The sequence below is a fragment of the Taudactylus pleione genome, unplaced genomic scaffold (genome assembly GCF_031769625.1).
Source record: "Taudactylus pleione unplaced genomic scaffold, aTauple2 ptg000114l, whole genome shotgun sequence".
NCBI lineage: Eukaryota > Metazoa > Chordata > Amphibia > Anura > Myobatrachidae > Taudactylus > Taudactylus pleione.
Window position 1 is genome coordinate 15,121,849 of NW_028284516.1, and position 137,694 is coordinate 15,259,542.

A 137,694-nucleotide genomic window follows, 5' to 3' on the forward strand; every position below is an offset into this window, starting at 1 on the left:
AAACCTTTAATTGGATGGGGCTATAGGCATCATTATAATATAAAAGCTTTATTCAGTGACTGGTCATTTCACAATCAATGAAAGTTGTGGAGTCCCAAAAGTGCTCCCCGATTATTTGTCCACGCATACTGCAGACCGGAGTGGATTACAAATATACATAGAAGATTTTACGAATTGTGGTGCCTAAAAAATCCCCAGCTAAAACCATATAAAGAAACCAGCAACCTTGTTTCTAATTTGTTCTAATTTGTTGCTTGTGCTATCTATTCGCAACGCTCTGTGAATAATAAGCATTTGAAGGTAAAAAGTTGCTACCAAGTCACGCCACGGCATGGCGAGACTAGAAGAGCTGTTTAGTGCGCAAGGATATTGCGAAATTAGGCGATACAGATTTGCCATTTTGTTGAACAGTCTGCTTATTAGCTGTGGTATTTCATTGCAGATACCATACATTTTGTTGTGATCCCACACTAGTGTATTGTTATATGCATCAATTTTTGGTGTTTTTTATACATAAGATATTGATTGATTCAGGGTATTTATTAATAAATTGAAACAACCTTTTTATGGCATAACTTACTATTTTTGCACAACATTTGTTAGTTATTTGTTTTGTATTATGGTCCACAGCGCTGTTATTTCTTTCTTTATTTGCTATTCCTTTTATGTCTACATCCCACACAAATTCACGACCATTGGAGAAAAACAGAGCAGGAGAAAAAGAAGGGAAGATCCCAAGGAGGAATACCTCGCTCACAGGGATGTATCATTTATTTTATATAAAATAAGATAAATCTTCTAAATTTGTCCAATTGTAGAATTATATTTTAGGAATCTGCCAGTATTCACCAGGGACCCCCGCAAAGAGGCTTGGACTTAGCTGCGTCCGACACGAAGGTCGCGGCCCTCAAACTTGGTTCCCTAGTACAGGTGCTGTTGTACTCTGGATACAGTGGTGTAAGATGGAGGAGTACAGACGTAGTCGCCAAGCCGAGTCAACAAATAGACAAGATGGTGCCAGGGATCAGACAATGGCCCCGATTCAGAGCCGCTCGCTGGGATTGTGGGCGTTTTTTTGGGGGGTCTGTTCCCCGGCCACTCGCAAACCTGTGGGAGACCACCCACAGCTTGTGCGAGCGGCCAGGAGACCATCGCGATAATCGCGACCATCAGCCTTGCAACGAGACTCTATGGTAGGTTCTAGGCTGCCGCAAGGCCAAGTGGACTTCCAGGTCTAATAGAGCAGGAAGTCCACTACTGACATCAGCAGTGATGTCAGTAAGACCTCCCTACAAACGCCAGGTGTTCCTAAGGGAACACCTGCATTTGTCCAGCCACCCCCCCTACCTGCCCACAAAACAGGGCGAGCTGTCAATCACCATCGACAGCCGCCCCATCTTGTTGCGAGCCCCGTAGCGACTGAACTTCAGTCGCTCAGCGGGGCTCGTGCACGCCGGATGCGGCGCATGCGCAGTGCATAAACATTGGCCCGCTTGCGAGCGGCTCTGAATCAGGGCCAATATCAGGGTCGGGAACAAGGCTAAGGTCAGGACCGGAATACCAAGTGCAGTACCAGTGAGTACACCCTAGAGGGAGCCGCGGCCACCTGCACTTACAACTGCATCAGGACGGTGTGGATAAGCTAGTAGCAGGCCGACCAATAACCCAGAGCTGCCGGACCTGGTAAGTAACACCTGGTGTCCAGTACACTGTGACAGCTCTGACAGAAAGGTCACTGTAACAGTAGAGCTAGTATAAATAAGCACCTAAGATGACACAGTCACATCTAATGGATGGAGAACTTCCTAAAGAAGCTATGACAAGATGTGCAAAACTGCTAACATCTCCACCAATGCTGCCCCTCACTCCCTTGACTTCTGCCTTACTTACGTTTTCTCAGTGCTTTTTGTGTATGATAAAAAGATGTCAGTACCCACCAAAAGTTCCGAGTTGGTAAAAGATTTATAGTGGCTTGCTCTCTATCACCGTGCAACCAGGCGACTCTCCATCATCAGGCTCATTACTAAAGGGAATTCAAGTGCAGTGTGATCTTTGTGCATACATGCCTGTCATTTCAGTGGCTGCTCTGTGACTCTTCAGGCATCGACACACACAGAGCTTAACAATCCTCTCACCTCTCCGTCAACACACTTTGAAGTACACTTCGGGTACTGACCACTCTTTTGTCTTCAGCAGGGAAGGGGGGCTGTCAAGGCATACCAAAAGTGTTTTTTAGGAAGAAATTTTATATGTCAGACTGTAGTGCCCCCCCGGTCACATCATGCCACATTTTAGTGCCGAACACAGAAAAAAGAAAATTGCCCTCCAGCACAATGCAGATAAAATAATTATTGCTACATAATAGTAGCACCCACTCTGGGTCATATAATAACAATTTTGCTTGCAGTTTGGAGGCATGAAAGGAGTCAGCATTAGGAGGAGGTGCTGATCCTTATAGTGCCATGTGGAGGTTTTTTGGGGTACCACCAAGGTGTTAGCTCTCAGCTCATACATGTACTGTTATCATGCAGTACGTTAATTTGTTATTATATGACCCAGAGTGGGTGCTACTATTATGTAGCAATAATTATTTTGGGGTGAGCGTTTGGGAGTGGGGCCCCCGGGATTGTTCTGGCTGGACCTTGCTCATGGCATCACCACTTAATTCACATAGAATATTTTTTCACTTTTCTATGCGTTTGTGTTTTATTTATGTCATTTTAATTCTTTTACATCTCATTAACACTTATTGATTTATCTTTACGCACCTATCCTTTAACACTTCACTATCACCTTTTTTCCCCTTTTCGTGTGATGCCCTGGGGGTGGTCCTTGGCTGGAATTTTTTGGGGTGCCTTGCTTCTCGGACGTGAACCCCTTAATTTTAGGGACGCTGGTATAGAGGAGCCTTGACGACGGCCCAGCGCTTATTCATATATTTGCAAATGTATGTAAACCAATACCTCTGAATTTCTATTATCATGTAGGATTCAAGTATTTTTGATTTATCTGCAGTGTGCTGGAGGGCAATTTTCTTTTTTCTGTGTTCAGTGTAAACCTCGCCCTTTACAAGCACCTGTAGTATATTAAGCTGATTGAGCAACTACCATATTTTTTGCTCACATTTTAGTGCCACCCGGTCTTATCATGCCACACTATAATGCCTCCAGTCACATCATGCTCCACTATGGTGTCCCCTGGTCATATCATGCCACACTGTGGTGTCTATTGGTCACATCATGCCACACTTTAGTGCCCCTTGTCACATCAAGCAACACTGTAGTGCACCCAGGGCCAGCAACAGAAATCTTGCGGCCCAGTACACTCTGATTTTTGAGGCCCCAATCCCAATAGGTACAGTACATAGTTGAAACAAGCATGTCACGCACCGGGGATGTAGTTGAAATACCGACAACTGGGATGCCGTCTGTCTAAATCCCGGCATCTAAATCCTGACTCGGGACTAAAGACAGGTGTCAAAATTCTGACAACCACGGTCTAGATCCCGATGCCGGAATCTTGACAGACGGCTTCCCGAATGAAGGTAAGCTGGCCCATCCTAGCTGTTAGCCAAGGGGGGGGGAGTGTTAGGGTTAGGCACCCCCCTGGGAAAGGTGTTATGGTTAGGCTGCAGGAGGGGGATGTTAGGGTTAGGCACGCCTCGGGGAGGATTAGGTTTAGGGTGCAGAGAGGGGGGTTAGGTACCACCAGGGGGAGGGTTAAGGTTAGGCACCCCCAAGGGGGGTTAGGGTTAGGGGGGGAGAAGGGTAGGGTTAGTTTACTTACCTGCCCCTGTGGGATCATCATCGGGATTCTGGCATTGGTATTTCACCCGGCAGCTACTCAGCCGTCGGGATATCATACCCAGCCCCACGCATCGGGCTCTCAGGCTCTGTTACCTCCCTCTCTGTTGTATCTCCCAGCTCTCTATGAGGTCCGCATGCTCTGCTGGCTTTAGGTGACCCTGCAGTGCTCTGTCCACTCTGTCTCCACGCCAGAGTTCTCGCCAGTTCTGGCGCATGGGTGCTGTCATGATGGACTTGCTACCTCTAAGCTGGTCAGAGTGCCGATCCTGCTCAACTGGCTGCAGAATACAACCAGGACTCAGCAACCCCAATAAAGAGATTTCCTGGAGCACTAGCCAGTTGCCAGTACAACGTTGATTATTCAGACACCAACCTGGTTCATAGCAGTCTGCAGCCTACTTATTTGTTCCTGTTCAGTCAGCGCAGCCAGCATTACAGTCCCAGTCTGGTTCAGTATTCCGGTACCTGTCTAGTTCAGCAATCTGGTCTCAGTCCGGTCCAGTATTTCGGTTCCAGCCTGGTTCAGCACTCCAGTTCCAGTCTGGTCTAGCAACTTGGTTCCAGTCCGATCCAGTACTCTGGTTCCAGCCTAGTTCAGTAACCCAGTTTCAGTCCAGTCTAGTATCCTGGTTCCAGCATTCCGGTTCTACCCAGTCATCTCCACAAACCTATTACGCTATCCTTATGTTCAAGGTAGCTTCCAGTGACACTTGGATCTAGTAGATCTCCTGTGCTCTAAGTCACCACAATCCTGTATTAGTTCCTTCTTATCTCATGCGAAGGAACCTAATAAAGCTGCCAAGCTACCTTTTAGATGCTTTTTTAGACTCATCACCAGTTGACACTGAAATGGTAGGCCTCTGAAAATGTTTACATTGTATGCCACACAGTGCCCCCAATTCCCATTATATGCTGCATAAAGCTTTCAATTCACATTATATGCTGTAGTGCCAATTCACATTATATGCCACACTGTCTCAATTCACATTATATGTCTCATTAAATGCCACACTGTGCACTCTAATCACATCATACACCCGGTGTGCCTCCAAATCACATCATATGCCCTAGTGTGCCCCCAAATCACATCATATGCCACACTGTGTCCTAACATTATATGCCACAATGTGCCCCCTTATCTCATTGTATGCCACACTGTGCTCCCAAATCCCATCATATGCCCTAGTGTGCCCCCAAATCACACCATACGCCCCAGGGTTCCCACAAGTCACATAATATGCCCCAGTGTGCCCCCCCAATAAAATAATATGCCCCACTGTGCCATCAAATCCCATAATATGCTCCAGTGTGCTCCCAAATTACATAATATGCCTCACTGTGTCCCAAAATCACATAATATGCCCCAGTATGCTCCCACATCACATATGTCCCAGTGTGCCCCCAAAACACATAATATGCCCCAGTGTGCCCACTAATTAAATCATATGACCCAGTGTGCCCCCAGTTCTATTATACTAATAGTACTACCCCACAATATGAAAATAATATTTGCATAACTTACCTGTGCTGGCTCATTCATCCATGGAGTCTGCATAACTTACCTGTGCTGGCTCATTCATCCATGGAAATAGGTGAAACTAAGGGGTGGTCTGGGGGTGCACTGGACCACCCATAAGCCTCCGCCGCCCATTCGCCTGCTCCATGGCCATTCTGTGCTGCTGTAACCCCATGGCTGCAAGCCAGGAGAGATCATTCTGAGTAGCAGGGGCTAACGGAAAATGGCTGCCCCCATAGAAGGCTACTGACAGATGGCCACCGTTGACCAATGGGGAGCCAGGGTTTCTTTTCCCTGGAATCCAAGGAGCTGGAGAAAGAAAAAAAGGGAGATGGGGGGGGGCTTATCAAAGGAAAGAAGATGAATAGGTGAGTAAGGGGCTGTACTATGACTGGCATAATGTGAATAAGGGGCATTACTGTGTCATAATGTGGATGAGGCACTACTGAGTGACAAAATTAATAAAAAAACTAATGTGTGGCATAAAGTGAATAAGGGGTACTAATGTGTAACATAATGTGATTAAAGCATACAACTATGTGGCATAATGTGCAATAAGGGTACTACTGTGTGGCATAATGTGCAATAAGGGTATTGCTGTGTGGCATAATGTTAATAAGGGGAACTAATGCGTGGCATAATGTGAATAAAGGGTACTATGTGGCATAATGTGCAATAAGGGTACTACTGTGTGGCATAATGTGCAATAAGGGTATAACTGTGTGGCAAAATATGAATAAGGGGAACTAATGTGTGGCATAACGTGAATAAAGGGTACTGCTGTGTGGCATAATGTGCAATAAGGGTACTGCTGTGTGGCATAATGTGAATAGGGGAACTAATGTGTGGCATAATGTGAATAAAGGGTACTACTGTGTGGCATAATGAGCAATAAGGGTACTACTGTGTGGCATAATGTGCAATAAGGGTACTGTGTGGCATAATGTGCAATTAGGGTACTGCTGTGTGGCATAATGTGAATAAGGGGAACTAATGCATGGCATAATGTGCAATAAGGGTACTACTGTGTGGCATAATGTGAATAAAGGGTACTACTATGTAGCGTAATGTGAATAAGGGGCATTACTGTGTGGCATAATGCACAATAAGGGTACTACTGTGTGGCATAATGTTCAATAAGTACTGCTGTGTGGCATAATGTGAATAAGGGGCATTACTGTGTGGCATAATGTGTACAAGGGGCCCAACTGTGTGGCATAATGTGAATATGGGGCATTGTGGGCACAACTGTGTGGAGTTATGTGCCATAATGTGAATAAGGGGTACTACTGTGTGGCTTAATGTGAGTTGGGGGCACTATTGTGGAGTGTCATGATGACATGCCCCCCTTTCAAGTGACTACATCCTTTGTGGCCATGCCTATTTTTGGGGCGCATGCTATACACTGCCTCTGAAAAAAAAATTGATTTGAAACACTGAAGGTTACAGAAGTTCTGTTGAAGAGTTTGAACTAGGACCACCCATTACCAAATGTGTAGCTTTGCCTATGTCCATGGCGTCTGCATTACTTACCTGTGCTGGCTCATTCATCTGAATGAAGGTTTCAAGTGGTGCAAAGGTCTATGGGAGGAGCTGCTGCATATGCTCAGCTCAATTTCGACTGTTTCAGCTGTTGCTGTGTCACCACTGGAATAAAACACACTAAATTGTTCTCCACAGGAATAAAACACACTAAATTGTTCTCCACAGGAATAAAACACGCTACATTGGTCTCCACAGGAATAAAACACACTACATTGGCCTCCACAGGAATAAAACACACTACATTGGCCTCCACAGGAATAAAATACACTACATTGGCGCCTCCACAGGGATAAAAGACACCACATTGAGCTCCACAGGAATAAAATACACTACATTGACCTCCACAGGAATAAAACGCACATCCATTGGCCCCAGTGAAGTAAAACACACATACATTGGCCCCAAGGGTGTATCTAGGGGTCCGAGCGTCCCTGGCAAAGAGACTGGCGCCCCAAACCCCCCAAAGTTTAATAATAATTACACTCTGAATGGGGTCAGTGGGTGTAGCCGTACAGTCCCTCCTCTGGTTGACTTCCCTGTCTGTGTATTCTGCTCCCCCCTCCTCCCCATCTGTGTTATTGTCCCCCCCTTCTCCCCATCTATGTAATTCTACTTCCCCTTCCCCATCTGTGTTATTGTGTCCCCTCTTCTTTCCATCTGTATTATTGTGCTACCCCCCTTCCTCATCTTTGTTGTTGTGTCCCCCCCTCCTCCCCATCTGTGTTGTTGTGTCCCCCCCCTCCTCCCCATCTGTGTTGTTGTGTCCCCCCCTCCTCCCCATCTGTGTTGTTGTGTCCCCCCCTCCTCCCCATCTGTGTTGTTGTGTCCCCCCTTCTCCCCATCTGTGTTGTTGTGTCCCCCCTCCTCCCCATCTATGTTATTGTGCGCACACCCCTCCTACCCATCTGTGTTATTGTGCTCCCCCCCTCCTCCTCCTCTACGTTATTTTGCACCCTAACCTTTTCCCATCTGTGTTATTGTGCTCCCCCGCTCCTCCTCCTCATCTGTGTCAGTTCTGCTCTCTCCCCCCCTCCTCCCCATCGTTGTCTGTTATTCTGCATTCTTCCCCCCTCCTCCCCATCGGGCTCGCCACCCCCCGCCCCCGATACCCATCAGTGTTCGTTATTGTGTGTAACGGTCCCCCACCCCCTTCACTTACCTCTTCTCTCTTCTCTCCGCGGGTCTACGAAGGGCAGGGAGACTGGCGGGGTAGCAGGGTGGACAGGCAACGTGGTGCGCGTGATATGGGCGCGTCTGGGCCTCCCAGAGGAGCTCAGTGGCAGTGCTGCCTGGTCCGTTCTGTGACCGGCGGCTCTCGCCTCTCGCGCCGCGACACACTCAACTGCCCGCGGCACACATTGTTTGAATATTGCGTCATCATAGCCCCGCTTCCTGCTTTTATAATGCCGGTAATATCGACATTATAAAGTGGGGGCGGGGCCACGATGACACGATTGCGCTGCGACCCTCCCTGCTGCACCGACCTGGCAGCCCTCTCCCTATGGTGAAACCTCCTTCATTAGGCTGTTAGTACATAGCGGGAATACATAGCGGGAATACATAGCGGGAATACATAGCGGGAATACATAGCGCGAATACATAGCGCGAATACATAGCGCGAATACATAGCGTAAATACATAGAATTATGCAGAAACTGCTGTGCCTGCATAATTTTATGAAAATTAGTCTTGACATATAGGCCCCGACCTAGATCTTCGCTATGAGGCAGATATGGAATAAAAGGTACTTCCTTTACAATTTAAAGGAACTTATGTGAAGTTGCTACATCAACTTGGTGCTTTCATCCTCACATGAAATCTAAATCTATTTACGATGCTGGGCGTGCACAAATACTGTCTCCATAAGTAACAATATTTAAAGTGAAAAAATTTCTGTTCACTGCAAATCATACTTGCTAACTCTTCCTCATTGGGGGGTATTCAATTACAGGCGAAAAGTTAGAGGTCCGACTTTTCACCATCATCGCTGCTTTTTTCTGTGATAAAGTATCGGGCGCATGCCCGCTTTATCCCAGTATTCAATTAGGATCCGGCGAAAATGGGACCCTGGCGGAAAGGTAAGTATCGAAAAGTCCATAAAATTTTCAGGAAATGTTCCTATCACCCCCTAAAGATGTCCTGACATGGGGGATCACAATGGGTACCCCCGATTTGGGCTGCTGAAGGTAGTCGGGGTTTTAATAGCCGCGGCAGGTGCATAAATGCGGCTGTAGAAGAAGGGATGAAGAATAGCACTTAGGTTTTATTTTGGGGAAAAATAACTTGTCCCATCAAATTTGGGGTACATGAAAATGGGTGCAAGCATTTTTTAAGTCCCTAAAGTCATTTTTGTAAATTCTTCAAAAATGCACCTGCCGCTACTACCAGCATTCTAGAAAACACCTGCCGCATACTTGGGACCCCCCCCCCCCCGTGAATCAATTTCGCTAGTTTAAAACTTTGGCCCTCATTCAGAGCCGGACGCTCTGAGCAGAGCGTTCGCTCTGAATGAGGGCCGTCCTCCATAAAAATGGAGCGTCCTCCTGGACGCTCGTATAGCTGTGGGTCACCACCCACAGCACATACGAGCGTGCAGGATGATGGTCGCGATGATCTTGACCATCGCGACCATCGCCAGTGCGACCAGAAGCCTGTGGTCGGGGTTTTCGACCACAAGCCCTGGAGTGATGTCCACAAGCCCCGGCCCCACTAGTGATGTCAGTGGGGCCGGTTTCTTACGGTAGGCGTTCCCTTGGGAACGCCTCCGTCTGGCAGGCACGCCCACCAAAGGGGGCGTGCTGTCAATCAACATCGACAGCACGCCCCCTTTGATCAGACACAACGAGCGAAGGAAAGTCCTTCGCTCGTCGCGTCTGGCGCATGCGCAAGACGGAGCTCCCTCTGTCGTGCGTATGCGCAGTGCACACCATCGACCCACTTGCGAGCGGACAGCCGCTTGCGAGTGGGTCTGAATGAGGCCCTTTGTTCCCAAATATATATTATTTCGCCCCAAAATTAAAGTACATTTTTTGGGGTGTCCTGAGGATTTTTTTAAATTTATTTTTACACAGATTTACTTTTAGGGGACCCTCCCAGGGCTGCAGGCTATTTTTTTTAAGCCTGCACACCTAAACCCCAATTCTGCACTTTTTTTCGCGATGTATTACATGGAGAAAAGTTATCTCCGTTTTTTAACAAAGACTTTTCGCACCGGTGAAAAGTCTTTGATATGAATATGGGGATAATTGAAATAGGCAAAAATTATATCATCAGCGATAAATTATCGCCGATAACGGACTTTTTACCTCTAATTCAGTGATTCCCAACCTCGGTCCTCAAGGCACACTAACAGTCCTGGTTTTAGTGATATCCATGCTTAAGCACAGATGGTTAAATAAAAAAAACTGAGGTACTAATTAAGTCACCTGTGCTCAACTATGGCTAACCTTAAAACCTGGACTGTTAGTGTGCCTTGAGGACCGTGGTTGGGAACCCCTGCTCTAACTGAATATGGCCCATTGTCAAGGAGGCTCCTTGAAATTGTAGCAATCTTCCTCACTCCCTGAAAAGTCCAGCAATCTCCCTGATTGCACCTTACCTCCATTATGAAGCTATTATTTATAAAAAACAGAGATATATACATTCAAATGGGATCATTAGTATAATTTCCCAGCATTGGTTATAAGGCACAATGGGGTTGATGTATGATAGCGGCACTTAACGTGCCGCTATACCGCTTCCTGCTTCACCTCTTTACCGAGGCGAAGCAGGAAGCACATCCGATGAGATGTAAGAACATCTCATCAGCCGGAGAAGGGGAGCGTTAACTCCCCCCTCCGGCGCTACCCGCTAGAGACAGCAGCGCATCAGCCTAGTGCTGATGCGCTGTGTGTCTGTCCTGGCCGGCTCCACTGAGTATGCGCGGAATCTCGCAAGTATCGCGAGATCCCGCATGCAACCCTGGAGCCGGCAGCAGCCCCAGCAGGGACAGCACTGTCCCTGCTGTGGGGATAGGCTAGCGCCAGGCTGTAGCTGTCGGTAACGACAGCTACAGCCGGCCGAAGTCATGCGGTATGACCGTTCGTACATGGCCCTGCCATCTTGTAGATAGCAGCGTCGATAATGACAGGGGCGCATAGCGCCCCTGTCATTTACCGCCCAGATACCCGATCATACATCGGGTAGAAGCGGTATCAGAGCACATAACGTGCGCTGATACCGCTTCTAGGCTTCGCACATCTACCCCAATGATCCCTATGGCTACATGTATTTTCTGAAAAGTATTAGTGTGATTTCATCAATAAGTAGATCTTACTAACTGCTTTTGGGCTCATTTACATTTGGCTATAAGTCACTCTTATGACACGCCTCTCAGATGTAGCACTGCACATGCCCAGTTGCCCACTTTAATGCGCTCTTATAGTTGTTGCTTCCACAATCTCCTTGAAATGCTTTTTCAAAGTAGGCAAGTATGCTGCAAATATACAAACTTTATGGTGTTTCTGCAGACAAGAAGGGCACAATTCTCCTTCACCATTTAGTATCAATATAGGTGAGATTGGGTGCCAGACAGGTCTGATTAATTAGCATACGGAATGCCTGCAGTTTTTGCACGCTGCATATCTGTATAATAAAATAACTAACTGCACAGAAGCCCCTTACATAACCTGTATCTCCTATGTGTCCTGATTTATATATTCTGGAAATCATAGTTACACTGTGGAAGCCAGCCTCTATCACATGCGAGCCTTTTCCTTCTCAATGTTTTTTTTATGTGATATGCAAATACTGAAGAATGGCTGTCAAAATGACAGTGATATGAAAAACAGAGTGGGCTTGACATTACGGTTTATACAAGAGATACTGATGAAGCATTCGTCACAATACTACACATATGTCTGACCCGCAGGACATGTGTGCATGTAGCTGTTGTAGTAAAGTTGTTAACAAAAAAAAATACAAAAAAAAAGGAAGGTAGGGAGCTAGTCATGCTCGCGCTACCCGGGACAGAGGGGCGGGGTGCGGCAGGGGAGGGAGAGCAGTGTAGCAGCAGCACTGAGGGAGGGCTGTGTGCAGTGTGCGCTACTGCCCGGGACATTAGCCGAGACCATGGATAGTTCTGAGCAAGGTGAGTGCTCCCAGCCTAGTGCCTGCCCACTACCAGTAAATTATTTGCAGCCTGCTTTACTGTAACTTCCTTCCATTGGATACATTGTATCACTCTGCTGTGTAATACGCAGCACACTCTATAATGTAATACTGTACTTTTCATGTTGGTTTGTTTTGCTTTGTATACACTGTAGTGTATTATATACCCTGGAGTGTTTGTCTATGCAGTTAATTACAACATGACTGAGCTGAGGTCTTCCCTTTTTATCTCTGGTGTAATCAGCCAAAGTTAGTTTATCTACAAGAAAACATGTTGATTTAGCGCAGTGACATTGTTCTCTCCCTGTTGGTGTGCCTGTCTGTTCTCCCCCAGATTATTTTATGTTTCTCTTAACCCCTCCTGTGTTGTCTGCCTCCCTCATCCATTCCCTCCAGCAGCAGTGTGTGCCTGTACTGACAGCTGGGACGGGGCTGGCTCTGTGGCATATATATATATATATATATATATATATATATATATATATATATATACTGTACAATGTGTGTGGAGCTGGATGGCTGTATTTATGTCCAGGATTTTCACTGGATTTAAGGTTCATACACACGTAAAGATTTTCTGTCCAACCATCCAACTAGTTGATTGGTTGGAATGAAAACCTGGTAAGGGATGAAAGTAAATGACAATCAGCAATTTGCTCCCAAACGCCGGAAAATGGGCAAAAACTGTTGTTTGAACAAATTGTTTAGATCAAACATTTAACAAACTTGTCTGACCGACCATTTTCATCTGTTTTCTGGCATTTAGGAGCAAATTGCTGATCATCATTTACTCCCATACATTACCAGATTTTCATTCCAATCAATCACCTAGTTGGATAGAAAATCTTTACGTGTGTACCCAGCCTTAAGGTGCCCACACACTAGGCGTTCAGGTCACGATCCGATATCGTGTCTGATTTCTCCCTCTGCAGTCGTGGGCACGATTTGGTGTTAAAAACAATCCAAATTGGCCCACGATCTATCGTACATTCTATACTATTCCAGTGCATCGTGATAAGATTTTCAGATCTTGCCTGCAGCAGGCAAGATCTGAAGATGCGATGTACGACCAGCGGGTACGTGCATTGTAATCGTGAGTAGATACTCACGATTATGACATATTTTACACGATCTGTCGTCCCGATGCGTTGGAATCGGGCTGATCGTGTAAAATATTGCCTAGTGTGTGGGCACCTTAAGAAACAAACTCTTAAGCATTTGCTGTTGAAATTGAGTCAAGATAGACCAATAGCTGGGGGTATAACATCTTGAAAGGGACTTACAAGAGGCCGATTCGCATTGCTTAACATATGTGACTGTAAAAAATAACCTGTCTAATAAAAGACTTTCAGCAAATCTTTCATATTTTGCATTACAATATCCAGAATTCTTATTGAGTAATCTGATATTTATTGTATGCCAGCAGCAGAAAAGTCTCCATATTCATGTCTTGATTTGGTTACTTCTGCTGCTTACAATGCTAGCATCCAAAATGACGGAACTCTATGACTAATTCACCTGGAATTTCAAAATGGGTCTTGGGCTATTTCCAATCTATTCGCAACACAATCTCCCACTGTCATTGTCTTTTACAATGTTGTTTGTTATTATTTAATCACAACGTGAATTTTTCCGGATAGATGTAATTTTCGTGGTGCGCGTGGCATTTGTATGTCCAAACAAAATGTGCTGTATAGGGGTGTGTGACATATGTTAGGGCACGGGCTCAGAAAAAAAATAGTTGGGTACAATATATGGAATTTAGTGTTTTCTTTTTTTTCTAAATTCCTTTTTGAGCAGCAAGAGCCATTATAATAAAGGAGATAATGTATGTTGGAAGCATGGTAAACATCAGTCCTGTCATTTTGAAGATAATTTATTCAATTATATGACTTACTATGAAGATGGGGACTACTCTAAATTAAATATTTGTAAGTTGTGTGTATGAATATATATATATATATATATATATATATATTGTGTCTCAGTTTTCAAACGTGTGCTTATGTATATTGGCTACACAACAGCTGGTTGTTGATCACTGTCACTAAAAGGATTATCTGGGATTACCTGGAACCTTTCCCTGCTTCTGCTCTGAAAATGGCTATCATTTACATAAGGTGCACTCGTCAACGCACAGTGGGCAAAGCAGCCATTTTGTGGGCCTATTCTCATTCATGGTAATATAGTATCCCTCTTAAGATCACACCCATATATAACAACACCGTTGTAACAACCAGGTATTATCTACACATAGGGCCTGATTCAGAGCCGCTCGTAAGCGGCCGCTCGTTCGCTCCGAGCGATGTTCGCATATCCGCGTATGGGTTTTAGTACGCATGCGCGAACCAGTCAGTGCGGCCGAAAATCGTGTGCTCGCAAAATAGCGAATGCCTGCTAATTTGAGTGACAGGATGAGGCGTTTGTGGGTGGTAACAGGGGAAGGTGCTTGAAAACGGGGAGTGGAGATCCGAACGCAGGCGTGCCAAACGGTCAAAACGGGCGTTTTAAGGGTGTGCATAATTAACAAAGCAGCGTCATCGACCACGTCAGTTGGTTGTTTCTTAGCCTGAACTGTTCGCATGATTGCGGTAGGAAAATCCAACCACAAGCACTGCAAGCAGTTCATACGCCTTTCGGTGTACTCGATTAATCTAATAAATAGCGGAGATGACGTATGATGCGAGCGGCCAGGGGGCGTTTTTTACAAAAAAAACGTCCGCATGTTTTGTTCGCTCGGTCAGACATAGAGGCGTCAACAGACCGCAAAGAGCGAACGGTCAATTTAAATAGCCAGCCCCTTTTTCTGGACGAGCGAGCGCAAACAGCGTGCGGCTCTGAATCAGGGCCATAGTGTGTTACAATGTGGTAATACCTCAATGTTGTTCTTTACAATGCTGCCCCAGATACAGTATTACACTAGTTTTGGCCTGTCTTTGAATATATATATAATTATAAATTACAGCGAGGACCTACTGGTTCTGTGCTACTGTAACATGGATGGGTTACCCAGACGGGGTTACCTCGCTTGTTTTTGCTCTCAGCCCATGTAGGTACAAGCAAAGTCAAACAAGATTTCTATACCAAAATGGCTGGAAATCTGTGCATCTGTAGATCGCTAATTGGATCTGCCCCATACAAATTTCCTACAATTTGATAGCTTTGAAAGCAAAAATGTGTGCTATTAAAAAGGTAGTTATTTATCTTTCCCAGATAAGTACATTTCTATTTGCTCTCACTCTGGCTATTAACGCTGAAGGTTTTACTCTTTCCGGGCTAATTAGCATACACTTTACAAATAGCAGTGTGGAGCTTAAAATCAGCTGACCCTAATGCTTGAGTGTTTTTCCCTTTGTAGCTGGGAACGTTTGGGATGTTACTGAAGTGGATGCATGCTGAACATTTTTGGACAGACACTAAGTGACCACAGAGCATTCATGCCTCTCTTTATTATCATCTTATATTTAGAGGAGGCCACAGGGGGACCGCAGCACCAAAGTGCATAAACAGATAGTTAGGGTGGCCACATTTGTTCTGTAAAATAGGATGGTTGGGGAGAAGAGGGGTTAGGACTAGGGGTGTGACCAAAACCGTACTTTATATACCAGATCCCCCCTCATGCCCCTTTATATTCCTCAGAGCCCAAAATGCCCTTATATGCCAGCCCAGAGCCCATGCATAGCCATTTATGCCAGCCCAGAAACCCCTTCTGCTCATTTATATACCATTACTGAGTCCCTCATGCCCCATTATATTTAGAGCCCCCTTAGTCATGCCCTTTTATCTGCCAGCCTCAGAACCCCCTTAGTTATGCGCCTTATGTCAGCCCGAGAGCCGCCTTAGTCATGTCCCTTTATTTGCCTGCCTGTCAGATCCCACTGTCATGCCCTTTCATATGCCAGCCTCTGAGCCCCTCGATAAGCGAGCCTACCCCTCAGGCCTGACGCACATTTCATTTCAATGCCCAGACTGGTATAAATAGGGTTTCGGGTACATATACACATTGGGTCAACAACAGCAGACATTGGGGGAGGGCAGTTGGCCTTGGGAGCTTACACTTCAGCTCTGGTAGCACGCACAGGGTAACATATGGGCATAGTCACTGGTAAGGAGGTAACATATGGGCATAGTCACTGGTAAGATGTAGTCAGATGGCGATCCTCCCTCTGGGTCCACCTCTGAGGCTTTGGCAGATACTCTTATCTCCTCCGCACACTATGCGCTCGCAAACGGGTCGATGGTGGCCCAGTGTGCATGCGCGAGACCCGGATAGCGACGGGCAAACCGTCACTCCGGGTCTCGTACCAAAGGGGGCTGTCAATGTTGGGTGACAGCACGCCCCCTTTGGTGGGTGGGCCGGGGGAGTGGCTGCCCAAACGGAGGCGTTCCCATGTGAACACCTCCGTTAGGGGGCGGCCCCACTGACATCACGAGTGATGTCAGTGGGAGAGATTTCGGCTCTGGGAGAGCCGAAATCCCTCTGGGGCTTGCGGCAACGAGACCCTACCACAAGGGTCTCATCGCAAGCCCGATGGTAGCGATGGTCTTGACCATCGCGACCATCTTCCTGGCCGCTCGCTATAGCTGTGGGTGGTCACCCACAGCTATGCGAGCGGCCAGGAGGCCGCTCTAAAAAACAAGAAGGCCGGCCCTGATTCAGAGTGAGCTCTGAATCGGGGCCTCTGTATGTACAGGGAATAGCCCAGTCTCAGTGTTATGTCTCCAGATGGCAAGAAATACTCTCTTAGACTTTCAAAGCCAGAGGTGAGTCTTACTGTGTTTGAGCAGTCCCAGTGTGTTGTCAAAACTGGTGACTGTGTGAGACGGAGCTCCTCCGCTCTGACTCCAGACATTCACTCTTAGGGCTATATCACCGGGGAAAAACTGGCTTTTTTTGCCATGTAGTATTTTTAATAATGCATGAAAACTGATGGTCCTTTCAGATGGCACGGACATGGCACGTTTGCCGTGTTACGGCCGGGAATACCCACTGACAAAGTTGGCTGCCGTGTACATGGCGTCACTGCAAGTCAGTGAGGCAAAAATTCCAATCTTTCCTTTTACATACACACTTTTTATTTTTACCTTTAACCCCCCATAACTCCATCTGCTGCTGCTGCGCATGCCTGCTACTTTAAAAAAAAACAAAACGACAGGATTAAAAACGGCTTAAATCCGCTGCGTGTTAAAAGTACTGATTGCCGGAAAAAAATCATCCGGCTTTGGACGTTTTTTTGATTGCCGGTCAAAACCAGGCGTGTGTGAAATAGCCCTTACACTGCACACACAGGCTGAGCCTCTGTCTGGACTCAAAGCTCCACCTCACACAGTCACTGGCGGCACTTCACCAGTAAAATACAAGTAAAATGATACTTCTCAAATCCGCAGACCTAATATTGGACAATCTGTCTCCCGTATTGAATCAACACTTAGGGGTATATTTACTAAAGTGCAAGTTTTTAGAAGTGGAGATGTTGCCCATAGCAACCAATCAGATTCTAGCTATTATCTTCTAGAAGGTGCTAGATAAATGTTAAGTAGAATCTGGTTGCTATGGGCAACATCTCCACTTCTAAAAAAACGCACTTCAGTAAATATACCCCTTAGGGCGGGATGTACTAACATTGCACGGTACATCCCGCCATGCATCACATCCCTACTGATTGAATTTGCACTAACATATGCGATCAGTACCGCAATGGACAGTTCTTCTGATGAGAGCTATCTTTTGCGATCAGCTCTGCGCCTTGGACTTCCGGGTTTATGACCCGGGAGTCCATCTGCACATGCGCTGAGTGACGCGGCGGCCGTGGGGCATGCTGGGAGGGATCCGATCGGATTCATCATAACTGAGCGATGCGGTAGAAGCCCTTAGGTTTCTATAGGAGCCCCGGCGGCTAGCCAATAGTACATATTGTAAATGCGGTAAAACACCGAAAACTGGGTTTTTATCGCATTTTCCATTTAGTACATGCCGGCCTCAATGTTCACTCTAGGTGCAGGATGCTGATCAGTGAGGATGGCTTATTTAAATTTTGAAGGGCAAAATTTTATACGTGATGTATCGCTACTGTAGCTATAGCGATACATCACGTCTAAAATTTTATCTGATCAGTAGAGTGAACCCTAAACACCGGACCTAGAATGTTTCTTTAAAATCCGGGACGATCCTGTGTTATACAGGATGAGTAACAACCCTAGAAACACGCCATATATAGTGTTCACTTTTTTTGGGTAGGGTTAATATTTGGGATGCGACAAATTGCGTCGCTAAAGATGAAATACAGTTGTGGTACTATATGTAATCTTTTAACTTTTCTATTCAACTTTTTCTTTAATTCATAAGTATGTAATGTATATTTGTGTTTTTCCCATAAGATGATATGAGAAGTCAATTAAGCAATTTTTTTTTTTATTAATGTAAGCAGTTTTCATTAGTGTTCCTGCTAGGTTGTTTTAGTGGGGTGCCGCGTCCTGCCTGATTTTAAAGGGGCAAAATGTGCCCTGCCCTTTTAGTGGCGCCCCGCAAAAACTGCCTGCTCTGTGCCTTCCCCACCTACGGGCCACAGTGTGTCGCGGGTGGTAAAAGATGCGGTGACTGGTCTCCGTCGGGTGACTAGATACCGTGCAAATGCGCATAGCATCTTTACACCGTGAGGGGAGAGGTGGGGGAAGCCACCCCACAGCCTTTGCTACTGGCTAGCAGGGTGCCTATAACAGTACCTGCCTCAGGACGCCCATTCAGCGATGCACTTACCAGTACCGCCAACCCCACCGTTTTGGACAACGTCATGTGCGTGACATCATGACGTTGCACGTTCAGGGGGTGGGGACTGCATTTGTTCCCTGTTTCGGCCCTGCCACCAACAAATGTGATGCCACACACTACTGACCACAATTTATAATATTATTATTATTATTATTATTATTATTATTATTATTATTATCCTTTATTTATATGGCGCCACAAGTGTTCCGCAGCGCTTTACATAGTACATAGAACTAATAAGTGAACAAGAAACAAGTAACTTACAGTACATTACAGTGCAGGACAAGGACACAACTTATATACATTGCTGAAATAGTGATTAAAGCACTCACAATAAGCTGCCGGGAGTTGGCAGTCACGTGTTAGGTGCCCTAATGGGGAGTAGAAGAAAATGTAAAGAGAAGCACATGAGGGAAGAGGTCCCTGCTCATGAGAGCTTATATGCCAGCAAACATAATAATAAGCCTACAATAAAGGCTAAGCATCTGTCACAAGGTGCTGAACAAAAAAAGTACAACAAAGTTATATATCACATGCTGTCCCCGGGTGGTCGGTGCCCATTCTCACACTGGCACCACACAGTGTATTTAGTGTCATGGTCCATAATGGTGTAGGCAATTTCTTATGTGTCATGGAATCATTGTGCTGTATACATTAGGTGCACAATATCAGAAGCACGCACAAAAAAGTGTATTGAAAATGTATTGGGTGTTCCAGGACGGTGATAGGGAGATGGCTTAGTGGACTTGGGGACTGATTCAGAGCCTGGGGCTAATGTGATCGCAGCTGCAATTTCGTACGCAATGCAGCAGTGAAAATATGCTAATGTTTGCAAAGATCACCCGAGCATAAAGACGCACACACCTACCTGCATAAATATCAGTAACATCGGCGGCCATCTTACCCTGCCGCAGCCTTGGGAGCTTTCCTGACACACAGAGCTGTCTGTGCACTTGCACTGGCTAATTTATGCACGCCGATGTAACGGCATTTATATGGACAGACATGCCTGCGTTTTTCAGACCATCGCTCGTTACCACCCCAAAAAGCTGACAACCTGCCGCTCACTCCGCAATGGATTCCTATGTGTGTCCGATCGATGTGCACGCGCTGTGCAGGTTAAATGCATGAGCGATGGCAAACAATCGCTTGATCGTTTGCGTAATCACCTTTGCGTCCATCTCTGAATCAGGCCCTTGGTCCGTCTTGTGGGTGTGTTATAGGAGTGTTTTGGGTATGTGGCTAAACTGGTAGCCTACACAGGTGCTTAACTGCTCACATAGGAGGCCATATTCAGGTGTATTGGCCATAGTAGGGATGGCCATCGAACACCGATGGTGGAGAATCGATGGCACAGAGCCACGCCATCTTTTTTTTTTTCTTCCCTGATGCCAAGGCATGGAGCCTAGCTCTGTCCCCCAATATGACCAGTGAAGTCCTGCCCCAACCTCTGATTGGCCCGGTGAGTAATAGAACAGGGATGGCCATCGTTGGAGAGAAACCATCAATAGTTTTATACCACCAAGATTAATCACCAATGGTAACATCAATGGTTAACCCACAATGGCCATCCCTAGGCCATAGGCTGGTGTACGTTTTGATGGTGCGACCAATAGTGCATCTAAATAAGCACCAGATAGTAATTCCATGTCTGTAGAGGCTGACAGTGGGTGTCTCAGTCCCTGCACGTTTGGACGCATATATGTATATAGTGTTCACTCTAGCTCCGGCGGCAGGCAGGGCGCGCGCACCCGAAAAGGGGAAGTGGCTATTGAAAAGGGGGTGTGTCTATAAGACACATCACCTTTTTGTCACTCTTGGAGGTGTGCCTGGCACTTATGGACATGCTGGGCAGCCCCCAAGCGCTGCTGACAGGGAGCATAAATGCCGGGCGCGTGCTCCCAGTGTCTATTCACCGGCGGTGACCGGGTCACCACACATTTCCCCACCCGCGGCACACTGCGACCCACGGGTGAAGACGGCACCCACAGGCTGTGAGGGCAGGGCGCAGCGTCCCGCTAAAACAGCCTAGCGGGAACGCTATGTACCAGGGAAGGGCTTTGTAGCGCCATTTGCATAAAGCCATAGATGTGCCACTAGCAAAAAAACGCTGTGTCTGACTAAGAATCGGCCCCTGTAAGTGCGTGTTCTAGATATATTTCTTAGGGGTCTGTAACCTGATTTGGATTCAGATTGAATGTGGGGAGCAAAGGGCAACTCTGAATGACACCTAGGCAGGGAGTTTCTGCGGATGGGTTTGTTCTCAGCAGAAATAGAGATGTCAGGTCAGTAATTACTATAGGACAGTGAGTATTATAGGATGGAAAGATAACAGTAGAGAGAGGGAGAGATTACAGATTTTAGCTAAGGTTGGGATGAGCACAGGAGAAGGGGATAGACTGATTTGCGAGGGTTTAAGGTGAAGATTAGAGGTAGTAGAGTAGTTTCCTTCAGATCTGCTCTAAAATTAAAGATTCAGGTGACCCTTCCTATTCGCCAGGCCTACATCTTGCCCCCTTGCTAGCACGCCAGTGCAAACGCACATTCCCTTACCTGTAGCGTCATTTTATTTTTACTCTTTGTCACATCCGTGTGTTAGATATCAGGGCATAATAACCAATAATTGAATAGATAATTTAGGTAATAATTGTAATCTCAAACCATAACAGATTTTACTTTGTAATTATGGAGCTGATGGATGCGTCTTTATTGGCACATTACGGTAGGCTGATTTTGCCGCTTGGTAAAAGACTTTGTTAATGCTAGTCTATTGTTTTGTTTCTCTAGATATTTACTGGGCAGCATTGACAGATGCATTTGCCCCCCGATGGGTTAACTGCATTGATTTTAAAAAAGGCTTATTAGAAAGTAATGTCCACCTTGTTAATATAAATCATGCTACCTGGGGAAGAATAATAGCCTCTATCACATGATTACTTTATGGTCACCGACCCCTGGCAGATCACAGTGCTTTTCTGCCATTCCAGCGTCATTGTTTTGCTGATAATATTCCCCTTGTATATAATATATTTTGCTGATTTGCTTAGTTCCTTTCTGGGCTTATTGTGGAATTTTATGCTCTAGTATTTTGTATCCTGTGGATTCCCCTTAACAGTGACAATGATCTGCTGTTATGCATTTTGAAAGTAACTGCGCCTTAGTCATCGCCTCTTCCTATCACAGGGCTTTCATTGCAAACTATGCATTTTGAGTAATATGTAGACCTCAAACTGAAAGTCATCTGCTTGTAGTAGTTTCCACCAAGATGACCCACCCCCCCTATATAGTCACCCTGAGCTGCTGGGGGCAAACCTGAACTAGCTTTGCCGTTTACGGGACCACTGACACTGTTCTGGTTTTATTCCATTGGACGGATAACACTTCTGGACAACATTTTTGCTATATGTTATAGTTTTTACGTTCTTATCAATTTAAGCTACTCTGGTAAAATAGAAGTGTATTTGACTGATGTATAGATCTGTGCAAGGGAAATATGGCCTTGGTCATCACGGAGTGACTTAGAGTTAAAGATTTGGGGCGGGAGAAGGGGACGGACGGGCTGTGTGAGAGCCTTTCCATTGGTGCTACCACAATTAGTTGTACACTTGAGACCAGTCCCCTGACCGATGACAACATGGAGAGACTGGTGCAGTGGCCGAAAGTTTGCCTAGGTATTCCACTTTCTAGGAAGGACATAGAGGATCTGCTGCTACTGAATTTAATTCCTTAAACTGGGTACACACTGGAGCGACCTCTAATCGTTCTGACTATTTCCCTTGAGCGGGGATTGAGCGTACACACTAGAAGGACAGAGTGATATATCGTTCCGTTCTTCATTAACATACATTAGGTCGCATGCGATGTCATCTGGTTTGATGTGCCTGACGACATCGCTAGCAACTGCGGCCACGCGCATATTGAGTGTACACACTGAGCGTTGTAGGCGGTTTGTTATTACGAATTGGCAAATCGGTCCAACATTGTTGCAGTGTGTACCCAGCTTAAATCCTGCAAGTTGGAATTCTCTTGAATAGATTTTGAAAGTAAAAAAAAAAATAACATCAAGTGATCATGGGACATATTCAATTAGCTGCAAGTTTTTGTTGCAAAACATAACGCGACTATCATGCCCGATTTCTGGTCACCTCTGCTATGCCTGCTCCCTATTTTTGCGCTATCCAATTGAAAAAAATGTGCGCAATAATTTTCAGTTCAAAAACCTGTGGGAAAAGTTCAAAAAAAAAATAAAAAATGTGGAAATCTGCCTGCACACTATAAAAAAACTTCAAACAAATATTGGATAACAGTATATGGGCGGAATTCAATTCAACGCGAATTGAATAGCGCCAGGAGGGAGCTCCCGGAGCTATGCAATTCAGCACGCTGTTATGTTGGAGAATGATGGTTCTCGCAACTTAAACCTGGGTGTTTAGGTGCGAGAACTGGCATTCTCTGACTAAAGTGATGGGCGCCCAGCTGTCAGCGCCGTGCTAAGCAGTAAAACAGCCGCGCGGCCGGCACTTTTGTCGGATTTCTCCTTGCATCCCCAGGGTGGTGCGAGAAGAAATCCTTTACCCTGACCAAACATCGCGTTGAATTGGAGCTCCCTCCTGCGGCTATTCAACATCGCTTTTAATTGAATTCCCCCCCCCATTATGTATATTACTGTCCAAAAGATATTAAATGATTTTTGCAAAATGCTGTAGTTAATTTTGGGTTGCATAAAAATGGCAAGAAGTTGATTTTTAGTCATTTGAAGCAACTTTAACCTATAACTCCCAACTGCAATGCTAAAAAGCACTCCCATATAGTTGTCCCACATCTTTTACCCCATTATTTTACATTTTGCAGAATAGCCTAACACCCCAATAATGACATGTAATTATTGGCCTAATTTCGCTAAATGGAAATGTCTAATTGACTAATTTATCATTGGGGGGGCTAACAATTGTTTTACTGGGGGGGGTTAGATGTCGGGTGCAGGTATGGAGTTTACCTCATTTTACGCTCTCCTGCCTGGACGTACACTAATAATTAATCATCCAGCGCATGCATTCCTTAGGCGGCATGACTGACTGTACTACACTAATTAATCCACAACATCAGAATATGGTGGAATGCAGATGTGTCCTCATGCACCTAGCCTAAATATGCCGTAGGTAGCGAGGGTGCCGCCAGGTGTCCTGTGCAGAACGACTTTTTTCACCTGAAAATGCGTCTTTGTTACAATTGGTTGCACAAACTGTTTCATGAGACTGCACTGATTAGTTTGCAACACTTCTATAAATCTGTGCGACTGAGTCTGAATCTGTATATAATGCGCAAAAGAACTTGGCATTGCATCATAGTACCTCGTATAGAGATTCAGACTTTAGTCGTGCACAGATATACAAGTGCTGCGTATCAAATGAATCAGTGCAGTCTTGTCAAACGGTTTGCCACATCAGGTTGCGAATAAAATGCATTTTCGGGCGCAAAGACCCTTGGGGAAAGCAAAGTCGCATGGGACCTGGCACGCCGAGAAGGGCACAACTGCAGCAATAGTGTATGAAGACACATCTGTAGATATGATTAGACTTTTGCTTTCTGTCATGTTGGTTACATGACAGATTTGCTTTTATTTTGCACATGCAGACTTTTTTTTTTTAATGACTGTTTACTATCTCCCAGGGGCTGTATTTACTTCTTGTTGTGCTCTAGACAGGAAGTCTGGCAGCAACAAGATATTCAACTCTTGAAAACGGTTCTTTAATATGCATTACTGACATGTCAAGTTGTTTTCTGCTTGTGTCCACTTTAAAATTGTCCAACCTGTTAATCAAGTTTGGGGAACCTCTCTATTCAAACAAAACTGAGCAGTTTCCCGCATGAGCCAACATACAGTTATATATTTTGTGTAGAAGCAAGAGAGATGCATACTTATAGGGGTTGTACACTTTTGGACATACCCTACGATTTAGGGATATCTTCCATTTACCATTTCAGTAGGTATACAGAATTACAGCTGAAAGAGGAGATAAGTATAGCTGTCTGCTGGTAGTATTGGCTATGGCTGATACTCACTCCGGAGCCATGATTACTATGATCCCAACTTTGTTGAGGCACTGTTTGTAACATATTCTCCATACACACCAGCAGTGCTTAAAGTGGTCCTAAAGATGTGGTGGAGCTTACCCCCCCCGCCCCCCAACAACCAAACCCTCCTCCCCATGTCCTCTGAGCCTCCCTGCAGACAATAAATATATAAATTTGTGCCCTCCCTCCCTTTTTTCAATAAAGGGACAGTGTCTCAAAAGAAAGGGGCGTGGTCACTCAATAGTATCCCCATTTCAAATAACACCACAGTAGCACAATCTTATTCACATTACATAGTGCCCCTGATTTACATCACACCAGATAGTGTCCCTTATTCATGTTATTACACACAGTAGTGCCCCTTTTATGCAATGCCCACATTAGTGCCCTTCAGTGGGGTAACTGTAAATGTTGCTCCCCCCTGCCAAAAAAGTTACTGGCGAACCCCCCCCCCCCCCCAAAAAAAAGACTTTTTTCTGCGTGCGCCTCCGGCATGCACGCACCCGAGAACGGTGTGTGGTTTCGTGATCCAGTAATATCCTCTACACATTATGCCACACAGTAATGCCCCTTACACATTATGCCACACAGTAATACCCCTTTTACATATTATGCCACACAGTAATGCCCCTTACACATTATTCCACACAGTAATGCCCCTTACACATTATGCCACACAGTAATACCCCTTTTACACATTATGCCACACAGTAATGCCCCTTACACATTATTCCACACAGTAATGCCCCTTTTACACATTATATCCCACCCCCTCCAGCAACCTATTATCCTCCCTCTCTCCCCCTCCAGCAGCCTCTTACTCTTCCTCCCATGAGGATTGGAACGCTGAGGGTGTTAATTTGGAGTCGCACTGGCAGCAGCCCTTAAGACTAGGGACACAGCGCCGCCGTCATTCTGGCACCAGTCACAAGCCAATTGGCGCTTGCAGACCGATAGCCAATCAGCAGCAGATTGGCTGCCGATCCGCAAGCTCTGATAGGCTCACGACCGGCGCCACATTAGAAGGCGGCGCTGTGTCTATAGTCTCAACGGTTGCTGCATGCGGCTGTCTGCCATTGTGACTCCAAATCAACATCCTGCCCCTGCGCCCCTTCCTTAATCCGTCCCTCAAGCCACCACGGTGTCTGAGGGGGCCATTATTACGCCACTGGTGTCCTTTATACACAATGCCCACAGTAGTAGTGACCCTAATACACATAATGCCCACAGTAGTAGTGCCCCTTACACATAATGCCCACTGTAGTGGTGCCCGTTATGCAGTGCCCCAGTGGTATTGCCCCTTATGCAGAGCACACAATAGTGGTGCCCCCCATTAGTAGTACCCCTTACACAAAAACAAACACACAATGCTTACCTTAAGCCTCCTGCATCCGCTGCTGTCCGACTGCTCCAGTGCTCCTCGATTTTATGGGAAAAGACGTTTCTCCCTTCAACCACTGCGGGAGCCGGAAAGCGGAGCTCAGGAGTGAGCTCCGGCTGCCGCTGTAGGGAAGGAGCCGGGCGGCTGCTGGTAACAAAATCTCAGCGGGCTCCCAGCACCTCTTCAGCCCGGCGCCTCCCTGCCCGACTGGCCAGGTAAGGTGGGCTGGAGGAATGCAGTTCTACCCTGTTCTGGCCCACTTTAACCCCTGCACACCAGAATACATCACTCACCCAGCATATCTATTCTCCCATCTTATTTTTTTTCAAAGTGTATATAGTCACAAAAAAGGGAACTTGTGGTTTACATTTAGAAACAAGTAGGAGAGTGCCCTCAGCAATAGGAAATGTCACAAGCGTTACACATGTTGAGTAAAGTTATTCATTAATGTAGGTACATTTACCCCCTCTCCCACCACCACCAGCGCAACCATCAAACCTTCCAGAAGTCGTCATAGGTGGTGAACGTGAACAGCGCTATAATGATATAAGCAGTGAACTCTGAAGCATAATTTAATACAATAACTTAATGGAATAAGTCATGGTCAGCATCTAGCGTTCACCTGTGTAGTTTACACAAAATCAGAGCTGGATGTGCATTAAAGCACATAAGAAATGTGTTTTTATATATACGAAATGTAGTCGTCATCCCGGCGTGCTGGATGCCGACGGTCCTAATACCGGCACCGAAATCCCGACAGGTCGGGATCACGACACCAGTATCTCATAGGTAAGTATCGGGGTGCACTGGGAGGGTAGCGTTACCTAGCGGGGTTAGGCACTAGGTGGAGGGTTAGGCAATGGGGAGGGAGGGCTAGGATTAGGGTGCGGGGAGGTTAGGTTTAGTCACTAGGGGAGAGGTTAGGTTTAGGCACCGGGGAGGGGGTGTTAGGTTTAGGGTGCGGGGAGGTTAGGTTTAGGCACTAGGCGGGAGGTTGGGTTTAGGCACCAGGGAGGGAGGGTTAGGATTAGGGTGTGGGGAGGGGTTCCGCTGTCGGTATTCTGACTAGCGGCATCCCAGCAGCCGGAATATCATATGTCTGTACCTTCCCGGACAGTGGTTCCCAAACTCTGTCCCCAAGGCACCCTAAGGTCAGGTACACTTTAGGGCGATCCGTAATCGTGCAGAATTTCGGGGCGCTTGCCCATTTTTCCTGCTTCCAACACTTCAACTGAGTCTTCACTTGCTGCCTTATATATCCCACCCCTTGACAGGTGCCATTTTAACAGGATAATCAATTGTATTTATTTCACCTGTCAGTGGTGTTAATGTTATGGCTGATCTGTGTGTGTACTTACTGCATGTGATGTCACATCTGGATCGGCGATGCTCATGTAGGCTGTGAATTTTAATTGCCCAGGTGCAGCTTATTACTTTGAATAAGTTTGTGGCTACCTTATTGGCTGAAAACTGCTGCAGGTATAGCTAAAAGGAGTCCACGTCCCCATTGCTGATGTGGAGCCCATGAGAGAGATGAACGCCAGCACTGAAGTGGACTTGCCTCTGCTTGATGATGTGTTACTCCATGATGCTGTGATAAGTACATTTGGTCATACCCCTGTGGGCATACTGTCTTTTACATTTTTCAGACTTTAAACCAAGAATAGATGTGCTGGTCTTTTTTTATGCCCCTTTATTGAAGTATGGATTACAATTTGGACTACAAATATCTTTATGCTTTGCACCCATCAGATACGTTGGACTTGTGATATTGATTTCTTTTGTTGGCACTTTTTTGTATTTTTATATAAAATGTGTGTATGTAGTTACGAATATTGCAAATACAGTTGGAAGTTTTCCTAAATCTGGCACATATATGGATTCTGCAAATCGAGCATTTCTTACCAGTTAGGTTTCTCCTTGTAAAGTTGGCAGCACTATCGGAATGTAAACCAGAGCTTGTTATTCCTTCACGTGATTCTGCCGCAGCGCTTGCTGTTACAGTTGATTGAACTTCTATGAGAAAACACAACATACAATTCCTGCTCCAATTAGATTAATTATCTCCATACACTTGCTAATTCTGTCATTGTATCCATAAAATCTGCCTGCTCATCACTCACGCTGTCACAAACAAACCTCACGTATGTTCTGACTGTACACCATTGACTCTGTTCTTTGAGAACAAATGTGCATGTCACATGACCAGCTCACATACTGCCGTGTGACACCCCCAAGCCGACAAGATTCACGTTCAGTAATCATATCACACAAGAATATTCTTCCGGGGAATCCATCTCATAAAATGTGTTGCTCATGCCTCAATGGTATCACTGGTTTTAATTAAATCTATTTAAATATTAGTATTTTGGACCCGTTATATACGCCGGGTTGCTATTTATTATGCCCAGTGTGATGGGGCACATTATCCTGCTGGAAGAGGCCACTGCTGTCAGGGATTACAGTTGCCATAAAGGGCTTAACTTGGTCTACAACAATGTATAGGTAGATGGTATGTGTCAAAGTCATATCCACATGAATGTCAGGACCCAAGGCTTCCCAGCAGAACATTGCCCAGAGCATCACACTGCCTCCGCCGGATTACCTTCTTCCCACAGTGCAACCTGGTGCCATCTCTTCCCCAGGTAATTGACACACAGACACCCAGCTGACATAATGTAAAAGAAAATGTGATTCATCAGACCAGGCCACCTTCTTTCTCTTATCTCCCAACCCCTACTCCATGTCTTTAGTTTCCTTGTCTCTAATTTCTGTCACCCTCACCCCTCATCTCCCTGTCTCTCATATCTACCCAACACCCCAACTCTCATCTCTGTCATAGTCTCTGTTTCACTCTCTCTCATATCTGACCCCCTTACCGCCCCCCCTTCCCCCTACACACTGCGAGCCAGAGAGAGCTGTGGGGGTAGGCGGGAGGGCTCCCTGCACCTAGACACATGCTATAGGTGTTGATATGCAGTGACGTATCTATAATGAGTGCAGTGTGTGGGGGGCACAGGGGCCCCCAGGTCCAGGGGGGCCCCGCACCGCACACCCTGCACCCATATTATTTTAAACTCACCTGTCCATGGTCCCGCGTCGAGTGTCAGCGCTGCTCAGAACACTGGAAAAATAGCCGCCGCTGCCATTTTTCCGGCGTTCTGCGCATGCGCAGTGGACTCTGGGCACACTCTAGTGCCCGGAGTCTACTAATGCTCCGGTGGCTGGCCAGCCGCGGCAGTCGGCTGCCGGCCACCGTGGTGAGAGGAGGGAGCCCCGCACGGGAAGTGCACATGGGCCCCCTCCTCCCTTAAGACGCCCCTGTTGATGTGTGTACTATTTTGCAATATACACCGCTATTAAATAGTAGACACCAGCGGAAAGTTGTTGTAGACACACCAGCCGGATAGACTTAACCAGGAGCTTAGGTTTATTGCAGTAAACCAGTTTAGTACAGCTGTACTCACTATTACATGCAGATGCAGCGGAGATGGAGTGGAGCATACAGAGGACCGTCCGGTCATGAATGAAGGGTGGTGTAGCTGGATATAACAGGTCCCTCTCATGGAACTAAGTAGTACACATCCATGTAGTACTGTGGCACTCAAACACAGTGATCCAAGATGGTGCCACGCATGCGCAGTGGCCATCTTGATAAAAGTATAGATGCTTCAGTTGTGGAGCATCATGGAGTAAGCACAGTAGTGCACTCCATATACCAACAGTAGGTGATTAGGCGAGAGATGTATCAATCCTTGGAAAGAGATAAAGGGGCATATCCAATTGGGTGTGAGGCAAAAAACTTTGGGCCCCATTTTGGATTACCACAGGTATCTGGCCCGCACATACTAATTTAAAAAAAAAAAAGTTGTGGGGTTTTCAGAGCTGAAAACACTGCAGCACGTGAAAAATTTTTTTTATACTTTAATGTCCAGGGGTCTCCACCGCTCACGGTGGCCTCCCCTCCATCTTGTCACTGGGGAGGGTGCTGCTGGGAGTCCCGGGGGGATGCTGGAAGGCTCTGGGGGTGCTGGGAGGCGCAAGGGCTGCTGAGAGATGTAGTTCTCCTAGCGCCAGCTACAGAGGGGGTATACACTTACACGGAGGGGATCACACACATCAGGGGTCAATCGCACACACTCATGCATACACACGCTCACTCACTCACACACACTGACGTACTCCCCCTGCTGCAGAAGACCCGGCTCCCGACGCTGGAGGAAGAAGACACTGCTTTGAAAGGTGAGCAAGGATTAATTAAGATAATCGGAAACTTCTAATTGCTTAATTCGTTCTCAAGGGGGGTGTCGTCGGGGTCCTAGAGCAAGTCCCACTGATTTTTACTGAAATTAAAGATTTTAGGGAAACTGCTGTGAAGGTATGAGGAAAAAATCCTCCTGGCCTCTCGCCCATCAGTGTTGTAAACCAGGCATGGGCACAGTTTGTTGAACTACAAGTGCCAGCATCATCGTAGTTCATCGAGTACTAAAGAGCCTCTGCTTCTGGCCTGTCCCTTTTTAGGTTCAGCCACTGGAAAGGTGCAAATAAAATAGTTGCTCATTTATGTGCTGAAAACAATGGTCTGTCTGTCTTGTGTCCTCTAATCCTGTGTGCCTTGTGTCCTCTAATCCTGTGTGCCTTGTGACAGTGTGGGTCTTTCTCTGGCATTGCACCCGGGGAAGTGTACAGTGACACAGAGAGGCTTATTTCTGTTGCAGTCGGTATATTTCTTGCCCTTGCATTTTGCCATGCTGATGTGTTCTTGCAATGGAATTTCTTACATACCAGGACACTCCTATACATGTCCCACTCCTAGCTATTGCTGCAGGGCCCTGTATGGAGAAAGGGCAGAACTTCTTTTTTTCTTTTTTCTTGGGCGTATCTTGAAATTGAGGAATTTTACCAATCCTTTGTCAAGATGAAGCTCGCAGACATGCCTGCACATTTTTTCTTTAATTTTTTTTTTTTAACATTCTCTGTTTAGTAAAAAAAAACAACTACCTATAAATAATAAAAATATTCATTATTATTATTAAAAAATTATATAACTGTATGGGAACCTCAATTTTACTAAAACAAATCCTCATGTAGCACTAGATTTATGTGTGAGTATAAATCGTACATTTTCTGTGATTAGTGCAGCATTACCACGAGCGATAGAACATTTCAATTCGCTACCGAAAAAACATGTCTGTGTAGAGGGTGGGTGAGGACCAATCAGAAACTGCAAACTCAAGAGAATGCAGCCTCTGATTGGTCCTCCTGCTTCACCAAGGCGCTGGGAAAGAAAAGGAGTATATGTCACCTTCTAACGCGGCGCTAACAAATTTTTCTGACTTTAACAGGATGCATACTTAGTGCCGTATTCAATCTGAGCGGACCCGCGATACTTTTCCGCCTCCCGGACTTTTCGCCTACATTGCGTGTTTTGCAGGCGGAAAAGTATCGCGCGTGTGCCCGCGTATCCCCGTATTCAATTTGAAAGTACGCGAAAACGGGACCCGGCGAAACTTAAACAAGCGGAAAGTCCTGTCAGATTTGGGGAAATCAGCCCGACACCCCCCAAAAGATGCTCTGACATGGGGGTTAGCTATGGTTACCCCAGATTTGGCTTGCTGAAGGTATTTGTTGTTTTTAAATGGGCACAATAGCTGCTAAATTGCGTTTTTGTATAAGTGGTGCAGAATAGTATTCAGGAGTATTTTTTGCAGAAAATAACTAATCCCAGCAAATTTGGGGTACTTGAAAATGGGGGCCAGCATATTTTAAAGTTGCTAAAGTTAAGTTTAAAAAATCGTGAAAAATCCACCTGCCGCAAGCCCCTGCAATGAAAAAAACACCTGGGGCATACTTGGGGACCCCCCCAGAATCTAGTTCGCTAGTTTTTAACATTGTCTCCCTGGCATTTTTTTTTTGGCCCCCAAAATTAAAGTGATTTTTTTGGGGTGTTAAGTGTTTTTTTTTTTTTTTTTTTTGACGCAGTTTACCTTTGGGGGACTGTCTGAAGGCTGCACGGGGGTTTCCGCAATGTTGCACACCCAAAACCCCAATTCTGCACTTTTTTCCGCCTGCTATTCATAGGCGAAACTTTTCCGCCTATTACATTGCATTGACTTTCCACCTCTTTCAAATTGAATACGGCAGTACTTTTCCGTCTGGCGAAATGACGTCATCGGCAAAGCTTTTTCGTCGATTCCGGCTTTTTTCGCCTCAAATTGAATACGAGCCTATGTGTCTAGTATTAATGCAATTTATCATTTTCAATGCGGTGCAAGGGTTGGAGAAGGGGTGATTTGTCCATTGCTTCTAAAGTGTAGGAGATTGGGTCTTGTTTTATACTTTTGTATGCGACACATTTTGCATCTTGCAGTTGTATACTTGTCGGAAAAGCCAATTTCAAGGGCTTTTAGTTCAGTTTCAGGTGTCATAAAAACAGTCAAATACATTAAGTGATACAAGTAATAAAAGCAATGCAGTAAAGTCCTAATGACCCCTCCCTCTACGATTCGGTTAAGGCATACAATAAAGATAAATGAAGATAAAGATAATTGTAGGTGAACTGGAAAATGGAAATGTTTTTCCTTAAAGTAGAATACATTAAAAGTAAAATGGTGGCATATTATTATACCTACTGTGGGTTATTCTATTTTTATTCATTTCTTTTTTTAATCACAGAAAATAAAAAAAGACAAATCATGTAAAAGTGACACCTTTAATGGATTATAAGAGGGTCCCGTTTCAAGCTCTCGGAATGCTGTACTAACAGCAAGGCTCACTTATCAACTGCAGAAAAACATGTGGTTCTATGTATTAGCAGCTTCGATTTTATGGTAACATTTTGCGTTGTGCACTTTCAGGTGGATACGTAAGGTGGCAAAACTAGGTATAGAATGTTTTTCCAGGAGCAGTTTCAAGAAATGAAAATTGGTAAACCCTAAGGGGGAATTCAATCATTTTTTTTTGCGCCAGATCTCCCATCTAAAGTGATGGGAAATGGGGTGAGGGGGAGAATGATATTCAATTGTTTTGGGGGCTCATGCCTTTTCGCGCCCAAAAGCACTAGGTTTAGACGTGTAAAGCGGCTAAACCCATGCAAAGTCCTCTTTAGCGCACCCAAACGATAGTTTGGGCACCCCCCAAGAAAACGTACTTTTCGTGGAAATCTGGTCGAGGGGAAAAAACCATTGATGTCTCCCTCAAGGGCACTTTGAGCAATCAAAAGATCAGTGCAGATCTGCATTTTGTGGGTGATTCATTGCAATAGTAACAAGTTTACATAATGTAATTGGTCCAAACTATTTCAGTGAAATGACAAGAAGAATATAGGGTTCCACTTTGAGGAACTGACTTTAACCAAGAGGCAGGGTAGATCCAGACTATGTTTAACACAGAGATATGCACTAAAATAATTTTCACTGATTCTCAAACTGGGAATCTCTGTATTTATCCAGTAGTTGTTGCTGGATAACTTGAGTACAGCTCCTCCCGTTACATTTTACCTTGCTTTGTCTTTGGGACATAAAAATGTAAACCCATTCTATTTAAATGCAATTCTGTAAATTAGCAATATGCATTTCCATCTACAATGGCTGAGAAATTACTTTGCTGTTTACTGGTTCAATAAAAAAAATGACTTCCACAAACTGATTTTTCTATAGAATAACTCAGTATAATGACCGTCCTTTCTCCCATAACACTGCAGCTGCTTATGTAAATGCTCTGTTATTATTATTATTATCCTTTATTTATATGGCGCCACAAGGGTTCCGCAGCACCAAACAAAGTACATTAACGAATGAGCAAACTAGTAAAACAGCGACTTGCAGTACAAGACAATACAGAATAAGAAAATGGTTTATAAACATTGCTGCAGCGATCATAACACTCAAAAAGCAGTAGGGTGTGAGGGAAGGAAAAGCACATAAGGAAACAGGACCCTGCTCGTGAGAGCTTACATTCTATAGGGGGGGGAGACAGACGGGGGTGACACATATAGTGTAGACAGTCAGGAAGAAGCATGTGAGCAGCAGGTTAGGATGAGAGCTGGAAGGCTTTGAAGTAGTGAGTCTTGAGAGCCCGTTTGAAGATTTGTAGAGAGGTGGAGAGAGTACCAGAGGTAAGGAAGCAGCACGGGCGAGATCTTGGAGCCAGGAGTGGAAGGAAGTGATCAATAGACAAGAGAGGTGGATGCATTTGTAGGAAAGGGAGGGAGATTAGTGTGATGTAGATGAAGATGTGGTGAAGTGATAGGGAGAGGAGGGTGGGTGCTGAGCTTAGTGGTTGGGTAGTAGGACCATTGTGGGGGAGAAAAGAATGAAAGAGGAGTAACAGGAGAGGAGAAGGAGGGAAGCAGAGGGGAGGAATACAGAGGACGGGAGGAGACTAGGGGGGAAGGATAGAGGTGGGAACAGGGGGCAGAATAAATGATTAGGTAGGCACTGAGTAAAGTGAGAATTTGAAGAAAACATGGTCACGGTGTGGATGAGGTAAGAATAGTGTATGTCTGAGAACGACAGTGTTGAAGGTTTTTCAAAAATCCTGGTGAAAGTACACTGTTGGTGAATGCGTATGCTTAATGAACAAAGTATGTTTTTATTATTATTATTGAGGGGAATATATGTAATTTAAAGTGTTTTGAAAATGAGTAATGAAAAAGAAGTTCAAAGTTGTGAAGCTAGGCAAAAGCAATGGTAAATCAGACCATATATGCAAGGTTTAGAGGTCATTTTGCATTGGTACAAATAAGAATTTAGATTTTTGTGAAAAAAGAGGCAGCACAAATAGTAGCAAGTGAGATAATGTCTATGCAATGATTACACAAGGAGTTCAGTGTTGCATGTCCTGGTTATGCAGGCAGCAGGTGTTTGTTGTGAAGAGGTAGTGAACTCACACTTGATGCTCCATAGTTGTACATATGCAGTATTGATAGCAGTTTAGTTGTGTTTCATGAAATGTTCTCCTTCTGTTTTCCTTCGGTGTAACGCTGAAATTTTTCCTAAAATCTATATTGCACTTGTGATTCTGCACTTAGGAATCTGCTAACTCCAGCCAAGGCTAAAACAGCCTAGTGAATGATATTTAAGTAGAGATGTAGCCAAGTGTGCATCCTAATTAATGACAACCCCCCACTAGCCAGCCAGTACAGACCAGCAATGAAATGGCTTAAACAAACATGTAGCACATACCAAACATTGAAAGTGCATTCAAACGTAACGATTTTTTGAACGATTTAACTATAGTGACGTCGTTCTCGTTCAATCATTGAAAAAATCGTTCAGTTTCTGAGGTATAACGATGAACGATTATCGTTCATGCGCGTTCCCGTTTGCAGTTCATTCTGACTCATCAACTGATCGATTTTCATTAAGGGAAGTTACAAAAATCGTTTGTAGTTCAAAAAAATCGTTCATTACACTTTAAAAAATCTGACAGATAATCGTTCATAAAATCGTTGGTAACAAAATCGTTGTGTGTGTGTATGCACCTTTATGACTTAAGTTCAGTCATGCCTACACAAAATCTAATGACTAGAGATAGTACTTATGGCAATTTATATACAATAAAATATTATAAGACTGCAGCAGACTTGCGATAATAATTGCTGATTACCTGTTGGGAGACAGAGATAGGAGGGGTCAATTCAATCAATATCAGCTGAGGATATAACCAGTAACGCCGGTCTAACGCTGACATTTTCCCTAAAATCTATATTGCACTTGTGATTCTTCACTTAGGAGTCTGCTAACTCCAGCCAAGACAATATCTAGTGGAAATTTCTACAATGTTTCAACAGTTTAATATAAAAAAATTCTTGCACAGCAATGATTAATGAACAGCAGAGGACACAATGCAGCACCCAGTTATATCAGAGTGTATGTGTGTGTGTGTGTATATATGTATATATATGTATATATAATATATACACACAGTCAGGTCCATAAATATTGGGACATTGACAGAATTTTCATATTTTGTCCTCTATTCACCACCACAATGGCTTTGAAATGAAACAAACAAGATGTGATTTAACTGCAGACTTTCAGATTTAATTTGAGGGTAATTACATCCAAATCAGGTGAATGGTGTTGGAATTACAACTGTTTCTATATGTGCCTCCCACTTTTTAAGGGGCCAAAAGTAATGGGACAAACTAAACAATCCTAAATCTAACTTTCACTTTTTAATACTTTGTTGCAAATCCTTTGCAGACAATTACAGACTGGAACGCATAGATATCACCAGACACTGGGTTTCATCCCTGGTGATGCTCTGCCAGGCCTCTACTGCAAATGTCTTCAGTTCCTGCTTGTTCTTGGGGCATTTTCCCTTCAGTTTTGTCTTCATCAAGTGAAATGCATGCTCAATCGGATTCAGGTCAGGGGACTGACTTGGCCATTGCATAACATTCCACTTTTTAGCCTTACAAAACTCTTTGGTTGCTTTTGCAGTATGCTTCGTGTCATTGTCCATCTGCACTGTGAAGCGCTGTCCAATGAGTTCTGAAGCATTTGACTGAATATGAGCATATAATATTGCCCGAAACACTTCAGAATTCATTCTGCTGCTTTTATCAGCAGTCACATCATCTATAAATACAAGGGAACCAGTTCCTTTGGCAGCCATACATGCCCACGCCATGACACTACCACCACCATGCTTCACTGATGAGGTGGTATGTTTTGGATCATGAGCAGTTCCTTTTCTTCTCTTCCCATATCTCTGGTACAAGTTGATCTTTGTCTCATCTGTCAATAGGATGTTGTTCCAGAACTGTAATGGCTTTTTTAGATGTTGTTTGGCAAACTCTAATCTGGTCTTCCTGTTTTTGTGGCTCACCAATGGTTTGCATCTTGTGGTGAACCCTCTATATTCACTCTTGTGAAGTCTTCTCTTGATTGTTGACTTTGACACATATACATCTACCTCCTGGAGAGTGTTCTTGATTTGGCCAACTGTTGTGAAGGGGTTTTTCTTCACCAGGGAAATAATTATTTTGTCATCCACCACAGTTGTTTTCCGTGGTCTTCCAGGTCTTTTGGTGTTGCTGAGCTCTCCGGTACGTTCTTTCTTTTTAAGAATGTTCCAAACAGTTGATTTGGCCACACCTAATGTTTTTGCTATCTCTCTGATGGGTTTGTTTTGATTTTTCAGCCTAATGATGGCTTGCTTCACTGATAGTGACAGCTCTTTGGATCTCATATTGAGAGTCGACAGCAACTGATTCCAAATGCAAATGTCACACCTAGAATCAACTCCAGACCTTTTACCTGCTTAATTGATAATGAAATAATGAGGGAATAGCCCACACCTGTCCATGAAATAGCTTTTGAGTTGATAGTCCCATTACTTTTGGCCCCTTAAAAAGTGAGAGGCACATATTGAAACTGTTGTAATTCCTACACCGTTCACCCGATTTGGATGTAATTACCCTCAAATTAAATCTGAAAGTCTGAAGTTAAAGCACATCTTGCTTGATTCATTTCAAAACCATTGTGGTGGTGAATAGAGGCCAAAATCTGAAAATTCTGTCAATGTCCCAATATTTATGGACCTGACTGTGTGTGTGTGTATATGTATATATGTGTATATGTATGTATGTGTGTATATATATATATATATATATATATATATATATATATATATATATATATAGCAATATGTCAGAACAGTGGTGATAGAACTTGAACGTTGACAGATAATTTGAACAACTTGAGCCACCTAGTCTGACCGGTTACCTGAATTTTACGTCACAGGCAAAGTTGTGCAGAAACTTCCTTCTGAGTTTTCCTATATACAAGAAGCGGCAGCTATTGTGTGCTCTTACCCATTACACAAGAATGCAATCTTACTAGGAACCAGTGTTTGCATAATTTGAATAGGAACTGGTGAAATCACTATGGCACATCATGCATCAATTAAGTTGCTGGGTTCTAAATGATGGGATACGCTGCATTGTCTTAATATGGCTTTGTCCACTGTTTGAAGCCAACACATGCACCTCATACAGATGTGTCCTCCTACATCTAGCCTCAATACGGCGCAAAACACCTGGCGTGAGTGAGCCCGCCAGGCTCCACGTGACTTGGCTTGTGCCGAGCGTTTTTTTTTTGCCCATCTTCGTTGCAATCTGATGCAACAAACTGCTTCATGACACTACACTGATTAATTTAATATGCAACACTTCTGTGTGCGTCTGAGTCTGTAAATGAAGCACAACGGAACATGGCATGAAAAAAAGCCGCAGCCGCTGCATCCTAGCACTTTGTATACAGATTCAGACTCCGTCGCACACAGATATGAAAGTGTCGCATAGCAAATCAATCTGTGCAGTCTCATGAAGCTGTTTGTTACATCCAATTGCTAATTAAGGCGGATTTACAGGGAAAAAAAGTATGCTTGTGCAAGAAAATACGCATGGGATAGCGGGGGATGGGGCTACGATTCATCCCCCAGACCTCCCACTTGTGCTCTGTAAGTGGGCAGCAGCAATGGAGTGCAAACGGGTGGATGGGGGCTTTGGTTGGTAGCGGGCGGTGGAGGAGGGTGTGGGAGACTTGCCTGCTTTTCTGGGTGGCCAGGAGGGCCACCCGGTTTTTGGAAGCCTCCCGGCCATTTTGGGAGAGTAGGCAAGTATGGTGGGTACCCAGCTTTACAGCGTGAATCAAACATATCAAAGGTACATTGTAGACCCAGTATGAACACTAGAATATATAATCATAAAATAATCCTCAAGCAGGTAATTCAAGAACAGAAAAAAATATTGCTGACCAGTTCAGGGGCATTGGAGGGATGAACAGTGAGACAGCCCCATAGTAAAGAGAGTGCAAAAATGCTCAATTGTGAGATAGGTAGTTGGTAAGAATACCTTACTGAGAAACAATCTGATAATTTGAACCAGGCAGAGGGTGGAGCATAGGTAAAATTAAAGTCTAGATGCCATGTGAGCCTTGGGATTAAATTACAGCATGAACCAGGAGCAACTAATAAAAATAATCAACCTATATAGTTGCATTAAAAAAAAAAATCAACCCTAATGAATACAGTGCAAACTGAACAGAAGATCAAACAGTCCACATTCTGGAGCCGTGAATGATCCTATAGAGTAGGTGTAGGCAACCTCCAGCGCCCCAGCTGCTGTGGAACCGCACCTCTCAGCTTGTGTTGCCACAGTTTTAGCACTCCCTTAACAAAACTAAGACAGGGCATGCTGTTATATGTAGTTCCACAGGGCTGGAGCGCCACAGGTTGCCTGTCCCTATGGTAGAGAACCTGCAAAAAGAAGAGAGAGGAAGGAGAAAAATACTAAACGCAACAAGGCACATCAAAGCCCAGGGAAGTTGGACATCTTTTATCTTTCCTCCGTTGTGTAATACTACAAATCCACAAAAACTCTGATATCTTTCTATAAATGTATGTTTTATCTAATAACGGGGAATTGTGGTTTGAAAGTGTCAGAGTCCTTATAATTGGCCACATTTGCCTAATGATTGTAATCCTTGTAGTTTTCCTGTTCCACAGCAGAGGCAGAAAAGCATTGGGTAGACTAATGAAATCATACATTGTCAGAGCCATCACTACTATTAGTTCAAATCCCTACACGCCGAAGAATAAAATGAAGCACGAGGACTGTGGTCAGCTGTTTTAGTGGATGTAAGAGTTGATATGTAAGTAGGAAATGTGTAATTGAATTTAGTTGAGAAATTAGGTCAGACAATGTTCTCTGGCACCGAGTTGCAAATGTATTTATGTTTCTGTATTATGTGCCCTGTGTAAATGTTGTGTGTTTTTGCCTTAAATGAAACTGTTTTGTTAGGAAAACTTTTCAAAAGCAGCACTTTACATTGCTTTGTGGTAGCTTAAATCTTGCATATCATTGATATAGGGGACAGGTGCTTTTGGGGGGAGGGGTACGGGATGCCGACGCTCGGGATCCCAGTTAACAGAATCCCGACACAGGCATCCGTACAGGGTTAGGATATCGACAGACAGGTACCTCTCCCTATCCAGTGTCTGAATCTATCCTCCCCCCTAATGCCTAAACCTAACCTCCACCTCTCTGCACCCTAGCTCTCCCCCTAGTGCCTAACCTTCCCCCTAACCCCGCTACTTACCTTTTGGATTCCAGCGGTCAAAATGCCGGCACCGGCATTCTGACTGCCGGAATCCCAGAGGTCAGGATATTGAACGCATCCCATGACAGTCTGAATCCCCACGGACAGGATATTGACTGCATCTCTTTGGGGTAGAGGGCATACTTGCCTACTTTGCTGCCCCCTCCTACGGGAGGGGCAGCCAGGTCGGCAGAGAGGGGGCGTGGTGGTCCAGAAAGTGTGCGGTTCAGGGGGTGTGGCAGCATGATGGCGTCATTGTGGCCCCACCCCTCACTATGCAGTTCCGAAAAAACAGGTACTGTATAGCGGGGGCGGGGCTGCGATGATGCAATTTCCTGCGAATCGCGTAATTAACCCCCCGGATGCCCACTTGTGCTCTGTAAGTGGGTGGCAGTGGTGGGTTGCGAGCGGATGGAGTGGAGGTTGCGAGCTGGTGGAGGGAGGAGATGTGGGAGATTTGCCTACTTCTCCGGTGGCCGGGAGCACCACCCGATTTTCGGGAGCCACCCAACCATTCCGGGAGTGTAGGCCAGTATGGGAGAGGGGCCAGAATAAGGATGGCTCCAAGCATCTTTGGTTAGCAACCAAAGATGGTGAGTATCTGCGACGGATGCCCGATGGCGGCTTTAATCTGTGCATGTGTAACCAGGGACCATTGATGGACCGTCAGTTAATACATCAACCGTCATTTATAATTACCGTGTCAGTGGCCATCCCTAAGCCAGGATTCTTTAGCTAGGGTCTGCATTTATGTAGAATTAACTCTTTTGGGGAACTTATAAATTACACTTTACTTTGTCTGTTTTTATGTTGCATGATTATATAAAAAAATTTAAATCATTTTATTCTATATGATGAGTTAATTAGAAATTCAGGATTATGCGCAGCATGGTAAACCGATCTATCATTTGTTGTTCTATCTATATCTAGTAGTGGGTATCCAGCATTAGTCTTGGTTTGGGTGAAACCATCTGTTTAGTAATCAGTGTTTTGTTGGTACTCTACAGAAGGAACCTTCTAATAATAGAGGATATTCACCTCCTCTCAGCCGTTGATCACCCAGTATTATAGTGCATAATGAAAAGTGTAAAAGGACATGTTATGTCTATATGGATTAGAGGGTGTGATATACAATTTTGATGTTCAAGATGTAAACAATTAGAATGTCCACATTGATGGGGTCTCAATGTCGACATTTGATATGTCGACACTTAACATTTTGCATGTTAACAGTGAGTATGTCGACTGTACTATTTTACCTTGACCACAGTCTAAATCTAACACGCATACGTTCATAATCTAGACGTGCATAATGTCGACATTCTGAATGTCAGCATTCTAAGCTATTTAAAATTACAGTGTAGACGTACTTGTTGTCTAAGTGACTGCATACCTGACTAAGTTGCATAATGGTGGGTTTCGTTCTGATCGAAATGAAATAGTACACATGTGACCAAAATGAGTGCGGTACAAATGAACACACTTTATTTACAAGTTACAAACAAACAAAAAACATACAAAGTATACAGTATACTCAACTTTTGTCTATGTATTCAGATGACACCGGTAAATCATCATCTCCAACATAAGATGTACTTCATCTTCTTCTTCTGGGGAGCCCTCGTTTCAAAACGCCCAGGTAGTTCAATTTACATTGCAGGCATCCTTACTGCAGACTTAGAGATCCATGCACGAGCCAAGAACTTTTGTGTACCTCTGATTTATATACCCTAGTCTGGGGTGTTGGCTTTCCGGATATTAAGCCCATATTAATTACAAACTAGGTACTGTACCAAGCACTGATTGGTCCAGCATAGCATTAACCATGCTTATCTCTATTGCACATGCTCTGTAAGCATATACTCAGACAAAGAGATATAGCAATGACGTATCCTAATGTATGGAGATGAACCTCTTTCAAAACCTCTTTTGTGTGTAGAGTCTGGACATCACTAACAGTTACCCATAATGCTTAGCATCTCTACACAGCTTTACAGTGGTCACCTCATTGGAATGTGGTTCACTACTGATAAGAACATGTAAGGCATGAATGGCTCATTATACTTCTACTAAAAGCAGTGGCAGGTACCAGCTAGGCCTCAATTTATGTCTTCTTTGACCAAAAAAGGTTATATCTAACAATTCTGTCCATAGACTGCAACTATAGTACAATCTCTTTTCAAACCTCAAAGAGGCCTAGCAAGGGTATATATGTTTGTTACAACTTCAACTTACAGTCAGGTGCATAAATATTGGGACATTGACAGAATTTTCATATTTTGGCCTCTATTCACCACCGCAATGGCTTTGAAATGAAACAAACAAGATGTGCTTTAACTGCAGACTTTCAGATTTAATTTGAGGGTAATTACATCCAAATCAGGTGAACGGTGTTGGAATTAAGGGGCCAAAAGTAATGGGACTATTAACTCAAAAGCTATTTCATGGACAGGTGTGGGCTATTTCCTCATTATTTCATTATCAATTAAGCAGGTAAAAGGTCTGGAGTTGATTCTAGGTGTGACATTTGCATTTGGAATCAGTTGCTGTCGACTCTCAATATAAGATCCAAGAGATTTTACTATCAGTGAAGCAAGCCATCATTAGGCTGAAAAATCAAAACAGACCCATCAGAGAAATAGCAAAAACATTAGGTGTGGCCAAATCAACTGTTTGGAACATTCTTAAAAAGAAAGAACGCATCGGAGAGCTCAGCAACACCAAAAGACCCGGAAGACCACGGAAAACAACTGTGGTGGATGACAGAAGAATTATTTCCCTGGTGAAGAAAAACCCCTTCACAACAGTTGGCCAAATCAAGAACACTACCCAGGAGGTAGGTGTATATGCGTCAAAGTCAACAATCAAAAGAAGACTTCACAAGAGTGAATATAGAGGGTTCACCACAAGATGTAAACCATTGGTGAGCCTCAAAAACAGGAAGACCAGATTAAAGTTTGCCAAACAACATCTAAAAATGCCATTACAGTTCTGGAACAACATCCTATGGACAGATGAGACAAAGATCAACTTGTACCAGAGTGATGGGAAGAGAAGAGTATGGAGAAGGAAAGGAACTGCTCATGATCCAAAACATACCACCTCATCAGTGAAGCATGGTGGTGGTAGTGTCATGGCTTGGGCATGTATGGCTGCCAATGGAACTGGTTCCCTTGTATTTATTGATGATGTGACTGCTGACAAAAGCAGCAGAACGAATTCTGAAGTGTTTCGGACAATATTATATGCTCATATTCAGTCAAATGCTTCAGAACTCATTGGACGGCGCTTCACAGTGCAGATGGAGAATGACCCGAAGCATACTGCAAAAGCAACCAAAGAGTTTTTTTAAGGCTAAAAAGTGGAATGTTATGCAATGGCCAAGCCAATCCCCTGACCTGAATCCGATTGAGCATGCATTTCACTTGATGAAGACAAAACTGAAGGGAAAATGGCCCAAGAACAAGCAGGAACTGAAGACATTTGCAGTAGAGGCCTGGCAGAGCATCACCAGGGATGAAACCCAGCGTCTGGTGATGTCTATGCGTTCCAGACTTCAGGCTGTAATTGCCTGCAAAGGATTTGCAACAAAGTATTAAAAAGTGAAAGTTAGATTTAGGATTGTTTAGTTTGTCCCATTACTTTTGGACCCTTTAAAAAGTGGGAGGCATATATAGAAACCGTTGTAATTCCTACACCGTTCACCTGATTTGGATGTAATTACCCTCAAATTAAATCTGAAAGTCCGCAGTTAAAGCACATCTTGTTTGTTTCATTTCAAAGCCATTGTGGTGGTGAATAGAGGCCAAAATATGACAATTCTGTCATTGTCCCAATATTTATGCACCTGACTGTATATGCTTATGTAGAGATTAACTATTTAACCACTGATTACACTAAGTATATGTCCATAACAGCCAGCTTTCTAGCACAGAAATAACAAAATGCGCGGCAGAACCATAATAAATGAAACTTGCAGACTGCGTGTTTGAGCTTGTTGTTTATTACACATGTAAGGTATAGATCACTGAGTACTCTCCAAGCCTTAAGGTGCGTATCCACTACCCGATTACACAGAGTGATTGAACAATAACGACATCGTTATTGTTCAATTGCCCGTTAATCGGGCACAAATCGGGCAGCAAAATGTCGGCCACGACCAGCGATGCGCGTTCACGCTGGTCGTTGCCGGCATCACTCATCGCCCGAACATGCTGGTCAACCTGACGATATCGTCAGGTTGACTATGTTCGGGGATGTTGAGAGTGCCTACACTGAACGATATATCGTTCAGTGTGGGCACTGTGCAGAAAAGTGAACGACTGAACGATAAGGATATCGTTATCGTTCATTCTTTTCACTGTCGTGTAGTTGATACCCGCCTTAACACTGATGAAGCCAAAAATCTGTGGGGTAATATGATTGCTCATTATCTTGTGTGAATGTTTTATTAGTTAGAAACCTCTTAATGCAGTATTTGTAATGAAGGTATCTAAATGGTATTTGTCTTGCTTTTTTCCATTGAAATTAATGCATTTCCAAAATGTTGGTAGGATATAGTTAACTGACCCTGTTTTACATAACTGTTCTCCCTACTGTCGCATGTGTGTGACAGGTTCACTTGTCTTGTACTATCTATAGAGAATTGTTAAAGAAGCTGAGAGGAGTGTACTGTGGAGAGAGTGTGCAAATATAGATCTTATTCATTTTTTATAGCCGTCATTTCAAAGTCTCTTGCGTAACTGGGGTCTCAGGGACATGGATTCCAGCATCAGTTTTTAAAAAAATCTCCAGAACAGATGGCAACGTGACAAGCAGGGAATCTGCATAAATCCCTGTATAAATGGAACAGAAGCAGAGAAAAACAATGTACTGCACTTTACTGCATTTCTAAAGGTGTATGAAAAGTGTTTATTTGTGCATAAAAAGAAAGAACTAAAACTTGTATGCATACTGCATCGATGGGTTATGGCTTTCCCATGTTCAGTCTGAAGGGGTCATGGCTAGGTGCAAACTAATTCTGATTTATCTCCGCACTCTCCATTATCCTTTTGTTATAATAAAACAAATGGCAGCCAACCACCCCGTTCTTTGTAATTAATTTCCAAATTTCCCTTCTTATTAATCTTCTCACTGCACTATATTTCATATTGTACATTCCCATCCCAACCCCCTCAATTCATTTCCCACTCTCCCTCACACACATCTTGTTGTGCTTCACCATCAGAAATTCCCCGTCCACTAGTATTCATCCTTTTAGGAGCTGATGACTTCTTTGGATAAGAATAGTGTTGTTTCTGGGTTACCACTGTAACAAGGTGGGCTTATGCTGTCATTTAGTGTGATGGTTTATACAGATGTGTCTAATGTTACTGACTAGACCTACTGGTGTACTACTACTTGGTCACCAGACACTGAGGGGGCAATTCAATTGTTTTGTGGGCACCCAACGGAACAATTCAATTGTTCCTCCATTTGGGCACCCATGACGTGTGGGCGCACCCAAAAGCACAGGGTTTTAGCCGCGCATAGCAGGTAAACCCGTCTAAAGTCCTGCTTTGGGCTCAGGATTTGACTGTTTCAATAGACATGGATGTTCTGCTCCTGTGATAATGTCTACTCTGTTTATCCCTGGGTTATCTAAAATTAACACAAACGCACACACACCTAAATTCCCCGAATGGCACTCATTTAAAGGAATGTGGTTGTCAAGGTGATGCCCAACCTACACCTAGATTCAGTCCATATGGTTCATTAACAAGTTCTATCATGGGGTAGATTCAATTAGTGCATAAGCCAGGGCACAGCTTCCGGCAGCTTTGCGTGCTAGGTCATGGAGGGCTGATTCTGCTCGCAGCCCATGGAGGTGCGAGCAGAATGAGCCTAACGTAACCGGCTGGGGATACAGTCAATCTGCATCCCATACCAATGCCACTGGCTGATATACACACATGTTTAACTGGATCACCCCATGTGTCACAGAGTTACACAAATATGCTGTTTAGATGTTACACACACATTCAATGTTGTTTACATTGGAGGGAGAGCTACAGGCTTTAGCACACTCCCTGCTTTGTAACCATGGTGAGTAGTGGATTGTGATATGGTAAAAGTCACCATGTAAAAATAGCAAGGTTTGTGCTAAAACTCAAAGCCCTTCTTAAGCTTTAGGTTTTTTTGTTTTTTGTTTTTTTTTAACAATGGGGCAACAGAAATGCCATCTTTGGTACCACTCCCATACCTGACCTGAACATTCAGGAAACTGCTCTGTTATCAGCAACTTATGTATTGATTCTTTTACCCATGAGGGAGGTGCGTCTGGGACAAGTGCCTGTTTTGTGTTCATTCAGTTGCTGGCTTCCTGTGCACACAGCCAAGGAGAGGTCCATAAAGTGGATAAGTGTAAATATATTACATATTGCCAACAACATGTAAAGGCGGTTTTATCTGTCTTGTAAATATATAAAGATCAAACTTAATATTCATTCCCACCTCAGTATTGTACGTAGCTACCAACAGTTTCCAGAGGCACTTTGCAGCTCACCTGGTGCTCCTAAACACCTCACAGGACATCCTTTACTGGGGAATCAGGAAATAATGGTCACTTATTTTGATCATATGGCCTCCACTTGTGACTAGCTATTCCCACAGATTCTGTGGGGGAGATTCAATTGCAAACAGAAATGCCAGAGGCTATTGCGCTCAGACGGAGAAACAATTGAATTGCTCACTCGGGCGACTTAAGAAAAATAGCCACTGGCTTAACAATTGAATCGCCCCCTGTCACTCTCCAACTACTACCCTATCTTTCTCTTTCACTTTGTTTCCAAGATCCTAGAGCGGTTTGTCTATAACCAACTCACCGCTTTCCTCTCCTCACACTCCCTGCTAGACAGATCCTGGCTTCTGCTCTCTCCACTCCTTATTATGGTCACTAATGATCTCACTGCGAAGTCCAGGGGTCTATTCTCTCTACTCCCATTCCTTGTCTTATTTACAGCATTTATACTGTTTACCACCTTCTCCTCCTTCAGACACTTCTGCCCTTCCGTCTTTGTGACTCTGTACTCCTTCTTTGTCTCCTCCTGTGACTCCACATTCTCTTCTTCATTTACACCTTCTGTAGAGATCTCAGCAGCTCCTTTGGCTTCTAGTATGACATGATACTGTATATGCCGATGACGCTCAAATTTAGCTCTCTTCCCCTGACCTCTGTCTGTCTCCGTCCTCTCTTGTGTCACTGTCTTTCTGCAGTTTCCTACTAGATGTCCCGTTGCATTTGCAAATATGTCTAAAACTGAAGTAATTGTATTCCTTCTCATTCAGGATCCCCTATCCTCCCATGCTCGATCTGTTGACAGTACCACACTCTTATCTGTCCCTCAAGTCTGCTATCTGACTTTCAACTTCTCCTCCCTGACTCCCCACATTTATCCTATCATGTGCAGAACTGACTTCCACATTACAAATTTGTCAGACTGAGGGCTGGCCCTGGTCACATCTTAGGGGACTACGCTAGTTATTTGGTTAAGTACAGAGTCGTAACTAGACTTTTTGGTGCCCTGTGCTAGGGAGAGCAATGGCGCCCCCCCTATTTTTTAAATAGGGACATAAGACACCTGAAAAAGTGCCATGGCCTCATGGGGAAGGGCCAGGGAAGAGATAGGGGAGGCCAGGAGATGCTGGGGATAAAAGAAGAGGAAGCTACAAGTGAGAATGATAATAAACAGGAAAAGTGACAGGCCTAAACAGCAACCCCTGCCCTGCGGTGCCCTGTGTCATGGCACTGATCGCACTGCCCTAGTTAGGGCCCTGGTTAAGTACTTTGCCTGATAATTAGTAGATTGATTGGCTTGGTAGCAGGTGTGTTCTGTTTCAGCATAAAAAAGAGCATTCTTTTCAAGCCTGTCTAGAAGCAGCTCCATGTAAGTCTATCATGCTGATTTGCCTCCTACTTGCTCCTTTCTGTATTTTCACCGACCTCTTTTTCTGCTTCCTCTGCCCATCGCGGTCCCTCAATCTTTTATCTTTGGCACCTTCTCTTCTCCCTTTACATGTCTTCTCTTGGTGACCTTATCTGTTCCTTTTGGACTTCGCTACCACCTCTATGCTGTCAGTACTCAAATGTACCTCTCTTCCTCGCACCTCTCTTCCTCTGTCCTATCCCATGACACTTCCTGTCTGTCCTGAAACTCAGTATTTCAAAAACTGAACGGGTCGTCTGTCCCCCAGCCAATCAATGCCCTCGCTGGTCCCACCCTCTCTGCTGACATTTCGCTCTCCTTTGTTCCCCAAGTCTGATGTAGGCTAGTCGTCACCATTATTTATTTATTTAATTTATTTATTAAAAGTTATTTAAATAGCGCCCATATATTCCACAGCGCTTTACAGAGAATATTTGTCCATTAACATCAATCCCTGCCCCAGGTGAGCTTACAATCTATATTCCCTATCACATGCACTCATGCATACACACTAGGGTTAATTTTGTTGGGATCCAATTAACCTTCCAGTATATTTTTGATATGTGGGAGGACACTGGAACACCTGGAGGAAACCCACGCAAGCACAGGGAGAATATACAAACTCCACACAGTTAGGGCCATAGTGGGAATCGAACCCACAACCTCAGTGCTGTGAGGCAGTAATGCTAAATATTACCAAATCTGTGCTGTGCTGGTCACCATTGAGTCTGCCCTTTCTTTCTCCCCCACATACATTAGTGTATGTGTGATCAATGTGATCACTGCCCCCCACAGGCATAGAAGAGTGCTGCGGCAGTCTCCCACTCCAGCCCAGGACAGAGCAGCGTATGCTGGGCCGCTGTGAGATAAGAGGGAGGAGGGGTGGGTGGCGCTGGACCCGGGCACCTCTAACAGATCCGGGTTAGAATTTCCCCCCCCCCCCCCTCGACGCCCCTGCTCACAGGCAACTGGATCAACAGGTCAACTCAGATTTGTGAGCTGGATCATTTTTCAACTGCAAAATGCTCTCTACGCAGCTTGCACATATTACTTTAGCTTTTTAACGGAAGATGTAACTAACGATCTCATGCATTTGGAATGCAGTGGGGGAATGCCATATGGTGCGGTCTTTCACCAACTCGTGTGGTGTGTCTGGACGTCCATCGCATCTGCCGTCGTCTGGGTACACAGGTCGTCTAGTGTATTCCCAGCTTTACCATCCTCCTAGTGCCTAAACCTAAACTTTACCCTCCCCTAATACCTAACCATAACTATCTTCCACGGCAGTCTACCCTCCCCCAAGTGCCTAAAGCCTAACCTTATAAAATTTAGAAAAACTTAAAAAAAAAAAAAATTAAAAAAAAGTAGACCATCTGGTGTCAACCTATTGTCTGTCGACCTATAAATTGTCGATCCTTTATCCAAATCCCACTGTAACTGGTATAGTCTGTGTGCTATGTGCAGGGCTGCCATCAGATATGGTGGGACCTGGGACTGACGAAATAGCCAGGGCCCCCCCTCCCCTTTTTTTGAACAGCAGCAATTGTGTGGGTATTAGTATTTTCAATGGGGTATTAATAATTATACAGTATATGCCCTTGAATTGATATACTTTCTGTCTCTCACTGAAGGCAGCAAAATCATTTGGCTTCCTTTTCATTTTTAAAAACCTAACCTCCTTCTGTCTCTCCAGCCCAGGCCTGCTGTCCGACTGTTGTCTCCAGTCCAGCCCCTGCCCCAGACAGGCAGCCTCTGCCCCAGGCAGACAGTCGCAGATAGCCTGCCTACCCCAGATAAACAGCCTGCCTGCCCCAGATAGCCAGCCCCATACAGCCAGCCTCTGCCCCAGATAGCCAGCCCCGGCCAGCTTGCCTGCCCCGGATAGCCAGCCAGCCCCAGATAACCAGCCTCTGCCTCAGATAGCCAGCCTCTGCCCTATACAGCCAGCCCCATACAGCCAGCCTCTGCCCCAGATAGCCAGCCCCATACAGCCAGCTTCTGCCCCAGATAGCCAGCCCCATACAGCCAACCTCTGCCCCAGACAGCCAGCCCCATACAGCCAGCCTCTGCCCCAGATAGCCAGCCCCATTCCCAAATAGCCAGACCCACACTTAACTGATGCTTGTAGCTCCTCGCTCAGTTAGTCTTCCTCAGCCAAAAGCCGCTGCTCCTTTCTCTATCAGTGGCACGGTGTGACGTCATTACACCAGATCTCTTTCCAATAGGAAATACAATTTGCATGCTTTTGCAGCACAGCGGGGGGCAGGCTCCGCCGAACGCGAGGGTGGGCCACCTCTCTGTTCGGGCCCGGGACTCCAGTCCCGGCAGTCCCACCCCCCCCTGGCTATGTGGCCAGCAATGGGGAGCAGTGCTCATTCATCTAGTCTTAATCTTGCTCTGTTATGTGAGCAGTGTAGGGGAAAAAAAATATTTACAGTGAAACATTTGAATTGCCAATTACAAACAAAATAACCACTACTGATCATTATGGACAGTAAATTATAATACCTCCTGATTACGTAAAGGTCAATTATTGCGTTTTACAATTCACAGGTCACACACACAGAAAAAAAAAATCACATTCTTGCAATGTTTAGAGATTGTGTTTTATGTGTTTTGTGTTTGCATATAAGCAAAGCAATTTCCCACTGCTTCGCTTTGAACCCATGCATCAGGGGTTAACATGCTGGTATGCTGTTAGTTTAGTCAATTCATATGCTGCCTCTAGCAAAACCAATAGTACTTTCCATTGCTGGTACAGCAAGCAGTGTTCTCCTGGACAGTTAGGTGGCTGTATTTCAAGCAATGTACTTATCACATTACCTTTATTATTATTATTATTATTATTATTATTTATTATTATTATTATTATTATTATTATTATTATTATTATTATTATTATTATTTATTTTTGATCAGTGTAAAAATAACTAAAATAAAATGTAACCAGTAAGAGAAAGCAGCTCGAATTATAATCAAAATGTGATTGTGTTCTTAGGTTCCCTGTCTCCTTCCTCTGATTCACCGCAGACATATGGTTATAGTCTTACTGTATGGTGGCTACACACAGGCCAACAGCAGGGACACTGCATTAGAGACCTAATCACATGTGACATGCGGTGTGTAACTTGTGCATACATCTGCATTATCAGGAGGGAACACACAAATGAATACAGGCAACTTCCAAATTATAGTGCTGCTCAGGCCCACAGGCAGAAATGTGTATAGGGTCTCACCCCATTCCTATTTCATGTTTTGCTAAGTGTCACTCCTTAGTAAAATAATGATTTATGGTGGGTCATCCAGTGAATTAACAGTTAAGGGAATTCTCATATTTAAGGGGATGGTGTATGTAGAAGATGCAACATAAAAACTATTTTGACACATGTGACATTTATTATTATTACTATGTATACTTTTCAAATAAATATTTTGTTTAAAGATTGAAGGAATAGTTAGAATTTTACAACCAAAAAACAGGAGAGGTAGAAATGACCAGTGAATGAACGCACAATGCTAGCAAATAAAGGGGGCGATTCAATTCAGCGGGAGTTGAATAGCTCCAGGACCAACTTTCCGGCTCCATTCAACTCCCGCTGAATTGAAACAGACAAGCCTAGTAAATTAATATGACTTACATCAATATACATAGTCAACGCGTCTAATCTAAGATTGTATGCATTACATTTATGATTACTGTATTAAACCTGAAAATGTTCATTCACTGGCTGAATTGCCCTATAATACTGGTGGGTGGAAGTGGAGCTTACTTCACAATTATTGCGAATTTCTGTTCAATTGAAACTTTTGTTACCAGCATCAACACTGACATGTAACAGGGTTTGAAATAAAAAAATGCATTCATGTTGATATAAAATCAGAAAATACAAAGCATGGCTGTTTGGATTGCTAGAGGAAACGCCAAGGGGGATGGACAAAGGGATGACCGCCAACACAGAGAGCCCTACATGGTATTTCATGGAAAGTTTATGATAGAACAGCACTAATGTATTATCTGAAATACCGGCTAATGAAAGTAAGACCACCTAATACTATATATAATATGGTATTTTAATAAAAATAATACATTATAATATATACACATCTATGAATATATAAAAATATACTATACATTGGGAAAATTAAGTTTTAGATGGCTCTAAAAATCTAAATTACTGTAGGTCATTCATTCTTGCATATATTGATCATGATTTCATCCAGTGGCAGGCTGGGCCGGGGGGCAGGATGCCATCTGCCCCCCAGGCCGGTACAATTTTAATATTCCCGGGCCGCCAGCAGGCAGGCAGCGGATGCTCCTGCTCCCTGCGCAGCTTGAGAGAAGATTGGGCCACCGGCGCTGGGCCGGTCCCATCATGTCCCCCTATGCCAGGCCACCCCACACTACCTACCCGGCCGCAGCTACCCGAGCGGAGCTCTGATCGGGCATCAGAGTCCTGGCTCCATGCTTCCCTTTACTAAAATGGGTGCGGGAGGGCTGCCGCGCATGCCCAGCCGCAGCAGCTCTCCCCATGGGCCTTTGCGGAGCTTGTGAGCCACAACTCATGGCTCCACCCCCATCCATGTCCGGTGGACTCCAGCAGCAGCTACAGGGCGTCCATGCGCGGCAAACAGGTAAGGGCAGGGGATCTAGCATCAACCGTAAGGGGGGCAGTGGCACTTGAGTGTGTCACTGTCACACATATATTTTATATAATGGCAATGGGCAGCATATCCCCCTCCCCCGATCTCCCCCACCCACACACTCCAAGTCCTCTTCTTTAAGTGGTAAAGTCTCCCAGGTCAGGTAAATAATTGTCATTGTAATTTTTTATCATATATATGTATGTGTGTGTATACATATGTGTGTGTGTGTGTATATATATATATATATATATATATATATATATGTGTGTGTGTGTGTATTTATATATTATTTATTATGTGTATACATATATATATGTGTGTGTGTATTTATATATTATTTATTATGTGTATACATATATATGTGTATATATGTATATATATTATTTATTGTGTATATATACATAGATATGCGTGTGTGTATGTATGTGTGTGTGTGTGTGTGTATATATATATATATATATATATATATATGAGTATTTCTGTAAACACTGAGTGCCGCCATTCTTGCTGTGTGTGTGTAAGTATATATGAATATATACATATATATATATATATATATATATATATATATACACTGTATTTTTATTTTTTACACTAACTTATACATGAGCTAGATAGAGAGGATACAGTCAGTTTGCCAGCAGACGGGATGCCAGCTGATAAATCCCAGTGTCGAAATCCCGACCTGGAACTAAACATAGGCATCAAAATTCTGCCGCTAGTTTAGATACCGACGCTGGAATCCTGTAGGTATAGCAGGGCGCCTTAGTTGTAAGTCGCGGGCAGGGAGGGTTAGTTTTAGAAACCACGGTGGGGGGGTTAGGGTTAGGCATTAGGGGGGACGGTAAGGTTTAGGCATCAGGGAGGAAGGAGAAGGGGGAGGGTTAGGATACCAACCGACTGGTGTCGATATACTAACCCTGTCAAGATGCCGGCGTCGGGATTCTGACCGCCGGGATCCCGAGGAAGGGGAGGGGGGTTGGGGGCCCCAGAGATATTAGTGTACCGGCCCCCAAGGTTTCTGTTGCCAGCCCTGTGCATACTGTATGTATTATAAATACTGCTGGGGTCCTATGTGTTTACTAATTATATAAAATATCATGCATTTATGTTGTACTTGCACATATATTTATTTAGGTGACATGTACATGTGAATGTCACCTAAACAATTACTACACCGCAAGTGCAACGTAAGTGCCACTGCCAGCATATTTTATATTAGTAACATACACATAGGACACTTCACTATTATATATTGCAGGGGTCCTCCTATACTATATGTAATTATTTAGGCGATGGAGTGATATATAGTGTAGGTGTCTTATGTTTTTGTTACTTATATATCATGCACATTGATATTTATGTAGGTTGTACTTGCACATGTGCATGTTACCTAAATAATTACTACATTTGCCCCCTACATAAATGTCAATGTGCATGATACATAAGTAACAAACATACGGGACAGCTGCAATATACTTCATCCCATCCCATAGATAGCTATCACATATAGGATAGGACCTCTGCAAAAAACAAAAAAATAAAATATTTTCTGCTCTGCAGCTCCACATTACGCAAACCACACCCCCAACATTATTGTCACGCTCATTTTAAAATTGCATTCGCTGGTAGAAAAGCTGGGCCACTTGCCCTTGTTTGCCCGCCAGGCTGAAAGTTGCCAGCCAGCCCCTGATATCATGTAAAAACTTAAAATCACCAAAAGATAATAGTATATGTGAGGCACATTAAATCAAAGCTAAAAATATGATATCTGAGATCCAATGCATATGCCATATAAGAAGAAACACTTTAGTTCCAACAGTCTATAACAAAAGATCTGATAACCAGCTCACTGGACATTGAAAAATAGCTACAATAGAGCAGACTGAAGCCCTAAATTAAGTGTGCGGAGAGTGCAGCCTGTAATTACCAAACCTCCGTCCTCATCCACCCCCTGTCCAGGGCCGCAGTGGAGGGGCCGTTTGCTGTGAGCTCTCTTCTGGCCCTGACTGAGGTGGAGGGGCCATGTGCTATGAATTCTCAGCCGTCTGGGGTCAAAGTAGAGCGGACAGCAGGGGTGGCTCCTTGCAGTACTCTGTAATACCACTTTTACACCAAAGTCCCGGGATTTGGAACACGTTTCCAACCCAGATCAGACCCATTACAGACCCCCTTTTACACTGCATCGGCACCGTTCACACCGGAGCTGGGTCAGCACTGACCCGGCTCTCCAGCGCAGGTGAGCAGCGCTTCTTACACTCCCTCCGCGACCCCCTTACCTTACTCCAAAGCGCTCCAGAGGCTTGGAGGGCAGGTGGAGTGCGCTGCTCCATTCTGGTTGGCCCAGCAGTGGACGCTTGGAGATAATGTCATCTCCAAGTGCCACTGAAGCCGGCCAATCGGGTGGCATGTGGCACAACCCTGGTCATCGTGACCTGGGTCGCGCCGTTTATACTGCAGGGTGACACGGGAATGACCCGTGCTCAACCCTGTAAGCCAGCAGGGTCGGATCCTCGGGTCACTGGACCCGGGTTGATCCGTTTACACCAACAAAAATCCCGGGTTGATGCACGTTCACCATTTGCTTTATGGTTAACAGCAATTGCTTTTATTTATAAGTAAACATTCTCATATGTTATCATCTTTCCTTTCATTTGTTACTTGGTATACACACTAAGGGGGTCACAGCGCGTTTACTACCTATTTCATTTGTATACTGTTAGAAGGCCGGACACCCTTCTGTGTAAGTGCAGCCCCCCCGCCCACTAGGATACGGTCCAGTGATATATATATAATATATTATTCGTATATATCTCTATCTATCTCAAATGTCCTGGCTGACTGACTTATCCACGCCCAGCCCAAACCCCTGGACCTAGAAACATGAAAATTGGGGAGTATATTCTTTCCATGACACAGCTGCCCACTAAGAAGGTATTTTTTTTTAATTTTTGACTCCTAAGGGGGTGGAAAGGGCTAAAATGTTTCCTCCCCCTGTGCAATGTCCAGCCTGACTGACTCAGCGTGGCTGCAGCACAGTCCAATATTCAAATAGGGGAGTCACACCAACTGTCACCCCACCTGCTGCCAAACATCACTGGCAATTGGTGTGACTCCCCTATTTGAATTTTGGACTGCGCTGCATCCTCGGCTCTGGAGCTGCCACTAGCACTATGCAGTCCTGTCTCATAAGCCACGTCAGGATCAAAGGGATAAAATGTGTTTTCACAGATTTTTCAATTGCTCTTAAGGTGGGTACATTCTGCACTGGACAATGTGTACCGGGATTATATGTTGGGCCGTCGTACCACGTGTACACATCAGAACAATGTAATGAATGACGGAATGATCACTCATTCCGTCCTCCATTAATATGAATGGGGCAGCATGCAATATTGTCAGGTTTGATGTGCAGCACATTAAACCTGACGACGTTGCAGGCTACTGCGGGGGCGCACATATCGTGCCTACAACACTGCACAATATGCACGACGTGTCTTTACGATTTGGCCAAATCGTAACAACATTGTACCAGCGTGCACCTGACAATAGGCCACAGGTGAGGAAGAGTAATGTGTTAGTGCAGGTGTGAGGGAGAGGAATGTGTTACTACACAGGTGACAGAGGAATATGTATTACTATCGGGTCAATTTATCAATCTTTTTACTAACAAAATGTGAAAAGGTGTTTTCACACCCTTTTCACATTATTTTAGTATGACATAAATGTATTAAAGGGTAATTAGAATATTTTTAGTATGCAGATCACATTTCCCATACTTGTAATGGCAAATGTGATCTGCCTGAGATTTACTAAAAATAAATTGTAAAAAAAAAAAATAAGTGGGAAAGCCCTGTGATAATAACTCTATATTCAGATGGCGTTATCTGGACTTTCCTCCCGGTCACCCCGACTCCTGCTCTCCTCTGACAGGCAGGAGCAGAGCCGGGAGCCGGCCCCTGTGATCAGCTGTGTGGTCTAAATAGACCACAAGCTGATGACTGGGAAAAAAAATTGTTTAAAAAACCCAAAACAATACACTTACATGATTCCAGGGACCAGAGATCAGTGCTCCGATCATGTCCTCTGGGGCTCCGGTCAGCTTTATCGCAAGCTCTGTCTCTGCAAGGGATCGTCGATAAACTCCTGTGATATTCCTAAATTCGCAATGACATGTGGATTGTAGTAAATAGGGCCCTATGTGAGAGAGGAAAATGTCTTACAACAGCATTGAGAAGGGAAAGTGTAGAGGTGAGGGAAGGGAAGGTGTTACTATACAGGTAAGAGAGGAAATGTTACAACAGCAGTGAGAGGGGAATGTTACTATAGACGTGAAGGAAGGGAATGTGTTCCTGTAGAGGTGAAGGATTCGAATGTGTTAGTACACAGGTGGGTAACGGTAATGTCTTACTATAGCAGTGAAGGAGGGGAAGGAGTAATGTGTTACTGGAGTGGTGAAATGGAAACCGTAAATATCTAAGGTTTACCCAGGTGAAACCGGGAACATCAGCTAGTAGTAATACAGGTATAAACATTTATCAAAGTAAAATCACTGTATAAATAGCCCATAATAATATCCTTTTTATATAATAAACTAGTAGACAGTGACTGCAACATGTCACACACTCATACTTGCCTATTATCCTGGAACGGCCGGGAGGCTCACGAAAATTGGTTGCTGCTCTCGGCCACCCGGAAAAGTGGGCAAGTCTCCCGGCCGGGAGGAGATGTATACACTTCTCCACTATTTAGTAGGCTTCATACAAGTGGAGAAGTTGCCCATAGCAACCAATCGGCTTGTAGCTAGCATTTTTCAAGTACATTTTATAAAATGGTAGATAGAAGTTGATTGGTTGCTCCACCACCCTTTAGAAGGTCTGCTTCGTCTCTCCTTATATGCAACAACTGAGAGATCTGCTATGGAGGGGATGCACTTTTAGGTGTATGATTCAGAAAGTCCTACAAGGTGCTGGGTATGGGATTCCGATGCTCGGGATCCCGGAGGTCAGAATCCTGACGCCAGCATTTCGACAGGGTTAAGATACATACCAACAACTGTCGGTAAGTATCTTAACCCTTGTTCTAGCCCTACCCCTAAACCTAACCCTCCTTCCCCGCACACCCTAAACCTAACCCTCCCACCTAGTGCCCAACCCTCCCACCTAGTGCCTAGCCCTAACCCTCCTAACTCTTCCCCTAACCCCAGTACTTACCGTTTCGATACCGGCCGTGCGATTCTGACAGGTATCGGTATTCCGTTGCTGGCATCCTGACGGTCGGTATTCTGACCGCATCCCTCCTGCGGGTTCTTTAGTCTATAACTCAGAAATCGCGTTGACTAATGATACCTAAAGTAGCACTTCTGAAATATCTGACTTTAATGGCAGAAAGACATTTTTATAACATTTGATAGCAAGACCAAAATCTGTAGCCATGAGAACCATTTGGCAGTCATCAGTATCTACTGGGCAATAAACACTGTAATAAAACAAGACTGGGGGGTTGTAATGAACAGCGGTTTGTCAAAAATGCCAATTTTAAAAGGCACAACTATTCTGGCCATCAATAAATGGGAAAAAATACATACATACTTTTTTTTATATGGGAATAAAGTACTGTACAATGCACCTATTCAAACTTTACTGTTTCCAGTTTTGCCTACACTTACAGCCGCTATCTGATTCTCCAGCACCAGGTGTAGTGTGACTGGGTCTCTGAGCTAAAGTAAACACAGGTAATCTTTAGGGGACAAAAAAGAAGTGTACACACTGCTTATGCAAACAAGATCCTGGAGCGGCCCAGATCCTGCTGTGTAACTGAGCACATCCTGTACTTTTCCAGGTGTCTCACACTTGGACGTTCTGTGCGAATGCTGCTGCTCGGCCTGATGTCACACTGTTCAGACATTTCCACAGATTTCTGTAACGATTTGTAAAAGGAAAATACTTTCCGAAGGTGATTGGCATAAACATTGATTGGATATATTGACCCGTGTTCCTGCATGACAATTAATTAAAAAAAGTGACACTGCTTTCTGTATATTCGATGTTCTCACATCTCAGGAAGCCCTCTAGTGCCAACTGATATTGTATGTGAGTTTGTAGTTGAGAAATAAAAGTTGCATTTTCTATATTGGTATTTACAATTCGGGTATATTTACTTTACTGTTATGTTACAGCCTTATTCCAAAATGGAAAAAAATAATTTTTGTCCTCAAAATTCTACATACAATACCCCATAATGACAACGTGTAAAAAGTTGTTTTTTTTTTTTTACATTTTTGCAAATTTTAATTAAGTTTTTTTTTATTTTTTTTTTAAGAAATCACACTTACATACGTATTCACAACCTTTGCTCAATACTTTGTTGATGCATCTTTGGCAGCAATTACAGCCTCAAGTAATTTTGAAAATGATGCCACAAGCTTGGCACACCTATCTTTGGGCAGTTTCGACCATTCCTCTTTGCAGCACCTCTCAAGCTCCATCAGGTTGGATGGGAAGCATCGGTGCACAGCCATTTTCAGATCTCTCCAGAGATGTTCAATTGGATTCAAGTCTGGGCTCTGGCTGGACCACTCAAGGACATTCACAGAGTTGTCCTGAAGCCACTCCTTTGATATCTTGTCTGTGTGCTTAGGGTCGTTGTCCTGCTGAAAAATTAACCGTCACCCCAGTCTGAGGTCAAGAGCGCTCTGGAGCAAGTTTTCATCCAGGATGTCTCTGTACATTGCTACATTCATCTTTTCCTCTATCCTGACTTGTCTCCCAGTGCCTGCCACTGAAAAACATCCCCACAGCATGATGCTGCCACCACTGTAGGGATGGTATTGGCCTGGTGATGAGCGGTGCCTGGTTTCCTCCAAACAGAACGCCTGGCTTCCTTCTGGCCACTCTACCATACAGGTCTGATTGGTGGATTGCTGCAGAGATGGTGTTCTTCTGAAAGGTTCTCCTCTCTCCACAGAGGAATGCTGTAGCTCTGACAGAGTGACCATCGGGTTCTTGGTCACCTCCCTGACTAGGGCCCTTCTCCCCGATCGCTCAGTTTAGACGGCTGGCCAACTCTAGGAAGAGTCCTGGTGGTTCCGAACTTCTTCCATTTACAGATGATGGAGGCCACTGTGCTCATTGGGACCTTCAAAGCAGCAGATATTTTTCTGTACCCTTCCCCAGATTTGTGCCTCGAGACAATCCTGTCTTGGAGGTCTACAGACAATTCCTTGGACTTCATGCTTGGTTTGTGCTCTGACATTAAGGGCGGGTTGCAGTCATTTACAAGGCAAAGCCAGTGACTGCAACTTTAAAAAAACGATCGAGATCAGTCTGCATCTCGCACCTCTGCCAAACTCGATCTCTATTACATCCCGCCCGCACTGTCAAGTGTGGGACCTTATATAGACAGCTGTATGCCTTTCAAAATAATGTCCAATCAACTGATTTTACCACAGGTGGACTCCAATTAAGCTGTAGGAACATCTCAAGGATGATTAGTGGAAACGGGATGCATTAGAGCTCAATTTTGAGCTTCACGGCAAAGGCCTTGAATACTTATGTACATGTGATTTCTAAAGCTGCATACACACACAACGATTTTCTTACCAACGATTTTATGAACGATTTTCTGTCAGATTATCTGTCAGATTTTTTAAAGTGTAATGAATGATTTTTTTGAACTACAAACGATTTTTGCATATTCCCTTAATGAAAATCGTTGAGTTGACAAGTCTGACTGAACTGCAAACTACAAACGTGAACGCGCATGAATGATAATCGTTCATCGTTTGACTCAGAAAGTGAACGATTTTTTCAAACGATTATCGTTAAACGATAAAATCGTGTGTATGCAGCTTTAGTTTTTATTTTTAACTAAATTTGCAGAAATGTAAAAAAAAAACTTTTTACACGTTGTCATTATGGGGTATGGTTTGTAGAATTTCGAGGTCAAAAATGTATTCATTCCATTTTGGAATAAGGCTGTAACATAACAAATTGTGGAAAAAGTGAAGCATTGTGAATACTTTCTGGATGCACTGTGTGTGTATATGTATGTATGTATATTGCGTTGCATATTATTTATATATATATATATATTAGGTCACCCCTAATATATATATATGTTGGTGTATATATATTGCGTTTCTTTTTCATTTCCATCTCACTAATGTGAATGTGTAATAGGATGTTTGAAAAAATACTGGTTGCCTAGGTACTGCCACTCATTCGGTCAAACTGCGTTGCAGCTGATGGCAGAATGTTAGAAGTTGTGATGTTACAGCAGCCAGGTATGTCTAGGTCAATGTTCCATGGCTGCAGTGTCAGCAAGTGTGTTTGAACATTAACACTCTAGACAATGCCCTACAATACACTGGATTAATTTTATTGATAATTTACATTTTCAAAATTGCTAGGGGTGGTTACTAAATTAGGAAGTGTGATACATGAGGTTGCATTGTTATTTTCACTCTTACCTTGACCTGCCTTACTGCTCTGTGGATAAAAGCAAAGCATTTAGGAGTGCCATCTTCCCGCTCCTTTACGAAGGGCACGTTACACAGCTTCCTATTAATGACTGAACAGACCCTGAATATGTTCAAATCAAAAGAATAATAAAAATCTGTCCCAATGATCCCACTAAAATATTTAATCTGAGAAAAGTTTGTTTTTAAAAACAGACCAGTTAGTAAGTTTTACCAATTGCCTTAAACAGGGGCCTCTACCTTGCTTGGACCCAGCATTACTGGTAGCCACCAGTACATAGCCCATTAATGGAGTCTAGAAAGGAGAGGCCATTCTCTTGTTCTGTAGGCACTTACGGTTGTCTTGTGCTCCATAACTGGCTACCCTCTTTATAGTATATGTCTCGGCATGCTCGCTTTTTACTGAATGCCATCAATTTGGAATAAAAACTCAAGGTATATTATATAATTGATGACCATTCCCCCTTCAGCAGCATGCACAGAGGTGATTGCATAGAGTACTTGAAGAATAACCAACATTTTTCTTTACTTTCAAGAAGGTGGCAATATTCAGAAATCTTTGTTTTATTAGTTACCTACTAGGTAGTAATAAGCTTAAGGCACATCTCCTCAATCCCACTGTTACCTCTATTACCGCTTTACCCGCTAACACCATTGAAGACTGGAAGCATGAACAGAAATTCTAAAGCAGGACAGCTGGGTGTAGGCGCCAGTCAGGTGTGACATTAACTTGCAACTCCTTTTTGACCACTTTTTTACTGCTATATGTGTTCCAGTCCTCCATCTGTTGTAAGTCTACTGCAGTAGTGGTTCGATCATTGATCTTGAGATAACTATAGAGGTTACAGTGGCGGAACCTCAGTCTTGCTGTGCCTATAGAATGTGGAATGGCTTGAAGGAGAGGAGTAAACTTATTCCTGATTTTTATTTATTCGGTAATCCTTTAGATTAAAAATTGAGTTACATTAATCAATTTACTGTATGCGAAGTTTGTGCTTATCCATCGTGAGATCAAGTATGAGAGCTCCTGATGCCACAAAAATAAAAAGGTACGTTTTTTATTTTTTTTGTGCTGTTCTTTATGGTTTGCATTTCACTAACTTTATTCCTGCTTCCCTCAAAACAAGTTCTTCCTGGTCACCCATTGTGCAGTCTAGTATCTCGCCTAGGGCCCAGTGCTTTAATTGCCTTTTCTTTTTGGAATAGCATTTCTGCTATTTCTCACCCCCCTGCAGCTGGTCAAACCAGTATTTTGCCTGGGGCCCTGGCGTCCACGTTGGCCAGTGTGCACAGACGATACCTCTTGAACAACATCATTCACAGGCATGTTGCGTCAGTTATGTAGCACAGCCAATGCCCAATATATCTGCAGATATATTGGTGCATCGTGCTGTGTGTACAGGGCGGTCAGTCTACTACCTGTTCACTGGCTGCAGAGGCTACCGGTGACTGACGCATGTCATTGCCCGCCCAGTTGTGACTTCAGTCTTGAAACATTAGGCCGACGATTGGTAAGTGTGTATGCACTTGCCAATCGTCAGGACGCTGATCCGTCGTCCTATGGGGGCATCTTTACTAAAGTGAGAGTTTTTAGAAGTAGAGATGTTGCCCATAGCAAACAATCAGATTCTACTTAACATTTTACTAGCACCTTCTAGAACAGAGGTCTTCAACCCGTGGCCTGTGGAGCTGTTCCCCGTGGCCCGCCGATGGTGTGCACAAGCACACCCTACTGTTACCACCTCACCAGTGACGCGGTCAAGGTCCGTTTCAGTTAGTATAGTGCGGACCGCAGTTAGTGCGGTCCTTACTACACAGTAACAAATACCGACAGTGTTTGTTTAGCAGCCATTGAGAGTCAGACAGACTCTCATTGACTGCTGGAGCTCACTCATGAGCTACGCCTTCCGGCTCCCGCAGTGGGTGAAGGGAGAGACTCATCTCTCCTATAGTGCCGAGTGGGCTGGGAGGACGGAGCAACGGACACAGGAGCATGGATTCAGGTAAGTATTTTTTGTTGTTGTCTGCATATATGTAAGGGGCACTACATAATGGGGACCACTACTGGGGGCACTACATAATGGGGACCACAACTGGGGGCACTGCATAATGGGGACCACTACTGGGGGCACTGCATAATGGGGACCACTACTTGGGCCACTGCAGACGGGGGGCAGTTATGGGACATAATTGTATGAGGATGGGGGCAACTATCTGACATAATTAATGGAGGAGGAGGGATAGTTTGGGGACCTAATTAAAGTTGTAGGATGGAGGAAGTTATGGGACATAATTGTGTGAGGAGGGGGCAGAGTCTAAATACTGCAGCATAGCTTAGTTTCCCTCTGGCTTCATTGAATTTTTTAATGTGGCCCACACTGTCTTAAAGGTTAAAGACCCCTGTTCTAGAAGATAATACCTAGAATCTGGTTGCTATGGGCAACATCACTTCTAAAAACTAACTTTTTAGTAAATTTACCCCCTAGTGCAGGGATGGGGAACCTCAGGCCCAGGGATCGTATAAGGCCCCCGGAATCATTTGGTCTGGTCCTTTTTGAGCTTTTTTTTGCTAGTCTCATCTGGCTAGCAGGGTGCATAGAATGGCACCCTGCAGCCAGAATCTAAGCAGCAGTGCCGCCTGGAGCATCCTTAGGACGCTTCAGACGGTCACACCACTGCCCATACAGCTAACCTGATGATGCTCCGGGCATTGATGTCATAATCGGCGATTGTGGCCCGCCCCGTGTGATGTCACACGGAGGGGGCGTTGCCTGCACTAGGCCCGCAAATAATTTTATATATATCAAAATGGCCCTCGGCAGAAAAAAGGTTCCCCACCCCTGCTCTAGTGTGTATCCAGCTTCAGTCAAGCTCTGCTGCCACAATGACTAAATTAGACCTGTCCACAATTCGGACAAGTGCATTAGTGGGGTGCTCATGGTTTTGTTTTCAATCAGAAAAACTGTGTATTTCCTGCATAAATTGTCTTCAATCTGCTTTTTTTTTTTTGGTCCTTGATTGATTCAAGCTAGGACAGTGCACAACCTGACTGGATATAGCAAGTGAAACTGTGTACTGCTGAAACATCTGACAAGTAGAACAAAAGTGCTAATGTGATGATAGTATTTATTACAATGTTGAAAGGTCATTAAAAGTGAGTTAAGGCGCAGAGTACAGGCACGTGTTAGCAATCCTCTCCATATGTTATAAATGTTTCTGCTGGTCATGTCCGGTGCTGCAGCTCCTCCAAGTGGCCTGTGTAAAACCAGGTCACAAGCTAATGGCTGTCACCTAACACCACTGAGTATTATCTGCATCGTCCCAGCACAAGAGACAGATAATTCCCAAGGCTCTGCGGGTTTGGAGGCCTGGATGCATTAAGTAATGGATCAATTTTAAAAGCACTTTCCTGTAGGGCATCCGGTGCATGTCCTTGCTCTAAATGCTTTTGCAGCGATCTAGGACTTTATTTTTTTTATGAACATTGCAGTGTTTCTAGAAAAGCGAAGCACAAAGAGACCGTACACATGTCCTCAGCAAGAATCCGTGTGCCTGACGGTTAGAGCACAGATGGCGTGCACCATACAATATTGGCCAGTAATCTGTTTGTGTCCTAGAAGATTAAGAAGGTCCTGGGTTTGCATGTGAAATCAGTTGATATTTTGACTAAATGAATTGTCTGCATTGTGTCTGTCCTGAAGCCTTCCGCCAGTCTGAGAGAGGAGCACAAGCATTTAATATTGTATGGCACAAGTAAAAGTAGCAATCTTTTTCTCAACCTATGAAGGATGCCGCGAGAACTGGAGAAGATTTCTTACTATTAGAGATCTAAAGAAAGCCAAGCTGTGTCTAGGCAAGGCAACTCTTTCAGGAGAAGTCACTGATTAAACAGCCTCCTGATGCAGTCATGTGAGCTGTGATGGGTATTCGTGGAAATTGGGAGAATGCGTTGTGGCCTTGTTAGATAGGCCGTGTGAAAGGAAAAAGCCCAAACTATTTCTGTAGAAGCCAGAGAGCAGGAACTTGCATGGGGATGGAACAGTGAAGCAAAAAGGCTGATTTATGTGATTGGATACAACGGCCCACTAGGACAATTTAACAGTCATGGATTCTAGAGAGTTTGATCTCCAGGAGGACTACAAGTCGCCTTTCAATTTTGACAGCGGAGTCAATAGGAATTATCTCTTCTTGTCGCCTGGTCTGAGCAACACTCCCCCGGATTCACCAACTCGGCTGAGCACGGGCAAACGTAAGGCTTTCTCTGCATTTGGGGTATTTATGGGGAGCATATCTGCAATGCGCATGAAGGCGGTGAGCTGGGTGTGGTACAAAAATTCGACACCCAAATGATTTTTGGAACTTCCCTTAATGAAAATCGTTCAGTTGGTCAGTCAGAATGAACTACAAATGGGAACGCGCATGGACGATAATCATTCATCGTTATAACTCAGAAACTGAACGATTTTTTCAACGATTGAACGATAATGTCGTCGTTATAGTTAAATCGTTCAAAAAATCGTTAAGTTACCTTTAAAATTTTGAAAAAAACTGCTGTTGACATTTGCAATGTCGATAGTTTGATAATGTCGACTGTCTTCTCATTTTCGTACTCTAGATGTATACCGTTCGGTGAGCTCAGTGTGTACACCATACCCTCTATACATGCTCTAATACGAACAAAGACCGTCGTAGTGCAGAGCTTGCAGTGTGATTGCTCCCTGCTATGGTTTCACAGCTCAGGATATAGTGGCACATGGCAGCATATGGTATCACAGCACAGCATACAGTATTGCTGTGCCCAGTTCTGATTATCATACTCCAAGATGCTGACAAAAGATACATAGACCTTGTAGCCGGTGACTTCTTTTGCTAGTTACGCTATTGCGCTAATAAATAATTTGCAAATCCCAGATGTTTTTTATATACTGTTGGCTAGTTAGTTGACCACCAAGCCAAAAATACAAGCTAAATATGTATTTGTAGCAGTTGCAGGCTCTTTTAAGATAATGGTTTGATCATTGAGCCTTTTTTTCAAATACAACAACACAGCAGGCGTCCTGCTGGTAACTTGAAAAACACTGCAGTGAGCTGAGTAGTCTGATTACAGGACCACAGTCTGCACTGTATGTGGACAGCCTGAAAATCTATAAACAATTTAAAGTAATAAATTAAGTAATATTATGTGTTGTAGCGTTTAATTGATATATCTTTATGTTGTACCTTATACTGCTGTTCCAGCAAGAAGTTGTTTTTTTACTGTGCTTTTCTCTAGGACTATATATTGTTACGGCATCTGGTATATAAATGTTGCTGAGAGGGGAGATCGTTATTTTATTCCGGGTCATTGCTTGTGCATTTTGACATTGTGCCCTTCCCTGTCAAACAGCATGGCTGGTAAATGATTAGCAAGTAAAGGGCACCTATAAACGAACCTGTTTGCAATTACTTTCCTGCTAACAAAATGCCAACCTTTAGAAATCCTGCCCTGCCAATAGACCTCACACATCAATGCCTGTGCTTTCAGGGCAAGCTAGGATGTGTACGTGATTGGTTTATTGCACAGCCGAAAATAGAAACTATTTAATGTGTGAAAACCATACTCCTAATATTCAATATGTTCCCCAAGGTAACACAGTAAAATGTGTGCAGTGTCAAAACTAATTGGCGTCATCTGTATTGGATCACAGGGCTATAGGAATACACTATCAGATCACCGCCTCTGGTAACTTTATATTTGCTGTATAATACAGGAATGCCTACATAAGGCTGTAACAGACTTTTTTTTCACCCCAGTGGTTTGAGTTGTGGATACACAATGGTTAATATATAACGTCACAATGTAATAGTTCCTTACATGTATTAATCAGCAATTCAAGGCATATGATGCTGTAGCTGTAAATCTAAATTAGTCTGCTGTATTTTTAATTGTTTTTTTTATTGTGACATTTTTTTCACTCATTACATTAGAATACAACTTTGTTTGCTGAATTTTGTTGACATTGGGCTTTTATTTGCCCCAGGGTATTTAATCATTTCCTTTTTATCTTTGACATCTCATATTTTCAAGCAAAACATGAATGAGAATAGGGAATTCCTCGTGTTTTCTTTTTATATATATATATATATATATATATATATATATATATATGTACACACACACACATTTGGTTGGTACATACAAATAGTAATCATCATGTTTGTTTTTGTGTTGGACTGGACACTACCAGTCACTGTGCCATGATGAGCAATATGGTATTAACCCTGATGAAATGATCGGTTATTAATTTCTCTAAACACCACAATCTTAAGGTGCGTACACACGGTGGGATTTTTTTAAACGATATAGCCGTTTTCGACAAATTGGAACAACATATTGTTTAAAAAGTGGCGTTTCTAGGCACGATAACGATGCCGATGCGCGTTCTCACTGGTTGTAGGTCGTGGTCTGTGATCTCTTCAACATGCTGACAGATCACAACCAATCTTTCACGATTTGGCACACAGCGTTCCGTGTATACGCACGATGAATGATTTCACGGGAGACTAGCGATTTGTTGTCACTGTTGCTGGCCACTTGTGAGGTTTTTTGCTGCCAACCGATATATTGTTAATGATTTGCAGTTGTTAACGACCCATCTATATAGTTTGATCATTTGTACAATCGTTATTGTTTGTCCGGAAGTGTTCAGGAGTTCAAGGGAAATCGTTAACGAGATCTTATCTTTGCCTAAATCGCACCGTGTGTACGTACCTTTACAATGTCGGGACAGAAATCTCACATCATGACTCTGCTGTTAATGTTTAAATGCTGTGACTGGTTAATTCCTTACACTTTAAACTTGGCTACACTTGGAAATTGAGAGTTGGCCGATCTAATATATTCCATACTTCTGTTAACATCCAATTGCCCTGATTGGCTCCATGTATTGCTATCACCTCCCACATAAGCTCTTCCTCATCTGAGTGTCTACAATATGAAAAAATTAATACAGTAGGCTCCCTGACTCTAGCCTGATGCACCTAAAATGTGTTACTAGAGTGAAATTAGCAAACTTACCATTAATAGGGCTTACTGAATACAGTAATTGTGTGTGGATGTATGTATATACAGTAGAGAGGAGCGGTTCGGTTTTGCTGAAAACCAAACACACCCCGAACTTTGGAGTCCCGGGTTGGATCACTCTTGGGATTCCGAGTGGTACCAGCTCGGTTCTACCCGTAAGTTCAGAGCTTGGATCTAAAAAACGGATCTCATGTTTTGGATTGCATGTAAACAGGCCCAGATTAAATGATTCTAGCTGCTGTCAATTTTAAAGACATCCAAAACAGTTGAGGGTGGTTTTGCCTAAACCAAAACACAGGGGTCCGCACACATCGCTAATATACAGGGTATTTGTGGGTGTGTGCATTTCTATCTGTCTTGACAAATGTGGATATGACAGAAAAATGTTAAAGAATAGTTGAAATAAAACTGACGTTGGGTTTAAACTAAAGTCTAATGGGATGTAGTTGAAATCCCGGCTGCCGGAATGCCGACACCAGTCAGAAACCTGGCGCTGGTATCCCAGCGGTAAGTAGTAGGGTTAAGGGAGGGTTAGGCAGTGTTCTCCCCAGGCTGTTTTTTGTGGGTACACCACCCGGCACTTTGGGAGCCTGCAAGTGGGGACAGTATCTGGGAGCCGTATAAAAAGGATGAGATCCTACAGACTTTACAGCTTTTTCATAATCAGACGACTGGGCCTCTAATAAGAAGAGGAGAATTAATATATAAAATGTTATTTCAAGTTTTAATCATTATAAGGTCAGGGTTTAAAACATTTTATTATTGCGAAGGCCCCCACCTGGCTACTTCTTGATGTCACCTGGCTGGAAACATTTTCTGGGGAGAACACTGGTTAGGGGTTAGGCACTAGGGGAGAGGATTATGGTTAGGCACTATGAGGGGAGGTTAGGTTTAGGGTACCGGGAGGGTTAGGTTAAGGGGATAGGGTTAGGATACTTACTGACAGGTGTCTGTATCCTAACCCTGTCAGGATGCCGGCATTGGGATTCTAACCGACGGGATCCCGAGCGCTAGCATCCCGTGCCCAACCCAGTCTAACAATACCAGTATTTATGTTTGAACGTATAATCAGTAACATTCACAAATACTTTTTTTTTTTTTAATGATTTACATTTAAATGTTTTCAGACTCTCTTAAACATATATTTCAGATTAAGGGGTCGATTCAATTAGCCACAAGTCCCCTCACGATGCTAGTAAGTGCAGCTATATACGATACCTCCAGAGTTGCTGAATTTATTTTTTAGGCAGCCTCAGAGGGCTGTGTACAAAAATCTGTGAGTTCTGGATGAGATCTGACTGTGAGAGGGGCAAGTTTGTAACACACATACCATGTCCCATTGGTGCTATTGATTTTTTTAATTTCTTTATCATTTGTATTAATAGAGTTGCTGAAACCGGAATCTGTACCGGAGGGAGAAGATGCAGCGGCTACTGTGGTGGACACCTTAACTGAGGAGGAGCAGGAACACTTAAGGAAAGAGCTTGAGAAGGTAAAGTTTAGAGCAGTGATGTGCAGCTTCATTAAGGGTTGCATGTACTTCCCTGTGACCGTCAGCAGGGCCATACCTTTACCCTTAGCCTCAGGATAAGAGCTGGGGCCACATGTTAAACTTAGTGGAGCTCATAGCAAAGGATAAGAACTGGGGCCAACATGGCATAAAACAGCAGTGAGTTGGGGGCTGTGGTGAAGGCCCGGAGTGCTGCCTGTCACTGGTTTAGCAACAGAAGCTGTGAGTATTAACAGTTGAGCCATATTATTTTTGCATAGCATCCCTCCCCACACCTTGTCACACCACAGGGAGGGACGCCACTGGTGGTCAGGTCTGGTGACATCCAGAGCGCACTCCATATACCCCCCGTGCATCCGAAAAGGGGGCATACCCTTGCGGGAAATCCCTTCGGGGGAGTGCCCAGCATTTCCAGTGATGCAGTGCTGCCCCTAGAGGCTAGTGCCTGCACTGTCTGCTCCTCCTCTGTGATAGGAACAAAGGCCCTGATTCAGAGCCGGACGCACTGACAGAGCGCTCGCTCTGAATCAGGGCTGTCCCTTCTCCTTTTTGGAGCGGCCTCCTGGCCGCTCGCATAGCTGTGGGTGACCACCCACAGCTATAGCGAGTGGCCAAAATGATGGTCGCAATGGTCAAGACTATCACGATCATCGAGCTTGCGACGAGACCCTGCAGTAGGGTATCTCTGCCGCAAGCCCTGGAGTGCTTTTGGCTCTATTAGAGCCAAAAGCACTCCCACTGACATCATTAGTGATGTCAGTGGGGCCGGCCCCAGACGGTAGGCATTCCCATGGGAACGCCTCCGTCTGGGCAGCCACGCCCCCGGCACGCCCACTAAAGGGGGCACGCTGTCAATCACCATCGACAGCACGCCCCCTTTGGTGCGAGACCCATAACGACGGCTTGGCCGTCGTTACTCGGGTCTCGCGCATGCGCACGACAGAGCCGGCTCCGTCATGCACATACGCAGTTGGGCAACATCGACCCGCTAGCGAGCGCTCGCGAGCGGGTCTGAATCAGGCCCAGAGAGCTGCAGGAGAAAGTCACACTGCAGCATCCAGCTCCTGTCGCTGTTGAACAAATCATCAAATATAGTTTCCATATCAAAGACACAGAATGTCAATCACAGGTCCAGATAATACACAATTCATATATCATGACTTCAACGTCCATTGAAATAAAAACAAAAAAAACTTATGTGTTATGACTTCAAGAAAACGTAGTAATTTTTATAAAATTGTCCTTGGGGCGAAGGTTATGCCCGCTTTTAAACAAATACCTTACCTTAAAATACTGTATATACAAGGGATTTCCCAAAAGTAAGCTTCCCTATCCCTGGAAAGAAAAAATGAAAGCTAGGACAATTAAGAAAATCATTTATTTTATTTTCATACCATTAAGCTACTTCTCAACATTATCACCATTAAGATTTAAACACTTGTCTTAAAGTGATACCAGTTTTTCAATACATGTAGTGTAGAAAAACATGTCCTTGGATCGGAGCCACGATTTCACCTCAGCCTTGACCTCCCTGTCGCTGCTGAAATTTTTGGCTTCCAAAATGTCCTCCATATACTGCCACTAGTATCTAATACTGACAGCACTTTAGTTTTTCTCTTTCATCCACTAGGGGACACTGGAGGTGCTTATACTGGGGTATAGAGGCGTGGATAACTGGAGCTGGCACTTTAAATAATTTAGAAGTGTGAAGCTCCTCCCCCTCTATGCCCCATCAACCCTCAGTTTAGAAAATGTGCCTATAGGAGCAGGTCACAATCTGCTGTGCTCCAGCAATACACATATAGATTTTTCTTTACTATTATTATTTGATTGCATCTTTTTTACACTATATTGGTGCCCTTCGCCATCTCTCTAAAAGTGGGGTCCGGGTAACCTGACGCCCTGTTATACAGGAAGGAGTGCACAGGGCTTCATCAAAAGCCACTGACAGCTCCTTATCACCACACAGCACTCTTACAAGCAAGAAGAAAGAGTGCTGTTCAATGCTGTTGACAGAGCCTTCCAGAGGGAGCGCAGTGAGTACATCAGCTGTGCATCCCCAGTCTCCAGCCCCGCTGCCGACGCTGACTACAAAGGGAGCACAGCGCTACAGCACTACTCCATTTCATATGTCCACCTCCCCTCTCCCCACTGACACTCGCGGCATAGCGCTCCACAACAGCGAGGCTTGCAGGGGGGTGGTGTTAACGTCTGTGCAACAGCCATTTCTTAGCTCTTAAGAGCATGAAGAAGGGGGCGGAGCCTAACAGCGCGGGCTCTCTAAGCGCGGCAGCGGCTGTTAAGAACAGCCTATCTGACGTTTTCTACTGTGTCTGCCTGCATCTCTCCAAAGAGCTTGCAGCACTGATACAGAAGCCTGATTCCCCCAGAAATATCACTAGAGGCTGTGACTAGCATTAGAGGGTGTACATAGTGCAGGGAATCAATTCTGTGGCAAGGGAGTGGTGTGATCTCCTCCTCTATTTCCCTAAGTACCTTCTGTATTCTGTATCTGTACTCTCCAACTGTGTGGGTGACTCTGTTTATATGTCATACAGAACAAAGGTTTCTCAAAGGATGTCTGTCTGTTCTAAGTGCAACAACAAACAAACCAAGCCGCATGCTACTGGGTCCACGTTATGTGATGCTTGTATAGCAATAGATCCATCTATGGCTACTACTAACTCACCTGCTCCTCCATGGGCCGCTGACATGGTAGGAGTTATGTCGGACTTTACGTCAGAGTTGGCTGAGGCACGGAGGGCTCAACCTCCCTCGGTGCTGGTTTAACCAAGTCTCCAGACACCCTGGTACAGGCATAAGTGCAGCAATATCTGTACCCTCCACTTCCTAAAAAAACAAAACAAACAAAAAAAATGTCTCAAAAGCGTCCTCTTGCGACTGTTCTCTAGTCAGAGGAGTCGGACGACGAATTCCTTGCACCGGAGGATACGGAAGGTGGTGATTTTGAGGAAGTTTTTAAACGATGACGGTACCCCTTGAGTTAGAGACCGACCTCTCCTGGGGTGGAACCTCTAATTTTGGTGGTCCAAAAAAAAAATCCTTAATTTACCTGAGGATATAATCCCAGCATCCCTGGAGTGTGAATTATTTCATGTACAACCAAAGAGCTCAGCTGTTTTTCCGTTCTCACAACAACTTCAACAGCAGCTCTCAGTGGCCTGGAAACAACCGGATAAGCGGTTCCAAATTCCACGTTGGTTTCCGTCTGGCTATCCTTTCCCATCATCCATGATGGAGAAGTGGGAAACGCCTCCTCCTGTGGATGCGTCTGTCTCCCGATGAAAAGGGACTCGATGCTAGCACTCCAGTACCTGGATCTACAATACTAAAAGACCCTTCGGATCGTAAGTTGGAGACGACACTACTGCATCGGGAGCTCAACTTAGACGTACCCTTGTTACCGCCTGGGTTGACAAGGCTGTGGTTTGCTAGGCTGACCAGTTGATTACAGGTTTGGACTCAGGTACTTCCAGAGCAGAATTACGTCTACTAGCAGAACACATCCGTGAGTCTGGAAGAAGCTTCTAAAGATATCAGTTAGATCAGTGCTCGCATATCTGCTTCTGCTATTTCGGGCCACAGAGCCATCTGCTTGCACGCTTGGCAAGCGGACGCAGAATCCAAGCATACGGTGGAGGATTTACCATTCACTGGTGACATGCTTTTTGGCCCGGAATTGGACAAATGGATATCCCAGGCCATGGAGGGGGGTAAGTCTTCATTCCTCCCGTCAACTGCTCCGGCTCCCAGAAGATCTTACACTGGACCTTCGTTTCATTCCTTTCATGCGCCACATTCCTTTCGTGGTAGAGCCAGAGGTGCTCCCACGCAAGCAAGAGGCGGCACAGGTAGAGGTCGCCCACACACTGTTGCACATCGACAGGAGCCTAAACCAGCTAAAAAAAAAAAAAGTGGCAGGTCGGTCTTCCATCCCACCTGGGGGGTCCCCTGTGGTGGGAGCCGGCTTGCAGAAATTTCAACAAGTTTGGAACCATACCTCTTCAGAACCGTGGATTAGCAGGCTAATTTCCCATGGGGTACCGAATAGACTTCGAAGTCCCCCCTCCACCTCGGTTCTTCACTACGAGTCTGCCAATATCTGCAGACGGGGCCAGGAGGCTATCCAGTTTCTAGTAGTATAATCTGTGCTAGTTCCGGTTCCGGAGCATCAACGAGGTATGGGGTTTTACTCAAACCTGTTTGTAGTGCCCAAACCGGATGGTTCGGTCAGGCCCATCTTAAACCTCAAGTCCTTAAACCTATATCGGAAGATGTATCATTTCAAAATGGAATCTCTGCAGTCCCTGGATATCAGGGATGCCTATCTCCATGTTCCCATTTGGGAACCGCATCAAGCCTTCCTACAATTTGCTATACTGCAGGATCAGTACCAATTTCGAGCATTGCCTTTTGGGTTATCCTTGGCTTCCCGCATTTTCACCAAACTCATGTCAGTCATGATTGCTCTTCTCCGGTCATTGAGAGTGAACATAGGGCCTGATTCAGACCCAGACGCTATTTGCGGACGCTCGTTCTTAAAAAGGGGCCGGATATTTAAATTGAGCGCTTGCTCTTTGCGGTGTGTTGACGCCTCTATGTCTGAGTGAACGTCCGAAAAATGCGCTCGCTATTTTGTAAAGACGCCCCTTTGCCGTTCGCATCACACGTCATCTCCGTTATTTATTAGATTAATCTGGAACATCGAAAGGCATCTGAACTGCTCGCAGTGCTTGTGGTAGGATTAACTTCCCGCTATCACTGCGAGCAGTTCAGGCTAAAAGACAACCAAGTGACTTGGTCGATGACGCTCCTTTACTAATTATGCACTCCCATTAAATGCCGTTTCGACAGTTAGGCACGCCTGCATTCGGATCTCCATACCCCCGTTTTCAAGCACCTTCCCCTGTTACCACCCACAGACGGTGCATTCTGTCAATCAAATTAGCAGCCCCTCGTTTTACGAGCGCACGATTTCCGAGCACAATGACTGGTTTGTGCATTGCGAACCATACGCATGCGCAGTTGTGCGAACATCGCTCAGAGCGAACGAGCAGCCGCTTACGAGCTGCTCTGAATCAGGCCCATAATCCCTTATTTGGATGTCCTATTACTCAAGGCTCCATTGGTAACCCTTCTCTCAGACCATGCCTAAATCCAACACTCACACTCTAATCCGACACGGTTGGATAATCAACTTCAAGAAATCAAATCTCAATCTGTCCCAGAAACCTGTTTCTGGGCATGATCCTGGATACGGCATCACGGGTTTTTTCTTCCGATAGACAAAGCCCGGGATAACAGATTGTTCGTTCAGCTGGTTCTCAGACCAAAGAAAGTGTCCCTTCTTCTTTGTCTGCGTCTCTTGGGGAAGATGGTAGCTGCTTTCGAGGCATTACAGTTTGGACGGTTCCACTCCAGAGTGCTTTGGCTGGACCTGCTGTCACAGGGGTCAGGGTTTCATCTGCTTCTACAGCTATAGATCCGTTTGAAACCGGTTACCAGAGTGGCTCTCCTCTGGTGGACACAATCCAACAATCTTTTACCGGGCCGAAGATTCGGAGTGTGGGACTGGATCATCGTAACAATGGATGCCAGCCTTAGAGGATGGGGAGCAGTAGTCCTCGACTATCACTTTCAGGGTTGATGGTCCTCTCTGGAACAGAAGTGGCCCATAAATGTGTTGGAAGCAATTTACAATGCTCTGATAGAAGCAAGAGTTTCTAGTCTCGTCCGTTAAGAGTTCAGTCTGACAACGGCCGTCGCTTACATCAACCGACAAGGCGCGACTCAAAGTCGCATGGCCATGCGAGAAGTAACTCAGATTCTCCGGTGGGCCGAAAATCAGTCAGTAATCCTGTCGGCGGTGTTCATCCCGGGTGTGAACAAATGGGAAGCAGATTACCTAAGTCGCCAGAACTTCCATCCCGGGGAATGGAAGCTTCATACAGACATGTTCAACGCGCTGATTCATCGATGGGGGAGTCCTCAGATGGACCTCATGGTGTCATGATTGAATCATCTCCCAGTATACGTGTCAAGAACTCGGGATCTGCAGGCACAGGCAGTCGACGCTCTGACAGTTCCTTGGATCTACGACTTCGTTTACCTTTTTCCTCCGATTCTTCTTCTTCCTCGTCTTCTCAAAAGAATAAAACACGAGTCAGCCTCTGTCATTCTCGTGGCTCCAAACTGGCCTCGGAGAAGTTGGTTCTTGGACCTTCGGCCACCCCAACTTAGCACAGTTGCGTTTAACGGGGTGGCTCTTGAAACCGATATCTTAAGACTCGGTCATTCCCACCATGCTGCGCTCCAGGAAGCCAGTTTCGGCTGCACATTGTTATATCTGGCATTCTTATATCTCGTCGTGGTCCAGTTGGGGTCTTCCGTCTAGAACTTTTCCTTTGTCCCAGTTTCTGTTTTTTCTTCAGACGGGATTGGATTCTGGCCTTCGCCTAAAGGTGCAGGTCTCTGCCCTTTCTGTTTTCTTTCAATGCAAATTGGTCCTCATTCCTGAGGTGCAGATGTTTCTTCAGGTGGTCTTGCGTGTGCAGCCTCCATTTGTACCTTCGGTAGCTCCTTGGGGCTTGAACTTAGTGCTTCTGTTCCTTCAGTCGCCCGTGTTCGAACCTTTGGAAGAGGTTGATCTTAAGTACTTGTCTTGGAAGACTATCATCCTTCTGGCTCTAGCTTCAGCTCGTAGAGTTTCGGAATTGGGTGCTCTGTCCTATAAGCCACCTTACCTTGTGTTTCATGTTGATAGGGCGTAACTCCGGATGGTAGCCGCCTTCCTTCCCAAGGTTGTGTCGGCTTTCCATATCAATCAGCCTATTGTGGTACCATCATTGGTGGAGGACTCTGGTGGTTCTTCTACCTTGGATGTGGTTAGAGCTCTCCGCACCTATGTTGCCAGGACAGCGTCCCTCCGTAAGTTGGGGTTGTTTTTTGTCCTTTATGATGCTGTTCGGAGGGGTTGGATAGCGTCTAAGCAGACATTGGATCAGGCTGACTATTCATCAGGCTTATGTTAGTGCCAACAGTCTGCCTCCTTCGTCCATTTCGGCTCATTCCACAAGTTCTGTTGAGTGCGTCATGGGCGGCCAGTAGGGATTGCCTCCACATCACAATTGGTCTTCAGTTCATGCAGTTTCGGCATCACGTTTTGGCCGCCTTATTCTGCAGGTTCCACAGAGCGCTCCCACTGTGGGGAAAACTTTGGGACATCCCCAGTGTAAGCACCTCCAGTGTCCCATAGTGGATGAAAGAGAAAATGGGATTTTGGTACTTACCGGTAAATCCCTTCTCTGATTCCTGTGTGTTGCCTACAGTATTTTGTAGCAGATGGGTCGCCTTGGAAATATATATATTATTTATTCTAAAGCTGGGTACACACTTAGCGATATTTTTAATGTGTTGCCCCATTTTGACGGATCGGGACAATAAAACGTTGAAATTGTGCAGTGTGTACAAACTATGTCGGGTGGTGCGTGCTACTGTGGGGTCGTCAGCCACATTGTCGAGTTGGCCTTACATGCAGCTCAACCGGACTTTGCGGCTGACGACCCCATGCAGCGCAATGAGGCTGGTTCCGACATATCGGGCGGTCGGGCACCGGATCGTCTGTGTACCAGTCACCCGATATGTCGGCCCGTCGTCGGGGGCATCACCATTCCTGATCGCTGGGTACACACCTCATTAAGTATTTACCAGTGTTGTGAGAGGATCCTGTTAAAGTCACTAATTTTTGGTATTTACTATGTGAATTATCTTTTTTTGCCATAAACAAAACTGTTTGCTTAAATGATAAATTTCCTTCCAATTAAGTAAAAAGAAAACAAAACAAACAATATTACTCTGGCCTTAAATATATACAATATTACTGCATATGGCTGTAAAGTATTAAAAGTTGTTCCTGCAAATTCTACAATATGAAACATTGTCTATGGTGTAATTACGCCTCACCAATTATATCATATGTAAAGTTATGTAGGCTCTTTTCTGATTACAATTTTTAATTAATAATAGCTTTATTAAAACATTGCAATTTTTCTTGTGACTGTCTTATATTGTTTAGGTAGAAGAAGAGATAGAAACACTGAACCAAGTGCTAGCAGCGAAGGAGAGGCATCTAGCGGAGATTAAAAGGAAGCTTGGGGTAACCACATATACTGAACTGAAGCAAAATATTTCCAAAGGACTGCATGACGTTGCCTCCACCAACATGTAAGCGCAGTCCTGCACCTATGTGGCTTCATCAGTCATAAGCATGTGAACCGGCATTTCCAGGTCCTGTACTATGGTTAGGAGCAAATCACAGAATGAAGCAGTTTGTTCCTGGGTGCAGATTCTTTTTTAAAATTGTTATTTGTTTGCAGAGAAGGTCCTGGCCGCTTCTGCATGCAGAAAACAAATACTGTGTAGCTTTGTACTTACATTGCAATTTAATAATTTAGTTAGGACGCACCCCTTTCTAACTATAACACTCTGCATGTTTTACATCTGCCCCACCTGCAGCGCAACATTTTTGCTCTAGATCAGGTGCCTAATACAGAACATTAATGGGGGAGGGGGATTGTGTTGGTGTTGAACTTTCTAAAGAGTGGAGAAGTTATCCATAGCAACCAATTAGATTCTAGCTAGCATTCATCAAGTACATTCTTTAAAATGATGGGTAGTAGCTGATTGGTTTCAATGGGCAACTTCTCCACCTGTCTTTCTGCTCCAACCTTTAGAAGGCTTAATAGATCCCCCCCCCCCCCCCCCCTTAGAGCAGTGATAGGCAACATGTTGCACCTCAGGACCGCTTCCGAAATTTTACAAAGCGTTAAACGGCCCAGACAAAATACATATCTGTTCTGGTCTCGCTGTGTTCCCAGGTTTGCTCTAGATGTCTACCAAAACCTGTAGGTTATGAGAGCGTTGTGAGATATTTGCCGATGAGCAGAAGTTGAGGCAGGAGAGGGGGGGATGTTATTAACAACTGTGCTGATGCGCCAGTGCAAAAATGAAATTTCATTTTGTGGAATGAGATTATGGTGGTGGGTGTATTTTAGGGTTGTTTATGGATGGGCATCTCCATTTTTAGTCTGCTAAAGTACTTGGGACATATGTATCATTATTCGCTAAAGAGACCTGCAATTTTCAGACCTTTAACGCATGCTATCACTTCTCTGAATTTGATTTAATTTCGCCATATGTATCAATGTTGAACTGATTAGCTTTTGCAATTTTTTCAATGTGTATATGTATGTATGTATATGTATGTTTATAAAAATTTATGATGAAAACCTAAGCGCACTCTATGAATAATATCAAAACTGCAGTGATTTATTTACCACCATTAGCAAAATGTCCAGTGATATCAGGATACGGCATTAATCCACGGCATTTCGGTGCAATTATAACACAGACCAACCATTAGATGAGTCAATGTTTCGGTCCCATATATGACCTTTTTCAAGACCCACCTGTCATCATGTATCACCTTTCCCCATCAAGATCAGAGGTAGCAGCAGGGGTGTATCTACAATGGTTGCGCCCATTTATTCAATACTTATCTCTCCGAAGTCCCGCACTGGCGGTAACATCGCTGTACAAATTGCCTGGAAAATGGCTGCCGCAGCCATTTTCCCAGCGTTTTGCACATGCACAGTTGGGAAATCACAGGTAAAATGGCTGCAGCGCCATTTCTCCGGTGACCTGTGCATGCGCAGTAGACTCTGGCACAGATTAGTGTCCAGAGTCTACTGCTGCACTCAGTGCATTAACGGCCGCAGGGTAGAGTGGAGGGGGCCCCGGACAGATATTGCACATGGGCCCCCTACTCTCTTAATATGCCCCTGGGTAGCAGGGATCCATAGACTGCGAGTTAGATAGTGGAACGAGAACGGTACCCAGCAGCAGTGGCGTATCTATATTGAGTGCAGGGTGTGCAGTGCAAACGCGCCCCTGGATCCAGGAGGGCACACACCACACACCCATGTTCTTCAATACTTGGTATTCAAGGCGCTGTCAGTTAATACACGTTTATATGACATATACCAATATTTTAATTCACATAAAATCAAATAATACAATAAATAAATTGCACATACACTAAACAGTAATCCTGCCAAGAAATTAAAAAATGCACAGAGAAAGCTCCTTGTTCCAAGGCCGTGTGTTAAATCCTTATAACACAGCTTACACTACTGTGTAACAATTTCAGCAAGCAAAGGCAATTTAAAATGTTAGTATCCAATCTCTGGAATTATGTAGCAATTCACTTTCCAATAGAAGCTTGTCTTTATAGCATCTCCCCCTCCTGTAAAAAGATCCACGAGTGCATATATGCATATTATATATATATAAACAAAGGTACATGCTGGTGATTGGAGACTGTTAGTTTGTATTCTAATTTCTCACTAAACAGTGGATCTGTGTTAATTTATACACAGTGAAAGGGAAAGATCCCGTTTTCTTCAATCAATTAAACTGTTTTGGTTCAACTTTATCTTTTCCTGTAAAGGATCATCTGTGGTTACACAAAAGTACAGTACTGTGGATGAGCAGAGATTGCTAGAAGATAGCTCACATTTGTGTCTTTTATCTGGATATTCCGTGCACTTCATTAAAGGGACTTCGTGATATTTCCTGTGATGAAACAAATGATGCTATAAAAACAAGCTTCTATTGGAAAGTGAATTGCTACATAATTCCAGAGATTGGATACGAACAATTTAAATTGCCTTTGCTTGCTGAAATTGTTACACAGTAGTGTAAGCTGTGTTATAAGGATTTAACACACGGCCTTGGAACAAGGAGCTTTCTCTGTGCATTTTTAATTTCTTGGCAGGATTACTGTTTAGTGTATGTGCAATATATTTATTGTATTATGTGATTTTATGTGAATTAAAATATTGGTATATGCCATATAAATGTGTATTAATTGACAGTGCCTTGAATACTTTTTGTTTTTTTCTGTTGATTGAGTGGGGCGTATAATTCCCACATTGGCTTTAAGACTGCAGTCATAATACAAAGTTAGTATTCAGTATCACATATCTGGCAGGTTATGCGCCAGCTTTTTTTAAAAAAAAATGTCTTCAATACTTCCCCGGAGTCCTGAGTCGGCAATGCTGCGCACATCGGCAGGGAGAAGGCGCAGTGGGCGTTTCCTGATGATCTACACATGCGAAGTAGAAAATCGCTGATAAAATGGCCACTGTGCCATTTTCCTGGAGACCGTATGCACAGTAGTCTCTGGCACAGCACCAGAATCTACTCATTTGCACCGCCGGTTGCAGAGGAGGGGGCCTGGGCGGAGACTGCACATGAGCCCCCTTCTCTCTTAAAAAAAACAAAACAAAACCCTGCCCAGCAGCACAGAGTATATAAGGAGATGAGTGATGTGTTAATGAGGACAGGGCTGCATGTGAAAGGGACAGTGACATGATATCAGGAGGGGAGTGGAGGCAGCAAGAAGTCACAGGCTGCCAGATATTGGAAGGAGCACAATACCCAACAGCACAGAGTATATAAGGAGATGAGTGGTGCGTCAGTGAGGACAGGGTTACAGGGGCAGTGTCACAATGTGAAGAGGTGAATGGTGGCAGCAGGAGTGCAAAGACAGAGAGTTAGTGCGGTTTCGAGTACCTGCCCCTTCCACTATCCAATGGGCTCAGGATAAGTAGTGTATGAGATTAGGGTTAATGCATCTGACTGGTTTCTCTTGCATTCTGTTCACCAGGTACAGGAAGACTTCAGAAACGCTGTCCCATGCAGGGCAGAAAGCCTCCGCTGCCATTTCCACAGTTGGGTCAGTCATTACAAGAAAATTGGAGGATGTAAAGTAAGTATCTGAGCAAATTAGTTTCATAAGAACCTTTTTCTGCTGAATTGACTAATTTTACATGATCCCATGAATTAGGTGACTTTTTATGACAGAATATTGAATATAAACTTATGCTGTTTTTACTTTAAATGTGTTTAGTTCATTCCTCACGTTCTCACTATGGGGCCGATGTATCAACAGGTTTTTTTTTTTGCAAAAAAAGATGCGGAAAAGTAATTTCTTTGCGATATTTAAGTACCTCTTCATGTATCATTGCTGAAATCTGAAGTGTATCCTACATTATCTCAACATCGGCAATTTATCGCATAATATCATTGGGACCATAGAACACAATGGTTCTTGCAATGTTATTGAAATGTAGCAAAGGTTTTCTGTCGGAGTTTGCATGCAATAGATTACCGCATGAGTGTGATGTGTTCAGGCCCCTATACTGGCTCTGACCTATTCCCCAGCTCTCTCAACTTCTCTGCAATATAGCAGACACTGGAGTTTAAAAAAGTATAATTTCTTATCCTCGCTAATCACGATAATAAGAAATAATTTTTTGGTGGAATGTATTAAGAATGTTCAGCTGGAACGGCCCTTGTGAAAACTGCTGTCCCGGTGATATCCCGGTGACTTTTGAAGCTGATTTACCGCAGCTGTAATAGTCATCCTCCTCATCAGACGGCCACTGCGTATGCGACTATCTCCGTTCAGGCATGTGCAGTGTATGTAATAGAAGATCCGGTGCTCCGTGGACAGAAGTGGAACAAGTGGAGAGGTAAAAAAACAAGAAGTAAATAATCATTTTAGTAACATTTTATTAATTTTATTTTACAGGTTAAAAGACCGATAATTGATACATCAGCCCCTATCCAGCTTCACATTACTTAGTCTTCTCAGGTTGTCCTCTCCTACTAACAGTCCTACATTATACCATACACAAGACATGTATAATCTTGTCTCTATTCCAAATTCAATAGCCCTCTTCCTTCCTTAATGGGAATTATATCCTATTTTAAAGTTTATTTTTCAAAATGATGTTTAGTAAAAATTATAAGGCCTTTTGTATAAGGGATAATTATTTTTAAATGACTAAATCCAAAAAACAAGCTGCTGTCTATAAAGAAACAACTAATATAACATTGTGGCATTGTCTCAGAATTGACGCCTTAGGAGGTCGCTACCCAAGCTATACTACAGGAAGGGCACCTAGAGAATCGCAGCCATCAGTTACAGTTCTTGCAGCTATATATGACTGATGTTTATATTGCAGGCCTGCACATCGCACTCAACACAGTGAGGGGTATTTAATGACTGTTAGAGGTAAATTTACTAAGATGGGAGTTCTATTAAGATGTGATGTTGCCCATAGCAACCAATCAGATTCTACTTCTCATTTATCTAGCACCTTCTAGAAGATAATACCTGGAATCTGATTGGTTGCTATGGGCAACATAACTTCTTAATAGAACTCCCATCTTAGTAAATTTACCCCTTAATGTGTCGCTGGACATCAGTGATGTCCTACTGTGCACATCATGGTACAGTCATGGCTGATTTTCCTGTGCAACTCTATGGGATTTGATATTTCATACCACTCCCCTCTTATCATCCCTATTGCTCTATATTTTACAGCACCAAGTCTCTGGGCATGTCCTGCTACTCTTCATTTCTCTGTAACCAGTCCTGGTAAATGTGTAGTTTACCCTTCCTGTCAATGTACCCCCTATCACTTCTTCCTTACTATTTAGCAATGCTGCTTACTCTCAGTGCAACAACACATACAATCATCCTAGTATATTTGGGCCCTTAGCACTGGTTAACTTAGCACTCTCCCCTCTGACTATAACCGCCACAATGCTTCACGTCCATTCTTAAGTCCTGACACTCCCAGATGAGACTCGAGAACTCTGTCCTCAAGGTCTTTATCTCAATTGCCATCAGAGTAGGAATGGAGTAAGACAGGAGGGAGGAGTGTGTGTTTGAGGGGGAAATCCCAGGGGCTGTGACTGAAGCTTATCTGCAGCTTCAGATATATTGCTATTGAGTTACTGAACTTATTAATGAGACAGATTACTTTTTCACATAGCACCAATGCAGTTGATATAACTAAAATAATACATGATGATATACATGTCTAGCTTCTTTCACAAAGCATACTATCAATTACCATTCATTATAGCACTGTTTTATCTTCAAGCATTTCTGTGTACTGAAGCTTTTGGGTCTAATTAAGATTTAAAGGGTTATAGACCCATATGTATGGCACTGTAATGGCAGGTTGGGATTATTATTGGCAGTTCTCTATATAGCGCACACATATATTCCGCAGCGCTTTTAAAGGGGAATATTTTGCCATTCACAGCAGTCCCTGTCCCAGTGGAGCTTAAAATCCCTATTACCTACCACATGTACATGCGCACACATATACACTAGGGTTCATTTTTGTCAGGAGCCAATTAACCTAGCAGTATATTTTTGGATTGTGGGAGGATACCGGAGCACCTGGCGGATACAAGCATAGGAAGAATATACAAACTCCACACCTTTAGGTTCCATTCCCAACACAGCCTTTAGTCCTCAGTGCTGTGAGGCAGTAATGCTAACCATTACACCAACTGTGCTGACTATTCCGGATTTGAAGAGAGATAAAGTACCAATAAATCAGCACCTAACTGTAGTTTTTCAAGCTCAACCTGTAAAGTGACAGAATGGTTTGTGCTTTTGTACTTTATCTCCGTACACTTTCTCTCTCCAAGGCTTAGTACATCTCCCCCTTATTCATGTGTCAGCGGTCAGGACTATAAATTAGAGAGGTGATGCAGCCACTTACCTGCTTACTGTAACAGAGCGGGTGCTTGGATTATATAGGTACCAATGACATTGTTGGGGCAATAGATATCTGAAAAAACTTTAAGCCCAGACAGGTTAGAAACATAGTAGCTAATGATAGATATATTTCCTGAATTGTCCGTGCCCTGCCATATTTATTCATTTGTATTTTAATCAACACATAGAGCTAATTATTTCCAGATTATTCGTACAGACTAATAATGTAATGTAGGCCTGAGATAGTGCTTCTTTGCCTGTACACATTATAATAAAGACTTTGTGTATATGCTGAGGTGTATTTGATGGCAATTACTTTGTTGCGATACATCCCACAATGCTACAAACTGCGTGTATACATGTTCTGTCTATTTATCTGTATTTCTTCATATAAATGTGTATTCTGATCGCTGGTGTGATGCAGGCTGGCAAGGTTCTGATACGCGGCCTATTTATCTTTCCAGCTGTGATGCATGCCAAAATTACTTTGATTAACTCTTTGCTATCTCTTTTTCCTTTAACGCTGCCCTGTAGTATACGGTCTATACAGCATTCAATTAGTATGCCTGCTATGAGGTAATGTATTGAGTTGTAAGCCTAGTTAGAAGTGTGCATATATTATATCGTATACATATCCAGCCACTAACAACTGTACATAATTTGTCGGATCTCCTGGTCTTGTAGCTGAGTTTCTGATTATGGTAAGTTATTACGCTACAGGTCATGTTGCTTTCATTTACAAAAATAGCGGTGGCTCTAATGTTGGGGATTTCCTGATTACTGAGATCTGGGCTCCTGAAACTTTACATTCCAGTGATTTATCAGAAGACTTGTAAGGTGGTAACAAATGCTTTGTTAGAAGGACTTACAGCCCCTATATAAACATCATTTTAGTACATGGTGCAGGGAAAAAATATCTTGCCTACAATTACCCTTACATATCGTGCTGGCTACAGATGCCATTTTACTCTGCTCATCACTAGTCTATATCACGCTGCACAACATTAAACCAATGAAGAAAAGCATGTGACCGTGTAAAAATATTGAATGAGATGGCAAAATGAAGGTTTATGAACATTTCAATCAGTTTAAGTGACACAATAGTGACATTGACAAAAGTATTATAATCATCATCCTTTTATTTAAATGTCGCCACAAGGGCTACGCAGTGTCTCGCAAACTACATGAAGAGCAACTGTTCATAAAACAAGAAAAAAGCAGCTATGTATCTGCAAGACCCATATGGAACAGGCTGTGATATACTGGTCACGCTGAGATAGCTGCTGGTTTTAAAGCGGCAATTGGTTTTAAAACTGAAAATCTTGGTTTTGCTTTTAAAACGAATTGCCAGCTTTAATGTAGCAGGGTCACCGGAATCACAGCCGATTACATAGAGGCCCGAGTGTTTTGTGTATAATGCATTGTGTCTACAAGGAGCGGAAGAGGTCACAGCATTCAGCCTTTATTTACTTGTGTTGAAATGACGAATGATAATTTTAGTAAATATAACTCCAATGTGAAATATTTTATTGTGTTATTTTTTTCCCCCTCAGGAATTCTCCCACTTTCAAGTCTTTTGAAGAGAAGGTGGAAAACTTAAAGGTGCGATTTTATATTGGCTTAACAGTGACAGTATTGAAAGAGAGCAATAATTTTGGCCTAATTCTGGTTTGCACACAAATCTGAATGCGGACGCATGTAGCGACCTGTCACATGACGTGGGTGGATTCTGGAGCTGCATATACTTCTTTTCGAACAGTACGAGCAATTCAGAGTCTGAAGCACCTCAGTCGTTTCTCTGCAGCCACAAAATGGGCGATCATAGCTGGCAACTATGCAGACGCACACGCTAGAACGGTTTTGTGGGTGGGTCTTTGCCGTGCAAAAAGAGATGAGTCCTATTCCGAGTCGTGCGTATGCAAAAAGGACGCTAAATTCGGACACATCTCCTGCACCCAGTATGGGGTTGGTGCAAGCACCAATGATGGTGATGGCGCTGCTCTCGCGGACAGAGGAGTTGTGCGGTGGCATAGATGGGTACGACTCAGAATATGTAAAGCCGCATTGGCATTCTGTTCACATCGGGCTTCCGGAAGTGCGTTTACATTACGCACAACTCAGAGTCAGGCTCTTAATATTTTATTTACATAAAAATATATTTTCATGGCTATTAAAGTGTACGTACCCGAATAGAAAAACATTTGTACTCTAATACATTGTGAATGGATATCTTGCTTTAGTTTACCTGACATGTTTGTGACTATCCCATGTAACTCCGTATACCACCTTCTCAGTCTAATGGAATACCCTGGCCAGCATGAGTATGGCTGAGCTGGTATAAATTACTGCAGAATCTTTACACAAGAAAGTCTTTATAGTTACAACTTTGTCATCACCGATAACAAATCAGAAGGTACGCACAAAAGTATATGGCATATCAATGTTACAGTTGTTACAGCCTGGCTCCCATGTTATAATGCAGTACCACACCCTACCTACAAATGTGTGTAGAATGCAGCATCTTATATCTGACCAGTCAGTCCGGACTCGGTATGAAATACCGCCGTCCACATGGCCAGCGGTTCGATTCCCGGCAGCGCCTGGCCGACCAAAGCAGAGCTCCCGGCAGCGGAAGCCCGACAGCGCTGGAAATCCCGATCGTCGATAGGTAAGTATATACTAACCTAACCCCCTAACCCTCCTTAGGGGTGCCTAATCCTAACCCCCCCCCCCCCCAAGTGCCTAACCCTAACCTCCCTTCCCAGCTGCCTATCCCAAAGTCACCCCCGGGGGTGCCGAACCCTAACGCTCCCTCCCCCTAGCCTAACCCTAACCCTGCCCGGGGGGTGCCTAACCCGAAGTCCCCCCCCTTGTTCCCTAAACCTAACCCTCCCCCCCCTGAAGCGGCTGGCCGCTCGCGGCACCCGACATCTCTTCGATCAGGATGCCGGTCACCCGGCATCGGGGAAATGTCAGGCGTCTACATCTAGATGCCCGGCATTTCATCCCTCGCCGGGATATGACAGTCGGGAAGCTGGCTGCCGGTATTAAGGCAGCTGGCTTCCCGATTTGTATACCGTCATTTCAAACATTTGGCATATATTTCTTCCAAATAACTTAATCACATCGCCATCTAGTGGTAACTAAAATCCAAGCTACATTGCATCTAGCTAACAGCAGGGAAGACTGTTTTGTGTGTGTGCTTGCTAGAAAATGGCTGGTGTAATTATTCTATCACTGTTAAACCTATCCAGCATTTCGCCCAGGGGTAGGCAATCTGTGAACCTCCAGCTGTTGGAACTACAGATCCCAGCATACCCTGCAAGTTTTGTTGTTAGGACATGCTAAAATTGTGGCATGGCATGCTGGGAGGTCTAGTTCCACAGGAGCAAGAGTGCCACAGGCTTCCAGCCCCTGATCTAGCCTATTTCTATTGCTAAATATATTAGGCAAGTACACCTAATTCTGGTGAATACACCTTTTATTTAAGCATTGTAACTTTTATCACTTATATTCTAGTGTAGCAGACTGGTATAGAGTAAGAACGGCGACTGATGCACTGCCCCAGGCTTCCAGTCTTGTCTGTGTCCTTCCTCTTTGTATTGCCTTCATTGGGACATTAATGTTTATCTTTGTTACAGTCAAAAGTTAGTGGCACCAAACAACCAACAGGAGACTTTGGGGAGGTGCTGACCTCTGCTGCCAACGCCAGCGCTACAGAAGACCTGACAGAAAAGGATCTGGAAGCCCAGTGAGATCACCGTTGTATTCAGCCAACACTGAAAGATGCTGCAAGAAAATTGAAAGCACATCAAGAGCGCCCTCTTGTGTTCCTAATGGACATATCCCATGTCTCTAGTTCTCTTTGCCTTGTGTCTTACACCTGACACGTACCCATCGCCTATTCCCAGTGGAGGCAGGTATTTTGTGGGCTAAGCCAATAGTTATCCTGTCGATTCACTAGGGATGTGTGACCATACTGGGGCATGCGTGACACCACTACAGCTGGCACCACTGCAAATATGTGATGGGTACACTTGAACCTTAGGTAGTGACCTATTTTGCACTAAATGGGTTGAAAAGCATGTTCTATGTTAGTATAGTTGTCCCAATAATGTGTGGTGGGTGGGAAAGAGAGATCAATTTTTAAGCGTAATAATCTGCACATTACTCCTTTATATCTGCCAAAATGTGTTACACTGGATTGTTAAGTTACTGTGTAGATGCTAATGAGAGGTAAAATAAATATGTGCTGTAATAATTGCCCTTAGGGGCATATGTATCAAAGCTTGATGTGAGATAAAATTGTGAAATATATATCACCAACCAATCGGCTCCAAACTATCATTTCCTAAACACAGCCTGCAAAATGTAAGTTAGAAGCTGATTGGTTGGTGATATATATCAAAAATGTTATCTCACTTCAAGCTTTGATACATATGCCCCTTAATCTGTATTACTGCCAGCTTTGTGATTTCCTCATGTTCAGAAAATAACGTTACTTTCATACATTGGCGCTCAGAAATGACCGTTCTACAACTGCTGTAATGCAACAAGGGGAAAGGTTGTTCACTCAATATATATTTTATGTGCTAATTAACTTTTGTCTCTATTATGATTCTCTGATTCCCACATGTAAAATAAGGAAGGGAGATTTATAGGGGAAGAGATGTGACAATATTGAGCATAATTTGCAGCAAGCTGTCTCTCACCCTAGTTGCTTCTCGTCTAATAAATACAGTCCAAGTCCACTGGTTAGTTTGTCCAATAGAACCAGTGGACCCCAAATAGCATTAAGCCTTAATGCGTAAACAGGTGAGAGAGTGTACATGGGGTAAAGAGCACCGATTATCACTATCCCAGAGACTACAGCCATTCCCTATGATAGCGTAATGTCACTAGTTCTTAGTGATCCGATAATCTGTGCATTCACCACAAGAGGACTGCCCCATCTGATATATATTCGGTTGTCAATAAAATGTTTCCTACGACTTTGCTTTCTGTGTCTTGCTTCCTTCTGTGTTTATGAACAAAGTCTTTCTATCGCCTAGCTAGTTATTTTCTTTCTAAAAACTGAGCTCTTATATCCAAAGGCTAAAAATAATTACTGCCAAGATAGAAAGAAACAAGGTAAAGCTTTGCATGTAGTAAGGGTTGGTATGTACCGATAGTTGTTATTTGCAGGTGGAATCCTCTCTAATATTGCTGGCTTTCTCTGTCACTGCAATGTAACATGTACACTACTTCACAGCAATGATTGTTGTAAAGCGGTTTTAATTGACAGTCAGCTTTTCTTCTATGGGTTACTGCGCTTGTTTTGTTTTTCCCAGTTCTGTAGTTGCGCGTGTGATTCCCACGTAAAATAGGAATTCATATCGGTTATTGCTTTTTATTGGAGGTAGGGAAAGTTGTATATGAGGAATGTTTTCACAACCAAACTAAATTTTGTAATACTTGCCAGTTTAATAAAAATCTACATAAAAAGTTCTGCTAGATGAGTTTTTTTCTTTAATACAAGCAAAACATTTGTTGCAAACACTTGACACTTTCCTATAGCTAGGGCCATACTGACCTGCTCTAAATTTAATTTTACATGGTATATTTGCTCATTTACAGATTTGCTCATTAATACCTCTTTTCCACCAAAAACCCAGGTCCGACCTGGATTTTTGGACATAGTTCCAACTCTGGCCAGACCCATTTATACTGCACCTTCGATCTGGGTTACTCCCAGGTCAGCCCTGTTCACACTGAACTCAGGTCTGCCCTGCTAAACCTGTGAGATCATAAAAAGTGGGAGGTGAATGCCCCACAACCACCAATCAGCTCATTTTAGGCATGACCCAGGTCAGATAACCGGGTTGCACTGTTTACACTGCACCATTACCCGGGTCCATCCTGGCTCCAACCCTGGTAGCTACCTGGGTTGGATTGCTGGGTCACTTGACCTGGGTTATTTTTCAGGGACCCTTTTACATTGAGCTGCGACCCGGGTAGACCCAGCAAAAACCCAGGTTTTTGCTCTGGTGTAAAAGGGGTATTACTAACATTATGTAGTAATATCTGCATCCGTGTCATCACTACTTAAGCCCCAACATTTTGCGTGTTGGGTGCGGCTGATGTCAGTATATCATGAATTTATATGTATGTCGATGCAGCTGTTGCGAGTGACAGTATTTGGCATGGGACTGTGACATCATGCCTCATTAGTGTTACCTTCAATTGTTGTTTTTTATTTAAGGCACCTGTTCCCATCACTCCTTTATATGTGATACAGCTTTGAGAACTCATTGCCTGTAGGTGATCTGTGTGAACTTTTTGCTGCCTGGACACTTAGGGCCTGATACGTTAGTGTGCACTGCTGCACGCAGGTCCCCGATGTTTGGAAATCTGCCCAGACGCATTACCCGTTCTGTGCATGTGCTGAACGGGTATGCGATCCCGCTCGCAGACTGTCACTGATTGACAGTCTGCTGCCGTTTGTGGGCGGGGAGGGGGCGGCGATGACCTCAGTTTCCTGAAATGGAGGGGCGTGTCGCCGCCGTTAGGGGGGGGACAGAAGAGGCCAGGATCTCGGTCGGTTGACAGAGATTTCCTAGCCTCTTCCTCTCAACTGCAGCGGCCGGCTGCGTGACCCAATGACTCACCTTAGCTGGCCGACGTTATGCAGATTATCCGATGCTGCGTTGGGCCTCCTGCCAGATTACCATATCTGCAAGGAACTCAATTGCAAAGCTGTCTGCAGTTAAATAAAAGTAAAACATTGTTTTATTCTGTGTGTTATTCATTGTGTTGGGATTTAGGGAGTCCTCTGTCTCTGACGTGAAGGTATAGCGCCCAGAAGATAACAGGTATGTCTCCTACAACACCAGAGTGTTACACCCAGACTTAGATGTGCAAATTGAACACTTAAGAGGATATTTTTGAACGCTAAAAGTGTTTTTATTTACTAAATCAGCAAATGTCAAAAACACTATACAATATAATACAACATTCTCCAGCACTCACATGATACAAAGGCCACACTTTACAGACGACCCTCCATAACCTTTCTTCAGAACAAGCTCTCATATGAAGGAATTTTGCCAACATAGCAGCAATCCAGCGCAATTGTGTCACCCTACAAGCTTATATAATTGGGGGGGGGGGGGGGGGGAGATTGGGGGATATGCAGATATATTGGTGCATCGTGCTGTGTATATGGGCGGTCAGCTGCGCGGGCCAGCGGTGATTGACAGCTCAACTGGGTGGGCACATGTGACTGGCGTCACAACAGGTTGGGCATTTACAACTAATTGGGCAGTCTATATCTGCAGACTGTGCAGAACATATATGTTCTGCACAGTCTGCAGATATACAGTCAGGTGCATAAATATTGGGACAATGACAGAATTGTCATATTTTGGCCTCTATTCACCAAAACAATGGCTTTGAAATGAAACAAACAATATGTGCTTTAACTGCAAACTTTCAGATTTAATTTGAGGGTAATTACATCCAAATCAGGTGAACGGTGTAGGAATTACAACGGTTTCTATATGCGCCTCCCACTTTGTAAGGGGCCAAAAGTAATGGGACAAACTAAACAATCCTAAATCTAACTTTCACTTTTTAATACTTTGTTGCAAATCCTTTGCAGGCAATTACAGCCTGAAGTCTGGAATGCATAGACATCACCAGACGCTGGGTTTCATCCCTGGTGATGCTCTGCCAGGCCTCTACTGCAAATGTCTTCAGTTCCTGCTTGTTCTTGGGGCATTTTCCCTTCAGTTTTGTCTTCATCAAGTGAAATGCTTGCTCAATCGGATTCAGGTCAGGGGATTGACTTGGCCATTGCATAACATTCCACTTTTTAGCGTTTTGGATCATGAGCAGTTCCTTTCCTTCTCCGTAGTCTTCTCTAACATCACTCTGGTACAAGTTGATCTTTGTCTCATCTGTCCATAGGATGTTGTTCCAGAACTGTAATGGCTTTTTTAGATGTTGTTTGGCAAACTCTAATCTGGTCTTCCTGTTTTTGTGGTTCACCAATGGTTTACATCTTGTGGTGAACTCTTTATATTCACTCTTGTGAAGTCTTCTCTTGATTGTTGACTTTGACACATATACACCTACCTCCTGGAGAGTGTTCTTGATTTGGCCAACTGTTGTGAAGGGATTTTTCTTCACCAGGGAAATAATTCTTCTGTCCACCACAGTTATTTTCCGTGGTCTTCCGGGTGTTTTGGTGTTGCTGAGCTCTCCGGTGCGTTCCTTCTTTTTAAGAATGTTCCAAACAGTTGATTTGGCCACACCTAATGTTTTTGCTATCTCTCTGATGGGTTTGTTTTGATTTTTCAGCCTAATGATGGCTTGCTTCACTGATAGTGACAGCTCTTTGGATCTCATATTGAGAGTCGACAGCAACTGATTCCAAATGCCACACCTAGAATCAACTCCAGACCTTTTATCTGCTTAATTGATAATGAAATAACGAGGGAATAGCCCACACCTGTCCATGAAATAGCTTTTGAGTTGATAGTCCCATTACTTTTGGCCCCTTAAAAAGTGGGAGGCACATATAGAAACAGTTGTAATTCCAACACCATTCACCTGATTTGGATGTAATTCCCCTCAAATGAAATCTGAAAGTCTGCAGTTAAAGCACATCTTGCTGGTTTCATTTTATGTACCCACGTTAAGTTTACAGAATATCACAATTGTTAGGGTTTATAGGGCGATTCATCAAGAGATGAAGCACCTATTGTCACAAAGGCTTTTTCATTTCACCACTCAGAACAAAGGGTTACTGAAGGTGAGAATACCCACTAGCTCTGTATGGAGAAACCAATATAACAAGTATTGTGATGGTGATTTTACCTGCACGGTTATCACAGTCTGAGAAGAACTATATTAATTTCAATAATTGAATAATTTTAGGTTATTTAAAAACAAGTTTGTTTGAAAAAAAACAATGTCTGACAGTTTTAAATATTTTTAAGTTTTAAATACAGTTTTATAGTCCCCTGCAGAGAGTGGCCTAGCCAAGTGGTAAGTGATCCGCAATGTCTTATTAACTGACTGTATTTTAGGACACTCTGAGCAGCCACAGCAATACTGACTGCAGGGTGCAGTTCCAGCACCCTACTAGCCAGGAGCCAGGGCCGTAGGGCAGTGATGGTGGTGTCCGCAGAGCCCAGCGGTGCTTGCAGCGGAATCAGACGCACACCCCCAGTCACACCTACTCTCCTAGAATTTTCGGGGAGCCCCCTGAGCCCAAAGAAGAGTTTCTATATCTTCCACATCCAGACCACTTCGTAGTGGGCTGGATGCGTATGCGTTGCACGTACAGTACGCACCATCGGCAGATCTGCATACGCTGCTGCGATCCGTGATGGATCAGGCCCAGTGGACTTACATGTTAATGTGATCATTTAATTAATTCCAGAGATCCAAACCTGATCATTGTCTATTGCACACGCAGAAAATGAACATACTTTATGATACCTAACTCACCTTTATAAACATACAAGCCTCTAAATAAATGACCTGTAGCGGGAAAGAAACATACCTGGCCCAGAGTACCTGTGCTGACAACATGGTACAGTGACTGGGACTTATTAGGAATCACAGACACTCTGGGCCTGATACGCAGGGACATGCTAATGCAGCCACTACTGTGTCTTTATGCTACTGGAGCATACAATGGATTTCTTACAGAGATGCCCACCGGAATCGGCACTAATCCGCAGCTGTTTGTATTAAGACACGCCATCGGAGATTGCACCAGCTAGGAAGGTGCAGAATCTCAGTCTGAACATGGCCGCCTGTGTCAGTGGAACTGCAACATTAGACTCCGTCATTTACCACAACATGGCCGTGCCTGGCTAGCCACCCCCCCACTCAGAAATGCCCACTGAAAGTGCCTCTCTCTCTGTCCAAATTCATTCTGTCTCTTTCAGTGGTGACCATCGGAACGCATGTGCAGACTGAAAATAACGTCCGCTTGCGTGTGGCATCGCCATAGCATGCATCTCTGGCTTCAACACATTGTTACCCACAGTGCGAGTGCTGGACTTCACAACCGAGTGTCTCCTAATCTGCATTAGCACAGCAGCTACATCGGGCTCAGAGCCTTTACAGAGGACTGTTGAGAGATGGCTCCTTATATAAGCAGCACTGACTGGGGATATACTATTATACAACACATGGAGGATACTGGCCATGATCAAGCTTCGGAGAACTCTCATAATTACCACCAAGGTTCTGTAAAATCTATGGGGTTTTCAGTGGCTGTTTATTATTACCTATTGCTGACGACTAAAAGTGCCGTATTATTGTCTAGTTGGGTACGGGATCCCGCCGGTCAGAATACCGACACACCATTAGGTAAGAACCCTTATCCCTCCCTCCCCAGTGCCTGAACCTAAACTCCCCCCTAGTGCCCAACCCTAAATACTTACCTTCGGGAAACTGGCACCGGTATTTTGTCCGTCGGCATCCTGCACACTGGCGCGCTACAACCCCATTTGTCTGCTATATACTAACTTTCATGGTCTATAGCCTGTTTCTAATCTACAGAGTGCATTTAATAACACACCTGAATCAATGTTAGGTCCACTTATTGTGCATTTAACCCTTTTGTAATAGTGTTTATTTTATATACCTGACTCAACTTTTACACTTTTCTTTTGCTGGGAGATGTAGTCTAAAACTGCATACACACACAACGACTATCTGTCAGATTTTTGAAAGTGTAATGAACGATTTTTGCATATTCCCATAAAGAAAATCGTTCAGTTGGTCAGTCTGACTGAACTACAAATGTGAACGCGCATGAACGATAATCGTTCATCGTTTTAACTCAGAAAGTGAACGATTTTTACAACGATTGAACGATAAATAATATCATTAACGATAATCATTCAAAAAATCGTGTGTATGCAGCTTTAGACATAGCCCTGGCTTCACTCTTAAGAGATGCCATTCTGTGAGAGCCCCCCTTTGCCAAACAAATCTGAGTACCAGCAGCCACATCATATACAATAAAAGAGAGAGCTTCTAATTAAAAGTTACAACTGCTTAAAATGGTGACAGCTCTCTGAAAAGATATGGTCACTACATATGTACTGTATCTTTACCAGTCAAAGATGCAGAACGAAATTGCAGGCAGATCCATGCAATTTCGGGGAGCGTTTCTGGGAGGCAACAGGTGCGGCCATGTCCCGGTCAGCGACTGTATACAAAGGTGCAGTTACAATGACCCAGGCAGCCATAGATGGAGAAATTGCACCTCTGAATCAGGCCTAATAACTAATAAGGAACAGCATCCTTTGAAAGTCATTGACTGAGTCACTGCTGTGCACCCGTCTCTCTGGCTCCCTGGCGGTGATCAGCATCAGAGGGTAACGCTACTTATTTTAATTTCTACTGGAACCTTCCCTACAGCTGCAGTTTTGCTGTATATGTGGGCAACAAGCCCTGCTCGTCTGCAGTGAGGGGGATAAAGGAGATTCTTTATATTTCCCCTGTCTGTGTATTACAGTTTTATGTCTCCATTTATTATGAAAACTTGTCAAAAATTTTGTTAAGTTTTATATTCAATAAAATCTATTGAGTTACATTAATGTTCCCTTATAGTGTATAAGAGAAAGAGAGAGAGAGACCATAAGCTATATTGTAGCCCATACTTGATAGAGGTGAGCTATCATCCCCAGCATACATACAGGCTTATTTTTCTACCACATAAATTACAAATCTAATGGCCAGTACACACTAGATCAGTGGTTCTCAAACTCAGTCCTCAGGACCCCACACAGTTCACTTTTTCCAGGTCACCCATCAGGAGCACAGGTGTATTTATTACTCACTGACACGTTTTAAAAGATCTACAGGTGCAGCTAACTATTTCATTGGTAATTATGTGAGGAGACCTGCAAAACATGCACTGTTTGGGGTCCTGAGGACCGAGTTTGAGAACCTGTGCACTAGATGATCTGTCATCTGATCCGGCCAGATTGAACGACATGTTGGCAACATCGTCCAGTCTCTAGTGCAGTGATTCCCAGCCCCGGTCCTCAAGGCACACTAACAGTCCTGGTTTTGGCGATATCCAGGCTTGAGCACAGATGGTTAAATCAAAATAACTGAGGTACTAATTAAGTCACCTGTGTTCCAGTATGGCTATCCTCAAAACCTGGACTGTTAGTGTGCCTTGAGGACCGTGGTTGGGAACCCCTGCTCTAGTGCGTACACTCAATGTCACTGAAGAAGCGCTCTCCCGTCGTATCGTCGGCGTTATCAGAGCCATGCTGCCAAATGCAGCATGGCCCCTGCCGTGGCGATCTCACTTCCGACATCGGCAAGTGTGTATGCACTTGCCGATGCCGGGAACCCCGCCGGACGACAGATCGGCTGAGAACACATTGTTAAATGTATACCCAACTTTACTTATTCCTTGGTATTCATGAAAAAAGCTAACACACAATGGGCCTAATTCGGAGGCAGCAGCAGTCGCCTTTTTTACGCAAATGCCGCGTCCCATTTTCAAACAACTTAGACGCCCACTTGCAGTGTCCCCAGTGGTTGTCGGTCACTGTGCGGATTTAGGTGCATTATCGATACTTGCGCCAGTCCTATGGCAGGTGCAATTTCTCCATGCCATGCATCTGAACGCCTTCATCAATGCACCTACATCGGCTTCTGATTAACACTCACTAAAATGCTCAGGCCACGAGTCAGATTCTGTGCTGCATCTCTGAGCAAATACAATCGGACTTGAAACATCGACGGTTTGTGTGTGACATCGACACTGTGTCCACCCATGAATCAGGCTCAATGTGTATGATCCATTGATAAAAGGAAGGCTATAATAAAAGCATAATGTATTTTCACTGTATAATCAGACAATAGGTTGTTTTCCTTTATAACTGGAGGGTTCTAATTATAATGGAACCAAACCAAAATCTAAGGAAATGTCAGTCCAACCAGTTACAGGATACTGGATCAATAAATAAAAACACTATCTAGTATTAATGAGAAAATTAACTAATCACTAAACAAACAAAATGTTGGCTCATATAAGAAGTAAAAATTCAACTTACCAAGATAAAGCTCCAATTGTCAGGGGAGGGGGAATTGTTTCCTGCGCACCATAGGCTTCCTGTCAGTAATCCTTTGAAAGCACTAGCCTCACTTAGTAACATGTAAATGGTCATGTGTATCTGGGCGCTACCCACGGTGTGTGTAGATGTTAAAACACACAAACTTAAATTTAGTGGTGCAGCAATCTCTAGATGCAGACCTTAGAAGGAACAATTACCTTCAGATCCTCACCTATAGAAGACAATGAGTATGGTTATAATTCCAAATAATAGTACAAATATTCTGCAGGATATTCTTGCAAAGTACCATAACCAATGGCCCATAACCTTAGAAAGAAAACAATATGAATGTAATTCCAACATAACAGATCGCTTATTTAAAAACATGGAGTTTAAAACATTTTAAAAACAACAATTTGCCAGATGGCTGCCTCACCAGATAGGTGTTGAAATATACAGTGGAGATTCCGGACTTCTTACCGTAAAACCGTTCTCTAGGGAGCTGTATAAGGCAGTCACTGGTTACTGCCTTCAGGAAGGGACCGCCTTATACAGCTCCTTGGAGAACGGAGGTTACAGCAAGTAGAAGTTTGGAATCTCCGCTGTATATTTCATACTCATTGCCTTCTATAGGTCAGGCTCTGAAGGTATTTGTTCCTTCTAAGGTCAGGATCTAGAGGTTTCTGTACCACTAAAATTAAGTTTAAGTGTGTTAACATCTACTCACCATGGGTAGCGCCCAGATACACATCACCATTTACATTCTACAGAATTAATTCCAGGTTTTCAGGGTTAAAACCTCGATGTGCACACTAGCAGCTCTCCGCTTAGTAAAGTGCTATTGATAATCACCCCACCCCCCTTTTTACTAGGCTCATTTACTCAGATAATGATACTAACAGGATAGCTTGCACTCAGATGTTACATATATAATTGTTACGCTTATAAGGACATATGTCATATAAAACAGCCTATATTTTAGGTTTAGTTGCTTTTAGTATAAAATACAATTTTAATGCCCCCAAAAAAACAAACAAAAAAAAACAACTTCTCTGGGTGTGCCCGCTGTCCTAATATACGTGAACTACACAGCCACTAAAACACAGTTCAAGTTTCCTTTTATGAAATGTTTTTCAGGAACATCAGTTTAGACACTTGATGGATTCAGGAAGCCCCAGCGGCCATACAAATCAGGCTGCAGTGAATGGAGCAGAAACACGGAATGGAACCACTGAGAACCTAATATAAATGACCACAAACAGTGACCTATATAATGCAAAACTAATGTCCTTCCACACAATCGGTAAATGGAACAAAATAACCTAGAACGCTACAGCACCAAATAATGAAAAAGTAATCTGTAAACCGTAACGGAGACACCATTGACACATTGGTTTATTCATGTTATGATGGGAGGAACGAATATGCCAAGAAGCAAAGCTTTTCAGTCCACTTGCTTGGGTAAAGGTGCATATAATGACATACTAGAAGGGTGCAACCATGCTAAAATGAAAAAGAAAAAAAAAAAAAAAACAAACTCATAAAACTGGAGGATTTAAATACAGAAACAAACATAACAGTCATTTCTCATAATTTACTTTATTTAACAATCTAGGAAGTTTGCAGCCATCAGGAGCTCCAGAGCAATCTCCGGTGCAATGGGGAATTCTGGGATTTCCGTGGAACTGTTTGTATAGCGTACTTTATATGTAAAATACATGCACACTTTCGACAGGACATGGGAGGGAATTTCTCGGAAATTCACTTCATTGGTTTCATTTTCAGCAAACTGCCCTGCAACAAAAAGCATCCAGCAAGTTTACAATACAAATAATAATGACATTAACACTACAATATAAACAGGGCCATCCCATTGCTAATACTTTATTGACACAGAATAAGTTATTGATGTGTTTTCCAGTGATGATATATTGTATTATACCTGTTCTCTTGCATTCATGCCATTTCAGAATTTAAATAAATATTATATATAACTATGAATTTCAAGAGACTACTGCATGGGTGGCTCAGCTTCACAATACTTCTGCTCAGCCATGGAACTCTCGGTCGGTAATCTTATGTGTGACATGCAAACGCCAATAGGTATACTAACGTATTTCTAATGGGTATCCACTAGCTAGGACAGATACTGTGTATGGCATACTTTGTGTATTATAGAACACAATACACATTTTAAAATACCACCAGATATATATATTATTTTCACAAAAGTACTTTAGTTAGAATGCCAGTATTCATCGGTTTAAAGTCTATATAAACAAGTCCCGTGCATGTATAAATTAATCCATATATGTCAAGGAAAAACTGGTGGCAAACGTGACGCCCTTTGGTCCTATGACTGGTAAGAACAGGGGTAAGCTGCCACCACTGCTTTGGGTTTCCTTGACGTTTCGTTACTGGAAACAAATTTCACATCATGAAATCACAGCGGCTTAAATGGCTGAAACAGGCTGCAATTTCATTGACGAGAAATGGAGGAAATATTGGTGGTTTCTTTCCATTGGATCTGTAATCTATAGGGCATGCTCATCCGTGTTAGTGTGGAGGGAGCACAATACCTTATATGGTGGAGGAGAGGGCAATGCACAATATTCACTTTTTTCTCTATGTATCACACACTAAGTAGCCATTTTTTTTATAGCTGGGATGACCACAGTAAAGGCACACATCCACTAGGCGATTTCTATGAGCGATTGAACGATAACTATATCGTTCAATCGCTGATGAATCGTGCATGAATTGGCCACATTAATGTCAGAAATGACCAGTGATGCGCGCTCCCGCTGGTCGTTTCTAACAATCATTGGCCGAACAATCTGATGATAGCGACAGATAGACCATGTTAGGGGAAGATTGATGTGCCTACACTGAATGACTGCTCGGTCAGTGTAGGGACAGCACAGACGGTCAAACGAGTGCACGATTACAATGTGGTAATCGTGCAGTCGTTTCTTGGTCTGTAAGTGGATGTGTGCCTTTAGTTGTCCTTTTTCCACCATACAATGGGGGGTGATTCACAGTTGGACGTAGTTGCTGAAGCGCTACTGCATCTTTATTCTAATGCCAAGGCCAATGGGCATCCCATTAAGATGGCCAACGGCAGTGGCACAAATCACCGGACAGAGCACCTGCCTATGGCAGGCGCAGAATGTCCGAGTGACCATGGCCGCTGGCGTCAGTGTAACTTGGTCTTAAGGTGCAGTCACTGACGCAGACACACCCACCACTGTTAGCCACGCCCCAGATACTGCCCAGAAACGCCCACAGAAATATTGTATGCGTCACCAGGCAATTTAGATCTGCGCCTCCTGGAGGTAAACATTGGAACGCATGTGCAAGGTAAAACATCGGGCGCTTTGCCGGTGTCCATCTTTGAATCACCCCCTATGTGTATTTTTTTAAAATGGCATTACGCCCATTTTTGTACGTCAATTCCTTCACCCACTTCCCACCACCCTTATGACATGTGCAGTCATGATGTGCCTGCAAAAGGAAACTAACTACCAAGAAGCATTGGTTTTTGTATCCTATAATTGGATCAGACACATTTATACACAGGAGAACGTCTGGCATTGCTCCAACTGCTAAACGTTACTTTGAAAAGAATCATCGAAATCTGCAAATTTTCTCCCTATACAAAGATATATTTTGCTATGCGCTACCATAATGATTGGTCTGTTCATGAAGGTACGAAACGCCTCTGGTCACCAAGTAGTTAAATAAGCTATATTGTGCACAGAATTCCCCTACCTGGGCCACTCAACATGGCTTTTATGGTTCCAGATGTCAGAGCGTGTTCTCGTTTAACAATGAACTCATGGCCATCAGATGAAATTAGCTTCACATACATAGCATCAGGCCCTTCACAGCCGCCAAAGGTCTTCTCTTCCCCATCTGTAACAACACAATCGTTGTTAGACTGCAAACATTATAATATATTCTAGCAGGACTATGCAAGGCATGTGCGTTTAATGCTCATTCTAGCACCCTGTATGTAATCAGCGAGGACATATTTTAATTTTGAAGGGCAAACTTTTATATGTGACGTATTGCTGCAGCAACAGTAGCTATAGTTATACATCATGTCTAAAATGTTGCCCATCAAAATTAATATATGCTCTCCTCACGAATTACGTGCAGGGTGCTAGAATGAACACTAGTTACTGTGTTCACACAGGACAAATATGTTTAAAACAAGGGTAACACTGGTTACACATTTAGATGACAGATCGTCAGCAGACTTATCCGCCGTCAGAGCACCCAACTGGGAAGCTATACAACGCTTACCAAATGGCCGCATGATATGTCTGGGCTGACAGCACAACTGGGTGGGCATTTAAATTTGCCCGCCCAGTTGAAATGTCAGTTGTCCCTGTAGCAAGTGTACGGATGGTCGGCAGATCACCCGTGCACATACGCAGATGCACCCATATATCTTGCAGATATATCGGCATCGGCTGCGCTGCAGGGCCGAACCTGATATATCTGTGAACAATGTTGTTCATAGACATATCGGGTGTACACACCAACCGATACATTTGCGGTATATTGCTAATCGATACAATGAGCAATATATCATCATGTGTGTACCCTGCATAATAAATGACACATCAAGATGAAGCCCTAAGCTTGCCAGCAATGTACAGAACAGACAGGAGAACTGTGGGCAGTACTGTTTAATACTGTCGCTTAATTAACTCCAAGAAAATTCAAACTGAAGCAACTGCAGGCTATATATAGCAGGAAAATGAAGGTGCGCTTTGAAGTGCCCCTTTCTGACAGGCCCTAGCGTGAACACTACTGGTTGGGTGTAATTTAGGAGAAATACTGTAACTACCCTGTGGAAGAGTGCATCCAGGAGTAGCAACATCTGGGGGAAAAAGTTGGGACACATGAAATAATTTTATTACTATGAAAACTGCATAAGGGAAAAGCAGCAGCACAAAATAGTGCACATCACACACTGAAACCCAGATACATTATTATTAATTCTTCTTCTAACATTTATAAAAAAAAAAAATTGTATCAAAAATTGTGAATAGGCAAAAAAGGGGTGTGGTCTCTCTGAAAAGGGGCGTGGTCTCTCTGAAAAGGGGCATGTCCTTGTGATGCTCTCCCTTTTCTCACTGTAGGGAGCCTGCCCAGCACTCACAGACATGCTGGGCTACCCCCAGGCTCTCCCTGCAGTGTGAATAGAGGCAGTGCACATTCGCCCGCCAGTGATTGTTTCACCAGCACTTCACCCACACGAGACACTGTGGCCCGCGGGTGGGGACGGCTGTATTAGTGGGGCCACCGCCATAAGGGCAGGGCACATTTCAGAGATCGGGTAGCGTGGCTCCCTGCTAAAACAGCCTAGCAGGAACAATAAACCATTGTCATATCTCTGTGCAGTTACCTGAATAGAGCCACGTCACCCATTCAACCTAAAATAAACACAGCAGATCTATAGAAAACATGTAACGTACCCATTATGAGGGATTTCACGCCTGGATATCAAATACAAATGTCTACAGAGGAAACAGAAGCAAGATGGTCATATTATTGATTATTACCTGAGAAGTATACATTGTTATATACTATACATCTCTAGTTTTACACATGTATATGCTCAATTGTACAAAATAAGATAGAAACCTCTTTACCTTACTATTTGCAGAGGCAACTACTTCATATTCATACAAACATAATGTTACAAGCTGTACATATAAAAGAACGGTTCTTATAGAATAGTTTATATAGAATAAATGTATATTAGATATGTGCATACATGTACAGATCTTTCTGAGATGGATTGTATGTAAATACACAAAACGAACATATTATCTTATAAAATAAAACTTATTGGGGTCAATGCAATGACAGTGAGCACTGCAATGTCGTGTGGGCAGCAGGGGTGCAATGATTAGCTTGCTGCGCATAGCACTGAGGTCCCTAGTTCCATTGCCACTCAAGGTTCTATATGTGTGGAGTTTGTATGTTATCCTATATTTGCATGAGTTTGCTTCAGGTACTCCCACACTCCAAAAACATGGCGGTAGGTTAATTGGCTTCCGACAAAAAATAAATAATAAAATTAACCCTCGTGTATCTGTGTGTCCACGTGGTAGGGAATATAGATTGTAAGCTCCACTGGGTCAGGGATTGATGTGAATGACAAGATATTCTCTGTAAAGCACTATGCAACGTGTGCACTATATACATAAGAGTTAATAAATATGACACAAATGGTACCCCCAGAAAATGTGTATTTTAACCCCTACCACCACAGACAGGGGATTTGGTGTGCCGATGCGGGCGTTCCAACATCATTGCCATGGAACATTGCTGGTACTTGAACTGATGGATATTGTTTGCTACTATATTATGTGAGTGAAGGAAAAGCTGGGCTGCGTTACACATTGCATGTGACCAAGGTCGGTGAACCGAACACATACTACTAATATAACAATGCCAGCCATTGGTTATATACTGGTCGTAGGGGCTATAAATGGCTATATACTGACCGTAGGGGCTACAAATGACTATATAAGCTATTGCAAGCAGGGCCCTCTGCCTTCTACCCTCTTGTGCTTCTCCATTCTCTACTTCTTACTCCCTACTAGGGCACCTAACAGTTGGTTGCTTTGCTCTGTTGCTTATCTGGGCGTTATGGTCGCAAATGTAGCAATGTATATTATTCATGTCCTGTATTGTAATGTACTGTAAGTCACTGGTCAACCTATTTGTTATGTACTTTGTGAGGCGCTGCGGAACACTTGTGGCGCCATATAAATAACCGATAATAAGAATATACTGGCCGTAGGGGCTATAAATGGCTATATACTGACTATAGGAGTTATACATGGCTATATACTGATTGTAGGAGCTATAAATGGCTATATACTGGCCGTAGGGGCTGTAAATGGCTATATACTGAATGTAGGAGTTATATACTGTCCGTAGGGGCTATAAATGGCTATATATTCTCTGTAAAGCGCTGTGGAATGTGTGTGCACTATATAAATAACTGGTAATAAAATAAAATATACTGACCATAGGGGCTATACATGGCTATATACTGACCATAGGAGCTATACATGGCTATATACTGCTGACTGTAGGAGCTATACATGGCTATATACTGGCTGTAGGGGTTATGCAATGGCTATATACTGCCTGTATGGGCTATAAATGGCTATATACTGCCTGTGTGGGCTATAAATGGCTATATACTGGCCGTGTGGGCTATACATGGCTATACACTTGCTGTAGGGGTTATGTAATGGCTATATACTGGCTATAGGGATGTGTAAGGCTGGGGTGATGGATGTGGGCGCTGCTGTTATCCTGTGTGCCAGGGGGAAGCTGGGTACAATACTCTATGTATATGTGAGAGGACCTAGCCTGCGCCCCCTCCCCTCTGCACTGATCGCAGGACTCTATGGTGTGAGCCGCAACCACGGGACACCCGCTCCTTACCCGGCCACAGATCCCGGTGTTCCTGCCGCGGCCTGATCCTTAGCGACAGTCACACACACAGTGAATATATCACAATCACTTCCGGAAGGTCACTCCCTAAAACGATGCCGGAAGTGTATGTGCTCCATGAAGCATTGCCCGCCCTGCCCGGACCAGGGTTGCAGAACCTGATCACCACTAGAGCGAGAAATGTGCATATGTATTATGTGCACGTGACCATGCAGCCGCGTCCATCTTGCCGGAGACCAAGCCGCTTCATTGATGAAAGTGTTTTACATCTATTCCAGTGTGAAGCAGGGAGACCTAGTGCTAATGGTCAGGGCCGGATTAAGGTTTGTGGGGGCCCCTGGGCAACAAACATGTGGGGGCCCTATTAAATGTGACAAACTGGGGGTATGCGCAATGGGGACCTTATGCAGAGCCCCCAGTAGTGTCAGCATACCTCCCAACTGTCCCGCATTTAGCGGGACAGTCCCGTTTTTGTGGGACTGTCCCTCTGTCCCACCCACGGGCCGCACTGTCCCGCGGTGGGGGGGAAGTTGGGGAGAGCACATAGCAGAGCAGTGGGTGTGCAGAAGGGGAACAGATGTCCAACAATGCATCTGTAACCTGTGTAGGGAGAGCCTGGGAGCTGCTGCACGCTCCCAATGGTGACATCATCGTGGTTTTTTGTGAGGCTCCACCCCTTTTCTACAAGGTAACGCCCCTTAAAGCGAAGCCACACCCTCTTTGAGGACCAAAAGTTGGGAGGTATGGTGTCAGACCCTCCAACATGACCCGTTCCATTAGGTACAAAATGCTCTGCTCCTGGACTTCCCACGTAATGTATGATTGCAACCACCTGTGTTAAAACTCCTGTCTCATCAATTACCTAGTTCAGATGCCAATCATTAATTAGGTGGGAAGTCCAGGAGCAGAGCTTTTTGTACCTAATGGAACGGGTCATGTTGGAGGGTAGGTGGTTTCAGTGCCCCGTATGCAGAGCCCACAGTAATGGTGCTCTTTATGCAGTGCACCCAGTAGTAGTGCCCTCTATGCAATACTCCCATTAGTAGTGCCCCCTGTAATAATGCCCCCTGTGGTAGTGCCCCAATAGTAATGCCCCCTGCATAAATGCCCCCAATACTAATGCCCCCCACTAGTCATGCCCCCTGTGTGTGCCCAATAGTAATGCCATAGTAGTAATGTCCCCTGTATAAATGCCCCCAGTAGTAATATCGCTGTAGTCATGCCCCCTGTGGTAGTGGCCCCAGTAGTAATGCCAATGTAGTAGAGCCCTCTGTATAAATGCCCCCAGTAGTAATGCCCCTGTATTAGTGCCCCCAATAGTAATGCTACCTCTGTAGTAGTGCCCCAATAGTAATGCCCCGAGTAGTAATGCCCCCCCAGTGTAATGCCGCCAGTAAGCCGCTTGCACAAAAAAAAAAGCTGATACTTACCTTAAGCCTCGCTCCCGCATCCCCTGCCATCCACGTCCAGTCCGCTCGGCTTCCCCTCTCACTATGGGAGAGACGTCATGACGTCTCTCCCTTAGTGCACTGCATGAGCCAAAAGTTGAGCTCCAGCCTCCGGCTGCCGCTGCGGGGAGGGAGCCGGGCACCCGCTGGTTACACAACCTAAGCGGGCGCCTGGCAAATGGAGCCTCCCTGTGGCGCTGGGGTTAGGTTGGCCGGCCCACTTTAACCCTGATGGGTGTGGGGGCCCTTCACGTGTGAGAACCCAGGAACGAACGCCCCTGTCACCCCACTGTTAATCCGGCCCTGCTAATGGTGCCCTATAGTACTATATGTGTGTACATAGGCGTCTTCATAGAAACCTATAATTATATAGTCAGGTATAATCATTTACATTTTTGATCCATATCGCTTAGTTATATTATATAAGTGACATTTCCCAATTTTAAGTGATCATCCCAGGTTTAAAGATTTGTCACTGCCAATCGTCCTGCTTTTACATACTGACCAACAATACATGTCCAGACCCGCCAACATGACCCCTTCCATCAGGTACAAAATGCTGTCCTTCTGGACTTCCCCCACAATTTATGATTTCAGTTACTTGTGTTGAACCATAACTCCCAACTTCTATTCAGGGACTGTCTCGTCGTCCCACTGCAGGTCGCAGTATGCCACGGTGGGGGCACGGCTGGCCTGAGCCTACATTTTTTGGTAAGCGGATATAGTGCCCCTTGTTGAAATAAAACCTCATATTTCGGTGTGTGAATTATCGGGAGTACATGTAATAATGTAACAAAAGGGAATCTGTAGATGAAAAGACCAGCTTTATATATACACGGTTATAATGTAATACTATACTAAAGTGGCATCACTAGGATTGGCATAAACGAGTGCAGCCACCCCACATAGATTTTCTCCTGCATCAGACCATACAGAATCCTTTGTGATAATATACAATGGACCCAACAGGGGGAAAAAACCATACACATTAACCCACACTGCGGGGGTCCCCACATGATGAGTAAAAAACACATACATAGGCCCCCACATGAAAATAATAAAGCACATTGGCTTTGCATGAAAAAAACAAAACACATAGGCTTTGCATAAAAAAAAACAGGTCCCTGTGCCCACATTACCACCCCAACAAGGGCCTTGCCCTTGTTGGGCAAGGCCAATTGCAAGTGGGTCATATGCAAGTTAACCCCCTCTGTGGATTCCAAGTGTCAAATTTATTGCCCAAGGCTATTTAACCCTTGCACAACTACAGCTACTTATTCAAATATATAAATGTGTGATTGTGCCCACTTTACCACCCTATTTCATGCCTAAAACCTTGTTGGGCAAGGTCAATTGCATATGGGTTATATGTAAGTGACCTTCCTCTATGGATTCCAAGTGTCAAATTTGTTGCCCAATGCTATTTAACCCTTGCACAACTACAGCTACTTGTTCAAATGTATAAAATCTGGTGCCCATGCCCACTTTACAACCTATTTCATTCCCAAAACCTTGTTGGGCAAGGCCAATTGCAAGTAGGTCATATGTAAATGACCACACTGTGTGAGTTCCAAGTGTCATATTTGTTGCCCAAGGCTATTTAACTCTTGCACTTAACTCTAAAGGCCCCCATACATCAGAGATTGATTGCAGCAATCGTGCAATTTGCAATCGATTGTGTATAAAAATCTTTCCCTTTTTCAATCGATTGCAGATTGCAGAATTGCCACAATCGATTGAAAAAGGGAAAGATTTATATACACAATCGATTGCAAATTGCACGATTGCTGCAATCAATCCCTGATGTATGGGGGCCTAAAATCTAAAGCTGGCCACACACTAGACCAACTTACATCCAACCAGCCAACTTGTTGATTGGTTGGAATGAAAATCTGGTAAGGAATAGGAGTAAATGATGATCAGCAATTTGCTCCTAAATGCCAGAAAACAGATGAAAATGGTCGTCAGACAAGTTTGAACAAATTGTTTAGATCAAACATTTAACAAACAACAGTTTTTGTTAATTTTCCGGTGTTTGGGAGCAAATTGCTGATTGTCATTTGCTTTCATTCCTTACCAGATTTTCATTCCAACCAATCAACAAATTTGGCTGGTTGGATGTAAGTTGGTCTAGTGTGTGGCCAGCTTAACTCTTAAAAGCTGCATACACACACAACGATTTTTTTAATGATTATCGTTAAACGATATCGTTTAACGATAATTGTTTGCAAAAATCGTTCACTTTCTGAGTCAAACGATGAACGATTATCGTTCATGCGCGTTCACGTTTGTAGTTTGTCGTTTGTAGTTCAGTCAGACTTGTCAACTCAACGATTTTCATTAAGGGAATATGCAAAAATCGTTTGTAGTTCATAAAAATCGTTCATGACATTTAGTAAATGAACAACTTTAGTAAACGATTTTAGTAAATTTTTTCAAGGGAAAAAATCGTTTACTAAAATCGTTCAATAAAAAAATCGTTGTGTGTGTATGCAGCTTTAGACTTCCTGCTCCGCCCACTATGCAGTGAGCTGTGCCTGGCTGTAGACCCGCTCCGGACCTGGCTATTTCGGCATTTCACGGCTGTTTGACAGCCTCTAATCTAGTGGTTCTCAAACTCGGTTCTCAGGACCCCACACAGTTCACTTTTTGCAGGTCACCCAGCAGGTGCACAGGTGTAATTATTACTCAATTACACATTTTAAAAGATCCACAGGTGGAGCTAATTATTTCACTTGATTCAGTGTGGAGACATGGAAAACATGCACTGTTTGGGGTCCTGAGGACCGAGTTTGAGAACCTGTGCTCTAATCTGTCCCCTGAAGCTCCTACTGATTCTCCTGATCCCCCTCACCTGCATGGAAAAGTATTTTCCCTTGTCAATGCCGGGGAAATCGCACAGGAACTGCTCTGACAGACGCTCCTCTGAATCCAAAATGGCGGCTACGATTTCGAGTCTATATCCAAAACCACACTGCCTGCCGCACAGAACCCCCCTGAACCTGCTACAGGTACTGCTGACTCTTTTTATTACATATGGGGAGGTGGAATAAGCCATTAAAGAGGCTATGACACCCATGTTTCAGGAACAGGCAGATGTATTTCAGCAAACAATGTCTGCCTTAAAGGGCCAGATGCAGCAACTATCCAAAAGAGTCTCTGATACTGAAAATGTATCTGGGTCTAATTTTCATGAGCTCAACACCATAAAGGCAGATTGTCTCATTACAAAGTCTCATCAGCAATTACTCTCTAAAGTTGATGACCTTGAAAACAGGTCGCGTCACAACAATTTAAGGGTAGTGGGACTACCAGAGTCACTTAAAGGGACGGATCTTGTTAAATTCCTATCCAATACCCTTCCTGCTCTATTGAATGTTGCGGAGAGTTGTCAGGATGTTATTGTGGAGAGAGCTCACCGTCTGGGCCCACAGAGGAACACCGCTGACCGAAGACCTCGAGTAGTAATATTTAAATGCCTGAACTATGTTCATAAAGATATCATATGGTCAGCATCTCGCAAACACCGTAATTTAGTATGGGAAGGCCACCGTCTGTTTATATTTCAGGACTATTCTACAGAAGTTACCAAGGCCAGGAAGGAATTCTCCCCCATCTGCCAGAATTTAATTCAACATGGTCGACGCTTTGCTCTTTTGTTCCCAGCACGTCTGAGGTTGTATGACGGTGATTCTTATAAATATTTCATTACTGCTGCAGACACCGAGGCATATATACGAGAGCTATTTGATTCTGAAAAGGATATTAGGCCTTCTCCTGCTTCTTCAGCGGGGGTTTGAGCAAACCATGTCTAATTGACATTGCCATTTACTCCATTCATAATGCATTGATCTCCATTGAATTCTGCATAAAAAATGTAAATATTGTATTATATTGCTCTTTATCCCACAGTTCTAAGGATGTTGGATGCTGAAGATTATGTTGTCACTTATTTGGCTGGGTCCGGTTAGGAGTTTGCTGACCGGGACTCTGGGCCTGATTCAGACCAGCTCGCAAGCGGGTCGATGGTGGGGCATTGCGCACGTGCGGCATGCGCAAGCACCGAAGCGAGTGAGAAATTCACTCGCTCCGGGGCTCTCTACAAATGGGGCGGCTGTCGATGTTGATCAACAGCTCGCCCTATTTTTTAGGCGGGGAGGGGGGGTGGCTGGCCAAACGGAGGCTTACTCAAAGGAACGCCTGTTGTTTGAGGGCGGCCCTACTGACATCACTAGTGATGTCAGTAGTTAGCTACCAGCTCTATTGGAGCTGGAAGCTCACTGCGGCTTGCGGCAGACGAGACCCTACCACAAGGGTCTCGTCAAGCCCGATGGTCGCGATGGTCACGACCATCGCGACCATCACCTGGCCGCTCGCAAAAGCTGTGGGTGGTCACCCACAGCTTAGCGAGCGGCCAGGAGACCGGTTTTAAAAAATAAAAGCAGCCGCCCTGATTCAGAGCGAGCGCTCGCTTTTTGCGAGCGGCTCTGAATCAGGGCCTCTGTCTTTTTGGCGCTAAACACCAGTGCCTACCAGAAGCCCTTGTTTTGATAGCGAAATAGTCTGTTAGCTAGAACACGCATCTGCTATTGTTTTTAGTAATTACTGTATTTTTCTCACCCCAATGTATGTCTCCTCCCTATTGTGTTCATGTTTCCCCCCCTTGTCCATGTATGCAGTATCTTTTTTATTTTTTGTATCCATATGATACTTTTTGGAAGATACAAAGAGGCTCTATATGTTTGTTGCTTGGTCTATGCCCGCCTAATTTTATTATAGTCTAACGCCATGTCACAGATAAAATTTGGTACTTGGAATGTGGGGGGATTCCACTCCCCGATAAAACGCAAAAAGATTCTACTATACTTAAATAAACTTCATTTGGATTTGGTGTGTTTGCAGGAGACCCATCTGGTCACGACAGAAGTGGTAAACTCTATATGTTGGGGTGGAAGGTGTTGGCGTCTTCTCCATATAACTCCAAATCCAGAGGAGTGGTGGTGATGGCTAAGGACTCCCTTCTCTCTCAGTTCTTTCGTCTTAGATAGACCCTGAAGGCCATTATGTCATTATAGAAACCTCCATTTATGATATTCCTTATGTAATTTGTAATGTATATGCCCCCAATAGATATGACAAACTGTTTTTCTGTTCTGTGTTATCTAAGCTATATCCTACATGCAATGATAATTTAATTTTATGTGGAAATTTCAATATGATAGCTTTGAGGGAAATGGATTGTCAATATCCAACTCGTCAGGCTACTCCCACTCCTAGACTTGGTATACCGTATGTTATGCAATAGCTACATCTTACTGATGTATGGAGAGCCAAACATCCCACTGAAAGGGATTACTCATGTATGTCGGTGGCCCATGGCTCATTATCCCGTCTGGATTATATTTTGATGTCTGACTCCATTTTCCTGAAATCAATTGATAGTTATATGGAGCCTATAGGTTTATCAGATCACGCTCTAGTATGGGTCACACTGGCAGCTAATTTAGTTAAGGGTTCATTTCGTCAATGGCGATTCCCTTCCCACCTGATGTCCTCTTTAAAATTCCGCAATAAGATTGAGTCCTCATGGCAGACCTACAGACAGGATAATCTTTTATGTGAACAAGAAGACCCTATTTTGGCAAGCCTCAAAAGCCGTAATCAGAGGGGATATAATTTTGTATGTCACAGATAACAGGAAAAGATTTGTGATGACCTTTAAATCTTCTCAACGCTCTCTTACAGAATCTTTCACTGTATTTAAATATTCCCCTACACCAGCTCATAAAAAGAGTACTTAGAATGTAAAACCCATTTTGACGCAATTCTGACAGATATGGGAGATCGGTATACTTTTCATAAAGGGTTTCAATTTTATAAACATGGCAACAGAACTGGACATCTCTTATCTAACCTTTTAAGAGGTCCAAGACCTTCGACCCTTATTAAGAGGCTGCATACTTCCTCTGGGTTTTATACTTCCTCTAGCAAATAGTGGAGGAATTTCACTCCTTTTATGCTAATTTATATTCTGCATCTTCCCCTGACAAAATAAACCGTGACTCTTTTTGGTCCAACATTACCTCCCCCCTCCAACTACCTTCCGACTTGGCTGCTTCTCTGACTGCCCCAATCTCTGTAACAGAGGTACAAAATATTATAAAAGGTATGAAATTCGGTAAAGCCCCGGGCCCTGATGGGTATAGTGGAGAATATTATAAATTTCTCCCCCCTCCAAAATTATAGACACAACATCTGTATATAACCACATTTTGAATACTAAATCCCTGCCTCCTCACTTTAACCATTCTAAAGGTTCTTCCTAAACCAGGCAAAGACTTGGAGTGCTCTAGTTCATACAGACCTTATCTTTCTCCTCAATATTGACTATAAATTTATATTAACGTGGCAGAACGAATGAAAATATTACTTCCCAATCTGATTCATGAGGACCAGATTGGGTTTATCTGGGGACGGCATTCGACGGCCAATATACGCAGGGTGCTGGCAGCGTCTCACTGGGTACAGTCATTAAAGACTGCGAATTTACATACCATTTTATCCTTCGATGCCGAAAAGGCCTTCGACCTGGTGTCCTGGGATCACTTATTTTGCACACTGCATAAATTTGGATTCCAATCTGACTTTATTGCTCTTTTGACCTCACTGTATGCTTGCAGATTGTTTGTAACGGTTATATTTCTGACCCCTTTTCAATACATAAGGGCACCAGGCAGGGGTGTCCATTATTGCCCCTCCTGTTTGCCCTTGCCTTGGAACCTCTTGCCATAGCATTGCGTACGTAGTTCTGAGGTGTTCTGGGGAATCCGAGTTGGTACAATTGAGCTTAAGGTGGCATTATTTGCCGATGATATGTTTCTATTTATGTCTGACCCGGCTTCCTCGGCTCCGGAGGTGATGCATCTGATGGATCTATTTGGATCCTTCGCAGGGTATAAGGTGAATGTAGCCAAGTCGGAATACTTACCTCTCTCTGGTGCCCCTGCTAATTTTCTTTCAATCCCCATCTTTCCACAGCTTCGATTAGCACGTCCTAGCTTAAAATATTTAGGGATATATATCCCCTTTGCTTCTGGGAAGCTATACTCAGTAAATTTTTCTCTGTTACTCCGTTCTATATCAAAATTATTGACAGATTGGTTATCATTACCTCTGTCTTTTCTGGGTCGTGTTGCCGTATTGAAGAGTATTATATTCCCTAAGATTGCATACCCCATGCAAATGTTACCGACCCTCTTACCAAAACAGATCTCCATGCACTTCAAAACATATTTACTAAATTTATTTGGAACCGCAGAGAGGGTGGTTTGAATGTTCCCGATCTCAAAACTTTTTCCCTATCTGTCTCCTTTAGATTTATCTCAGACTGGTTGTTAAATCACTCAATTTACACATCCCTTGGTGTAGAAAAATAATTATTTAAACCATACTCCCTGAGTGCTCTCCTTCATACCCCCAGAAAATTAATCCCTCAAGAAATATTATTAAATCCTCTATTTAAGGATACTTATCTAGCCTGGATTGCGATGAACCGCAAGTTGAAGCGTAACTGGCGTTTTACTCCATTCATTTCTATTTGTGGTAACCCGCTATTTCCCCCTGCTATGGATAATAAAGGCTTCACTGACTGGAAACAGAAAGGAATCCTATTAATAATTTATATATTTGACCCTGGGGGAGACATACTATCCTTCGCAGCCATTAGTGTTTTTGTATGTATCTTCAACTACAACACTATATTCATAGCTTACCTAAAGTTTACCTATCACCAGATAAGTCTGACCCCTTGGTCGTGCTTTTACTATTGATAAAATCCCATCCTTATCATACTAGAATGTTAAATGATGTGTTTATAAAGAATGGTGCTTCTGACACTAGTTGGTCCAAAGATATACCATCATTTCCCGAACCTGATGTGCTCCTCTTACATTTCGATTCTGTAATGAAGTATTTGCGAACAGCAATGCTCCAAGAAGTACATTATAAAGTTCTAAACAGAGCATTTATCTCACAACATCAAAGGAAATACATGGTAGCTGGTGAAACAGGTCATTGCCTTAAGTGTCATGATATCTCACCTTCCTTCTACCATAATTTTTGGGAGTGTAGGAAAGTTCATCGATTCTGGAATAAGATAATGGTATTCATTAATGCCATTTTTTCTTTACATTTGAGCCAAGATCCTCTGGCAATACTATGAGGGGAATTCAATTAGAGGTGAAAAGCCTTATTCGTCTATTTTTTTCTGAAAAATTTGCCTAAAAAAATGTCGCCAAATTCAATTCCAGGACAATTTCGCCTAAGTGGAAACAATTCTCCAAAAATGATTCTCCAATCAATAGCTGGTGAAAAGAAATGCAAAATCTTTATTTTGGGGTGCAAACGTGGGGAAACAACTCAGACCCCTTGGGACAGCCCCCCAAAGGACAAATACGCAAAAAAAACAGAAACTAAAACCTAAGAACACCCCAAAAAAGACATGTCATTTTTGGGGTGTAAATTTAAAAAGTGGGGGGATAAACATTAAAAGTAGCGAAAAATACTTCTTGGGGGTCCACAAGTATGGGTCAGGTGTTTTTGGGATTGCAGGTGCATGCAGCAGGTGGATTTTTCACGGTTTTTAAAAGTTCACTTTAGAGACATAAAAACATGCTAGCACCTATTTTCAAGCACCCCAAATTTGACAGGACTACCTATTTTCACCAAAAAATACAGCTCTATGCCATTCTTCACCACTTTTACAAAAATGCTAATACCAAGCAATTTACACAACTTAAGTACGCAAAATACTTGGGTCCCAGCCGAATAGCACAGTCCTTAGTCCCCAGGCAGGGGGCTCCCTGGGGACTGGCTGCAGTGTGGAACCCGGCTACTGATCCCTGCGCTTTCCACTACCCCCTGACTGAGGACTGGACAGAAACAGTAAATGTCCAGCGTCCCAGGGGTTAAATGCATGCCAGGGGAGCGCACTTTCCCTGCTAAGCAGCCGTCATCTCCCCCGCTGCACACGGCCTCTCCACAAGGTGGTTAGGCATCTGCATGCGCTCCGCCCCCGGACCAGCCCTCCCTCTGCTCCTCGGTGGCCATTTTAATACATGTGGCAAACGCTGCTGGAAGCTGTTAACGCGGGCATCGTGGTCTGGGTCTCCCTGCATACCTCTCCTCCAGTGCAAGGTCAGTGTATGCAGCGCTGTTTCCTACCAGGCTGAGTGAGGTCTGGTTAGTTGATGAAGTGCAGATATGCAGGGTTTTCAATATTCTGCATTGTATGTGACTTTGGGCTAGCGCTGCTGTCTGTTACTTTCACTTTCACATACTGGGCCTGATTCAGACCCACTCGCGAGCGGCTGTCCGCTCGCAAGTGGGTCGATGTTAGGGACTGAGCATGCGCATGACGGAGGGAGCTCCGTCGTGCGCATGTGCCAGACGCGACGAGCGAAGGAAATTCCTTCGCTCGTTGTGTCTGATCAAAGGGGGCGTGCTGTCAATGTTGATTGACAGCACGCCACCTTTGGTAGGCGTTCCGGGGGCGTGCCTCCCTGACGGGGGCGTTCCCCCGCGAACGCCTCCCGTCAAAAGCCGGCCCACTGACATCACTAGTGATGTCAGTGGGAGTGATTTTGGCTCTGATAGAGCCAAAATCACTCCGGAGCTTGCGGTTGAAAACCTCAACCGCAGGCTCCGGCTCGCAATTTCGATGGTCGCGATGGTCACGACCATCGCGGCCATCAAAATGCACGCTCGTATAGCCTGTGGGTGGTGACCCACAGCTATACGAGCGTCCAGGAGGACGCTCCATTTTCATGGAGCCCGGCCCTCATTCAGAGCGTGCGCTCTGCTCAGAGCGTACGGCTCTGAATGAGGGCCACTGTCAGCTATTTTCCCTATCCCTTTCTTCTTCTCTGCTCAAGCCCTTGCGGTGCGGTGTTGCAAGGGGCATTTATACCTCCCCATACAACTTGTTGTGTAGTGTGGTGGTCACATACGGCTCCGGGTCACACACTCAGTATGTCTGACAGTGAGCACGATTTCCCCATTCCGCCTAAGTGTACTGTATGCAAGGTACCATTGGCAGAGGGTGATGGTGACTCTGATGGATTATGTAAGGCGTGCCTGCGGTTGGCACGGCCGACTTCTGTCACTACACCTGTGCAGGAGTTACCATGGGCTTCTTTTGCTACGGCACTTACTATCCTGGTGGGCCAGTTAACGACAACCCCTGCGTGTCCCCAGATGGGGGTCTTACAGCAGTCTATGGTGTCGTCCCCTATGCAGGGGTTTCCTAAACAGTTAATAGTACCTCAGAGTTTCCCGTTGTCGCCCCCTCAGGTCATCCATGACCCTGCGTGGGCTAATTCACTGTCTACCTCAGTACAACAGCTATCAGAGGTGTTACAGGGCGAGTCGTCTGTGCGGGGGCAGAAGCATCAGCTGCAACCTCATCAAGATCACGATGCTGTGACGACAGATGATGGCTCATATGTGCGGTGCGCACGGCCTTGGTTATTGAGGATGACGCTCCTCCTGTAGCTAAATCAAAATATGCCTTTTTCAAGGATATTAAAAGTGATACTACAGTGTTTCCCCTATCTGATCAGCTAGTGGATCATTTAGAGGAGGCGTGGAAAACGCCAGGTAAGCGTTATCAGCCCCCTAGACGGTTTGCGGTGGCATACTCTTTTGCAGATAATTATTTTGCAAAATGGGATAACCCACCACAAGTGGATTCACACGTCTAGTAAAGAGTGCTACGTTGCCTATGCCCTCTATGTCCTCCTTAAAAGATCCAACGGATCGCAGGGTAGAAATATGTTTGAAAATGATTTATTCCCTTGCAGGAGGCGTGTCCAGAACGGCTTTGGCCGTGTGATGGGTGGCAAGAGCTATGGAGCACTGGGCTGATACCTTGGAGGCATCCCTGGACCCAGACTCGTCATCTGAACAGGTGGAGTTGGTGGGTAATTTAAGGGACTCAGCTACCTTCATTAGTGAGGCAGCTTTAGATATGGGCCTCATGTGGCGGCTCGTCGTATCCTGTGGCTGCATTCTTGGAAGGCGGATGCTAATTCCAAAAAGGGTTTGGAGGGGTTACCCTTCAATGGAGAAGTGCTGTTTGGCCCTGATCTAGACAAAATTGTGGATACTTCGGCAGCAGCTTAGTCTGCGTGTCTGTCTTCCACTACTGTCCCATCAGGAGCGGGTTCTTCGTCCTTTCGGCCCTACAGAACGCAGAACAGACCCAGGGTACAGTCCTTTCCTAGGAGGACTGCCGCCAAGAAACCTGCAAAGCCCAGGTAGCAGGCCTGGAGTACCAGACGTCCCACTCCCAAGTCCGATGAGAAACCTTCGGCCTGACGGGACAGGCCTCTCTTTGGGGGACCTCAAAGTGGGAGGCCGACTTCTGAAATTCGCCCAAAGCTGGTGTCTGACCACTTCAGACACATGGGTCAGAGAAGTGGTCTCTCAGGGGTACGCCCTCTCCTTCCGCAGGAGGCCTCCCAGCCAGTTTTTCACCATGGGCCTTCCGTCCAATTAGGACAAGGCCTGGGAACTCAAGACGGTAATGCACTCGATGCTCCAGAATGGAGTTATAGTGCCAGTTCCTTTATCTCAGAAGGGATTGGGGAATTACTCCAATCTTTTTCTGGTGCAGAAACCCTACCGGCCAATACTCAACCTCAAATCCCTCAACAAATTTCTGAGGGTTCCTCGGTTCAGGATGGAGACACTGCGTTCCATTATTTTAGCAATGGAACCTGGGGATTTCATGGTGTCACTGGATATTCAGGATGCTTACCTGCATATCCCTATTGTCCCAGCACACCAGTGCTTCCTCAGATTTGCAGTGGTCAAGGACCACTTCCAGTTTCAGGCTCTGCCCTTCGGTCTGGCTACAGCACCTCGGGTGTTCACCAAAGTTATGGCCGTCATGGCAGCCCACCTGCGGTTGCAGGGAGTCCACCTGTTACCTTATCTGGACGATCTCCTGTTACTGGCGGAGTCCTCAGAGAAACTTCAGTGCCATCTGCAACTAACAGTCTCTGTATTGCAGTCTCTCGGCTGGCTGATAAATTGGTCCTCCCTGGTACCATCACAGAGGATGCTCCATCTAGGAGCTCTGTTGGATTCCCAACATCAGAGGATCTTGGTGACGGGAGAAAAGATCTCTGCGTTACAGGCAAAGATCCGTCTTTGCCTGCAGAGTCGCCGGGTGTCTGTTCACTCGGCAATGAGGTTACTGGGATCCATGGTATCCATGTTCGACATAATGGAGTTTACCCAGTTTCACTCAAGACCTCTGCAGAAGCTGATCCTCTCCGGATGGAATGGGTCGCCCCAAAGGATAAAGACACAGACTATGGTGCTTTCCCCGGAGGTGCGATTATCTCTGGCCTGGTGGCTACAGACGGCTCACCTGAACAAGGGGTGCCCCTTTTGGAATGCAGACTGGGCACTTCTGACGACGGATGCCAGTCTCCGAGGCTAGTGAGCGGTGATGGGTCCACATTTCTTTCAGGGAAGGTGGACATCGGTAGAAGCTGCTCTTCCAATAAACATATTGGAACTGCGGGCAGTATTCAAGGCTCTCCAGCTAGCAAGACAGGTCCTTCAGGGTAAACCTGTGCAGGTACAGTCGGACAACGCCACCACGGTGGCATACATAAACTGCCAAGGAGGGACTCGCAGTCATGCGGCTCTGACAGAGGTGTCCCGCATTCTAGTATGGGCGGAAAAGCATCTCACCGCAATATCAGCATACCAGGAGTTCTCAACTGGGAAGCAGACTTTCTCAGCCAGGACGTGCAACCAGGAGAGTGGTCTCTTCACCAGGAGGTGTGTCAGCTACTGGTGAGCAAGTGGGGCCTTCCAGAGATAGTTCTCATGGCCTCACGATACAACAACAAACTGCCAATGTTCGGGTCAAGAACAAGAGACATAAAGGCTTGTCTAGTGGACGCTCTGGCGGTCAAGTGGACCTTCCAGTATGCGTACCTCTTCCCTCCGTTCTCCCTTCTTCCTCGAGTGATACGCAAATTCAAGCAAGAAGGCGGCACGCTACTGCTGATTGCTCCAGCTTGGCCCAGGCGGCACTGGTACACGGATCTTCAGAGTCTCTCAGTGGACACTCCGCTGTTGTTGCCTCAACGTCAGGACCTGCTATCTCAGGGTCCTTGCCTTCATCCGGACCTGAGTCGGCTGTCTTTGACGGCGTGGCTATTGAGACTGCCCTCTTGAGGTCCAGAGGTTTCTCCAGTTCGGTGGTCAACACCATGCTGAGAGCTCAGAAGCCTTCATCTGCCAACATCTACCATAGAGTGTGGCGGGCTTTCTTCCAGTGGTGTCGCACTAGAGGTTATGCTCCTCAGGTGTTCAGATTGTCCAGGGTTTTGGCCTTCCTACAGGCGGGTTTAGACCAGGGTCTTCGCCTAGCTTCCCTGAAGGTACAGGTGTCTGCACTTTCAGTGTGGTTTCATCGTAGGATTGCTATGCTTCCTGATGTCCGCACCTTTATGCAAAGGGTGCTTCTTATTCAGCCTCCCTTTGTTCCACCTGTGGCACCATGGGATCTGGCTGTGGTCTTGAAGACTCTTCAAGGACCGCCATTTGAACCACTGGGCTCAGTGGATTTGAAATGGCTAACCATTAAGACTGTATTCCTTCTGGCTATTGGTTCGGTCAGAAGGGTTTCGGAATTGGGAGCTCTCTCATGTAGACCTCCATTTCTAATTTTTCATAGAAACAAGGCTGTGCTGCGCACTCGTCCTGGGTTTCTTCCAAAGGTGGTATCTAGTTTCCATATCTACGAGGAAATTATTGTACCATCGTTTACTTCACCGGAACTTTCGGTTGGTGAGGCCACCTTGGATGTGGTGCGGGCCTTGAAAATCTATGTGGACCGTACTTCTGTCTATTGGAAGTCAGACTCTTACGACGAGCCGCCACTGCTGCCGAGGAGATTTGTCCTTTATGGCTTCCATAAAAGAGGTTGGCCTGCCACTAAAGAAACATTGGCAGGATGGATTTGACTGGCTATCTCTGAAGCTTTTGCTCACGAGGGCCCTCCTATTCCATCTTCTGTTAAGGCTCATTCCACTAGGTCTGTGGGTCCTTCGTGGGCAGCTCGATGTGGCGCCTCAGCTGTTCAGCTTTGCAAGGCGGCCATGTGGCCATCTGTCCATACTTTCGTACGGTATTATACTTTTGATGCCTACGCCTCTCAGGATGCTTCCTTCGGGCGATGGATTCTCCTCTCAGCACAGGAGCGTCCCCCACCCTTGAAGTATACTGCTTTGGGACATCCCCAAGGTATCCTGTGGATACCCTATGGACACTGAAGTAGAAAATATGAGATATGGTAAGAACTTACCCTTGTTATCTCTATTTCTACGAACTCCATAGGGTTCCACAGGACTCCCGCCCTGTCGCACCTGTACTGCAGATGGGCCGTGATTCTGGTCACTGGTTTTTCTGTCTCCCTCTGTTGAGAATGTGATTCTTGTGTGTTCCAGACTTTCTTCTCTCTCTCTTTATCCTCCTCCGGCCTATGGCTTGTGACGAAACTGAGTGCCTAAGGCTCGGGGGCGGGGTATAGGAGAGGGACCCCAGTGCATCCTGGGAGGATGGAGAAGTTTTTAACTCTGTGGTGCCTGGATGTCTGCCGCCATCGCCTATACCCCAAGGTACCCTGTGGAACTCTATGGACTTCGTAGAAATAGAGATAACAAGGGTAAGTTCTTACCATATCTCATATTTTTGTAATATGTTATTTGTAAAACTGCACAATTCACACCTGCTATGTTCTCTGTTCATGTACTTGTGATATTTGTATGTTACTTTTACAAAAACTTTCAATAAAAAGATTTAACAAACTTAACCCTTGCACAACTACAGCTACTTATTCAAATATAGCCCCTATGCCCACTTTACCACCTATTTCATTTCCAAAATCTTGTTGGGCAAGGCCAATTGCAAGTGGGTCACATGTAAGTGACCCCCTTCTGTGGATTCCAAGTTTCAAATTTGTTGCCCAAGGCTAACTACAGCTACTAATACAAATGTATAAAATCTGGTGTTTGTGCCCACTTTAATGCCCTATTTCATGCCCAAAACCTTGTTGGGCAAGGCCAATTGCAAGTGGGTCATATGTAAATTACCCCACTGTGTGAGTTCCAAGTGTCACATCTGTTGCCCAAGGCTATGTAACCCTTGCACAACTACAGCTACTTATTTAAATATAGAAAATTTGGTCCCTGTGCTCACTTTACCACCCAATTTCATGCCCAAAAGCATGTTGGGTAAGGCCAATTTCAAGTGGGTCATATGTAAGTGACCCCCCCTCTGCGGATTCCAAGTGTCAAATGTGTTGCCCAAGGCTCTTTAGCCTTTGCACAACTACAGCTACTTATTCTAATGTATAAAATCTGGTGTTTGTGTCCACTTTAATGCCCTATTTCATGCCCAAAACCTTGTTGGGCAAGGCCAATTGCAAGAGGGTCATATGTAAATTACCCCACTGTGTGAGTTCCAAGTGTCACATCTGTTGCCCAAGGCTATGTAACCCTTGCACAACTACAGCTACTTATTCAAATATAGAAATTCTGGTCCCTGTGCCCACTTTACCACCCAATTTCATGCCCAAAAGCTTTGTGGGCCAAGCAAAATACAATTGAAATTTGTGTAATAGATACCATATTTTGTTTATACAATGTAAGCTTATTGATTCTATTTGATAAATATGTTTTAATATAACATGCTCTGAATAAGAAGCTGGAAAATGAATAAGAGGCTGGAGCTCGAATAAGAAGTGAATAAGAAGCTAACTTCTGCCTCGTCTATACTGGGGATATATTGCATTTTCAGTAAAGAGCACCAGGGCAAGTTGTATTGGAATATCTCGATCAGTTTGGAAAGCCCCCTTTCACAATCCTGCGTTTGCCACTGATTGTGGCTTAGTGCAGCTGCTCAGATGTTACAAGGAGCCCACATATGATCCTATCAGCCAGATCCCTGTGACTTCATACATTATATGCATATATGACTGCCAACGGTGTAGGGTGCTCTTATTTCCCGAAGATTAGTATCCCCATGTGTATCACTGCTACTACTGGCACAGACAGGGCGATAGCAGCAGTCAGTGTCTTTAGTAACACACAGGGGGAGGCGGAACCCATCGGCCCAGTAGATGTTGTGACACGAACATATTAGGATGCTGCACCATGATGCTCCCACACTCACCCAGGCAACTGCTAGAGATGGGGAGAAATCACCAAGGGGACGAGGGATTAGCACATCCGAGGCAATAGATCCGGGTCACCGCGCTGCGCAAACTAGCATTAGGACTCAGTCACTAGCTACATTCGATTCATTCGTGCCGAAGAGGAGATGCTTCGCTTTCTTGTGTACGGCCGGTGCCCGCGGGGGCTCCTGAGCCTGGCGTACAGGGGCCCGGGCAGCACGCGGGATTGCCTCCGGTTCCTGGCGCGGGACACTGTACAGAGCCGTGTGCAGGGGAGTCTCCTGCCCTCCAGCCAGGTGCGGTCTCTGAGCAGCAGGCATGGGATGGTGCAGAGAGGGGAGGGGGTGACAGACAGGGCAGGCATGGGATGGTGCAGAGAGGGGAGGGGGTGACAGACAGGGCAGGCATGGGATGGTGCAGAGAGGGGAGGGGGTGACAGACAGGCCAGGCATGGGATGGTGCAGAGAAGGGAGGGGGTGACAGACAGAGCAGGCCCTGTAGGGTGTACCTTTTAAGCCCCAAAGTAAAAACTTTATAGGGTACAGCACCTTTTTACAGATTACTAAATACACTTTGATGGTACAAAGAAGAATAATAGTGTATATAATTTTTCGGCGGCACCAGGCTACCCTTTGTTTATTCTTGCTGTGCTCATCCGGTCGGAAAAACTCAAAAAATAATTTTTTTTATATTGTACATAATATATAAAAACATGAATTTATGAATAATTGCCTAATCCCTGCCCCCACCACTAAAGGAGCCCACAACAGTAGAGTCAAGGCTGATCCCTATGATATACAAGTAGCCCCCAAAAAATATCTAATGTTAATAGAATTTCTTTCAACAGATTAACCATGCCCAGAGTAAGCAGCAGCTTTGTAGTGGGACACTTACAGGTATATTTACTAAAGTGAGAGTTTTTAGAAGTGGAGATGTTGCCCACAGCAACCAATCAGATTCTAGCTATTATCTTCAAATAGGTCCTAGTTAAATGTTAAGTAGAATCTGATTGGTTGCTATGGGCAACATCTCCACGTCTAAAAAAAAAACTCACTTTAGTTAATATACCCCTTAGTATGTAGTCTTCTGTAAATATTAATACCATTCATACACTTAAATTTGAAAAATATGAAATAACTTAACTAACAATCAATTATACCATGAAAAACAACTATGATGGATAAGCACAACCAATACTAGGCTTTTAAGCGGAAGGAGAGTCTGGGGTGGGGAGATGACAAAGAGTGGGTTCCTCAGATAATTAGTTTCTACTAACTAGCACTAGGCTGTACTAGCCAGGGCTGGTGGCAGTGTAAACCCCTGCTTACTGAGCGGAAATGCTGGAACGCCATGGTGTATAATACACAATATATGTGCTCTGGCTGGTTTTTGGTGTGGCATAGGTAGGGACCAGTGGAACTCAAATACTCGGGTGTTTAACACAGGATGCAGTGTGGTGGAGTTGGTATAGGTAACAAGTGCCAGCGCAGGTAGATAAATTGGGCGCCAGACCATCTCATGGTGAAGACATTTTTATTAGAGAAGAACAAACTAAGAAAACTCTTCTCCTCCAGCAGCACACCAACATCGTCTTACAGCGCCAACGCCTCCTGCACAATAATTATGTTGGTTACATCAGGACACAGTAGGTTATCCTAACTTACTCTAGCACAGTACTTTGTTACAGTGGCATATGTTGTAAAACGGGCAGCAGTATACACCAGGTCAGGCTGCAGTCTCTCGCACAAGGAGACAAACAGTAGATTGTCACACTAGGTTTCCACACAACATCCCATTCAACATGAACGCTCTCTCTCTCTCTGGGATTGACATCCCGTTCTTGCCGGGGACCCTCACAGCCTCCACTGTTTCTTTCAAGATTGCATTCAGCCATGCTGCCTGCCTTTCACTTTTCAGGGAGCTTCTACTAATATGAGGACTCCATCCTAATGGGGTGCTAATAATTATGCCATGTGACCTGTAGCCACTCGCCCATCTTATCCTTTAACATAGTAATACACCTTTATAATTTCTACCCTGGTACCCCTGAATGCTGGGATTCCTCCCCCCCTCCCCCAATTGCTGGACTATGAATACTGCCATGACCTCCCACTCTATCTTCCCTGGCTTATGTGTCCTTCCGTGCTGGCAGCACTCAGCCCCTCTTGTGCTTTGCAGAAGTCTCTTAACAAGTTGTGGGGACTTTCACGTCCCTGCTCTTCAGGCATAGGTGTTGCTCCCCCACCTGCACAACAGTACACATGCTGCAGCCTCTTCTGCTTGTCACTTCTCCTTTTTCTAACGTTATGGTGGCTTCTTTAGGAGGATACTTGACTTATGGGGGATATCCCCTCTTCCAAGTAATATGATTGTGGCTGCCACCATGCACACCCTGATCGCCTGGGTTAGCCCTAATGTATGTGAGAACTACAGACTGGGCATTCTGGGGGGCTTGAATATTTGTTTTTGTGTGACCCCCTTCCCTAGGGATTCATCCCCATGCTAACTGGCACTGAGAGCCATATTCAATTAGAGGCGAATTTTTCGCCTGTCCGACTGTTCGCTTCATTCGCCTGTTTCAGAGGCGAATTTATTCCGTGCTCGTCCCCACTTTTCGCCTAATTCAATTGCAAAACAGGCGAACACGGAAACAGGCGAATACGGAACAGGTGAAAAGTACTGAAAGAATTGGGGAAATCACTCTGTACCCCAGAAAAAGATGCACTAACATAGGGAATCAGTATAGATGTGTACTAATAGCCCTAATAAAGCTATTTTGGGTACTTAAGTTGTGTAAATTGCTTGCTATTAGCGTTTTTGTAAAAGTGGTGAAGAATGGCATAAAGCTGTAGTTTTTGGTGAAAATAAGAATTCCTGTCAAATTTGGGGTACTTGAAAATGGGTGCTAGCATGTTTTTATGTCTCTAAAGTGAACTTTTAAAAAAACTTTAAAAATCCACCTGCTGCATGCACCTGCAATCCCAAAAACACCTGACCCATACTTGTGGACCCCCAAGAAGTCTTTTTCGCTACTTTTAATGTTTATCCCCCCACTTTTTAAATTTACACCCCAAAAATGACATGTCTTTTTTGGGGTGTTCTTAGGTTTTAGTTTCTGGTTTTTTTGCGTATTTGTCCTTTGGGGGGCTGTCCCAAGGGGTCTGAGTTGTTTCCCCACGTTTGCACCCCAAAATAAAGATTTTGCATTTCTTTTCACCAGCTATTGATTGGAGAATCATTTTTGGAGAATTGTTTCCACTTAGGCGAAATTGTCCTGGAATTGAATTTGGTGAATTTTTTTTTAGGCGAATTTTTCACAAAAAAACAGGCGAATAAGGCTTTTCACCTCTAATTGAATTCCCCTTATTTGTCCTTTATATTTTTCCACTACCAGCCTAGATTTAAAGGCTTAGTGCTGGTTATGAATTTGAAGGAGAAACCAACACATTTTTTCCTTTTACGTGGTGGTGGGGGGGTTTAAGCAAAATCATCTAGAGCAGACTGCACGGATCCTAGAAAACATGCTTAGCTTTGTCTATGTCTGCAAGGGTTATAAACTGCTGCAACATGACATGCTTGAAAAGCTTACACTTTGACAGAAAATCTCAGCACCCCATTGCAAATTCTCACCTAATTGCAGTATTAATAAATAACCCCACTGCTTTGGTGGTATGGATGCATACGCTAGTAGGAAATTGCTTTTGGTGGAAATTACAGTGGTAAATTGCTCTTACTGTGTTCCAATAAAACCAGATTAGGCTTTTTAAGACATTAGTGGGCTTGTTACAGCACCAATAACTGTGACCAATACCCAGGGCCATTTTATAGTCTTCATTCTAACACCCTGCACCTGTCACAACCTGTGCAGTTCCTCTTTTCTGCCTCTGGTGTTGTTTTCTGCTCTGGTGCTTCTAGCACACTCAGCTGATGCATCAAACTGCTGAGACACAGACCATTGTGTTAAAGATGCACCAGAGCATATAGCGACACCCCAGGCAGGAGAGAGGAACTGCAATGGCTTGTAACAAGTGCAGGGTGCTAGAATGAACACTATAAGTAATGATGTAAGTGGTGAGAATGTGAATATTTATTACCCGAACAGCGTTTTTCCCTTTACATTGCTTTACATTTGAAAAAGGGATGATCCCATAATATGGTTAATTCTGTTGGTATTTCCCTGGGTGGAAAACCTGTAACAATTGTACCACACCTAGCATAGAGCTGATCATTTCCCATTTCAATGTACTCTCCTGTGTTCCAGAACTTGCATCATATTGAATGGGGTTCTACCTGTCTTGCAATATTTGCTGAATTTTATTTTTCTAGGTAGGGAGGACAGTCTTCATGATGACATTAGGTTTTGTTAAGTTATGCAATATATACTTTTGCGTGTCTTACATGTCACATCTGCAATTTGTTTCTCTCCTCTAGGTTATTGTCCCTGATTTTAAGCCGTTTCGCATTTTCTGCACGTCCTCTGCTCCCATAAACCATGAACTGGGCAGTTTGGTTTATACTGGAAATCTGGCCAGGGCAGTACTTGGTATGTTCTTCATCTACATCCTTCCTTTGAACAAGCACACAATCTTACTGTTGATCGCCGTCGGTTGCATTAAAGGATGATTTTAGTCTAACTAAAACATTTTCATACAAAGTCACTTCTCTGCTTAATGTCTTGGCTTCCTATCCAAAGAAATATTGAATGTGAGCAGCGCTGTGTCTGCTTTTCTGATCTCACCTGACCATGTCTGGTTCTATCAGATAACACCGTATCCTCAAGGCTGCAAGTGTTTATGGGACATTGACTTTGAAAACTTTGATTAAATAAACAACAGGGTCTGGTTTGACCACTTTTATTTGCCTACTTAGGGTAGGGATGAATTAAGGTCCACATGGGCCTGGGGTTAAATGATCAAGGGCCTATTGTGAGAAGTGAAGGGGTGACTAATGCTATGTGGGTGTGTACACCCCCTGCAGCCCCAATGTCTCCCTAAATGTGTAAAAGTATAATTTTGTAAGGAAAACAAAAATACAATTTTAATACATATGATTTATGGATGACTGTGTGGCCCCTCTTGGCTGGTCATCGTTATGTGGTCATGATGCTGGGCCTATTTTTATGTGGAGGCCTGGAGTTGTGGTTCCATTCGCCCCATTGTTTACCTGGCCCTGACGTAGGGACAGGGTAGTGTATATAAGAAACAGAAAAACTGGAGTCTACTTTTTAATATGGAGAACCTTAGCTGTACACTTTTTTTTTTTTTTTTTTTTTTTAAATGTGCTCAGTAAATTCCTGTAAGCAGAAACCCTACTTTCTCAGCCAATGCAGCCGTCAGTCTGCATGCCAGCTGACAGTACACGCCGATACTGTGATTCCAACCAGGGACTCCATTACACAGCTTTTTTGTCCACCCAGCCATGGAATGACCCCATAGAACCATTAGCTGATTTCAAGTCACATCTGATCTATAACCGTGAGGACCTTGTTGAGGACAGTTATTTTCAGTGGACTGTGGTGGAGCGTTATGTCTGCCTCCTGAAGCACATAACTCTTCGTTTCTACAACAAAAGGGTTAATACCTGAGCTACTGAACTATATTGTATTTTTGCATGCATTCCAAGACTTAGGTGTTTATTACTAAAGTATGGGTTTATAGAAGTGGAGATGTTGCCTATAGTAACCAATCAGGTTCTACTTAACATTTATCTAGCACCTTCTAGAAGACCATATCTAGAATCTGATTGGTTGCTATAGGCAATACCTCCACTTCTATAGACCCACACCTTAGTACATATACCTCTAAGGGGTTTCTTTGCTAAGGGGCTGCTTGTTAAAGTTGCTGTTTCCCGGCCTCGTTAAGTCCGAAATGTAAAAAGGCAATGTTTTTTAATAGTGAAACTCCCCATGTGTTTGCCATAAGCAGGCCAGGAAGAAGCACTAAATGACCCTTATACGTTCTGAAATTGAGCAATCCCAGCACACACATTTTTGTTTCTAGCTAAATGTTTTTCAGGATTTTATGCTGTAAGGGAGTTGTCCACTGAAAGGAAATATTAATGTTGCTTCCCTCCATCCAGCCGGCAGACGAGCAAGTGTCTGATGTTCGGGACCACCACTGTTGTGCACCTTCTCTTCAACTTTGCCTGCTTACCCATCGTGTAGGAAGAGCAGTGACTGGCTGATTTTGTGAATGTTTTGAAGCACAGCGGATAGGATCTACTGAACAACAGTGGTCCAGCAGATTAGACTCCAGCCTGTCTACTAATTGGGAGGAGCGGGGCTTAACTTTGAATATTGACTTTGGGTAGACATCTCAATTTTTTTTAACTGCCTTACTACAGAAAAAATAATAAAGATATGTAGGCCTAGCTACAATGTCATCTTATTCTTTTGCCTACAAAAATAATAGTACAGTTAATAAATTGAAAGCACTCCAAAGGAATGAACAACTCCCCCCCCCCCCCCCCCCCCAATATTCTATAGTAGTTTTTCACTCAATTGGAAACCACAGGAACCTGCCAAACATAAATTACATTGAGTCTGTCACATGCAAAATTGTACATGAGTCGGGTAAATAGACTCAATTAGTTTTGTGCACACAGTGCAGGAGCAATCATGGTTGACTCGCGTTGAACATTTTCATCGGCCCATTGTGTAAATGGAATCTATATTCAGCTTATCTATTTATTAGGAAATAGTGACATCACTGAGGCATTATGTACAAAGTTGGTAAGTAGCTGAATTACTGTGAACAAAGAGAATTTAGCCAAGGAACCTGTGGATGGGGTATCTTATAGTTATACCATTATCAGTGAAGTGACCATAGCATAGCATGCTGTGTCTGTAAGCTATTCTCTCATAACCTATTGTCACCATTTTTGTTTACACAGGGGTGAAGTTCTTCTCCTACTCCACTAGTATGGCCAGCTTATTTATCCTGCCACTTATCATGGTGAAGTCCGGCATTGGAGTGGACAGCGTGGCTTTAAAAATTGCTTTCTTCAGTGTGGTGGGATTTTTCACCTTCATCACACCTGTTACTCTGCATTTTTTAACAAAAGGATACGTGGTCCGATTATATCACAACAGAGACACAGACCTCTATACCGCCGTTACGTATAATGCCTTTCTGGTGGAGAAGAGGACTGTGTTTTCTCCAGAGGATGTTACAGTACCTGGAATTAGCAAAATGTTCACAACTTTTTATGCCAAAAAAAAATCCATGCTGCTTAATCCAGGGTTATTCCCAAACCCTTGGCACTATCATCACCTGATGGGCTACGATAAACCTTTTAAGTTTTAATCCCGAAGAACTGAATCAGCCCTCGAAGGAAAAATAAACTCTCTCCCTTGTGAATGTGTAGTGACTGCTCTTTAATGTTCTAGAAGATGGAAATATTGTAGGATTAATTATCTTATATTTGCTCTGAAAAATATGCACATGGTGACTTGTGAGTAATAGGTGCTAAATAAGGGTTAAACGCAAATACCCCAACAATAGGATATGGAACTATGGGATACGTTTACATAACCCCTTAAGTATATGTATTTTCACGCTCTAGAACCCATCACTGAACCGTAGCCTCACAGCTGTGCGTTGTTCAGTTACAATGCAAGAGGACTGAGCTGTGTTTATATTTGCAATGTAGTGGATGACTAGCAATAATCATGTTTGCTAATGCCACAAGACCTCACTTTATAGCATGTGATTTCCTCATTCTTGAGTACATTGCTTAATTTACGTCGTCAACGTAATGACTTTCCTTTTACCATTTCCCCCCAGTCACCTCTCTACCCAAGAAAAACGCACCTTGGTGACCAGAGAATGTACCCCCTCACTTTGCTGACTCCACACTAGAAGACCAGCTGTAAATCACAACCATGATTCCTAGTTTACCCATCGGGAGCCATGTGAAATTTGTTTTTATACTTGAGTTACCAAGCATAATGTTATAACACACTGTGCTGTAACAGTGGCCACAGAAACACCCCTATAGGAAACTACCAACGTTTCTGGTGAATACAGTTTGGCTTTGGTTTCTGTAAGAGCACAATGTTTTGTTACATTGTTCCAGTGACTCCCTTCCGATGTAGGCGGTGGGGGCAGCTCTAGAGGACACTCAATGCCTGTAGGGTTTTTGTCCCCTTACGGCCTTACCAATTTTCTATGTTTTGGAGATGCATCGGCTTCCCTGTGAAGAACTTTCTATTTTATTTTATTTTTTTCAATATATATTTTACATTAAATAGTCTGCTTGACAGCATATTGGAATATAAATCTTTATTTTATTTGCCTTATGTAGGGATTATGGGCAATAATATCAAGGAAAAGAAACCCTTTCTGTGATTTTTGACCAAAGCAGCTCTTGGCCAATTATTTCATCCCAAAAGATTAACTATATACCCTACAACCCTATAGTGGTTGTAGGGTATATAGTTTAATTTCAGAATGTCTTTTTTACATTTGAAGAGCTATTGCAACTGCCATCTCTGTGTGTGCAGATCGTTAGGGTGGGAATAATTGGGAATTGAGCCTTCAGTCAACACAGTAATTGAGGTATACTTACCGACATTTGGGTTTATATATTGGGAACGGGGGTGGGGGTGTCCGGGGCAATGCGGGAGTTGTAAGGGGGGTGACGGCAGTCGGGAGATTTGCCTATTTTTCCGGGGGGCTGGGAGCGCCACCCAATTTCGGGATACTCCCAGCCATCCTGGGAGAGTAGGCATGTGTGAATTGGGTAACATTTTTGTAACTATGGAACCATGTGTATTCTCTGCACAGCCTCGTGCTTTTATAAGATCACGGAACACTGAGTGGGCTACTACCATTGTATTTTTCAGTAGGGGGTATATTATTCCATCTATCCCATCAGCCATAACATTAAAACGCTTGCCTAACATTGTGTAGGTCTCCCATCGTGCCTCCAAACAGCTATGACCTGTTGGGGCATGGCCTCCACAAGACCTTTTGAAGGTGAGCTGTGGTATCTGGCAACAAGATTTTAGCAGCAGATCCTAAGTTTCGAGGCGGGGCCTCCTTGGCTCTTTTTTTTACAGCACTTCCCACAGATGCTCGATCGGATTGAGATCTGGGGAATTTGGAGGCCAAGTGAACCCCTTGAACGCTTAGTCATGTTCCTCAAATCATTCCTAAAATTGTTTTGTATCCTGCTGAAAGAGGCTACTGCCATCAGGGAATACAGTTGCCATGAAGGGGTCTGCAACAATGTATAGGTAGGTGGTACGTGCCAAAGTAAAATCCACATGAATGGCAGGACCGAAGGTTTCCCACTAGAACATTGTCCAGAGCATCACACTATGCCGCCCACTTGCATTCACATAATGCATCCTGGTGCCTCCACTTCCCCAGGTACGTGACACACATGCACCTGGACATCCACATGATTTAATAGAAAACATTCATCAGGCCAGGCTACCTTCTTCCATTGCTTAATGGTCCAGTTCTGACACGAGTCCATTGTAGGTGCTTTCAGCAGTAGACGGGTTCGGCACGGGCACTCTGAATGGTCTGCGGCTATGCAGCCCCATGGATACAGTATATAACAGTTTCTTATATAGCGCAGCATATTCCGTTGCACTTTACAATTGTAGACATTAATAGAACAAAACTGGGTAATAACAGACAGATCTATAGGTAGTTAGGCCCTGCTCGCAAGCTTACAATCTATAGGGAAATAGGCATTGATACACAAGGATAGGTGCTATATATGGCATTTTGGTCCAGCCAGAATGCAGTTTCTTGGTGGGCTGCATGATCCAGTCACACAGGAATGTCGGCCAAATGTCATGAGGATGTGAGAGAAAGACAATGTGTGAGGTTGTGTGTGGACTGTGAAAGGGGATGTAATTAGATATGAAGGTAATGTGGGCGGTTCAGGGATCTGATAAGCTTGCCTGAAGAGGTGAGTTTTCAGGGATCGCTTGAAGGATTGGAGACTAGAGGAAAGTCGTATTGTGCGTGGTAAGGCATTCCATAGAGTGGGTGCAGCTCGAAGAAAGTCCTGTAACCATGAGTGGGAGCAAGTAATGCATGGGGATGAGAGACGCAGATCTTGTGCTGAGCGGAGAGGTCGGGTAGAGAGATATTTTGAGATGAGTTATCTATACTTGTCTATATCTCTATACATTTATCGCTATCTCTGGAGCCTGTTCATCATTGGGTCATGTGGCCTAGCAATAATTAAGTATCCAACTTGCTACAAATTGCAACGGGGGATACTAAAACACCGGAGCAATTCAACATTGCTCTGGTGCGTGGACAGCTGATCTGAAAATCATATGTCTCTGCGATCTCCAATATTGACCTGGCACTGTATAAAAGCATGTGCACAAAGATTCAGTCATCCTACGGATGGATCCGAACAAGGACGTAGGGATCTCGATCGATCGATTTATACTGCTGTTTGATATAAATTTTATCATTTATATGGTGCCACTATTTTACCCCTACACTTTCCGAAAAAAGTATTTGGAGTTTACTGTCTAAATTCCCTAATAAACACAAACTTGGTTCATTTTGTCAATTTAATTAACCTATCAGATGTAGTTAAGCAGCAACCTGTCACATGTAAGGATGAGCTGTTGCTAGTTGGCACATAGTCGCCATTATGAGTGACCAGTTGCTGCTGAGATGGAGGGGAGACCTACAGTAGATCTGATGTTATGTTTCCAGATTGAATTACAGAGCTTGGCCTGATTCAGAGATGCCCAATCTCAGTGGCCGTGCACGCTGCAACTCCACTGGTGGTTCTTAACACTCCACCATCGCTGCATCATCGTTTGCACCATCGACACTTGCACCAGCCCATGGCAGGTGCAGTGTTTTCTTCTGAATTCCGTCTGAACATGGCCTCAGTGTTTGCAGCTCTGAGTCTGAGAACGCAGCCTCTTTCACTGACATGCCCATAACGCGCCCACATGATGGATTTTTTTGCTGGGTGGTGCCCCCTCCCAGTCACCACCCAGGAACGCCAATGGTTTTGCCTCACCATTTCTATTGCCAGCGTTTCCGTATGTTACAGCGTATTTGTGCGTACACACAGGATAACGCATGAGCCGTAGGGGGTTTCAGTATAATCACACATGCTCAGTAGCAAATATTAATTAAACTGTGCAAATATCGGCATTACATGCCCCTCTGAATCAGGCCCATTGTCTTTACGCGATATAGCACAGGGGAACCAGTCTAGATTACACAGCATCACCATTTTGGCCACTACCCCTGCCATTTCAGTAACCTTGCCTAATGAGTTGTGATGAGGAACCAATGTTGTCCCAGTCTGCGTACCAGAGTTCCTGATTTAGAGAGTAATACTGGGTACACACTGGACAATATGGTATCGGTATGAAATACCGATGGACAGGATGCCGGCTATCAGTACACTGACAGCGGCATCCTGAAGGTTCAAATTCCGATGGGAACAGTGAGTACTGTTCCCCTATCCTATTTACCCCCTACTTTCCTGTACCCTAATACTCACCCACACCCTAAACCCCCCCCTGGTAAGTGCCTAAACCCCCCTCCCTTAGTGCCTAACACTAAACCCCCCAGGTAGTGCCTGACCCTAACCCCCCATGCCTGGAGCCTAACCCTAACCTCTCCCCTCCTGCAGCCTGATGCTAACAACCCCCCCCCCCCCACACCCGGGGCGCCTAGACCTAAGTCGACCCCCCACCCCGCAGCTGATACCTTTCTTCGGTGTCCTTACGATTGGGATGCCCTCTGCTGGGATCTCAACGTCGGCATCCCGAGTCCGGATTTCGGCAACAGTATTGTCTCTGCGTCCTGGATTCCGATGCCGGGGTTCTGGCAGACGGCATCCCGCCTGTTGGAATGCTCACCGCATCCCGGACAATATATTGTTCATACAGCTGCCGAACTACACTACCGTTCAAAAGTTTGGGGTCACCCAATTTAGTGAATTACATGAAAACTGACTTTCATTTATCAAATGAGTTGCAAAATGAATAGAACATATAGTTAAGACATTGGCAAGGTTAGAAATAATGATTTTTATTTGAAATAATTTTGTCCTTCAAACTTTGCTTTCGTCGCAGAATGCTCCTTTTGCAGCAATTACAGCATTGCAGGCCTTTGGCATTCTAGCTGTTAATTTGTTGAGGTAATCTGAAGAAATTTCACCCCACGCTTCCTGAAGCACCTCCCACAAATTGGATTGGCTTGATGGGCACTACTTGCATACCATACGGTTAAGCTGCTCCCAGTGGGGTTGAGATCTGGTGACTATGCTGGTCACTCCATTATTGACAGATTACCAGCTACCTGCTTCTTCCCTAAATAGTTCTTGCATAATTTGGAGGTGTGCTTTGGGTCATTGTCCTGTTGGAGGTGGAAATTGGCTCTAATCAAGCGCTGTCCACAGGGTATGGCATGGCGTTGCAAAATGAAGTGATAACCTTCCTTATTCAAAATCCCTTTTACCTTGTACAAATCTCCCACTTTACCAGCACCAAAGCAGCCCCAGACCATCACATTACCTCCACCATGCTTGACCGATGGCATCAGGCACTTTTCCAGCATATTTTCACTTGTTCTGTGTCTCACAAATGCTCTTGTGTGTGATCCAAACACCTCAAACTTTGATTCGTCTGTCCATAACACTTTTTTCCAATCTTCCTCTGTCCAATGTCTGTGTTCTTTTGCCCATATTAATCTTTTCCTTTTATTGGCCAGTCTCATATATGGCTTTTTCTTTGCCAATCTGCCTAGAAGGCCAGCATCCCGGAGTCGCCTCTTCACTGTAGGTGTTAACACTGGCGTTTTGCGGGTACCATTTAATGAAGCTGCCAGTTGAGGACTTGTGAGGCGTCTATTTCTCAAACTAGAGACTCTAATGTACTTGTCTTCTTGCACAGTTGTGCACCGGGGCCTCCCACTTCTCTTTCTACTCTGGTTAGAGCCTGTTTGTGCTGTTTTCTGAAGGGAGTAGTACACACCGTTGTAGGAAACGTTCAGTTTCTTGGCAGCTTCTCGCATTGGAATAGCCTTCATTGCTAAGAACAAGAATAGACTGTCGGGTTTCACATGAAAGTTCTCTTTTTCTGGCCATTTGAAAAGTATAATCGAACCCACAAATGTGATGCTCCAGATACTCAACTAGCTCAAAGGTCGGCCAGTTTTATAGCTTCTCTAACAAGCAAACCTGTTTTCAGCTGTGCTAACATAATTGCACAAGGGTTTTCAAGAGTCTTCTAATCATCCATTAGTCTTCTAACGCGCTTAGCAATCACAATGTACCCTTAGAACACTGGAGTGATGGTTGCTGTAAATGGGCCTCTGTACACCTATGTAGATATTCCTTTAAAAACCAGACATTTGCAGCTAGTATAGTCATTTGCCACATTAACAATGTATAGAGTATTTCTGATTCATTTTATGTTATCTTCATTGAAAAACACAGTGCTTTTCTTTGAAAGATAAGGAAATTTCTAAGTGACCCCAAACTTTTGAACGGCAGTGTATATATTGTCCCGACCATCTGGCAGTGCGTACACACAATAGATCTATGAACAATGTCTTTCAGAGATATATCATATTGGATGTGCTGCATGGCAGATGCGATATATATTGTGCAGCTATATTGTTCACATCTGCATGTCTGTACACACAAACAAACATCCAGCCCAAATGCTGGCCTCATCAACCTCCTGAAAATTACATCACAACTGGTTCTTCTGGCCAGATCATGCCACCAATTGGTAAGTGTGTATGCACAATATCGTTTTATGTGCATAACATTGCCAAATTGATAGATTGGTTGGCCAGCCGATCTGTCGTTCCAATGTGTACCTCACATAATGATTTTATACTGACAGGGCGTAACCCAGGTTCTCTAATCACAGACTACGGTGCCTGATGTGTATTATGGATGGGTTTCCTATTATAGAACCCCCTACTCAGATAATGTCTCCCAGTCTTCTTCTGTATGTCTTCTTCCGAGGCCAATCTGCTCATGTGGTGGATGGTGCTCATATCCGCCTTACTGCTGGGCAGCCCATTATGCTGGGTCCACCACAAAAGGATTCAAGGGGGATAGTCTGAAGAGCATGGACACGTGGGGAGCTGCTGGATCTGCCCATGAGCAATGAATGAGGTAACAATTCTTTACACTGGGGGAACTTCAGAAGTTTTTAAGCCGTAGTCTATAAATTGGGAGTTAATATTAAAAATATAACAGCCTATAAGCTATACAAGCCAGTATCTGCAGCTCTGGGTTTACCAGTTTATCATATGAGAAAGATTTGTTGGTATGGTAACCAGGGACACTGATGATGTACTGTTGAGCAGATAAAACATGATATTGGACTGGCGACTGGGTCCAACCCTGAAGAACTATAAAGAACAGTTGCTACATGTTGAAGTAAAGGGTATAGAGGGGGAGCTGCATCAAACCTACTAAATAGGATCAGTGGAGAAGTTGCTCACAGCAACCAATCAGCTTCTACTAGCTATCATAAAGCTTGTACATTATATAAAATGATAGCTAGAAGCTGATTGGATACTGTGGGGAAACTTCTCCATCTTTAGAAGGTTTGATACATGTCCCCCATAGTGATATCAGCACCTAACGATTTGGCTATGACACCCATCCAAGCAGATGGGACATTTAGAACATAAGGCACACTGATGCATAGGTACCATTAAAGGGATTTCCCATTGCCTACTAGACACTTCCTCCTCTGTGCTCAGT

The 137,694-nt window shown here is 44.1% G+C and overlaps 3 protein-coding genes across 5 annotated transcripts; 2 read left to right on the forward strand and 1 right to left on the reverse strand.

Annotated features, from left to right (window-relative positions):
* Positions 1-11,876: 11,876 nt before the first annotated feature.
* TPD52 (tumor protein D52) lies at positions 11,877-90,163 on the forward strand. 3 transcript variants are annotated; one of them, XM_088471424.1, is made up of 7 exons: positions 65,282-65,687; positions 69,887-69,993; positions 78,107-78,255; positions 81,761-81,862; positions 85,214-85,255; positions 86,233-86,281; positions 88,321-90,163. In XM_088471424.1, the coding sequence occupies exons 1-7, from the start codon at positions 65,543-65,545 to the stop codon at positions 88,432-88,434; spliced, it is 708 nt and encodes a 235-aa protein (XP_088327550.1). In that variant the 5' UTR covers positions 65,282-65,542; the 3' UTR covers positions 88,435-90,163. The 3 variants fall into 3 exon arrangements, with proteins under 3 accessions (XP_088327549.1, XP_088327550.1, XP_088327548.1); XM_088471423.1 differs by lacking the exons at positions 65,282-65,687; positions 85,214-85,255 and adding an exon at positions 11,877-11,995; XM_088471422.1 differs by lacking the exon at positions 85,214-85,255 and having other exon boundaries at positions 65,290-65,687.
* A 9,181-nt stretch (positions 90,164-99,344) lies between these two features.
* On the reverse strand, positions 99,345-105,381 carry ELOC (elongin C). Its single transcript, XM_088471426.1, has 4 exons — positions 105,244-105,381; positions 103,251-103,292; positions 101,533-101,676; positions 99,345-99,555 (listed from the first exon to the last, which is right to left on the reverse strand). The coding sequence occupies exons 2-4, from the start codon at positions 103,252-103,254 to the stop codon at positions 99,365-99,367; spliced, it is 339 nt and encodes a 112-aa protein (XP_088327552.1). The 5' UTR covers positions 103,255-103,292; positions 105,244-105,381; the 3' UTR covers positions 99,345-99,364.
* Positions 105,382-122,919: 17,538 nt separating this feature from the next.
* On the forward strand, positions 122,920-131,544 carry TMEM70 (transmembrane protein 70). The gene is given in 4 exon segments (XM_088471425.1): positions 122,920-123,254; positions 127,390-127,501; positions 129,850-130,253; positions 130,255-131,544. Coding segments are annotated over 4 exon segments (711 nt in total). The 5' UTR covers positions 122,920-123,104; the 3' UTR covers positions 130,300-131,544.
* Positions 131,545-137,694: the final 6,150 nt, after the last annotated feature.

Coding starts and splice junctions, on each gene's coding strand:
- TPD52 (XM_088471424.1), top strand. CDS start 65,543: ATGGATTCTAGAGAGTTTGATCTCCAGGAGGACTACAAGTCGCCTTTC. Junction 69,994..78,106: donor TAAGGAAAGAGCTTGAGAAG/GTAAAGTTTAGA, acceptor TATATTGTTTAG/GTAGAAGAAGAGATAGAAAC. Junction 85,256..86,232: donor ATTAGTATGCCTGCTATGAG/GTAATGTATTGA, acceptor TTTCCCCCTCAG/GAATTCTCCCACTTTCAAGT.
- ELOC (XM_088471426.1), bottom strand. Junction 99,556..101,532: donor AGCCATGTTGAGTGGCCCAG/GTAGGGGAATTC, acceptor TTTTTGTTGCAG/GGCAGTTTGCTGAAAATGAA.